The sequence below is a fragment of the Cajanus cajan genome, chromosome 8, assembly GCF_000230855.2.
Source record: "Cajanus cajan strain Asha chromosome 8, NIPB_CcT2T_4, whole genome shotgun sequence".
Classification (NCBI taxonomy): Eukaryota; Viridiplantae; Streptophyta; class Magnoliopsida; order Fabales; family Fabaceae; genus Cajanus; species Cajanus cajan.
Genome location: NC_138524.1, coordinates 2,762,092 through 2,883,178, shown reverse-complemented (window position 1 = coordinate 2,883,178; position 121,087 = coordinate 2,762,092). Strand labels below are relative to the sequence as shown.

The window sequence follows — 121,087 nt, the reverse complement described above, 5'->3', positions numbered from 1 at the left end:
CTCATATAAAGGAGTTTGAACCTTACGAAAAAAAGAGATATTTATTCATTAAATTTATTCCTCCTTTCTCTATAAATGTATATACTTTAAAGTTTGTCATGTTTTGTGTGTAAGACAATTTTTTTATTATTTTATCCAATTTAAATTGTGTTTTTATCTTACGGTCTCAAGAGATTTTGTTATATAAAAAATACTTAAACTTTGGAAAAATTGTTATTTAAAAAATAATTAAATTATTTGAAGAGAAATCAAATAATACTTAAGTCGAACCAAAAGTAATTTATAGAAAAAAAATAATTGTTTGTTTGTAATAGATAACAAAAATTAATCAAATTATTTAAGAAATAAACATAAATGTTATGGTATATAAATTATATTGTACATTTAATTTTGTTTGTTAAATATTCATCCATTGATTATTAAGTGAATCAACAATTGGATACAGACAAATATGTAATTTTAGTTATTACTAAATATTTACTTGTTAATCCTAATATGGTTCTATACTAAATAAGTGATATGACATATATATAAATTAAATCGTATATTAATTCTTATTTTTATGTTGTTTTAATTTTTCGATCATTTTTAAGAAAAAGAAACAAGGAATAAATTTAATATTTAATTTAAATTTTATTAAATATTAATTTTTATAAACGTCATGCCATGATAACGTTATGATTTCAATGATAGGCTGTCGTGGAAAAACACTGTTTATATCATTAAACACATCGTTACAAAGAAAAAACAAGGGCACATTTTCAAAAGTTGCGACAAGCTTACCGAGACAGCTTTGACTGTCATTAACATTTTTAATTTTTAAAGTGTCGCAACAAATGTTGGTTTTCCAATTTTTTCCGCATACTGAATAAGGTATAGCAGCCTTTGAATATAATATATATTTAATCCAATTTGATTTAACAAAATAATAAACCACATATCTAGAGCCACAAATACTATATAATTATATAATCCATAAGATAAGACACTGTATCATCGATCACAAAAAATTTCCAATACAACTGAATTCTACGAATTCTTACTAACATTAAACAAAACTGAGGAGCCAAAACTAGCGAAATGCGAAAAGAAAATAATAATCTTTTTCAGTATAACTGCAAGACTGCCACTCTAATCATCAGCAAATTTGGTTTTCTTCCCTGAATAAACACACAAGATTAAATGATCAGGAAAAAGGAACTCGTAAAATAATCAACCTAAAACATAAATTAACGTTGCCGGGAAGAAAACAATATTTAAAAGAGATGTTGGGAAAATAAAAGTAAATGAACGTACTAATAGTTAATAAATACTGATAAAAAAGGAATCTTACCTGTGCCTTCCGCAGCAAGATTAGGTCTGTTATATGGGGTTCCACGGCCCCTTCCGCCACCACCTCTTCCTCGACCACCTCTTCCTCCACCACCCCTTCCACCGCCACCACCAAATCGCCCACCACTGCCTCCACCAAATCGACCACCCCTTCCACCAAATCGGCCACCACTCCTACCACCTGCACCTCTACCACCAGATCCTTGATTATCTCTGGATTTTGCCTCATCCACTGACAAGGTATAACCTCCCAGTTCAGTTTCATGAAGTTCTAGAGCTTTGCTAGTGGCATCAGCATCACTGAATTCCACGTAAGCAAACCTGTAAATATTAAAAGGTTAGATTGACAATTCAAATTAGAAAATAGCATTTGTTGATGTAAATGCAATCCTGAAAATCAACTAGACAAGTAAGATGACGGGTAGATGAATATGACAAATATCGCAGGTAAATGGCATCGATAAGTAGTTTTCAAAATTACATAGAATAATGTGCTCGTAACAAGCTACAGCATGATAATGGAATTTTTGAAACAAGCAACAAATACATGCGAATGGATTTTTTTATATTAGCAACAAATAATTGCAAATGGAATTTTACATGCAACAAAACAACAAATTCATACCCCTTAAAAGCACCAGAGTCGTAATCTTTTGGAATGGATACCCTTTTAATATCCCCACAAGAACCAAAATGTTCTTGCAAACTAGCTCTTAACTGAAAAAACAAAGTTAGCGTCATTTACTGCCGACACTCAAAGTGGCATATAAAGGGAAAACGCATTCTTTACGGCAAAACTCAAGCTTAATATTTACCTCATCTTCATCAAGGGACTTATCAAAACCCCTCACAAATACAGTCTGTGACTGACCTCCACTTTTCTGGGATGAATTGTTCCAGTTGCTAAAATTATTCGGATACAAGAAAAAATGATTAAATAGAGACGTGAGACAAAAAATAACATGACATGAAAACTTCGATAAAAGAACTACCTGCTGTTGGGGGTTTGTGCTCCCCTTTCCCTAGCTAAATCAAGCCGAAGTGCACGATTAAACAATTCGTAGCCATTCAACGCAAGGGCCTATGATTACAAAAACAGATTCTCAACACAAATTAAACAGACAAAACAATGCCTGAATAAAAATAGGTGTTATAGCTATTATAACACGAGCATAACACAAAAGATACACCTTCCATTGCTAAGTACCAAGCTATGAACTAGTAAAAAAACCACCTATTTATTTTAGACAGAAGAACAGACTTTAAATTCCTGAAAGAAAAAAAAATACAAGGAATGTAGATTAAATAAGGTAGCAAAACCCACATTCTGAGCAGCATCTGCTGTTGCAAACTCAACATGTGCAAACCCTTTAAACCTCCCATCACTATCTGAAGCGAAACGAACATCAACAACTTCTCCACAATCTTTGAAGAAATTTTCCCTGAACATTTCCAACGAACATTATTTAACTAACTGAAATACATGAGAATGATTATGAGAAGAAAAAAACATACACATCAGCTCGTTCAACACTGAATGGCAAGTTTCCAACAAATAGTGTTTTCGAAGCACCACTTTCATCTTTTGGTGTAGCTGGGGTTTTAGGCTGAAAAAATTAAAGATATAAACATCACACCACTGATACTTGATGCAGGAAAGGAAAGGATAGAATTTCAGTCAAATACATACAGTGGCAGCATCAATCATCTCGACATCCCTTGCCTGTTTTGCAATGATGAATTATATTATCCCCAAAAATCACAAGATTTTACTAAGTGAAATTCGTGCGATCATAGAAAAATATGATGAATGACTTACACTTTTCAGAGGAGTTTTGGAGGGTTCATCCTCACTTTCCTCCTCACTATCATCAGAACTATCAATGCTTTCTTTTGAATCTTTCACAGTCTGGAGAGAAAAATAAAAGTAAAAGTTAAAAGTCAGAACACAAATGGTGACTTTGATGATATACCAAAACTCCACTTTTTCTATGGCTATTCTAAAAAGAGAGGAAACTTGTAAAGCGAGAAAGTGAATATCAATACTCAGTGAGAGCTTACCCACAACCATTAATTAGGATTAAAATATATAGTAAACTTGAGTCAATTCAAGTCAACAGTGGATAAATCATCATTTTGCCACTTCATAAAATTACTTATTTAAATTGGATTTTAAACAGGATTAACAAAAGAATTTAAAATAAATGTTCAAGTATTTGAGGTACAGATTAAAATATTAAATAGGAATAAAAAACAACATTGAAATATAAGAAATAGCATATTAAATAAAAAGGTAAAACTTGTAATTAGCAAAGATACAAAAAACTTTCATACCTTTTTCTTTTTTGGCTCCTCACTTTCATCAGAACTACCATCCTTGTCAACATCCATCTTCCCCTGTTATTAACACATGAAATAATATTTATTGATCAACAATGATAACAAAACAAATAATAATAATAATAATATTAACAAAGTTTATATGCCATGCATTACCTCATCGTCTGAAGAATCACTCTCTGATGAATCTTCACTAGACACATTTTTAGGTGTCTTCACAACAGGTGCTGCTTCCTTGTTAACATTAGAAACTTTAACATTCTTCTGCAACAATATCATGAACCCAAATTAAGATCCTGACAAAGAAACCCTATATAGGAAGGGTGTAGCACAGGATAAAGCAGAATTAAAATAAGAGCATCCAAACATACCTTTTCATCCTCAGAGTCGCTATCAGAAGAGTCCTGTAGAAATTAACCAATCAAAAAACAAAAAATGTCATGAAAGTTTGAATAAAAATCAAGTTTAAAAAACAAACACTATATAATAAAATAACTAGCCTCTTCATCTGAATCACTACTACTTGACTTCTTCACATGCTGCTTAGAAACAGGCACTGGCTTGGCAATAGAAACAGTTTTAACATCCTTTTTCTGCACAAACACCAAAATTCAACTAGTACAAGTCAAGTAACTGTTTTTCATGTAAAAATATTAATAGTGGACAAGTAACAATCTCAACAGTCATTATTCAGATCAAAGTGCAATTAAAGGTATGTATGAATCACAGCCAGATAAATATAGTTAAAAAAAATTAGAAAAATAACTAGAAAGCTTACATTGTCATCACCAGAGCTGCTATCATCAGAATCAGAGCTGTCAACATTCTTTTTTGCAGCAGCAGAAGGTTTTGACACAACAGCTACTGCAGGGTTTGCATCCTATGCACATCCAAACATAAGGATAGAATGACTAGTTTCAAAAATCTTTTTAAAACCAGAAACAATTATCATTATTCCATGTACCCAACAATCCACAACTTACATCATCTTCATCAGAGCTATCACTAGATTCATCATCTGAGCTTTCCACTTTCTTAGTTGGAGTAACTGATGGTGCAGGCAGCTTTGAAGTTGCTGGTTTTTTTTTATTCTGCAAGCAAATAAGGACCCAGAAAGATCATATTACAGTGAATTAACTATCAAATAGATCATATGACAAAAACAAATAATAAATGCAACATCATATTATGCTACTAACAGACAGTGGGTGTCGATAGGACATTTTGGAATACCTGGTAGTGTTTTTACTTTTATATCAGAAAACAAATACAGCAAGATGGTGTCACATGGAAAACAAAAAACTTACATCATCCTCATCAGAACTACTATCAGAGTCTGAGTCTGAGCTATCAGGTTTCTTTGTGGAAGCAAGTCCATTCTTGGCTAGTGCAGGAACCACCTTGGATTTTGGGGCCTAAAAGCAATAGCAAAAATAAGAAACAAGGCATTGTAAATATTTCAGCAAATAATAAAACAAACTAATAGATAGGATGTTTTCACTATTTCATCCCATAATGAAAGATGTCTCACTAACCTCATCTTCATCAGAGTCGTCATCAGATGATTCAGAAGTGGTTGAATTGGCAGCTGGCTTGCCTTTCTTTGCTAGGGTACCACCATTTTTTGCAGACTGATTTTGTGAAGGAACAGCAACTTTGGTCGCAGGTTTCTGATCCCAAAATATAGAAAACAATGAGAAGGGCAATAAATACAACAGAGAATAAAATGACACTATAAACTAGCATGAATTCAACAGTTCTTATGCATGCAACCATAATTAGTCATGTAAAACACCTCGTCTTCGGATTCCGATGAAGAATCTTCAGATGATTCAGAACTAGAGCTGCTAGCTGGCTTGGCTATCTTAGCAGAGCTACTTATATTTCCATTTTTCACAGGTATTTTCTTAGAAGGTAGAGGAGCTTTTGCTGCAGGTTTCTGAGATCAATAGAGAAAAGAAAGATGAGAAATAATTCAACAAGAAAAGATGATCACTTTGCTGACATGAAATTCAACCATCAATAATCATGTGCAATACCTCATCTTCAGATTCTGAAGAAGAATCATCTGAACTACTTTCGTTCTTATTCTTTTGCACCAATGCTTCCTTCTTTTGTTTCCCTGAAACCACTTCTTTCAGTGGCTTCTTTGCAATCACTTCATCCTCATCAGAGGAGTCATCATCAGATGATTCAGAAGAACTGGACAATGGCTTGCCTTTTTTTGCTGGTGCTTTTGCAGCACCATTCTTAGCAGGTATCTTCTTTGAAATAACAACAGGTTTGGATGCAGGTTTCTGAGTCCAAGAAAAACATAATAGAGATAAAATAACAAAAAAAAGGATTATTAAGATCACAGTTTCGGGCATTAAACCATGAGCAGAAATGTGCAATACCTCATCTTCAGATTCTGAAGAAGAATCATCTGAACTAGTTTCCTTCTTTTGCACCTTGGCTTCCTTCTTCTGCTTCTGAGCAACCTCCTCTGTCCTCTGCTTTTTAGCACTTACTTGCTTCTGAATTTTTTCTTCAGCTTGCCTCTTGCCACCTGCATACATATCAAAATAAGTCAAGGAAAAAATCACTAACAAAAAATAAAAATTCAAAACAAGACCAAAATCTTAATTTAATAGGCTAAATCTGGTAGAGCCTGTTAGTTAATTGACAACATTAACATTTGAAGGTTTTACTATAACAACACAAATCAATGAAGCTAATTTGAAAACTACATTGAAAAGGGATTAAATTTTCACAGTTTTGGAATATAAAATAATTAGTGCATGATTGGATTAAAATTAGAAAACATGTTTAAATGACTTCATTGCGCAATAAGTGTTGACACCAAACTGAGAACAAAACCCGCACTTAACCTTCCTTAGAACCCATACACCAAAAAAATTAAAAATAAAAACAATAACAGCAACAAAAACATGCACTTAACTTTCCTACCAAGGACCTCCAGACTGAAAACAAAATATGCACTTAACCTTCCATAGAACTCATAAACCAAAAAAAAATCGATTTGTAATATAACAAATAAATAAAAATAACGTCAATAAAACATGATATCAATACTACAAAAATAGAGAAAATTTTCAATACCCTTCTTGGCAGACTTCGACAGGGGAACCACAGCTGGAGCAGCATCAACCTTCAAAACAGCGAAAAGAAAAGACAATGAGTAAAAAAAGTTAGACACAGTGCCATAAAGAAACATGAGATATAAAAGAACAAATTCACAGAAAGACTGAAACATGAGAGCAAAACAGATACCTTGAGAGCTGAGTTCTTGCTTGACTTGCCCATCTCGAAACGAAAGAAGAAGCCGCGTTGGAGAGGAAGAGATTAGAGACGAAGGAGGCTCTGCAAAACCCTACGTTACGAATAATTAGGGTTTTGAGAACAACAGAGTGAGTTTGAGGCTAGGCTGCTGCTGTGTTTATATACTCGCGACTCGCTTGCTATGTGATCAGGGGTTAGGGTTTTGGGCCTTGACACAAACAACCCGTGCCAGTTGCTGCTGCTGTGCGTTTTGCTGCATAATTATCTTTACCTTATTTTTTAACTTTACATTACATGTAAAATTGTTATTGGTAATTTACATCGTTATATTTTATTAAAATTAAAATTAAAATATTATATTTAAATAAAAATAATATCTTATTTTAATTTTAATATTATAAAATTATCATATTATATTTATGTGATATCATTATTATATTTTTTATACCATATTATTTTTATATATTATTTAATTAATATTGATTAAAATATTAAACTTTAAAAAAGTGTTTGATTAATTTAATAATCAATTGATTTTAATATCATTAATTTTACTATATTAAATAAATAAAAATATAATAACATTATTTAGCACAAATAATGATTTGTATTAAATGACCACCTTACTCGTAATTAGTCATTATTATTAAAAAAATTATTTATTTAAAAATATTGAATTTAAATTTATTAAAAAGTATGATAGATCTAATAAGTGGGCTTAATTATCTATATAATATGATAAAAAAATAATATGTATATTACATTATTGATAATATAAATAAATTATTAATAAAAAAGAATTAACAGTATTTTTGACATATTGCACCACACTTAAATTACTTTTTTACTTTGTATTTTTTTTCATCTTCATAATTAATAATATAAAAATATTCAAAATGGGACATAGAAAATATATAGCAAATTTTGTTTTAATGAGATTCTTTTCTTTTATCATAGTTTGTGCGTGAGTGCACGTGCATAAATATGTATGAATTATTTTTTATATTAATTTTTTATTTTTAATCTTAATAATAATATAGTAAAAAATTGTATCACATAAATTATTATTATTAGTCTATTTAACATTGTTAATGTAAAATAAGTTTTTTAATGAACTAAAAAGTCAAACTACAATTTTAAAAATGTCAGATAAAACCTATGGTAAGTTTCACCTTATATGTTAAAAGTCTAACATGATCTAACATATTTTTATCCTTAATTATAATAATTTCAAAAGAATAAATTAAGATTTCTTTTCTCGTAGTAAATATTCCTCATATTATAAAAATAAATAAATTAAAGTATAAAATAAAGTAACACGGTATTTTTATTGTCATAAAACTTTCATTATAATTTTGTAATATTAGATTTTGATTTCCTCTATGAGATTTTTTTTTTTGAGAAATTTATGTAAAAAAAACATTTTTAATAAAAATATTTTCTTAAAAATATAATTTTTTAATTAATAAAATCAAATATGAAAAACTTACTATCTTCACTTTATATTTTTAAAAGGGTATTAAAAAAATTGTACAAAGCACCCAACTTTTGATTATTTGAAGCTTTCAATATTGACATCGCTTCATGTAGAAGAAGTTTTTGTTATTTCCCCTTATCTCTAACCAGATAAAGCACTGTTTTAAAGAGTATCATGTATTGAACTTTTTTATGACACAAATTGCTTGGTTTATTAACAAGTTAAGACATGTAAAAAAATTGTATATTTTGATGCTTGTGCTATATATTTAAATGAATGTTTTTATGGATTGTTGTTAATGTTCCGCACATTAAAAAAAATAAGAAGTACTAATGTAAACAAGTGTTATTGAAATTGCCTGTGAAACTAAATTGAGATCCACCACTAAATTTATTAGACCCAACTATATTTTAGTAGGTTGGTTGGACATTTTTTTGTTTCTCCAACTATAATTATTTTAGGTATTAATAATATTAATTTTTGCTTATAATTATTTGTCATTTTATATTAACAAAATCAACTTTCTTTTAGTTTTTAACTAGTTTAATCCTCATTTGATTTATTTTATATTTTTTTAAATTAATTTAATATTGATCACCATCACCTAATTATATCATCAATTCTTATTTATTGTCAAACACTTAATAAGAAAATGAATTTGGAGTCAATCAAGTAAGAGAGAACACATGAAAGTAAAATAAATATGAAAAAAATTTTAAGACCATTATGAATATCACACAAAGTTTGACTCCTTTTATGTTCTGAAGCTTATGCCCGGTGTGAGTAGATTTGTGCAAGTGTTATTTTTATTATATGACATTTTTTTGCTTTATCCCTCTCTATATGGGTTTGGACCATTATTTGATTAGGACTAGCTTTGGGAACTTTTAATGTGGTGTTAGGACTTCCTTCAACGTCTCCAATATTTTATTCTTCCATGGTTCACATTGTTTATTTTTTGTATTCTTTGTGACAATAAAGACCTAAGTCCATTCTTATAAAAATTAGATATAACTAAATAAACTCTCATTTAACTTCAACTATATATATATATATATATATATATATATATATATATATATATTGGAGTGTGTTATTCATTTAATTAAGAATGAAATTATTATACCACTCAATGTTATATATAATAAAGATAGTATTACTTCACGAATACAATACATAATTAATGTCTTTAACATAAGTTTTTTTTTTTATATCATCATAACCATATGAAAAAAATGTATGATGCAACCATATTTAGTATTAACTACTTTATTTTCATTTTGTTGACATTTTATTTTGCTCATTTGTCACTATATACATGAAGAAAAAAAAATGTTTGCAAAATGTCATCAAAACAAACTTAAAACTAATAATTACAGCGTAAATTTTACATGTTTATCGTATATAGATTAAAACATGTTTTTAGTATTTATAAAATGAATGAATTTTTATTTTAGATTCTATAAATATTTTTTAAATTTTTTATCTCTCTAAAATTTCACTATGCATAAGAATTTTGATTTATTGTAACTTTCACCTTCCCCTTCTTACATTTATGTCATTTGCTTGTTCAATGACTGGACTTCTTTGTGAGGATGTTTGTGGGGTTTTAGTTAGAAATGTAGATTTAATCAATATGCATAAGTTGGATCCACGAAATATAGCACACCTATCTTATAAAAAATAATTACCAAATTGTTAACAAATCAAACATATTCATATAATAGATGTTTTTTTTTATACATATTTTTTATCATATACATGTAAACGAGTTGTATTTCAAGAGACATTATCAACAATATAATTGACCAAACTGATTTTTTCCTTAGCTACTTTATACTTTTTGCCTTGACTAACTTAAGTTTAATCATCAAAGTTATTTAGACTACTACAACAAGATTCTATGAAATGATTTTTTTTATAAATAAATTGTTGTATTAAACAATACTTTATATACACTTAAACTATTGCAATAAAACAATAGAGCCGTAAGTAAAAAAATGTGTATAGATAAACATCTATAAATTCTTTACCAAAAAAAAAACTTTACCAAAAAAAAAACATCTATAAATTTGCAATATTAAACTAAAATTCACATACACTTAAATGATAACAAGGAAAAATTACAAATACTAATTTTAACATAATAAAAATATATTAATGCTATACACGTAATCAGTACATTAGAAGTATTGACACATAGGCACTTTAGTCCCAACACTAATAAGAAATCAATTTTTTTTATTAGTTAGGGTCAAAATTTTACCTGTCATATTTATTTTAAGAAAATATACCGTACAAGTAAACAGTAATAAAAAAAATTATTTTAATTAAAATCAAATTGATGAGGGTTGCTTGTCAAAATTTGAATGGATTATCGCATGTGGCACCATATTTAATTAAGAAATCGACACACAAATTAATTTATCAGAAGACATGTTTAAAACTAACAATTTAATTTAAAAAAGTAAAGTATTTAATCCTTTTTATAAGCAAGTAGTATAAATGAAAAATGTTATCATTTTCTTTATTAACTTTAAGAGTATAAAGGAATCGGATTCATAAATAAAGTTATCAATATCATTTTGAAGTCTATAAAATATATTCAATAAATTCGCTTTTAGCTTACCTGTATTCATTGTTATTATGGTCATGAATTATACCTTCAAACCTACACCACTTAGATTTCCTAGAAAGTGATGATTCTTATTTTATTATTCTAACTTCCTTCATCTTACAAATTTTGTAGATAATATTACTAAATTAATTAAGTTATTTAACACTTAAAAAATCAAGACTTCACACAACAATATAATATAATAAATTAAAATAATAATAACTAACAAATCAAATAATAATAATAATCAATATCTACTAAATTTAATATACAATATATTTTAATTAATTTAAATAATATAAAATCACAACTAAATCATTCAAATATATAATTTGATATTAAATTATAAACAACTTATACAATAGTTACATTCATGTCAACTAAATCACAATTTAATAATTTTTATTCATTGTTATTTATTTTTATGTGACCATTGATGAGTTTTAAATAATTAGTTGTGTACCAACTTGATTGATAAATAAGTATATGATTATATAATAAATTAATAGTCATGTATATATATATATATATTTTATTTTATTTTTGTAATTAAAAAAAGTATTCTTATATATATTAAAATTACATTTGAGAAAAAATTGTAATAATATGACAAATCATAGTTTATAATGTTTCTAATATTGGAATAAATTATATTGGAAGTGAAATATCTATTTTGTGTGACTCATAATCTCCAATAAAGATTGATTACTACTTTTATTAATAGATTTTTCGTATCAATATCATAGTTATTAATTTTTTTAATATAATTGACTTTTTAAATTTGTTCAACTTTACTATATTTGGAACGGTATATTTACAAATTTTTACACAAATGTGATAAATCTAATTAGTTATGGATTATTGTCAATTGATCTATAAATTTTCTCAATAGGGATAAATAAATAAATTTTAACAATTTTTTGAACAAAAAAAATCTGAAAAATAAATATTTTTTAAATAATTATAATATTGATATGAAACATCTATTATTAAAAATAGTAACAAATATTTCGTTGAGAACTACGTACAAGATAAATATTTTCTCAAACATAATTTATTTCATATTAAGACCATGATTTGAATCTTGATAATTTATTTAAAGAATACAAGTCACTGGAGGAAATTGCTCACATACAAGTATATTTATATTTGCCCTTGGTCACTACATAATTAGTCCTGACATTTCATAGGCTTTGAACGAAAAATATAAGTATAAATCCTTATACATAAACAATTTGAAATGAAAATAAATCTCCAGTCTTAAGAACTAGATTACAAAAAATAATAAGGTGAATGAATCAAATACAATTTTTTTGTTTATCAATCTAATTAAAAATTCTATAAAGTTTGTAGATTAAATAATATATTAAATATTTAATAAAAAATAACATTTTATTTCACAAAAGAAATAACAATGTTAACAAATCTAAAATAAATATACTATATTTTTCATTTAATTTCCTTTTATATCATCATTTATTATAAATTATTATATAACTAACTTTAAAAATCGAAAGAAGTGCATCTCTAAATCAAAAGAGTAAAAATAAATTGAAAATTTGTGACTAAACTTGAAAAGTGTTAAGGGATCAAAGACATATTTTATCCCTTTATAAATATAATACATAAAAAAAATTAACAATAAAGATAATATCACTTTATATTTAAAATAAATAAAAGAAATATATAAAAGATAATAACTTTAATTTATTTTTAAAATAATATAAAAATTACAACACAGTTGTATAATTTTTTAATCAAGATAAATTCTGATTAAATCACACAAAAAATATAAATAATAATTGATTCATTCAAATGTTAACGCTTGTGTATTTGATGTTTAATCTTTCTTTACTTTGATTGCTAAACTTGATGTAACTCATACTTTATATCTTTATGATTTTTGACATGTGTTGGAGTGTCTGTTGCTTCAACTAAAACGACAGCAGTGATTAATCTCCTCGTTACGTTGGAGACACCTAAGGATGGGATAGCTGGCCCCAAGATTTAACGCGGCTGCATACACAAAACAGGATTCGAACCCCTGACATTGCTTAAGCGTGAATCAACCCCTACCGCTGAATCACACGCTTGGGGTTTAACTCCTTGAGCTTAAGGACTACAAAGAGTAGGTAATTTGACAATTTATCTATGATATATATCATTTTTCTTCAAAATACAAGATATATGTTAACTATATATGATAAACATTAACTTTTTACGCGAGATTAATTATGTTAAATTATAAATGCACAATGAGTAACAAATAATTAATTATAAAACAAAATTATTATGTATGTGATCAATTTATCTTTATATATTTTTTATTTGAGTGATATTGAATTAAATCCTTTAAGTAAAGTTTTAAATTGTGTATGAAAAAACGTAGTTGAAAGAAAATATATACTAAAAATAGTCAATCAAGTCATTTGACAGAGATTAGTCATCGGTGAAGTTGACGGATATTTAATACCAATAATATGGTTGCAAAAAAAAAGTAAGTGTTGTAAAAAAATATCTATATTACTTAATACTTTTTTTTATAGAAAAATCTATAATAATTAATGTTATTAATTTTTTCTTTTTATAAAAACATATGCTTGTTCTTAAAAAAAATTATTTTAAAATTAATAATTACAAAATATAATTTAAAATATTTTTATTATTAATATGTTTTTAAAACAACCATTTATAAAAAATAAAATGATATAAATCACGGGTATATATAAAATTATATACTAATATTCATAATTTATTTATATTTTCAAATATATATTTTGACACCATATTTTCAAATATATATACTAACACATATTTATATAAAATTAAAATATTGAGATACACATTTATCATAACAATATAAAAATTTATAATTTTAATTAATGCACATGTCACAAATTATTATATCAGGTTTCATAAGGGTGACACATTATTTTATTTACTAGTTAGGATTTAAAATCAAATCCGAATAATACTTCACATCTTTCTATTCAGATTTGTAATGTGAAAGAGATAAGTGATGTTGTTGAAAATCTTCAAAAGTTTAGTAGTTAACTTTCACTTTTTTATGAATTTCTGTCTTGTTTAATTACTTTTTTAAGTCATATAGTTTAATCAAATTTATTTTTTAGTTCATATAATTAAATATAATATATTTTAATCTCTATACATGTTATTTTTTTTCTTTGTAATTTTTATAATTTTATAAACTTTATCATTTAGTTTGACAACTTAAACTTAAAAAACAAAAATGGTATGTATAGAAATAAAAAGAAAACATTTTTAGTTTAGGATCTGAAATGTGAAAGCTATGAAACTATGCCAAAAAAGAGTAATTAAAACAAAATATTACTACACTAGTTTTTGAAATTTAAATGTAAAACCATCCCAAACATACCTAAAATGATGAGAGAGACCTACACTTGCTTTGCACGTGCCCGTGCCGTCTGTAACTGATTATACAAACAAACCAAACCTTGTTCTATAGTTTCGACAATTCCAAAGTTTCCAACTAAACTATTGCATCCTGCAGCCGCTACAGCTAAAACTAGGCATCGTTTTCTTCTCAATCTCATTCACTCTTAACTCTCATTATCTATCCATAAAAACCCAAAACCCCATTTATTTACTCTTTCCAAATCCTCACATTGGCTCTTTTCTCTTCCATCAGGTAACCCCTTCTCGCCTTTATGTCCTTTACTTGCTCAATTACTGGACTTTCATGTGAAAAGGTTTGTGGGGTTTTAGTAACAAATGTAGATTTATTCGGTATGCGTAAGAATGTTGCTGGATCGGCGGAATATGAGCTAAAGTCGTGGTCTTTTTACTGATTCGAGGTGCATTTTGCTGCATTGTGTACTGGACCAAGCTTTATTGTCCTTATGGTTCAGTTACCTTTTAGTGGAAAGTGGAGATTTAAAAATGGTTTGACTAAATGACTAATAGATGACTCAACATTACAGAATTTGTGTATTTTTTATGAGTGGTTCTCGGTTATTCTGCCCCATATTTGTATCAAGATGTTCAGATTAATGGTTTTGTGGAGTGCCGCTGTAAAGGGGTTTAGCATTCACAAGGAGGGTTTTAAAGATAAATTCAACATGCTAGTTAAAATAATTTGCTATTGTTTGTTTTACTTGTTCTGAACTCCAGAGTACTAGCTAAGCCTTTTAATGTCCCATTGATGCAGCTGGTTTCGTGAGATTTATAATGTTTTGTTCTCTTGTCTCAGATGGCATTGGTTTTTTTTTTTTTTTTTTTTTTTTTTGGGTTCTTGTTAAAGCATATGAAGGAAATATTTTTAGCTACGATTTGTAGAACTCAGAAGTAACAGTTCAATTGGTTAATTGTTTTGTATATTTATATTTATTCTTGATGACTTTCATAATTTGGAATAATTTTAATTATCTTGAGTGATTAATTTAGTATTTCTTTGTGTTAATTTTAGTTCAAACTGTTTGCTCGGTGAAACATTTAAATTATACAGTGAATTTAACTGATAATCACTTGGACATACTCAATTGTCTTGTCTCTATTTTGTAATCAAGCTGTTAGTAACCGGAACTTCCGGTTTCTCTATGTCATGTTTAACTTTTAAGTATTGGATTTGAAAAAATATGACATCAGTAAAGTCTTATCTGTAGTTTTTAATTTTTTTATTTTTTAACTATTGATGCTAGTTTCCTTATGTAGATTTAGGGTTTCTTCTGCCATACTTCACACATCAAATATGGCAACAACATCATTTTCTGGCTTGCAAATTGCAATGTCAAGATCATGTGTTCCTTCATCACAAAAGATTGCAGATGCAGGCACTGTGGTTCTTGGTGGCAAGTCCAAGCTGGCATCATGGAATAAACTTGCAAGTGCATGTCATGTTGCATCAGTGCAACCTTTCCATCGGGGCTTCGCATCATCATCCATAAGATCTGTCAAAAGTGTCACAAAGGCTATGTCTGATACTAGTGCAGATAGTCCAGTCTCAGGATTGGCCATTGATCTGAAAGGTATTGTTCATTTTCTCTGATGCTCCTTCTTGATATTATGTTTTTATTTACATATCTGTCTCAATGATGTCTTATCAAAGTTTTGGAAGAAGTGTTAAATTTCTGACAACTTGGCCATCTCATTCCCTGTTTACTGCAATTATTTCAAAGTATACTTAGCCCTGAATTGGTGTACAAGTCAGCATGCAGAATTAAACATGTGCTTACTCAGCTGTAAAATACTATTGAAAGTTGGCATTTGCTACTGAGGCCCATTTGCATAATAGTTCAATACATAACATGAATGGCAAGCTAATAGTCAGATTTATCTGTTTTTTGTTGATAAATTCATAAAAAAAATAAGTGAGTTTTCTTATTGAATCATGTAATTTGATTGGTTCTTTTCATACATATGGATTTTACTGTCATAGAGGATGTGAACAAGGATCAGTTTACTGAAAATAGCATTGTTTGTAGGTAAAAGGGCTTTTATTGCTGGTGTTGCTGATGACAATGGATATGGATGGGCAATTGCAAAATCTCTTGCTGCAGCAGGAGCTGAAATTCTTGTTGGCACATGGGTACCTGTAAGTTATTTATTTATTTTGGTAAAAAAGGGTACCTATCAGTTGATATACTAATTCACGAGGTTCTGTCTGCTGACTTTTGGAGCAAAGCCTCACTCCCCCTCCGCTGCATATGTTTTCCAGTTCTTTTGTGCTGATACATTTATTAATTGTGAATCATTTCTATAGGCTCTGAATATTTTTGAGTCCAGCCTACGACGTGGAAAGTTTGATGGATCACGCATGTACGATGTTAAATACTGCTGCTGATTTTGTTTGTTAGACTATGTGATGCTCTACTAATAAGAAACTATGTTTTCCAGATTACCAGATGGTTCGCTAATGGAGATTACCAAAGTTTATCCATTGGATGCAGTTTTTGACAGTCCTGATGATGTGCCAGAAGATGTAAATAAGAGATGCCTAGTTTCTCTTTTCTTACAAAGATATGGAGTACATTCATGTCAGAATTTTTATCCTCATGGTTTTTTTTTGTTTTGGACAATTGTATAGATAAAAACAAACAAGCGCTACGCAGGATCCGCCAAATGGACAGTTCAGGTATATACACTAAATTTTATATGGTTAAAATTATCACTTGGCTGCCATCTTGGATAAAAATTTCAAATAATGTACTTGTGGGTTAAAGGTGGAATTCAGTGCTGAAAGTATATTGCTTATTTTTCTGCTAGACTGACTTCAGTAGACTTTCCTTTGGCTGGACAAAGGAACTAGTCTGGTTACTCTGGTATGGTGTTACATGCTGTAGTGTGTTTGACACCCCCAAAACAAACAAAAAAAGTTTGAAATATTTTTCTTCTGTTTTTCATTTTTATGAAACCAACCCTGAATTAAAAATGTATTTTCATTTACTCTTACATATTTTAGTTGTCTTTCTTCTTTCCTCTCTTGTAGATGTGAAGGCATGATCTGTTTATATATTGTAAATTGTATTTTAAGGCTGAAGCTTAGAAGTTACAAGTTTGATATAATATTATTACTTTTTAACTAATTTATTTCATGCCATGTTGGACTTTATGTATGAATAGCAGTTATGGCAATCACGTGACCCTTTATTTTTGAGTAAGAACTTTACATAAACCATTCAACTACTTTTCTTACTTCTTATGTTCTCAATGTCGGTATTACCAAATATGTCTAATCTGGGAGTTTTTTTTTCCCATTCTCTAATTTCTACCTTTTTTGCCTGACCAAACCTGAATCTACATTACTTTTAAGAGATTATTCTTTAATAGTAAGTGTCTTTTCATTTGGGTAGTTAAGTGTATGATATTCTTTTTTCTTCTGGGAGTTGCAGAACCCTACTATTCTAATGAAGTATTAAGTGTGTAGTGGTGTTTATTAATAATAATATGAACTGTGTCTCAAGCTGTCCTGACTCATGCCTGACTGCTTAAGTTGGCTTTGTTATATCTTTTGTTCATTGCTTTACTTTTCAGGAAGTTGCTGAATCTGTTAAGGAAGACTTTGGCAGCATAGATATCCTTGTGCACTCACTTGCCAATGGACCAGAGGTATGATAAATACATTAATAAGCATTGAAATTCCTTTGTGTGTTTGATATTTGGCTTTAATAAGAAGTTAACTCTGTTATAGGTGACCAAACCATTGTTGGAGACATCTCGGAGTGGATATCTTGCTGCAATATCTGCATCTAGTTACTCCTATGTTTCTTTACTCAAGCATTTTCTTCCAATCTTGAACCCAGGCATGTCTCTTATTTAACAGGGCATCCATTATATTATTTCCTACTTTTGCTTATCATTTTATCTTTTACTTTTATGATTTATTTTTAGGTGGATCTTCAATCTCCCTGACATACATTGCTTCAGAGAGGATCATTCCTGGGTATGTTGGTTATGCCATTAAAAGTCCTTATATGCTATGTTCCATAATTTTAGACTATATTCATGATCTAAATAATGATACAGATATGGTGGTGGTATGAGTTCTGCAAAAGCTGCACTGGAGAGTGATACTCGAGTAAGCTTCAACTCCCCGCCAAAAAAAAAGAAAACGAAACTCACCATTCACAGACTGACTTAGATGTGCTCCATTTTCACTTTTCTTTTTAATTACATCATATTTCACGCCTCTTCAGGTGCTTGCTTTTGAAGCAGGAAGAAAGCGCAAAATCAGAGTCAATACTATATCTGCTGGTATTGGCGACTTCTCTTTTTTATCCAAATTAATGAATTTTTCTAAGCTCCTTGTCTGCTTAATGGGCTTTCATTTGCTATGATTTCTTAATGCGGAAGACAGGGTGGTAGGGAGAAATGGGCGTCTTGCTTTGTATGTGACATTTGTACAATGGGCTTAGTCTGAAAATTTTGATCTTTTATCCCACGGATGTGCAGAATTCTATCAAATACTCTGGATGTCTTAAATTCTTTAAACAAATTCTAAGGCATCTGTTTTGTTAAGTATTAACAATTAGCTGTTCATTCGGGCACCTATATTTGGACTTGGTTTGAATTTTCACACCATCATCTCACTGTTTAATTAGCATGAATCAAGTCTTCCTTACAATAAAACAAAGTGGAAATTTTTTCTTTTAGATCGAGTGTTTTTGCTATTTCGTATTTGTCTCTCATCAACTGCTTATAATTTCATCTTTGTTAAAGCTAACTATTCTCCAAGGATGTTGGTTGTTTGCATGGAACTTAGTACTTTTGATCAACATGTTGACACATTGTATCTTCGCCCCCAGGTCCACTGAGAAGTCGTGCTGCAAAGGCTATTGGATTCATTGATATGATGATTGATTACTCATCAGCCAATGCACCTCTACAGAAAGAACTATCAGCAGGTAACATTTTCATCGGAATTATTCCTTGTAATGTACATGTTCCATTTTCAATCCATGATTATTTGCACAACTGAGTTGTAATTTTGTGCAACAGATGAGGTTGGCAGTGCAGCTGCCTTCTTAGCATCACCTTTGGCATCTGCCATCACCGGCACTGTTCTATATGTTGACAATGGTCTGAATGCTATGGGTGTTGGAGTTGACAGTCCAATATTTAAAGATCTTGACATTCCCAAGGACCAGCATTAAGTGGAAGCTACCTCACAAAAGCTAGTGTCACATGAATTAGCGTAGCAATGGCAATATTTTTGTTTCAATGTAGCCATATCCAAATTCTGCTTCCCTTCCTCATTCCTAACCAAGACAGTGCAGGATCCACTTTGAGCATTTGCTTTGCTTTTTGTAGGCTATTTTTCTGAGTTTGCCTCACGACTTTTGAACATTTATTTTTGCAATGTGGTAGAAATGCAGGTCATATGATTATGAATGTAAGAATCTTTGCATTGATCTATGCTCATTTGAGATATACATTGGAAATAAAGATGTTCCCGTGAGTCGTGCATCATGTTTCCGAAAATTCTAGATGGTTTAGAAAATACTATAAATATTCCCGAGTAAATTCAAAATATGTGGTTAGATTTTAATATTTTTATGATTTTTTTTAAAATTCAAAATGATTATTAGGATATAAAATAGGTGAAGCAGTAAAGGTTATAATTGGATTAGAAGTTAACTTTTCTTATTCTTACGAGAATTTGACTTTTTTATTCCCAACCATGAGGATAAAAATAAGTAAAATAGTATGTTATTACTTTCTTGGACATAAAACAATATTTTATAATTTTTAAAGCTCATAATAAACATGAATATTTTGTCAAATTCACATTTATAGAAATAAAATTTTAAACTTTGAAACAAACAAACTCCTAATCTGCATGTAATTACGTTTGAGCTCAAAATATTATCGACGTGTCAGGAAGTTATGATTGTTGACTACTAGAACTTTAAGATCATGGTACCTTAACAACTCGCTGCAAGCAAATACTATAGCATAAGCTCTTGTATATTTTTGCACCCGCGTGTGTATTTCTTTCCACATTGTCGGGGTTTTCTATTGAATACTTTTTCCTTGGCAAACAAAGATATATATCCTTTTTGTATAAGATTTTAATTTCATAAATGACCTTTTTTCACATGTTTGATTGTTTGTAGAATCAAACAGGAAAGCTTGAGAAACTGATATTACAAATATTTTAAGTGGGTATGGACTTGATTGACAAGTTGATATTACAAAATTACAATCATGGAGCGGCAGAAGTTTAACTGTCAATTACTCTTGTGGAAAAATGTGCCTTTTGTGAATGTGGCCTCTACAAATGATCAATGGAAGCTTTTGATCGATACTTTAGCCTGGGGTCCTCCTTGTACATATACAAAAATACACTCGGAGCCAGGATTCAAGACTTTGTGCCATTGGGGAAGTTCATAGGTGTTCTTTTCTTCTGTTGGAGAGAGGCCCCATAAAGTGCCTGAGAGATCCTTAATCACCAACTTAAGATCTGAGATTGGCTTTGAAGAAGTGTTCTTGATTATCACCCTGTGACGGTAATAAGTTGCACCTCCAACATTCCATGAGCTGCTAATTGAGTGAAGGAATTCAACTGGGGCACCTGCAATATAACCTCACCATTCTTAGGCCAGTGTTTTCAAAAAATAAAAATAAAAAATTGGAAAGCAACGATAGTTAGATTTGGATATCACCTTCTGATATTTCAGACACTGTTGTTTTCCCCGGGTTTGTACCTTTGAAGGCAATAGAAGTTAGTTAGTTTAGTAGTGCAAAGGCTGCATGAGCATAAACTTTCTAAAAACAAGGTTTAGACTCTTTTAAACTTTGTCCAAGTTTATTATATGCTTGTCTGGAAAATTCGGTGAAGAACTAGAAATCACTTCAGAGTCTGTTTGAATACAAGTTAGAAATATTTTTTGAGAGTTTCTCTGATGAAAATAAAGAATTTTTTCTAGTAAAGAAATTCTTATAAGCTTGTATCCAATCAGCTTCTCAATTATGTTACAAAGCATGAAAGCTACAAGTATTAGCTTGAGTAAACGGGAAAAATCACATATGGGACATGAAACTGAACATGTTCTATAATACTCACCAGGTGTTTTTTGCTGGGGAACTGGTGATCCATTATGGGTGTAACCTGTGACAAGAGAAAATGATTGAGACTTCATAGAGGAAGAGGAAGACAACAGAGCAGATTAGCTTAGAATGGTGGTCATCCCTCACCTTCACCTATTTGACCATATAAACTCTGCAGTTTAGCGAAGATGCCTACAAGAGGAGCAGAACCTGAAAGTGTAGGCTCAGTTTGCTCATAATTGGATCTATCATCAGAGAAGTCATCATTCTTATTAGGACCACCCACGAGGCCACCACAGATGACATTAGGATTTGGCTGAGCACGGTTATACCATGTCTCAAATCCTTGGGTGCAGCCAACCTCATTGTGAAGAGAAAAGATTGAAGCAATGGAAGCCCCTCTGTGATGAACATAAAGAGGATATTTTGGTCCATATCCTACCAAGTAGCTCATATCCGCTGGGTTTTTACCAAGGATATAGTCAGCCTGTGTAAATCAAAATTCAAGTTTTAGTTTACTAGTCACATTAAACCATGATGATGAACAATACTTAGATTAGATACATTTTGTAGGTGTTTTTGGGGCTGTTGTCCAATTAAAATTAGTGTTTTACTCTGATAACCTATATTGATTTTTAATACAAGCCTTTGTTACACTAATTAGTGAGATGAGATGAAACTCTAATTTTGATCGGAGAACATAAAATATACCTACAAAATTGCTTCTAAGTTTCGTTTAACTATGACACATGATCAACCAGGGAAGGGCAGATTCCAATACATACTTGTGACTTAACAAAACTGAGGAGCTCCTGAGGCTGAATTTGTCCATCTGGACAGTTGAGCTGTGCTCTGTTTTCTGAGAGATAATTAGAGTAAACTGCTAAGAGAAATGCAGCAGAAGAAACATACTGCATGTTGTTCCATTCACGCACGTATAGCAAGCCACCTGGTAAGCAGAAACAAAACAAAATGATTTTTCCATGAGTGCTTCTTTAAAATCCATTTGACTAGGAGTTGAAGTGGTTGCTAAATGTTGTACTTTGGCATCTAACCTGGAGTTTTCTGGACATTGTAACCATCATTCTTTTGCAAGCAGGCGCAGGCAAAATAGTCAGCCTTAGCCTGGTATTGCTTTAGTGTAGCAGCGTAAGAACCAGCCTTTCCTTCTAGCAATACCTGCAAATTTGGTTTAACCATTTATTGTATCATTCTTTGAACCATAATTGGTTAAATGCACCTTATATCACTTTGTCTTGAAACAAAACTATCTTCAAATATAGATATTATACTTTGAGAACATGAAATGGATTTAAATTAAGTGGCTAAAAAGCAGAAAAAAAAATGATGTCATAAATAATTACCTTTGATAGGAGGATCTGCACACCAGCATATTTATTGTCCCAAGAGAACTCTTTTACTGCCCAGCCAGTTCCACCCATATACACACCATTGTCCACCACATACTTTAGGTAGTATTCATCACCAGTTGCTAGGTGCAGCCAAGCCGCAGCCCACAACAATTCATCCTACACAGGACCGTATGAGTTTGACTTGATTGGATACTTATAAAAGTAAAGGCAAATAGAGCAATGTTTACTCACTGAGTAACCAGACGAAGTATAAAATTGCTGAGCATTTGATATGGAGTCATCATAGAGACCTCTGAACCTATCTGCGAATGTGAAGAGCTGCAACACACAGAACATCAATAACAAGTTCAACAACTCCTTTGAGTGTAAAATATGAAAAAGATTTGTGTATGAGTTTAATAGTCACACACAGACAGTGTAAGATAATTTTACACTATCAACTAATCAAATTTCATTGTTGGCATGACCTTTTACTTATTTATTATAAAAGTCAATAAATTACTATAAATGATTTCACACTGTCAGTGCATCACCTGTTTCTTGTTGTGATGTAATATACAGTTATTTAGCCTTCATCAATAGAGAATTGAATACCAAGTTGTGTTTTGAGATTTGTACTCCTTATTTTTAAATATTTACCCCACACTCAATTTCCCTTTCAATGTCATGTATTATAAATGATTTTTAATCAATCAATGTGGATGCTCACCTGTTTTGCATGAACTAGAAGGGAGCTAGAGTAGGAGGAGTTGTAGGGCCTGAAAGCTATAGCTGCAGCAGCCAATGCAGCTGCAGTTTCACCTGCCAGATCTGAGCCAGGGTGTTGTTCATCAATTTTATAGGCACCTCTTGAAGTCGTCATGTCTTCAGCACGCTCCCAGCAGTAATGATCAGAAACTCCATCACCCACCTGAAATTTCTCACAGCAAAGAAATATCTTACATTAAAATAGGCATACTTAACATTCAACCAAAGTAATAATACTTTTGAAGAGCTGTTAGAGCCTGGATATAAGCCTGAAAGAGTTTTTGGAATTTTCTCTACTAAAAATAAAAAAGTATTTTCTAATAAAGTTCTCAAAAGCTCTATAAAGTTTGTATCCAAATAGACTCTTAATAAGTTTCATCATGTATGATTAAGTCTGTTTTTGTTCATCAATTTCTGTCTTGTTTGAATAACCTTTTCAATAGAAGAAAATAATCAAATTTCTTACATAAGTTATCATCTTGTTCACCTGAATTAAAAAAAGATAAAATAGTTTCAATAAAAGTTGTAGTAGTTGGTTTTAAGTAGTTATAGGGAAGTTTATCTAAACAGTTGTTAAACCAAATGATAAGTATGTAGATTTGAAGTAGAGTAATAATGAAAAATAATGGCAATGTTGTCAAACAATAAAGAAAAACTTAAATGGTCTTAATTAGGAAACTTGTGTATATAGTACTATAATCATTAATTTAGGCAGATGAAAATTGGTGACCGACCAAAAGAACTCGGTCCCTGTCTGTTGCACTTGCTTACCTGTCCCCAAAGAACATTAGGCTGAGTGTGTGCTTTGATAAAGTAGTCAGTTCCCCATTTAATGGCCCATAATGTGTGTCCTATTTGGTTCAAGTCTGTGATTTCCTTGCTGAACTCAATGGCTCCCCATGAAAGCAATGTGACACTGTAGGCCATTGGCAACCCAAACTTCACATGATCACCAGCATCATAATAACCACCCACCAGGTCTACCTGAACATCACCACACAACAACAAAAATGAAAACACAAAATATCCATGGATGACTCAAGCTAAACCAATAACATTGCGACTCTTGAATATATCTAAAGAGTTCTCATGGGGACCAAAGTAGTTAGTAGATGTGGTTCGCCACTTGTGGTCTTTAACTGAGGATCGGAATTCGATTCTCAGTTTGAGCATGGAATGACGATCAAATGTACTACTTTACTCTTAAAAGACTGACTTAGATCAAATCCAAAATTTAAAAAAAAAAAAAAAAAAAGAGTTCTCATGGGGACTCACTCCTTGCTGTAAACCATCTTGGAGACCAGAATCACCACGCCACTTGACTCGTTGCTGAAGTGGTAACTTACCAGACCTTTGTGCTTCAAAGAACATCAAACTCTTGTCAAGGGCTTCACCATAGTTGAAGTTAGAGGGTGCACTAACACCTAAGCGCACAAGAGCTATGAGAAGCATGCACAAAGAGATGCTCAAGTTCTTCATGTTCATGATGGTTAATTTGCAGCCTCAGGGAAACTAGAAAAATGTGACCATATAATATAAACCAAGGTTTGTTTCCCTTATGCATGCATTGCAATCTAAATTCTTATATATATATATAACAAGAAGAAGAAGAAAGAAAAACGGTTTGTGAATAGGTGGTAGCCATCACGTAGGAGTTGACATTGGACAAAGGTGTCATTCGGAAGTACGAAGAGGTTCTCACGTTTGGACGTGCCAATGTGTAAACTATATACTAATATACATACTTGAGGGGCGTGATACTGTGCTGCAACTGTATGAGGCTGAAAATATGCTCCATCAATCTGAACCGTGGATCGTGTAGAACTTTTTTCTCTATTTTCTTTAGCCTCGTGCCCTCGATAATTATAATATTTGAATTATAAATTTATAATATAATGGTAGGTACATAGGTGCTTCCGGACCCAAATATCCCTATAAAGAAGTCTAACTACTTGGCTTCTATCACTTCAGAGAGTTAATTCTCTTAAATATATATAAAGTGTGTAAAATTGTTCCCTCAAAAATTGACATTTAGATTAGTTGACATAGATTGGGAATACTTTGCCAAGAAAGAATTTAATTGAAATAGACTCATCAAATTATTATATATTATGATAAATCCTATATTTTTTAATAATTACTAGAAAAATCATATTCAATGTGAGTTTTAATTAGATGAGTATATAAATCTCTAATTATGTTATTAAATAGGTCGTTATAAATTTAATCTTTAATTTGATAGTTATGGAAAAACATCTTTAGAAATAAGTTAACTCTTTATACAAATATTTGCATCTTGAGAAATTAATATTTGACTTTTAGTCGAAAGATTTCATGGCATGGTTATTTATTTTTTATTTTTACAATAATCGTTTCATAAAATTAAAATTAAACTAGAGTATAGAAGTAAAAATTATGCTAGATTGTCATTGACAAGAAGAATTATACATGACTAGATATGCTATAAGGTGATTAAAATCTATTATCAATGTGATAAATTAATTTTTTTTATGATAGTGATAATTTATATATATATAAAGAAGATATATGGGTCGATATTCGTTTTTTCATTTTTTAGACAATTTTTCCTTGAATCTTTAAATGATAAAAATAATATTAAAAATTAACCACTCATATTACTATTCAAATAAGTTAATTTTATCTAATGACTCAAATTCTTGATTACCTTTATTACTTAACTTTTTTTTTTTTTTTTTTTTTTTTTTTTATAAATAATATATAAAGATACGAAATATATTTATCATACTGATTAAAATAAAATCAAAGATTTCATGCAATTTAACAAAATTTTTCCAATAGGCCCCTGTGATTCATGCAACTTATTAATTAGCTAGTTCTTTCCTCAGGCAACTCAAGATTATCGAAAAGATTAATTCCATACTACAAAAAGGTTAAATTACAAAATAGTTTTTATATTTGGTACTATTTTTTATGATTTTTTCCCTAAAAAAATGTTAACGAATTAATTCCTACAGTTATAATATATAGGACCATATGATTATTGTCTTATCTCCTATTTATGATGTGTTGAATCATCATATGTCTAGATCAAAATGTTAAAAAAAAAAGTTAGCAATCTTAGCAAATGATAAGACATTAAACACTCATTCGACAATATTATTTCATGCATCAAAATATAATTTTCTTAGAAAAACAATTATTATTTTTAAACAAAGAGGTCATAATTTAGCAAAAAGAAACTATCAAATCTATCATCACGTCCCTACTCATTCACTTATTATTTAAAGAAATAGATATCCAGATATGATAGTCTCGAATTAATATCTCACTTTTTTCATGAACCAAATTATAAATATAATTGATAAAAAAATATACATTTACTAATTGTCAATACAAATATCGTAGTTTTATTTTATCACACGCACACAATATATAGTTATAACTAAATTTTAGTGGAATTAGAATTTTATAACCTATTAAAATAAAAGGCATTAGACACTTTTTATAATGTATATATAAATTTACGAATGAATTTGTATTCACATTTTTTTTATGTAACTCAGACAAATTTAAAAATTAATTTAACATTATATATATATATATATATATATATATATATATATATATATATATATATATATATATATATGTATGTATGTGTGTGTGTTAAATAATGTTTAATGTTAACTACTTTCAAAATGACAAATCTCGTGACCCTATTCATAGATACGTGGGGTATATGAAACTTATTTTGTTAGAAAAGTAGTTTTAATGACAGTTAACATCTCCTTTATTATTATTTTTTTACGAGAATGCTTTTTATTTCATATTTTTGCCTACAAACATTAAAAAATGCTGTTCTATCTTGACAAATTAAGTGAATATATGGATCATTCAGTGGCTAGAAGGCCTGGGCCTGGGCCTGGGCCTGGGCGCTTTTAAAGTATTTATGGCTATGGTTGTGTCCGGTGACCGTTAGCAGCAAATAATATACAACTTGCTAATTTTGACAATTTGCAAATCCGAAATAGGAATACAATTTGAAACATTTGTTTTGGTCAATTTATTTAGTCATGCTTCTTAAATGAGATAACTGACTTTGATCAACCTTTATGCAACATTCGCTGAAATACACTCCACATGAGACTGGGTTTGAAGTCTCTAGACTTTGATGTAGTCTTTTAACGAGTATTGATACACGTACGATATATTTGTAAATAATTTTTATTTTTCTCAATCACATAGCTCAGTATATTACTTAATTATAAATAAAGATAAATACAAAAGATAATATTGTATAAATTGTTGTACAAATTATATTGGTTGTATATATAAGAATTTGAGATGGACTTGATTTCTTGGCACAAAACCAAAGACTTCTCACAAAAGTATTATTACCATATTTTGGTGTAGTAATATGATAGCTTTATTTTGGGCTAAAATATGGTTTAGTAATTTACTTTATAAATATATAATATGTTTGAGTGATATTGATTTTAATCAATCTTGTATGATTTGTATTGATTCACCATTTTGACTTGAGATAACATATTATTATGAGTGAAAATAGGTTGGACAATCTATTAGGAGCTTATGATTTGGTCTGTTTATTAAAAAAGATAGGTTTAAGTTTTTTAGAATGTATTTTTCCGATAAACCATCTTATTTAAAGCTTTGCAAAAAAATTTAAACTTGATCTATTCATTATGAATATTTAATTTAATCGTTGAATTGTTGAAATTTTATGCTGAACTATTAATTTGGATAACTCTATCAATAATTACTTTTAGAGTTGTTTTTGCTAGGGATAGCTTTGATGTTGATATGCTTAGGCGAGATCTCCTTTCTTTCTAATTCTCTTATTTGATGATATAATGCCTTCTCTTCTTCTTCAATCGGGAAGAGTACTTGTAAAAAGAATTTCGATGCTTAAGTCAGTAAATAATTCTCTTGATATCTCTTAATATTTATATTATAATTAGTATCTCTCTTGAGATTGAACTATTTTATTTGTGAATAAGATATCTGTTGCAATTTATGCGTTGTAAATGTATAACTGAATTTATCTTTTTTGATTTTGGGCCTTTAATCAATATAGTATCACTTTAGCTAATGTGGTATGCCAACATCGTTGGTACCAAACATGTTATTTAAATGTCATCTCAATGTTTCGTGCCCTAAATTGAGTTTACTAACTCAACAGCCAGATTGGTGCAAGAGTTAATAAATTTCTTTTCGTTATATTAATATATAATATATAATATTTTTTTAACTATATTATAATAATATTATATTAAATCCATTAATAATTTTTTATATGACATGTAATTAAATATTATTAATTTTTTCTCATCAGCTGAAAATCATATAAATGTCTGTCATGTAATAATTAATTGAAATCATAACATTTGATAGTATTGAATTTCTTAATAATTTCTCATATTTTAAGTTGTATGATACATGTCACTTAAACAAATTTTTAAGTTAAAGTAGACTTTTAAATATATAGGACATATCAGTTGTTGAAATAAGGCCAACCTGCTTATCGACCTTAATCAACCTTAGACGAGTTAGATTGATACTTTAAACATATTGGCTTGAGATGACCTATTAAACATATTGTCACTTAATTCTATTCCTGAACCAAATTTAATACTTCCATATGATAACCAAAACTACACGCGCAAGAACACAAAAAGAGAAACAACGAAACTTATTACACTTTATTGATCAATGAAACAAAGGGACTACATACAGTAAAATGAATTGATAAGAATATTTAACACTTGTTTAAATGAAAATGAATTAATTCATGAAATTTGTAAATTGCAAAACACATTGGCAGTTATAGGTCTACGTACGAACTTAGTTGATAGAACTGCAAATCTTTCTTATGATTCCAGCAGATCCGGTTAATGGTTCAATATCTCCCATTTTTATCATAGCAGCTGCAAAGTCTGACTTAAAAGTTGTAGGATTTTTGCTATATTCAGACACAATAGAATCTGTAGATCCTCCATTAAATAATACTTGATCTGTTTGAAGAAGACCTTTCTTCTGAATCAAATTCTTGAAATAATTGTTGTCAAATGAATTGGGCGTAACCAAGTCTAGTGCTGCCAACTTCTTATCATTATCATTATTTCTAAGTGATGGACAACCACGTTGACGAGTACTAGCAAATCCTGCATCAATGTTACTTGCATTGTTGTATATCCTGTCACGAAACGTGAAACATTGAGCTTGTCCAATTGTGTGGGCACCTGTATACATTAAGACAATATATATTGTTTTAATAATTATCTCACACTTAAAAATTATATATATAAAGTATTACATGACTAAATGTTTTCAATCTAGTGAGTTTTGAGGATGTACATAAACAATAAGCAATATGATAAATTAATTACCAGATAGAGTAACCATATCTCTAGCGGTGAGTCCCTTTTTATCGAATCTAGATATAAGAGTGTCAAGATCGTCTGTAAAAAGTGGAAGGTCACTAGTGGCCAAACTTTTGCTTGCAGTGGTAGAATCTCTTCGTCCAAGTTTCACTGTCCATGATGGACCACCCACCTGATCAAGAATAAAACAAATGCACAAGTCATGATACTAATACACTATATATATGTTTTTGCATGTTGATAAGTTAAAACTATATATTAAACATATATAGCTATGGTTTATTTGGATAAATATTTAACTACATCTAAGAAAGAAAACTAAAAAGGAAAAATGATGTAAGTTTCTTTATGAAACTAAAGGTAGTTTATGCATACAAGTTTAAAACAAGTTTTTGAAAAAATTAATATGAGAGAACTTTTAAAAATTAACTTATGTATTAGGGCATCTTTTATAATTTTTTCTTCTTATTTTTATCTCTTATAAGTATTTTGAGAGGAATTTATCCAAACAAACTCCTAAATTGTTACTTGATAAACTTACAGCAAATGATGCATCTCGTGCTGCTATTGCTACAATGTCAGCACATGACACAACTCCGGGGCATACTTTCTCCACTTGAGATTTTGCTTGATCGATGACGTTAAATCCTCTTACTGAGTTAACATTTTGAAGTGCAGTTTTTTCGCTCTCAATAGAGGTGCTATCATCAAGCAAAATTGATGCATCACAACCCTACAATGCATACGAGTAGACCAGTTATTGTTTATGATTCTACTACAAGATATGGTCCAAATTAAGATTAAGTGCATGCAATTATAATAAATAAAGAATTAATCCACCTGCACTTAATTACCTGGACAAAACAATCGTGAAAATGAAGACGAATGAGAGATGCAGCCATGCGGCGTTCCTTAGAAACTGCACTACGAATCACAGTTCTGATGGTGCTAAGTGCATCAGGGCATGTATTGTCATAAAATGTAGAAGACAATTGTGCATCACATATTGCACCTAATAACAACAATGTGACAATAAAACTTATGATACTTGAAGTACAATGCGCCATGATATATATTATGTTAATGATATATTACACGAGAAAAGTAAAGAATTATATTGTAATTAACAAGAAAGAGAATGATTGAATGAAGATATGAAGATGATGGAAATGGAAATAGAGGGTGATGAATTTATAGGACATTAGGGTGTTCGAAAAATTATCAATTATCAAAGTCAAAGGTGCCTGCTAAAGCTGGCTTGGTCACTATTATCTGCTACAGCTAGCGTGTTTTTGCCGTGAGTTGTTGATGGCGCGGTTGAAGTTGACCATGTAGTATAGCTAGCCATTGCATAAACCACTATGGTTTAGAATTTTGATTAGTTCAATTCCTTTGTGGGGTTTTACTTTTTATTTTGTTTGGATTGTATTGTATGCATTTATTGAACATGTACTGTACAAAAGTTGCTGACATTTCTTTCCTTTTCTTTCTGTAAACGTGTGAATCGGGTACATGTGGCTTGTTGCTCTACTTCACCATATGCTTTCAATTTCCATGCATTGCATTCTGTTATTATTATTATTATTATTATTATCATCATTAGAGAAAAGATTCGTTGAAAGAGACTTGTCGGCTCCTCCATTGTCTTTATGTTCTTGATATTATAATTTAACAAATTTGACCAAAACAAATTTGTAAAATTGTCTTTTAAAACTGGTCGATCGTTTTTGTGCATGAAGACAGTGTCCCACGTGATAACCGACAAGTTTGATTAGTCCATTCACTGATATGGGCGAGGAACGGTATGGATAAGCAAAATTTCTCCTTGTAACAAAAAAAATCAGTTAAAGAAAAATAAAATTTCCTCCCACTAGTTGTAGATACTACTCTTTTGTGTGTGGGTGAGAATTTGGATTGGGTTTGTGGGAACTAGGAAGGTGGGTGACGTGAGTTTTTGGGTGGAAACAGGAATTTGAGATGAATTTTTTTGGGAAGGTTTTTAGTTGATTGGAAGGAGTATTGGGAGAAAATTTTTTTATTTTTAATTTTCATGAAGAATAAGATAGGAAAAATTTAATTTGAAAGGGTTCTAGAAAATTTGTGAAAAAAATTAACGAATTTATAAAAAGATTAAAAGAATTAATTTTTTTATTAGTAATTATTTGATAGATTATAAATAAATATAAATATTTTGATTATATTAATTTTATTTATAATATATATAAATAATTAATATTTATAAATACTTAGATTAGATAACATTTTTATATTTAAAAGGTATGTAAATAATTAATATTAATTATACTATTAATTACGATAACCTGTAAATATTTTAATTGTATATTAGATTATTATTTTTTTATAATCATGCAAATGATTATTAGAATTTTTATATATATAATTTTAGCTATTTTTATGCATATTAATATTAACTTGTTTATATTTATTTTTATTTTTATGTTAATTTATTAACAATTGTTCATAAATAAGTTTGAAATATAATTTAATTATTGATTGTTATTAATTATATTATCAATTCATTACGATTAACCTTAGAACTTAAAGTATCACAAGTTTTGTTGTGATTGTGATGCTGGTATTGTTAAACACACTATGTAATGCACTTAGCACCATCAGAATTGTGTTTCATGATTCATGGTGTAGTTTTTAAGGAATCTCGCATGATTTGGCCTTTCATTCGTTTTCATTTTCATGACTGCTTTGTTTGAGTATCATATGTGTGCATTTATTATTATTTTTTATTCATATTGCATCACTTAACTTGATTAATCTTAATTTGGACCATAAGCAATAACTACTCATGTATATGAAATGCAAGGTTGTGATGCATCAATTTTGCTAGATGATAGTCTCTTTATTGGGATTGAAAAGACTGCATCATTAAAGGGATATAACATCATCGATTAAACAAAGGCTCGTGAATCAGATATCCTTCATGTTAGTCTCATAAACTCCACATGAACATACACTCAACTCCGTTTCATAGTAAACCTGTATCATTACTTACGTCCAACTCCTTCAAACTCAACAAACATTGTAACTTGCATTGTAACTCCATCTAAACATTTTCATCAAACATGAAAAATCAAAAGAAATTTCACTTGAAATAACTTTTCTAGTTCTAAATAACTTCCACTTAAATTGAAGGCTCTAAATTTTTCTAGGATAAAAATCCAATGGGAGAAACCATGAAGGATAGCACTTTCAATCAAGTAATCTTATGTTATTTGGTAGATAATGAGGTTCTGGAGAAATTCTTGTGTTACCAATAATGACAATTCTCAATTTTTCATCTTTTCAAATATAGTATTTGTTCAATTAATTTATCCACTTTGAGGGGACCAAGCATTATTCCTTGAATTTTGCTACTTCTCTTTGAATCAATTACAAGGAACATTAATTACATATTCATAATTTAACACAAACTAAAATGTTAAAAGATTATAGTCTTGAAAAACTTTAACATTCTTACCTTATTATCAACTAGTACTTGAAAAAAGTTTTCATGATGCCATAATTTGTTGCGCTCGCTAACTTCATTTCATGCTTCCTCCTTAACAATCTCTCTTCCAATGTCTTGCATTAGGTCATACATCCCTAAGCAATCATAATCGTCGATAGTTAAAAGTGAGTTATCAACTAATGTTATATATACTATCCCTAAAGTTGAAGTCACACACATCTAGTCCTCCTTTTACATATTTCAATTTCAACCCTTTGAAGAAGCATGCAATGTCGAGAAAAATATTCTTCTTATTGAAGGACATGCTATCATAACTTATTCTATGAACTTTTTGGGCATCTTCATGTGAACTCTTTTCATATCTTTCCAATGCATCCTTCTATCCATCCAAATCTTTTCCAACAATATGCATTATAAAAAAAATGCAAATTTTTGACGAAAATTTTTTGACGGATATGGATCCGTCGGAAAATTTATATTTTTTGTCAGAAATTTCCGACGGATTTATATTTCCATCAAAAATTTCTGACAAAAATATCCGTCGAAAATTTTCCGTCAAAAATTTTCGACAGAAAAATAAATCCGTCGAAAATTTTTGACAGAAATTTTTTGACGGAATATTCCATTGAAAATTTCTGACGAATTTATATTTATGCCGGAAATTTCTTATTTTTAATTTTATTTTTAATTCTTATTTTCATTTTCTAAAATTGGAATTTTTATTTTTAATTCTTATTTTTTATGTAATCATTTTTACTACTTCTTATTTAAAAAAAAAGATAAATAATTATCTTAGGTGTCACCTACAATAATTACGTACTATTATCGTATTAATATTTAACACCTCTAATTTTTTTTTAGTTTTTTAAAATAAATATTATTTATCTACCTTAAAATAATCAAACTAGTGAATTTATATTTTAGAGAGATGAAAATCAAAGAAAAATATTTTACTCATTTACAAGTAGGAAACAATCTTTATAAATCTTACAAGGATGAAAAATAAAGAAAAAATTTTACAAAAACCAAAATCAAAATCACCCATCTTATAGGGACTAAAATATATTTAAATTTTCTAAAATTAATATTTTCGATCTTAACAATTATTTTAAATAAATAATATTTATTTTTAAATATTTATAAACTACTTAGAGATGTTAATATATTGTCTTTAAAATTATAGTAAGCAAGTTCAAGTGCAAATATTTTTATATTTGTGTGTTTCATGAATTTTCTATTAAATAATTAGTGCATATATTAGTTTATTTAACATAAATAGTAGCTTTATATTTTAGAAGAATTTTTTTATTATTATTTTCTAGAAGTAATAAGCTTAAAATTACACACACACACACACACACACACACACACACACACACACACACATATATATATATATATATATATATATATATATATATATATATATATATATATATATATATATATATATATATATATATATATGATGGAATCATGCTTTGGAGTGCAAAAGGTGACATACTCAAAGATCCAAGAGGAGTTGGCTAGACATAAAGGTTTGGGCCAGTCAGGGCCCATCGGGTCCATTGGGCCTGGGAAGGCCCAAGTTGAACTTTTCATGGGCCATATTTTGTATAGCTAATTTCATATGTTTTGTATACATCATGTTAGTATATGTATCATATATTTTGGTCTTGTATTTTGGACCACATAGAGTAGCATTTTAGGTTTTAGGCTTGTTGGGCCTAGTTTTGGGCTTCATGGGCCTTTGGGCTTTTGGTACCCAATATTGGGCTCATTTTCATTCTTGTAATTTTTCCTTTCCATTGTAATTGTTGGACCAATGTAATTAGGTCATTAGAATAGGAAAATACAAGGAATACTAAAGTATGCTAATTAGGTTAAAATAGGTTTAATTTGGAAGTCATTTAAGTTACATTTGAGTCACATGTTTAGCACCTTGGGTGGCTGAACATGTGCCACTCAAATTAACCCTAAATGACTCTCAAATCACACCTAAATGCACTTTGGTACCTAAATTTTCGGACTTACACATGTGCACCAAAGTTTGAATTCAAATTTCAAATTTGAATTCAAACTTTAGGCACCATTTTGTGAACCTTAAGCTTAGGCGCCTAAGTGTCATAATTTCGGTGCATACTTAAGCCAATTCCTTCTCACTTTGTATACACTTTGAATATTCAGAAATTTGAGAGCCATTGAGCCAAGTTTCTCCCTCAAAGTCACCGTGAATTCTCTCTAGTTTTAGGAGTTCACCATTGTTCCTTCTCTTTGAAGTGAACAATCCATTGATGCTTGAGCTTGGATGCTTCCATCCAAGTCTAGACCTCATTCCACTCGTGTTCCTTCATCATTCCAGAGTTCTCCATCTTCGGATTCAAGCTCCTTGAAGAAGATCCAAGCCTAGGTGAAGAATAGGAGAAGAACAACATTCACTCCTCCTATCTTCTCCATCAATATATATATAATATAGGTGGTTATAATTATACCGGTATAACTTTTACTAAGTATTATGCCGCTCAATAACTTTATATTAAATGTGAATTTTGTAAATCCAACCGTTAAATTGAAAGTTCATATCACTTTATACGTGTATATCAAATTTTGTTAAAATTGAACAACAACTGGAAGGTAATCAAAGTGTTCATATTTTAGTGTATTTTGAAATGAATATATTACATTAATTTTGTTTTTATAAAAATGAAGTGTTCATCTTGATGAATTTTTTTTTCCGACGCCACTTTTTCCAACGGATTTAAATCCGTCAAAAAAACAAAATTCGTCGAAAATTTACCATTTTCCGTCAGAAATTTCCATAAAAAATTAGTATTTTTCTTGTAGTGATGTGAGCCTAGTACTTTTAAGACCAATGGAAGGCCTTTGCAACAACAAATTGCACAATTGGACAAATCTTCATAATTTGATTCGGGACAAGTTTTTCTGAAGGCATTTTGGTAAAAGAGTTTCAAAGACCCTTGGTTGTTTAGAACTTTCACTTCATATCTCTTTTGACCCCACAAATATCTAGCTAATGTTTATTTCTTGTTATGATGATCCTACTCCTAGGACCACTCCAATCACATCACTTACCAAATTATCCAACTATTTAACGTTATCAACATCATTGAGAACTTTAAGAACTCTTTTTAAACCAAGTCTACATTTTATTGTTCTAGTTCTTTCTTCAATACATTTCAATTGGATTTTGCTTATCTCAACCTCAAGTATCTTTGATAGAAGCTTTTGTTGCAAAGTTCAAGGCCCTTAATTCAATTTGAGGTTTCTCTAATGTTGGAAATAAAACTTGAACTCTCAAACTGCTTGTAAATTGAATCATACAATGCTTCGGTAAGTGTGGTTTTGCCACTTTCGCCTGTTTCATGAATCCCTAACAGACAAGTGTTATTACGAGACTCAAGATCTAAAAGTGACTTCAATTTTTCAACTAGATTCTCTCATCCAATTATATGCTCATTACTAGATAAATCTTTTGGAGACACTTGAATGAAGATCTTGAGAACAATATCATCTATAAACTTGAACTCATCCATCCTGATAAACAGTGTTCTTTAATTAATCATCAAATTGATTTTGTCAAATTATATAAACACATATGCGACGATAACAATATAAACAAAACAATCATTGCCTTAAATTAATTACAAGTAGCAAATACTTCATAACTTGAAGTCAACGCGCACACACATATTCACTGATTGACTACATTTACTTACCCTTGTTCAGATTTGAAATGTTGTCCTTTCAAGTTGGCTACGTAAGTCAAGGCCGATCTCCATTTGTGCACCTTCTCTGAGTCTTTCCCGTACCTTGTTTCATGCTTATTCATGGCCTCACCATAACTTCCTTTTTGATACCTCACATCTGACTCTGAGGGATACACTCTGTAGAAGATGGGGAAAACGAGCTGATTTTTTAACTTGACATAGTCGTGGATCTTCTCAAGTTCATCAAGGCACTATGATGAGGCTGCATAATTTACAGACAAAACAACAACTGAAATCCTTGATTCTTCAATGGCTTTAAGAAGAGTAGGACCAGTTTGATCTTCAAGCTTCAGTTCCTCGTCCTCCATAAAGGTGATAATTCCCTTCTGACATCACCCCTATAGCTAAGGAAAAAGTCATACGTGCACTTGGTCTCAGACATTGCGCAATGGTTGGCCATAAGTGCATTGTAGTAGCACAATAAACACAGTGTATGTTGCGACTATCTGTGAATGCTGTGTATTTTTTTAAGACGGTCGGGAAAGACTTTGTTATTATTATTTGGTTACGACATATTAATACACCGAGAAAAATATTATTTTATGATGATGAGGTAATTAACCTCTACCTAGGTATTGACCCTTGTAACACACGGGTAAGAATTGTACATAATTTATTTTAGAGATATTAAAATTATATTAAATTATTATATTTAATAAATGTAAAAATAATTGAAATAGCAAATGCATAATAAAAAGGATAATAAGATTGTACAATTTTTATTCTTTAGTTTTCAATTATGTCAATTGGGTCCCTCTAGTTATCAGGTTTACAATCAGGTTTCGCTATCCTAATTTCATCTAATATTTGGAATAAACTGATGTGGCAAACCAAACATAACATGACAGTGAATAATGGTTTAGGTGAGTTACGAGAGACTACCTTCAAAATCCTCATAGATGTTGGAGCCAAAAACGGGTTGACTGACTCCCAATAATTTGCCGAGAACTAGGAGGTAGAGAAGGAGAATAGGAAACAATTAGAAAGAGAATAGAAGATTAACATGTCATGCTCATTGCTATGATTTCATCTTGGCATACCACAAATAGAAACAAAAGAAAATAGCCAAATAACATTCTCACACCAAAAGTTTCGTAATCAAACTGACTAACAAACAATTATTAAGACCATTTGCAATTAACACCGATCCTGATTCTGAATTCAACACACAGTCTTTTTGTTGGACTTGTGAGTTGGATCTGTAGCAACTTATATTTTGGGATCTTAATGGCTTTCTTCTCTCAGCAATTTTTTCATAATAATAATAACAAAATAACAGAGAAAGAGGTAGTAGCAGAACAATTTCCCGAATGCGACCAAAAAAGAGATGAAGGATTTCCCCCAAACTGCCAATTTTACTAAGAGCTTAACCAAAAAATAGAGAAAGCAGACGAAACCGAAGCATTGCCATAAAATTGATAATTTTTCTGAGGTGCCGCCAGCAGTGTGAGACTGAGTGTGAGGTTGAGGAATTTCTGAGCGTTTTTTAGACCTGCGTGACCTACGTGTTAAGCTTGAATCTTCCCCCAAAAGTTCTTTAGCACTTACCACCATTTCCATAAACTTGGCCACAAAATTGACCTCCTTGTCCTCAACGTTCAACCCTTCCTCCTCTCTTGAAGCCCTCAACTCTTTCTGCAAGACTCGCAGCAACATTTGGCTGGTTTCAGCTGACTTATCTGTAGAATACCCCAATTCATCTAGAGATGTCATCATCACACAAAGCACCCTATTAATATCTAGAATATTCGAACTTCGTTTCTTATTTCTTACTTTCTCCTCCTCACTCCGAACCTGATCTTGACCCGGGAACCGGATACCCTGGTTGTACGCATAAACTCCCCATGAACATAGACTCAAGTTTGTTTTGCAACAAATCATTATGGTCTTCCAATCATTACCTACATCCCGCTCCTCCAAACCGAACAAATTTGGTAGGTCGTACAACAACACATGATTCTCATTCACAGAGAACTTACGGTACCCTTTGCGTTCACCATCAATGATCAAGTGCATGTGAACAGATGACAATAGTCGGTTAACATTGGCAACCACTTCCCCGAACACAAACGCTAAAGCAACTGCAGGGAACTTCCCACGAACCTCGAAGACCGGATACCCTCCCTCCTTAACATAGTCAAACCATTCTGGAATCTCTCTTTTTGGATTTGGCATCACCACATGTAATCTCTTCATCTCTTTACGCACCTGTCACACATCCCACAACACAAGACCAAGACGTTAAAGTGATTAAAGAATGTTTGTTCATTATATATATATATATATATATATATATATATATATATATATATTTATTTATTTATATCAGCAAATGTAGAACTATAGCAAACCTGAGACCATAACATGTTTGATGTCTCCCAAGTTAAGGAATTACATTCTCTTGCATCTACTTTCTCAATACTTGATGGAAGTTCTGAAATTTCTTCAAGCTTCTCACAACTACTCACGTCAAGACTTGCCAATTTAGTAGATTTTATAATATCTGCTGGGAGAGACACAAAATTGTTCTGCGAAACAATTAAATCTTTCAAGTTTGGAAAATTGTAAATAATCGTTGAAAGATCTCTTTCTGATAGATCAGCATCGCAGAAATCTAATGTCTCTAGTTTTGGGCATGTTGAATGGCTTCCTTGAAACCTTCTAAATGACTCTCGAAGTCCATGACATTTTCCAATTTTTAATGTAACAAAATTTGGCAACATAAATAAGCTACTTGGTAAATGTCGCAGTTCCTTACAACCTGTCATGTCAATAAGTTTAAGCCCAATAAGTTTCTCAACGGATTCTGGAAGATCCGTAATTGATGTATCCATCATTATAATCTTTAAAGGCTTATCCATCATCTCCCTGATCTCTGGGAAGTAAGTGAGTTTTGTACACAAGCTAAAGCAAAGGTTTTCGAGAGATGGCAAATAGATTGTTGGCACAAAACTTTGGAGTTTAGTGCATCCTAAAACCTGTATGGAAACAAGGTTTGTAAGATATCCAACTGATTCATGTATACTAACCAGGTTCTCGCATCTATCAAGTCTCAACTCTCTTAAATTCATGGCTCCAGACACATCAGGAAATTCAGTAACCTTACAACAAGAGGAGATACAAATGCAAGTCAAATGCTCAAATTTCTGCAAAACATACATATATCAATTAATTAACAACTGTACATCCAAATTTTGTCATTTGTTTCCAAAAGAAGGTAATGGGCACAATGTAATTTTTTTATTTTTTATTTACAATTGGCTCAAATAATAAGATAATTAACACTAATGAACAAAATGAGATGAGAAAAGTGTAATATATATAGCCCTACAATTGAGGATAAAAAAAATAAAATCAGTTATGTGATAAGATCGAGCAATCTAAACATTCAAGTAAAACATGAAAAAGAAAAAGAATTTGTACCTTAAATGGCTTTTTTAGTACAAGTGAAGGACTTTCACATAAATGGAAGGTCACAATTTTCCTGGGATAAAAATCTGATGGGAAAGATGGAGAAGGATAATTCTCCCAGTAAAGTAGCTTTAAGTTATTTGGGAGATAACAAGGCTTGCATAAAAACTTTGTATTACGAACAATTAGGATTCTAAGATTTCCCATCTTCTTAAATACAGTAGGAGTACAATTAACTTCTTCACTTTGAGGGGGATCCAGGATTATGCCTTGAATTTTGCCACTTCCCTTTAAAGCAATTACAACCGGCATTAATTAAGTATTCAAAATTTTAACATAAATTTAAATGTTAAAAGATGACCAAAATCAATAAATAAAGTTAACACATTCTTACATTATTATCAGCTAATACTTGAAGAACATCTTCATGATGCCATAATCTGCTACGTTCACCAAATTCATTCCATGCTTCCTCTTTAACAATGTATTTACCCATGGCCTGTATTAGGTCATGCATATGCAAGTATTTGTTGTCAATAGTTAAAAGAGATTTATTAACTAATGTTGTAATACCATCTCCTGAGTTGAAATCACACGCATCTAGTACTTCTTTTGCTTGTTTCAATTTCCACCCATTGAAGAAGCATACAATGTCAAGGAAAATATCCTTTTCATTTAAGGACAGGCTATCATAGCTTATTCTAAGAACTTTTTGAACATCTTCATGTGGACTTTTTTCATATTTGTCCAATGCATCATTCCATCCACTCAAATCTTTTCCAACCAAATGACAACCTAATACTTTTAAGGCCAATGGAAGGCCTTTGCAACAACGAATTGCGCGGTGGGACAGATCTTTATAGTTTGATTTAGGATAATTTTTTCTAAAGACGCTTTGACAAAAGAGCTCCAGAGACTCTGGATGGTTTAGCACTTTCACTTCATATTTCTTTTTGATCCTGCCAACATCTAGCAAATGTTGATCTCTCGTGGTTATGATGATTCTGCTCCCAAGACCAAACCAATCGTGTTCTCTTGCCAAACTATACATCTGTTTAATGTCATCAACATCATCAAGAATTATAAGAACTCTTTTAAAATCAAGTCTACTTTTTATTGTTATAATTCCTTCTTCAATATTTTTCACTTGGATTTTGCTTTCCTCTACCTCAAGTATATCTGACAAAAGACTTTTTTGCAATAATTCTAAGCCCTTAATTTGTTTTGACTTTTCTCTGACATTGGAAAGAAAACTTGAACCCTCAAATTGCTTGTAAATGGAGTCATACAGAGCTTTGGCAAGTGTGGTTTTGCCAATTCCACCTGTTCCATAAATCCCTAGTAGGCAAGTGATATTATGAGACTCAAGATCTAGAAGTAACTTCAATTCTTCAACTAGATACTTCCGCCCAACTATATGTTCATATCTAGATAAATCTTTAGGAGATACTTTATTGAAAATCTTGCTTACAAGATCCTCAATAAAATTGGCTTCATTTGTCCTGATAAACAATGCTTTTTAAATTAATCATCAAATTGATTTTGCCAAAATTATATAAACGTGTATAAGCCACAAACGACAATATATATGAACAAAACAAGTATCCTATATATGTTCGTGGCCTTAAATTAATAAGTAGCAAATACTTCATATATAACTAGAAGTCAACACACACATTTACTTACCCTTGTGTCAAATGTTGTCCTTTTAAGTTGGCTACGTAAGTCAAGGCCAATCTCCATTTGTGCAGCTTCTCCGGGTCTTTTCCGTGCCTTGTTTCATGCTTAGTCATGGCCTGACCATAACTTCCTTTCTGATGCCTCACATTCGCGGGATCCATTTTGTAGAAGATTGGCCAAACCTGCTGCTTCTTTGACTTGATACACTCATGGATCTTAACAAGTTCATCAAGGCACCATGAAGAGGCCGCATAATTTTTAGAGAAAACAACAATGGAGATCCTTGATTCTTCGATGGCTTTAAGAAGCGTAGGGCTAAGTTCATCTCCATACTTGAGCTCCTTATTGTCCATGAAGGTGGCAATTCCCTTCCGATCCAAAGCTTGATAGAGATGACAAATGAATGTGCGACGGACATCTTCACCTCTAAAATTAAGGAAAACGTCGTACGTACACTTGGTCTTAGACACACCAACATGATTTACCATGTTTGGATTGTAGTAGCAGTGCAAGCAGAGTATCGAGACTTCGAGTTAATGACTCACATTACAGATTTAGAGACAGAGCATTGGGACAGAATATCAATGTTGTGCATTTTTCTAAGACGACCGACGAAGACTATATATATATATTTTTTGGAAGATACCGACAAAGACTGAGAAAGACTATGTTATTATTAGTATTTGTTTGCAGGCGAATTCTAGGTGGAACAGTATCTCATGTGGTCCACCATGAAATTTAGATTGATATCTACAGAAAATCTTATATCATGTACCTTGCTTCATGTGATTTTAGTTTCCCTCACCCAAAGTTGCAAGTGCCGTATCACTCATCGGTGACTAGAGGAAGCTGCAACAGAACCATACACGGAGGATGAGGCGGCGGAGGGCGACATGACGGAGCGGCAAAGCACAGAGCAACGGCGGAGCTTGTGATTCGTGAGGATGTGCCGGAGAAATAATGTAGTGGGTTAAGGTGCACTATATTGATCTACCACTTAAATTAATCAAACGGTCAAATATTAATAGATTTAATGTTGGTCCACCGCAGCCCACCATCTTGTTTACAACACGTGAACAAATGTTTTTTTTTCTTTTTTAAAGACTGGAAAAATTACAAAATTAGTCAAAAACAAAAAATAAAATTGAATCTAAATCTTCGTATTTTTAACTACTCTGAGCTCTTCTCGCTTAATTACTAGACTAATTCTAGCGGTCAACATGTGAACAAATTGAACATGCGCACATGGTAGTCCATCATTATTTTAATTTATTATATCTGCACATGTTAATTAGCTGTTGTTTTAACTTGTTGTCTGTTATAGTATCTTTCTAAACAAAATAGTTTTTTCTTTGATATTAAGCATAAGTAACGATAATTAGTTTTTAAAATTATGATTTTTTAATATATTTCACTTAATATTAAATATAATAATTAGTTAAAGTAACATATTTGAAATAAAATTTTAACTTGTGATAAAATTAATTAAATGTAATTATATTAATTTTTTTTATCTTGATTATGCTCCTTATAATTAGGATTGGAAATATTAAAAGAAGAAAAATGAAAGTAACACATGTTGTATCACACTCTTTTAACTCTCTTATTAAATTAAAATTTATTAAAAACTACAAAATTGATGAGTTTCACATCATATTTAATGATTTTCTTCACTAATTTTATAATTTTCAATAAATTTTACTTCCCTTATTCTTTATTACAAGTAAAAAAAAATACTTTTCTTTCCTCTTAAATATGTAAGTAAATTTCAACTAATTTTAATATACGATGTTCTAATTGCATTACTTCTTTTGGCATTTACAACAAAAATAATTTAAAAAATATATAAAATTAATAAAATTTAATGCAGATAATTAATTTTTTTAATATGTATAAAATCAATTTTTTTTGTTTATAATATAGAACAAAGAGAATAACTAATAGGAACAAGTGTAGAAAAAAGTGTGTTAGAAGTATGAATGTTCAAAATCGAACTGATCGAAACAAAAAATTGTAAATCAATAAAAAAAAATTCAAAAACTAATACAAAATCCCAAATTAACAATTTTGAAATTGCGTGGTTTGATTCAATTTTTAGATTTAAATTTGAAATCATCCCAAATAAAACTAAATTGCACTTATTTGTAAATATATATTTTTTTCAAATGCATGGTGCTTGTATACAAAATTGACACATAACCTAAAATGTGTTTTTCTCTCTAAATATACATTATAATATTTAAAATGTATTTTATAAAATTATAAGTTGCTAAGTTGAATTTTAAAATAAAAAAATACTAAATCCTACTTTTAGTTCTTTATCTTATTTTTCAAATTCATTTTGGTCTATATCTTTTAAAATATAATATTATATATTTTAAATTAATATTTAAATAATAATTTTATAAAATTTCAAAAAATGAACCAAATCAAATAGTAAAATATTAATTTGATTTGATTCAAATTTTATAATGCATTTAAATCGAATTAAATTCAATCATACTTAATTTTTTTTACTTGGTTGGAATAATTGTTAAGACAAAATTTTAAACAAATCACATGACAAACACTCTTAATTAAAAGCTATGTTAAAAGAATATCATATATTACCGATCTTAACCTCTAATATATTGATTGTAAAAAACAACTGATATAATCAAAACTTTATTTGGGTCTATTATGTAACGAGATAAATTGAATCTTCTTACTTTCATTTTTATTAAAATAATTTTAAAGATGACTTAAGATATTCAAATAATTATGAAGAAAATATTTTTTAATTTGGTTAGGGACACACTCTACACATGCCTCAACTAGCTAGCTAGTCAAGGTCTTAATGAGCGTGTGATAGTTTCCTGTGAGCCCCATTCCTGAAATAATTGTTCGATGCAATTGATCCTCAATGTATAAATGTATGTATATGATTTATTTTTGTGATATTAAAAATGTTCTTAAAAAATACATAGATTTATCAAAATTATATTAATTATACAAATTATTTTTATATTAGAATATTTAACCCGCAGGGAGATACAAAAAATATAAAGTGAAAAATAATTGTAAAGTTTTTAATTTTTAAGAAAGTGGTTTGAAATTTAATTTAATTGACAAAAATAGTTTGTAAGATAATGTGATATCTCTGATACACAGAGACAGAGAGAGCTTGTCTATAACTATAACAAATTTATATAGAAATAAAAAAAATAAAAATAGTAAGGTTAGAGTTGGAAGCGTATGATCCACTGAGTGAAGATGAAGAAGTGAAGCGGCTTGAAATCACCCGCGAAGCCGTTAGGATAAGGCAGAGAGAGAAAAGGAAAACAAAAGAAGCAATGGCGACTCTGCAATTCACCTTCACCGACTCAACCTCCTCCTTCAGGTCTTCTTTACCTTCCTCGCGAGCTTCCTCTCGAAGCCGAACCCGAAGCCTCATTGTCAAAGCCTCTTCTATCGACTTCTCCAGAACCAGAAGACGCTTCATCGCCGAAACCGCCGCAATCTCCGTCTCGCTCCCTCACTTCGCGCCGGCCAGAGCCGAAGAAGCGCTTTCCGAGTGGGAGAGAGTTTACCTCCCTATCGACCCCGGCGTCGTGCTTCTCGACATCGCTTTTGTCCCCGACGACCCCAACCACGGTACCGTCAATTTGCATTCTCCTCTCGGATGCCTTCGAATTGCGGTTAAATGAATGAACGCTGTTTGCATTTTAGGTTTTCTTCTCGGGACGAGACAAACCATTCTGGAGACGAAAGATGGAGGAAACACTTGGGCTCCGCGTTCGATTCCCTCTGCCGAAGACGAGGATTTCAATTACCGCTTCAATTCTATTAGCTTCAAAGGGAAGGAAGGTTGGATAGTTGGAAAACCTGCGATTCTTTTGTACACTGCTGATTCTGGAGAAAGTTGGGAGAGGATTCCTCTCAGTGCTGAACTTCCGGGGGATATGGTTGTGCATGCATTGTTATTTAGGGTTTTTTTGGATAAACTTTTCCAAAAAATACTTATGGAAGAAAAGATAACATCTGTTTCTCTATAAATTAAAAATAACTTTATATATAAACTAATTTGTGGAAGCTTTGATATAACCTCCTAAGAATTACAAATTAGCTTATGTATAAGCTAGTTTTAACTTATAGAAAAGTTTATTTCATTTTCATTTTTACTTTTTTTTTTTTTTTCCTTTCAAAAGTGCTATGGATGGAAAAGTTTATCTAATCAGACTCTTATTCTAATAATAATGTTTTTGTTTATTTGTAATTTGTGCTGAAATGTAATGTGATGTGTTGCAGGTGTACATAAAGGCGACTGGTGAGAAGAGTGCAGAGATGGTGACTGACGAAGGTGCGATATATGTCACTGCTAACAGAGGTTACAACTGGAGGGCTGCTGTCCAGGAAACTGTGTCAGCTACTCTTAACAGGTGAGTTTCCAATAATGCAGGATATGTGTATGGAACTATGGATTATGGGTACTCGTGTAGTAATGCTATTCGTTCAAATCAGTAACTGAAGTAATAAATATAGAATGTTCGAGATTTGCTTGAAGAATTTTAATATAGGGTGAGTGTCGAAGGTGTTATTCGCGAAGAAGTTTGACTTGCTTGGTTATATGCTTCAGAAACTCGTTCATTGTGTGTCGTCTTTCATATTATGTAAATTGCTAAATGTTTTCAGTTTTATATGTCGTTGTCAAGGCATTTATCTATCTGTGTTGCTTCTTCAGAACAGTTTCTAGTGGTATTAGTGGTGCAAGTTATTACACTGGGACTTTCAATACTGTCAATCGCTCTCCAGATGGAAGGTATGTTGCAGTCTCAAGTAGGGGCAACTTCTACTTAACCTGGGAGCCTGGTCAGGTGAGGCTCTTAATTCATGATGGCATTTGCTTTAGCTTCTATATTTGCCTGGTACTTGTACTTTTGGTATGCCTTACCTGGCATTTGAATTATGTGGAAATGTTCAACTGAAGTGAAATTATCAATATTGGAAATTCTGAAGTAGCATCCATAAACTGGTCTGGTGGATCAGATCACATGCAGTTGCCGAGCTAATGAAAATTGTTCTATTACAGGGATATGATGACATCATCCTTGTAAAATAATAGTTTTATACATTCAAAATTTTCTTAGTAACATGAATGCTGGGTCTTCTTTGATGTAAGACCCAAGAACTAAGCTAAAGCACCTTTCCTGTTGTGCATGCCCATGAATTTTCTTGTACTCTATCTAAAAGGTTTCTTTTCTTTTTACTGTTTTCATCCCATTGATTTCATTTCATAGATAGAATGGACCTCCTGAGGAAAAAAAGTTTACTACTATCGGAGGAGATTCTCTCCTTTTCTTATTTCACCAGCTCTTTTACTGTAGAAATCTATTCTTCCATTCTCTATGCATCATGACTCTAAAGTTTATAATAATGCAGTAGCTCTTCCTTGGGATATATATCTCAGATGGTGGCTTGTATAGATTATGGAAACCAGCTGATATCATATTGATTGATGGTTTGTCTGCGTGCATAGTGTTTTTTATAATAATTATTTTATTTTATTTTATTTTCAGCCATTCTGGCAGCCTCATAATAGAGCAGTTGCCAGAAGAATCCAGAACATGGGATGGAGAGCTGATGGTGGTCTGTGGCTTCTTGTTCGTGGAGGCGGTCTTTATCTCAGCAAGGGCACAGGGGTAAATAATTCTGAGAATGTCATTCTAGTCTCCCATTTCATTCCTTACCACCATCATTCTGGATAATCTTTTAACTATTTTCTTAAGTCTTAAATTAGCTTTGAATTTTGCCACCCTTCTTTGGTGGGGCTTTTCTTCTATCATGTTTTACATTCACAGACTGCTTTACTTACTCTCGTCTTATTTATTGACGAGGAAACCTCTGTCTTTGATGAAACATCTTTCCTGCATTCACTTTCCTTGTTTTGTCAGATATTCACTTTAGTATGCCTATCTCCACTAACTGCATGTTTGGAAACAGATTGATTTCGAAAAATAAGTTGAATCGAAAATGTACTATTTTAATCATATTAATCTGTGTTCCAAATTCAACTAGTCCAAAATGTTTGAGTTGCATCTTGTTGAAGGAGGGAGAAGTGGAAGAGGATTGTAAAAACAAAAACCTTTTGTAAGAAAGTGCATAAGTGCATGAACCTTTTTTTGTTTCTGTCTTTATTATACTGAATATGATAGATTTCCAAAGTGATGAATTAAAATCGTTATATAAAAAACAATCAGATTTGTTGCTCTTTTTGCTTGCTGTCGATTTCTGCTGCATTTCTTTTCAAATAAGAACAAATATATATTATTGTTTCAGTTAACTGAAGAATTTGAGGAGGTTCCTGTTCAAAGCCGAGGTTTTGGTATTCTTGATGTGGGATATCGTTCATCGGTAAAGTGTTCCTCCATTCAAAGATTTACTTTATTAAGTTACCAAGTCTTGTGTGTAACAGTCCAGTCAGCCACAAGTTCCAAAAGAAAAATAAAAAGAACATTCAAAATATGGCTGTTGCCTCTTTAGTTTATTAATTTTGATAGCACAGAACAATGCTAAAGCCATTCTTATATATACTTACATATATATACATACATATATGTAATATGCTAAATTATGCATACAGGAGGAGGCTTGGGCAGCAGGAGGAAGTGGTATTCTCTTGAGAACTACTAATGGTGGCAAGTCATGGATCCGTGACAAAGCTGCTGACAACATTGCTGCAAATTTATACTCAGTGAAGTCAGTCTAACTACTACTAAGCCTCACTTCTTTTATAGTTATAGTTATTCTTTTGTCTGCACTTTAAAAGCACATATTTACTTGGAAGAGCTCCCCTCCCAACCACAGCAGGCTCCTCATGTTGCTAATATATGTTGCATTTTATATTTTCCATCTTTCTCTACGCAGCTTCTTTTCAATTTTATCATGGATGGAGTTGACTGGAAGTAAACTGTTATCTATTATGTTTAAAAAGAACTGGATGAAAACAAATTCCAGGAGTTATGAGAATTGGTTAATGCTATTTTGAAGGCTATGAAACTTTTATTGGTAAAGTCTTGTTGTAAATGGTCTACTTGCCACAGGTTCCTTGATGACAAGAAGGGATTTGTATTGGGGAATGATGGAGTCTTGCTTCGCTACCTTGGATAGAGTTGTAATTCGACATGGTAAGTAGTGTTCTCCTCATTCTGGTTGATATAAGCATTATATCTTTGAATATCACTTGTAGTTTTTTACCTGCATCATTTAACCATCTGTAAATATTTATATTTGTCTTGGGATTGAGTGTTGGAAGCTGAATATGTATACAGAGCACCTTCCCATCTTTCTGGTTTAATTTATGAGCTGGAGACAAAACAAAAAAATAGAAAGAATATGATAGAAGTTGTAGAAGAAAAGAAAAATAATGGTAATTAACCACACCAGACAAATTAAGAAGTAAATCTGAAATGGTTGCTTCAACTGTCAGGAACTTGTTATATGAAGGCTAGTTTTATGATTTTCAGTTTATCCTCCTTGGCATCATTAATTTTGGAGCTAACTAATGCACGCTAGGTTTACCGAGGACCTCAAGCATGGGATCATGATTCTTCTTATATAATTAAGATCAATGGTTCAATTTTCTTATTGAAATATGTAATTTTGTAGGTTTGTTGCCTCGTTTGCAATTTTGTAGCAGATTACATATCCATGCTTAACATTCATTAATGTGGAGAGAGCTATGGGATCGAATCGACTCCTTGCTGTTATGCTAAAAAAATGTGAGGAAGTATAGACACAAACCTTACTACTGTAAAGAGAGCAATATTATGTCAATGTAAAATTGTAATTGCCAGGGTTACTATTATATTAAAATTCCATTTTATGCTGCATGTGTTCATTATGTTGTACTGCAAAAGCAGGGTACTGTAAAAGTGCCTATATAAAAGAGTTTACCATACGAGATATTATATCATAAGCGCTTATTTCTATAAGCTTATTTGCATTTAGATGCATACTTTAAAAAACACTAGCAAATTACATAAGATGAAGAGTTAATGAGAAGGTCATAGGTTTCTCTTGTAAGCTTAAGCAAATAAGTATGTGCTTATATACACCCTCAAGTTTTGTAGAAGGTTTTTCAAGTTCCCCAAAGTTAACATTGAAACTTCAAATTCCATGCTACATCTACGAAAGGGTTTTTGTGACTATCACTGTATTTACTGGTGCGATTTAGGCTTCCTGATCAACATCTAACAAGTCACGCCAAAATATATATTTATTCTCGTACTTATACTTTCCCCTGTTGGAACATTGGCTACACAGATTGAACATTGACATAAAATGGATTAATAGGATCAGTTTGGTTGGGTTTCTGAGCTAAAAAATATCCTCTTCAAAGATTAAAATATGCGGTTTGATCGGGTAAAACACAGTTTGGATTAGATGATTCGATTTATTCTAACACTTTACTTAATTATATCAAGTCCAAAATCATATTACAATTCAATATAATTTGTTATCGAACCAAAGAAAATTGTCAATTGCTAAAATCAAAGAAAAATCATAATATTCTATTGGACCCATAAAAAACCTATTATGATAAATACTAATTATTGGAGTACAAATAATTTTACAAATATATAAGAAATAAAAATATTAACATTGATGAGTACAAATAAAAATATATACATAATGTGTAAGTTCAGAATTGGATTGGATCCATATTCAAAATTCATTTCTATCCAATGAAAAATTGAAATTTTTTATTTAAATTTTTTTGAGTAAATTTTTTCAAATTTTATTAAAATTGATTTTTTTTTTCTTCATAGTTTATTAAGTTGAATCAGTTTATGAACATTTGTGGTGGGCACCGAACACTTGGGTGTCGATACCGTCATCCATCCTATTTAAATTCTGTAAGTAATTGCTTGTATCCTTACCGATTAAGCGAGTGATTACTCTATTCATTACAGATTATTTTTGTAAATATTTCTAAAATTTATCTTCACCCGTGAATAAAAATTAAATTTAAAAATAATTGTGTAGCAACTTTTTGCCATTAATATTATTCTGATTTTGATCATAGGTGGATTTTTCATTATTTATATATGTATAAAGTAAACTTTATTCTAATTACTTTCACGTTTAAAAAATATTAATTTTTACTTATTAAATGAAGAATATTAGTTATTATCAAGAAAGTTTAACTCAGTTAATTAAGCAGTAGAGTTGAGTATCAAAACTTTTTTTTATACACGTGTTTGATACCATGAATAAAAAATCGAAAAATATCTTTAATATACAGAGCAAATTCAATAAACTATAATTTGAAAATGTTTTGAATAAAAAAGCTAAAATTTATTAAGTTATTTATTTCATAAAATAAGTACAAAAAATATTAACATACAGTACATAAATAATAACAATAATACTTTAAATAAATTCATTTTTAGTATAAATATTTTACATTATCATCCACTTATAAATTATCACAAATATATATTTTTATTTTTGGTATAATTATTTTAAAATCATTTGCGAAATATTAGTGAGCTAAAATTTTCACTAACAATCTAAGAAAATCAAAATCATAATAATATACTTTCGCTTATCCTTTCTTAAAAAAATATCTTAACAATCCATAATTTTAAAAATATTTAAATTTGTAATTTTAATAATTTATTATGTTACTCCTCCTTGAGTGAAGAAAAGAGGACAGAAGAAGAATCCTATAACTATTTCCTCCTCTTTTAGCTTTAAACCCTTGTCAAACCTAAAACCCATTCGGCGGCATCGAAAACAATGGTAACCACTCTCTCTCTCTCTCTCTCTCTCTCTCTCTCTCTCTCTCTCTCTCTCTCTCCTGTTTGTGTTTTTGAATTGAAACTAACCCTAACTACTGTTGTGAACAAAACAGAGGAAGAAGAAAAATGGGTTCAGGAAGCCCATTATCATCAAAAAACCGAAGCAACCGCAAGAGCAACCCAGCGTGGATCCCATTACGGGAAAGAAAATCCCCAAAAGTTTCGTTTTTTCGCGAGGCAAAGTGCCCGCTCCTCTCAAACAGCTTCAAATGGACCTCAGGAAGTTGATGCTTCCATATACTGCTCTCAGCCTTAGGGTTAATATATTTTCCCTTTCTTTACTTCCGTTATTCATGTTTGCATGAACTTTTGAGAAATTGATACATTATATTGTTTTTGTGGTAATTTGTTTTTTATGTGCCTGCAACTAGTCTAACACTAGGGTAGACAAAAATAAAGAGTTGTGTTGTCATCATGTTGTGGGTGATTGTGACTCTAATAGTTACTTGCTGCTTAACCTTTTAAAAAAGAAAAAGAAAATTGTACCCTGTGGGCTGTGGCTAGATGTCCTAGATCCACCTGGAGTAAGATTATCTGATGTGTTTCGAGAATGCTGGGAGCACCCTGTTAAGTTGTACAGTTTTTGACGGTCAACTCTGGGGATTTTGTTAAGACAAAGATGGTGAGAGGTCATGTGGCAATGTTTGTCGACTTAAAGTATTCCCTGATTTTTTTTATTTTTATTATTTGAAGGAAGTTCTAGTCGAATTATTGGATGGTCTGAAAATGTTATTCTATGAAGAGATCAAGCATTAAGTATGGTAGCAATTTAACTTCTATTGCAAGTCTTGCATTGACTTAGTTTATGAATTTTGCAACTATTAGTTTGTCAATGTGTCAACCTAATAAATGATTAACAAGAAGACGGATTACAATTTTGCAAAGAAAAAACAGTGAAATTGATTTTAGTAGGGATTTATGGTTGTCACACTAGATATGCATTTCACTGGCTTCAATCTACATATGACATGGTGGCTTATGTGATAATTAATGTCTGCCATATACTGTTTATGTCTCCTTTTTTGCAGGAAAAAAAACGGAATAATCTGAGAGACTTTCTGAATGTTGCTGGACCTATGGGTGTCACGCATTTCCTCATATTGTCAAAAACTGCAACTTCACCTTACTTGAGGGTTGCAACTACCCCTCAAGGGCCTACTCTTACGTTTAAGATACATGAATATGCATTGGCTGCTGACATTGCTCGATCTCAATTGCATCCTCGATGCCCTAAGGATCTGTTTAAAAATTCTGCTTTGGTAAAGTATTTCTGTGTACTCACTCACATGCAACTGAAGCATTGCAGCTTCTTAAAATTTAGACTATTAAATGGAGTATTGGAACTGATTACTTTTCATAATATCATCTGTTTTTCAAGTGCCATTCACCCTGTTTCTGGCACTGGATTAAAGATTGCAAATGGAATGCAAGAAATGGATTATTGGATTATTCATTATGTTATTACCTTTAATCCTTATCAAATTGAAAACTGATGAGATTGTCAAGACTCACAAGAGATGTTAGTTTGTTTGCTGCAAATGGTTATTGTACTGAACATGAATTTGTTTTGTGATGTCCATGTTCATTTTATTATCAATTTCGTGTATGGGTTAATTGCTAATGGTAGACTGATAGTATTTAACTAGGGAATATACAACTTTTGCAGCTAGTTAAAACTTCGGTACTAAAATATGCAATTGTTTACTGCATATTATATTGTAACTGTTTATAGTTAAGTTATTTGCTTTTGTTATTTATCCAAGATTTATGCCTCCATGTTTTCTTGCCAGATTGTGCTTTCCGGATTCATTAGTGGAGATCTACCATTACGGCTTACAACCAACATGTTCCAGAATATTTTTCCAACAATTGATGTCAAAACTGTAAGTTTATATGCACATACACATCAATGCCTTACTTGAAAATAAAGTCATTCATCTCTTAATGACACATTATTTCAGGTAAAGCTCTCCTCTTGCCAAAGAATCTTGCTGCTTAATTACAACAAGGACACTAAGCTCATTGATTTTCGGCATTATTCCATAAGATTACAACCTGTAGGTGTTTCACGCAGAATAAGAAAACTTGTGCAAACCCATCAGGTTCCTGATCTAAAGAATCTTCAAGACGTTAGTGATTTTGTCACAAAGTAAGATACTTGCTTATTTATGAATGTTTTCATTTTTTTCTCTCTCTGAATGATGGATTAAAAAAGAGCTGATATGATGCATTTGACCTTTGCATGCCACCCATATTATCCATATTTAAATCGGATGATCTGATATTTCAGAGTATTGAGATATGGAATGAACAGAAACCTATTCAACTTGCTCACAGTTCCTCAGTCTTGGTTTTCAGTGTAACTCTTAGTTCCTGAGTGTAGGGATATTTTTTTTAACTGGGAGGTTCAAATGTTAGGTTGCCCTGGAAAGGAAGGTACATTTGCTTCTGATTTTAGGATCAGAAGAACTCCTCTTTGTCAGGTTGTGCATGTTAATGTTGTGAGGCATAAATAATAAGCAATGAAGAGAAGCTTAATGGAAAAAAAATACCAGAAGCATTTTCTTTTCTCAATTACTCAGTGGAGAACACAAAATTAACCTTTTTTGTTTGTATAAATTTGCCAAATGGTTTCCGAAGTTTTTTTTTTTCTCTAGTGAAATATTTCCTGAACTCTTGTATTTTACTTAAGAACAAAGTAGTTCAGAAATTAACTAAAATTGGGTGATCTATGCAAAATAATTTATCATGCCATTTCCCCCCTTCTCATTTTGTTTCACTTGTGATTTTAAGGGCTGGCTACGGATCAGAAAGTGAAGCTGATGAAGAAGCAGCAACAGTGACTTTATCTAGTAATATTGGTAGAGTTAATCGTGCTTCTACAAAAAGTGCTGTCAAACTGCAAGAGGTTGGACCTAGGATGACTCTTCAACTAGTTAAAATTGAGAAGGGTCTGTGTTCGGGTGAAGTTCTCTTCAGTGAATATGGTATATCATCCTACAATTTGACTTTGAGTAATTTACTTATTTTTATTGAAAAATCCATTAAAGCCACAAATATAGTTAACAGTCTAAATTCATTAAAGGCACTGATGTGAATAGAAGTTCATTTGAGCTATTATTGAATAAAAAATTAGAGATGGACCAATGGCAATAAACTATTTTCATGTAGAACAGCATAAAAAAACTTTCTCCTGGAATTTTGTTTCCTTGTTACAGATGATTATTTTGAGCTATGCATCAATGTGTATCATATCATGAATCATAAGTACCAAATCCATAAGCACCTTTTCATTATACATATTTCATTGATGCTGACAGAGATCATATTCATTAAAGTTGTCGTTCTTGTTAGCATTCTGGTAGTAGAGATTGCTGATCTTCTGATCTCAATTGCATATATCCTGTAGAAGTCCTTACTTCCTTTACAACTCTCATAAGTTAATTCATTTTTCTTTCTTCTCCTCTTCTCCATTGTTCGTTGATTTGGCCCCTTGGCTTATGTTATTCTGATCTTGAATTCTCCAATTGCCTACATCTTTTGTCAACGAACTACGTGTTCTTTGTACAGACTTCCCTCAAAACTCTTCTGCCTGTGCTAACAGTTCTAATGCTCTTACACTTCCCTGTTAGGAAAAGCTGGTGGCAAAGAAAAAAGTGACGATGAGATACAAGGTGAAGAAGATGAAGAAGGTAGTGACGATGAAGAAGATCAAGATGGAGAACATCAAGAGGATAGTGAAGACGAAGATCAAGAACTTGATTAGTCTCAGTCTTATCTTATGGTGGTGTAGTATTCAGGTTGTGGTAGATCCATACGGAACTGAAAGCTGCCACTGGAAATTTTTCATATGAAGCATTCAGTGGTTGGGCTGTACAATTCACATTTGTTAAAATACATAAATTTAGAGTAATCAAATGCTGTTGAGTGTGACTACTTTTTCTAGCTTTCCTTTTACCTCTGAAAATCAATTATCAACATAATCTAAAGTTTCAAAGGCCATAAGTAGTTCGTTTTTTAAGTAGGGATGATCAGCTGCTATACATAAATATAAACCACCGAGACCACTTTTTTTATACTGAGTAGCTAGTAAGATGCTTGTATGATTTCTCATTTTCACACGTTCAAAATGTATACTTTATAAAATCAATTTTTTTACATTGAGACAAATATAGTAATTATTTTATTTTTCTGAAAAATACTGTAATGAAGATATATTTTACTAAAATCTAAAGACACTTTTTCTTGTTAATAAAAAGATGGAATAAATATTACTATCAGCGATGGATACTTCAGGAAAGAAAAAAAAAATGGAATAAATGATTCAAATTTAGTTTATAGAAATAGTACATGCTCTAAAGAATTGAGATATAACTGTTGCCAAAAAAATGTTGGATAATAAATAAAATATAAATTGACATGTTCGTTCCCTAGTTTTGATCCTCCTCTGTATTGTTTTCCTAAAATTGAGGCGTCTTGGCCTTGTTTCCATGCGAAGTAATGGAACGTTGATTTTTACTTCAAAAGCATACTGTTATACTTTCCTGATAGAAAAAGCAATAAAATGGTATTTTTATTTTTGGTGTAGTTACTGAATATACACTTAATATATTTATATGAGTAGGTTTGGAATTTACTCTTATTTTAATATATACAACAAAAGAACAAATAATAGAAGCAACAAATTAATAATCACACTATACATTGTTTGCTCCTTGTATAATTATAATTATTAGAAAGTGCCCTTTTTCCATGATAGTGTGTTCATAACTGTTTAAACCTAAATATTAACTATACTAAATAACATGATCTCCATTTTAAATAAAATTGTAGTATAAAATATCGAGCAAATTTAATAAGTCAAACCAAGGTATAAGTAGAGTTAAAAAAGCATTAATCAAAATATTAACAATAATAGCTAACAAAACTAAGTTATCGAAGAAGGAGGGCAAAGCTTGATTAAAAAGAGTTGAATCTGATTCAATATGTTCAAGCGCATAAAGAATATTATATTGCAATGTTATTCACTTTTTTTTTAAATGGAAAAAAATTTAATAATAAATATTATATTTTGCAATATTATTATATATAGAGTAATATATGGTGTAGTATTCAAGTTGTGTTGTAGATCCATAAAACTAACTAAAGGTGCCACTGAAAATTTCTCATATCAACCAAGCATTCTAGTGGTTGTGGTATATAATTCACTTACTTTTGCTAAAATACACAAATTTAGAGTGATCGAATGCTATTGAATTCTAGCTTTCCTTTTACCACTGAAAAACAATTACCAACATGATCTAAAGTTTCAGAGGTCATAAATTGATTAGTTTGTTTTTTATTGGTAGGGATGACTATCAGCGGATACATAAATATAAACCACCAAGACCTCTTTTTCATATTGAGAATTGCCAAAAATGCATTTGGAAAATTACTATTTTTAAATGTTTCGATTGCAATCCGACTGATATGTATTGATAGTTGTAATAGTTAAAAATTCATTTTTAGTTATGGTGTATATTTATAAAAACTAAAAGAATAGTGAAGGCTAGAGTAATTTTGATGGTGGTTAGGGAGAAGAATGAATGAAATCTTGGTTTCTTTTTCTGGAAAATTTCACAGAAAATCATAATCAGATCCTCAACTGCAAGATTATGATTGCATCATTGCTCCATTGTCCATAGACATTTGATCTCATTCCGTACGTATACCCTTTGATTTCACGCATTTGGATGAAAATGGAAAGAGAATACGGAGAAGCAGAATCCGTTTATGAGCTTATTTGCTTATTTTCTAAATATTAATTTGAAGGTGAATTTTCGCAGAAACGCAATGCAGATACAAAAACGCGCCACGTTTGATTATAATGGAAACGTACCCATTCAGCACCCTATTTCCAAATTGGACACGCTAGCTGGCGTCGCAATCAAGTATGGTGTTGAGGTATATTTACCAATTTGCTTGCATAACATTATAATCAAGTCTCTTGGCCATCATCAAAAATGGTGTAGTTTTTTTTTTTTTTTGTTAAAATAATGTTTCATTAACAAAAATCACATTTTATAAGTTGTCCCTTTTGAAATATTGCGTAGATCATATTCATAATATATATATATATGAATAAATTATGTGACACTCACTTTCTTATCTTTTGGGAGCAATGAACTTTGTGAAAAAAAATGAATCGAAATCAATATGGCGAGAAAATTCGATGAATGAAACGCATGAAAAACTTTACTCTAGTGATTTGGAATATCATTCCTATAGGTGATTTTTTTATGGCGGAATGTGTAAATTTCCTAATGAAGTTGTAATTTATTGATTCGGAAAACTGTAGGTTGCAGATATAAAGAAGATGAATGGACTTGTTACAGACAGACAGATGTTTGCTCTTAAGACTCTTCACATTCCACAAAATGGAAAGCACCCTTCTTCTCCCTATAGTTCCAGTTCTACAGGGTATGTTTCTTAATTCACGATTACCACTAAAACTTAATACTAGCTTCCTTTTTATATATAAAACTCAATTACGTAATTCATCAATATTAACAAAAATAATTAATTTAATTAATATATTTTTAAGTAATTATTTTCTCTCTCCTAATTAATATTTATTTTTTTTCCAAACAATTAAAACACGTGGTCTTTAAAAAATTTATAATTAATATATTTTATTAAATTAAGACAATATATTTTAATTAGAAATATTTTAATATAAAATTAATTAATATATAAGATAATATGAATTAAACCTTATATAAATATAAATTGGGTCTTAACAGAGAGAGTATTCATTTTTATGAAACGTTATAAAATTCATTTTGTTGAACATTATCCCTTCAGACATGATAACGATGAGTACAATTCACCTGATAATGGACACTGTGAAGTGTTTGAGTCATTCCTCTCCCCAGTGATTAGCTCCTTACGAGGTTACTATGGAGCTAAACCAACAATGAAGAAATCAGCATCTGAAATATTTAACATTGAGGAGTACGAAAAAAGGTGTTACAAAGGTCAAGAAAATGGTTCATTCAGTCGGAACTCGGTATTGTCCCCTCAACATGTTAATCGTCACCAAAAGTCTCGTAGTTTGGCAAATGGAACATTGGATGATATTATGGAAGGGCCTGATATTATGGAAGTTATAAAAGCCAGGAAAAGTGACACTGATAAAAGGAAAAGTACACTTATACGAAGGAATCATAAATCTGAAGCTAACCTTCAGCGTATTCCAGAGATGCTCTTGAAGAAGGATAATGGCAACAATGGAGCATTTTCAACAAGATCATCAAAGGGCCTAGCTCAGAGGCAGAAAGCTGGTAGCCGAATTGCATTGGATCAGGTGGTTTAAACACACTGCAATCATTAAGCACAAGATCAAATCATCCATTTAGCCAACCTCAAGTTTAAGTTTTTTGTCCATAGACATAATCCGCATTGTTTCTATTAACCAAATATTATTTTAAAACCTCATGTTAGAGTTTAAAAACCAGATTTACATACCATTTCAGCTAAGGTATTGTGAAACTTATCGTGGATAGTTTGCCCAACCCAAAAAGTGGCGAAAAAAGGTTTACAGGTGCACTTCACTAGTATACATATGTAAATAGTTAACAGAAAAATTTTGATCCCTTATGTAAGATTCTCAAATCTTTGGCAGTCACATACCAGTAGGTTTTTTTTTTTTAATGCAAAAAACGTTAGCAAAAAAATAATATTACATTTACTAATTGCTAAGAAAGGTCGCAGTTTTTTACCCCAGAAATTGTGTGGGTGTGTTTTTCTTTTTAGCAGCTAACTAACATGGCCAAAAATAAAAAAATTATCTTAGAAAATAAAAATCCGTACCAGGTTTGCCTTGCATGTTGTATCGGCTGAACTTTATCTGTTAGCAATAACCTTAATAAATCGTTAACGTGAACCTTTTATTTTTTATTTGATGCTTCCAACTTATTTTTTAAATAAACCATCAATTTAGTCTCTAAATTATCACTCTCCATCTATATAGTCTATAAATTAGAAAATGCTAAAATTATATAAATAGACCCTAAAATATAGAAATCATGCTACATAATCTCCAGAAATTAAAAATTCTTCAAATTAATCCCTCGATATATCAATCCAAGAATTAAATTGATGGATATTCAACTTTATAGACTAGTTATATAATTTCATTGCTTTAAAAACTTAGAATAGAGTAATAATTCATATGCTAAATGGATGGTTTATTCAACTTCTTTCTTAAGCTCTGCGGATGCGGTAAAATTACCAAACGATAGTGATTAAGTAAAACAATGGTGTAACTGCGTTAGAACTCAAAATTAATATATTTGATCAAATAATATTTTGTAAGCATTGAATTATATTGACGTCAATACTAAACTTTCATAAATAAAAAAACAAAATTTAAAGATTTGCATTAACTTAACAATTAAGAAATAGAAAGTTAAATAGATATTGTACCGCACAAATTTTTGTGCGCAAATTATTTAGATATTAACTAAAATGTAGATACTTTTACCGTAAATCTTTTAGTAGAAGGTCGACCATTCTTGGGAAGAAGTCTCAGATCAATAACACGTTTTGTTGGGCAAATTGGGTTTGCTGAATCTTGCGGCTACAAATAGCATTTAACAAATACCCTCTAAACAATGTTATTCATCCATTGGTCCCCTTTTATCTCGTGTGAATACGAGAACACCCATTCGACATGCAATTTTCTGTACAGACTTTCCAAATAATGGCCACAGGTTATCCTTACATGAAAACTTGCAAGCCAATTTCGCTTCTACATCCCTAAAATAAAGGAATGAAATAAGTATTAAATTATTTACTATTTCTTCAATGAAATTATCTCTTGCTAAACATATTTAACAGAATAATACACTAATCAATGAATTTTAAATCACTTTATAAACATTAAAGACAACCAAAGTCTAAAGTGCCTTTTTTAAGGATGTCAAAAGTACATATATTTCTCCTCATTGTCGTGAAAAAAAAAATTATCCAAGTAACGAGACTATTTTCATCCGTGTTCTCTCTTAAAATGATCACCTCTGCATAAATTTTATCACTTCAAGAATCCAAAAGTGCACATTTTGCTACTAATTAAGCATAACTAGTGTCAAAAACAAATTGTTTATAAAACTCGACCTTGATAATAAATTAAAACTCACCCTTCGACCCAACTGAACTTGACTGCATGGGTATAACTAATGTCATCTAATTTCAATAACAGATGGATATTTTAAATTTACCAAGTAAAAATATTTCCCAATTATATACAAAATTCAGCGTTCACAGAATAACATTAATTGGCATTGAAATTGAGTTTATGGTCCGAGTAGTGTACGAAGCATTAGCACCTTAACCTCACCCTTCCACTTTGTTTCAATTCTTCTACTGAAAAAGAATTTTATGCTTATTTCACAGTCCAACAGAAAGTAACCTTTCGAATTAGACGAATTAGTTATCGAGACAATAATTAAGTTTTACATAAACATAAAGCCCTCAACCTGCCAGGCAAATGAAAAAAAAGTAATAAGCATGAGCTATTGTGAAGGTGCATGCAGTACGAATTTAATATTATTTTGCCAACAAAAGAGAAAAAAATAACAATAAACCTCCAATGAAATGAATAAAAGTAAAATGAATGAACTGGCTGACGAAGCTAATCATAATATTGAGGAATAAAAGTATGGCTTAATGTAACAATGCGATATTATGATTTGCCTTGGCAGCCTAAAACGTGTAATAAAAATACACTAGAGAACATTCAAAAACAAAATGCCTAGTTTCGAAGTGGCATTCAATTTAGACAACAGCAACGCTAGCATATACAACAAAGAATTTCTTTAAAAGAGTTTGTTTCACTTCATATACAACCATGAAAGAAGCACATATTAAGTTCAATGTCATGCATCAAGTATAGCATAGTGTCAAAATTTAATTTATGGTTTTAGCAAATTACACTGATCGGTAACAATCTAATTGTGAACTTAACTGCTTTCCAAACTGTGCAGAGCACATCCTTAACACTTTCTTCACAGGAAGTATAACAATTTAAAAGGATACAAGTAATCTCAACTTAGCAATAAGAAAGACAAAGTTAGGTAGTTTTATTCAAATTTCTACTATCTACTACTAATATGAGCCACAAAATCAATGCATTGAAGTCAGCGTGGTGAACAAACAATTTAAGTCAATGTGGAAATTGACTGATCAAATGTTTAAAATGCAAGACATCTTAAAACAAAAGCACAGGAATAAACTCCCAAACACAAGGATTTCAGGAAAATTAATGACTATCTTGATCGTCTAAAGATTGTCAACTGCGTTATCTGTCTCGGCCTACTTATCCCTCAGTTCCACTCTCTCAGGACCACATCAATTCATATACAATTGCTACTTTCCCAACCCTCAAGCTTTCCTTAGTGAAGCTGAAAAATTGTACTCTCAAAACACATTCAACCTCTCCTACAACCTTGAGTCAGAACAGCAGACACTAACATCGCAATATACAAGGATATAAAACACATGACAAGATTTTACGAGGACAGATTATGCCTTAGCTTTAATATCATCCTTAAATATATAATCATATGGCATAAAAAGGTGGATGGAAACTGAAGCCATAAATCAGACTAGATTTATGCACCTAACGACAAAACATTACTATTACAACTTTCTTTTATAAAAATTCAGAAAACTAAGAATCCAAACTGCATGGAGAGATGCATGCATCACATGAGACACGAGAAGAGCCTAGACATTGCAATAAATGCTAAACCCATCATAAAAGAATTACTAGAGTTCTCAAAAACATCCATTAGAACTATGTTTACAACTATAGATGCCCTAGCATAGTAATGTAAGTAAAAAACATAACTAATGCAATGTCTGTTCTGAAATTCCGCGACAATATTACCTCAATAATAAGCAGTCTTTGTCTATGAAGATGAACTGTAATCTTTGTTCAGTTATCACATTCAAAACATGAGAAAATGATCACCATCTTTGGCTTTGCCAAAACCTGAAATCGCCAAGATATTCAGAATTCCTCTTCAGCAAATAAAGATAGATAATCATTTAACAGACAACAAATCATCATATGTGCTTCCACCGATAAAGTCGATTAAATAAAAACTACATCACAAGCCATCAACATTGAAATAAGGTACACTCCATGCAATGCTAAAATCAAAACCAACTATATAAATCCAACATAACTTAAAATTCTTGCACACTACAACAATTGTGCCCCAAAATTGCAATCAAAAGGGAAAACAAAGGTTAGAGCATGAAAAGAGCGATCATAAAAACAAACAAGCAGGCTGAATACAATAAATTCATGGAGGAAGGAAAAATAGATAAAAAAATTCAAAGAGAGATCAAAAACTCATATCACATCATGTCCAATACCAATGTCCCTTATCAGCACTGTTCTAACCCATTCTTTCTTTTAAAGAAAATGGAATAAATGTCAAGGAGGAAGGAAAAATAGATCTAGTAAAGAGCAAGGTTATCAATAAGGTTATACGGCGGATGGCGGCAAGGACCTTTAAGTGCCATATTGTCATGGCGGATGCCATGGCGGTCTACGGCGGACAAAAAAAAAAAAAAATATATATATATATATATATATATATATAATATGATGCAAAAACAGAAAAATAACAAACACATATTAAAACCAACAATATAACAATCTAAAATTCATGGCATTCATAATCTAGTAATAGTCATCATAAAGAAACATAAATTCCTAACCAACAAAAAGATTAAATGGCAACGGCGATGGCAGAACTCAAAGGAGGAGGCGTGCGGAGGGAGAATCTATCACGCGCGGAGGAAGTACCAGGAGGAAGAAAGTCTCGTTGGAGGTAGCGGTGGCGCGCTCAGAGGTGACGGTGGCGCGCTCGGAGGTGATGGTGGCGGCCGCGTCGGAGGGGGAGAAGAAAGTCACGTCGTAAGTGACGGTGGCGGCCGCGTCGGAGGCGACGGTGGCAGCTGCGTCGGAGACGATGGTGGCAGGCGGAGGCGACAGTGGCAGGGGATCTTGTCGGAGCAGCCGTGGGTTGCACGGAAGAGAGGCTATTATGTATTAGGGTTTCTGCAACCCTATTTTATGTGTTGGGTGCCCAACCCGGGAAAGAAACTCGGGCCCAAACCAAAAAAGAAAAAAAAAATGGCCCAAACCGAAAAAAATAAATAAAAAAAATGGTCCAAAATGGCGCCATGTCCGCCATTCACGCCATGGACCGCCATGCCTAACCCGCCTTAACGGCCGTAACGGCCGCCATCTTCAAAATGGCAGATCCCCGCCATACACAGCCTAAACGGCCATAACGGATCGCGGCCGCCGCCGCCATACCTTTATGGCACCGCCATAACGGCTATTTAACAACACTGGTAAAGAGCATAAGATATACCAGAGATAAACTGTAACATCGCATTAAACACTAGAGACCATAAACACAGCCTTATTCCATAAGGTAAAGGGGTAAAAACAGTCCTAGAAGTTGCCGCACTTCAATGCAAAAGAAATTGTGACCATTCCCAAACACCCCTTACACAAACACCTCATCAGGGGAAATATCTCGACTGTAATTCTATGAAATTGCAACATGTCCTCGCTATTAACTACATTTATAACTTCTTAGACAAAATATGTGACCCTAAGGCCTGTAAGGTGTTCAAAATTCTTGAATGGTCTAGACGAGAAGGAATGTTTAACAACTGGGAGATTGAATCAAATACTGGTAAAAAAGCTTCAACAAAAATACCTAAAAATCAATAATATCAATTATTCTCACAAAATGAAAGAAAGATGAGTAGAATCAAGCAAAAATTGAAGGTATTACATAAATCACTAATCTCTATCCTTATCATTAAAATTCCTGAAAAAGTGAAATATCCGAGACAAAAATGAATACAATAAAAAATTTGGACGGGTGCACCGAGAAAAAAAGGAATTATATTTGCATTTTCTACTTTCTCCAAACTTTCCACCTGTCTACACTTGCTCGTGACATTTTAGTGCTTAACTTATAACTGATTAAAATAACTTATTAATACAAAATAACAGGATATAGATGCAATCAAAGTTAAAATAGCCAAAAGGATATGTAAACAAATGGTGTAAAAATAGCACATTTCAGAAAAGAAGAGCATGAGAGGCAAAGTAACTGGTCTAATAAATAGAGTTAAAAAAAATTCTAACTTAGCAATTTGATCGAAAGAAGGGTTGAAGATATGAACTTAACAATTTGGCCAAAAAGTGTGTTGAAAATTAATAGCAACCTAACAGTTTATATCTACGTGAAGCATTTTGACTCAAAGGCTTAGATTTGATTTCAGCTACAAGCAATGCCACTTAGTAGTAGGCAATCTAATTTATAATTACCAGTGGAAGATCTCGATGAAACTTGTGGAATGCTCTGGTATCTTGGAATGGGTTAGCCTCCGGGAGCAGAGCAATCCACAAGTCTCATTCCACAGCTTGGTACCACTGAATTGCCTCCCCATACCCTAAACTTTATTACTACCAAACCAGAAAAATAAAAACTCAACAGTATACCAACTTAATGTCTATAAAATGAAGGATAACAAGTGCCAAAAACCACAGACAACTAATGTCTTTAAAGAATTAAGGAAGAAAATGAATATCACAGATTATATATAAATAGTCATTGAACAAGAGGAACACTGGCATCATAAAAATCAATAAAATACAAACAAGCCATTTATATCACTCAAGCTTCGAAAGCATAAATTTGTGTGCACAGCTAGATATAATTTCATCGCATGAATATGATCTTCAATTGAAATTGGTTAAAACACACCGAAATTTAACAATTCCCACCCCCTCCCCGCCAAACACAATTATAAATAGATTAAAAAAAGAAAAGAGGGAATTTTAAAAAATATATATATATAAGACCATTACACACTAAATTGACAAAACTAATAGGATTCAAAGCTAAAAAGGCATAAAGTTAAAGGTGGACATATTGATTTTTCATATTCAATTATACATACAGTAATTACCCAGCAATTCACAATCAAATGGATGATAAAGCTTGGACAATATTTTCTGAACTAATTTTTTACTATTGAGTACTGACAATATTAGATGCTAACTGGTACCCAAAGACGAGATCAAGCAAAATAAGGGAGAGAGAGGTGGTGCTCATTAATGCATAACTAAATTTTGACAGGAAACATTGATTTAGTCGCATTAAATGAATTTCAAGTACAAGTAATTAGTAAGCAAAGACCTCCTGAACTGATTTTCATATATATATATATATATATATATATATATATATATATATAAAGTTAATAACTTAAAAGATAATAACATGCCATCATTTATTAAGAAATAAACTATGAGAAAATTCAATTTGATAAAAAAAAAGGCCTAAATGAAAAAGAAAAAAAAATTAACATTCATTTATTGTAGTTAAAATTCAGTCTTTGAAACAGATTTCTATATAGATAACATGTAATTACAAGGGATGGGAAACAGATAAACTAACCAAGTCAAAAACATGGGCCTAAACTTGGAAGCAAATGTTTCTGGGATACATTGTCAGGAAAAATTACAATATACACAATCCTGTCAAAAGCCTCCACAAGTTTTCAAAATTTTCTCCACGGGTAAGTTGTATGTACTACACAGGCGAATCTAACTGAGGCACAATTTAACCTTGCATGTTGATCCACCAGCAACACCACTGAAAGATAACAAGCAGTAAAAATTAACAAATCAATATTAAGAGAGAAAGAAACCACAAAACACATTTCTGCCCTGAATAAACACACGAGTAGTATCACCTGAAACTTTCCCTAAAAGAAATTCACTTCATATACAAGAAGGTATAAACCAAAATCCACTTCATATACAAGGAGGTATAACAATCAAAATTCACTCTCGCAATGTAAATAATTACATCTGCAAGTTTCAATTTTGGAAAGTTCCATGAAAGGATTTCTACCAATCATGAACTTGATCACCAATTTTGAATATGACGGGGAAGTTTTTCAATATTAAGCCCAAAAAAAAGTTACATGTCCTACTGCAGAAGCAATCCATAATTTTCTTTTCAGAAAAAAAAAAAATATGACCACAGGGCTTTATCTCTGATATTTCAATCATGTCATATTGTCAAGTATTAAAGATGTGTTATATCCAGCAATCATTTTCTCTTTTATTAAAAAGGTTTACCAGAAAGAGGGAAATAAATGACATTACAAGAAGAATAAGCTTAAAGAAGTTCTCATTCTCCCCAAGTCATAGATCAATAAATATCAAAGCTGTATACACAAACACTCAGAAGAATTTTCAATGTAAACCCCAAAAATCTATTCAGCAGTCAGCCAATTTTCCCAACATGAAAGACTTCCCAAAACCACAACTTCAGGTAAGGCTTCAGAAACACAAGATTTCATTTAACAATAAATAATTATAATTCTCCTAAGTACCAAATAAAGAAACTATGGCTTTTTTCTGTTTCCCAACATAAATTGACAGCATTAATTTTTTATTCAACAATCCCTTTATTAAGTATTGGAGTGTCTGCATCTTGTCAATGAGACACACAAGCCAAAATTATTAAAAATCACCCATTGCAACTTTTGGTTCAGACAAACAGTCAAACCATTAATGCAAAACACAATCCCCCCAAACACAGAAGAAGTTTACCTACTACTAATAAGATGGCTCCAATCAACTTCAATTGGGTCTCCAACAATTAACAGCAGGAATGTCTGGCCTACAGGGCATCATCTGAGGTACACCATGTCCTGGAGCAACAGGTAGGTTGCTTGAAATTGGTCGCTGAAAACCCACGGAGCTTACTGGTGGTCTTTCAAGTGTTGGCCGAAAATGACCTTCATCATGATAATCAAAAAATATTCACAGAGAACAATTAGATTGATTGTACAAAGAACATAAAATACAAATAATGATAGTTAAACAATAAAGCTTTCACTTGTATCAACAACAAAAATTATAATTAAAAGGTAAATAGATGGATTAAAACTTCCATAAGCTGTGAACCAAACTCAGGAATGACATACACATTAGAAAAATCCTAAAACAAATCATTTTAATTTAATATTTAATATAATAAGCATTTGGAATGTGCCCAATAGATACCTTCTTGCCCGTAGGGTGGACCGGGACATGAAGGATTTCTCCCTCTCCATACACCATGCTGATTATTTGTTTTAAATTCACTCGATGGCACTCTCCATTGCTCATCAGCAACAAATTGTCTCCGACCATCTGGAAGGGATGGTAAAGGAAAGGGGGGATGGAATGAATGAGGAAGATGTTGCTGAACTGTGGGATTTGAATATGAGTATGGATTTGGTGGATTTTGCGGTGGAGCAGGATGAGCATGCCTCTGAACAAATGGGGGATTGCTCTGCTGAAATTGATGGTTAGGTTGAGGAACTGGAGCATTTAAAAACATATCATTCTGTCCGTATTCTAATTGCCTGGAATGGTTAAAACCAGAAGGCTCCTGGGAGCTACAGCCTGCTGCTGGAGCATAAGCAGATGGCTGTGGAAATACTTCATTCTGGACAACTGCATTATTGTGACCTCCAGGAAAAGAATTCCCAGCCATTGGAACTATTTGGTTACCCTGCACAGATGACTGCATTTATCAAAATCAGCAATTCAAAAAAATCCATGACAAACAAATAGATATCATGAGAAAAAGCCTAACATTAGTAGTGCCACTAAAGTCATGAGGTACACTCTGCTGATACCCCAACTGTGGGGACGACTGATGCGCAGACTGAGGTGGCATTAATGACTGGGAGAGAAGTGGCCGAGCTGGTCCAGACGATTGAGGAACCAATGACACCGGAGGAGCTGCGGAGGGTGGTAAAGGAGGAGGTGGGGGTTGCAACATTGGGGGTGGGGGAGGCGGGGGAGGAGATGGTGACAATGGAGGAGGTGGTGGCGGAGGTGATGAAGGCAAAGGTGGGGGTGGAGGAGGTGAATCAAGTGGCATAGGAGGAGAACCGTCAGGAGTAGCTGACATCTCTTCTGAAATGTTTGCAGTTGGATCTATATTCCTATCTGAGCCCTGATGTTGCAAATCAATTTCTTCAGAACTGTTAAAAAATAGGGGCCTTTCATCCTTCGGGTGACCTGAAACATCTTCCATTTCCAGCTCACCATCCACATCCTTTAAGATACAATGGCGCTTGTCATTTGGGGTAACAGTAGAAGTTTCTGATTCTCCAAGGATATGTGTGGGATCAGCTGGAGATGCATCACACGTCTCCTTACATGAATTGATTGGTATATCATCTTCATATTCATCTTCATCATCTTCAAATGGACGTGAAGATAAAAAGCCAGGCAGCTGAAATGTAGCATTACTGATACACAATATCCAGGAATATAACATGAATCAGAAATTTACATTACTTTTTGAAGCAAATAGAATGGTATGAGAACAGAAAACAAATAAATACTAAAACAAATTTACATGACTTATTGGTTTAAGTATAATAGATCAACTTAAACCAATAAGTCATGTGTTTACAACAAGCTTGAGAACACTAGGATCCTCAAAAAAGATGTTGCCACTACAACATGATTTAAAATTTTCAAAATACAAAACTTTTTCATGGCACGGTTTTATAACCTTGCATGTCTAATTAGTTCTTATGATCAGTGTTTAAAATCAAACTAGTTCTAAAAAAATAGCACAGTATCTTACAAGGCTACAATTTTACTTGATGTGTTTGGAAACACCTTGTAAATCAATTTAGGTGTCCAACAGAAGCTATCTAGAGTAGCTTTCACAACATTGACATGAATTGTGGAAGATGTGACGTCGATCTAGACACACTCTTAAATCAATTCAGAAAGATTCACAAAATTATTTAAATAACACAAAAGCAAGTATAAAACCATTTTTAACAAACTGAATATGATTTGAAATATATTTAACTTTATGTAAGCTAAAGTATTAGCTTGGAAAATTCTAACCAGGATTTTAATGCACAAAACTCTCCCCAAACAATATAAGTACATTAACATTACTTTTAACTTAAAACAATTGATGCATTTCTTTTAGCATTTTTTTATTTTCTGTTTACTAACTTTTATTACAAACTATTTTGTTTATGACAGCACCCTACCATCAAAAACATGCAGAATTTAGTATTTAATAAAGTAAAAGTAATCCAATACAATTTGTGGTTGTATATGCTGCCTCTTTTAATTAATCAGACTTTACTCCCTCACATTGGTTTTTGTAAAGATAAATAAACTAATTGTACAAATATGACTAACATAAATTTAATACAAGTAACCAATCTAAAAACTGACAAAACAAATATCACACCTTCCATACTCATCAACAAGCATGCCTTCCATTTCTCTAATTGGGTCATCCACAGCTCTCTCTGCTCGAGATGGACGTCTAAGAGAAAAGCTAACTGTCATATCATCATTTGAAACTCCAATATCATCCATGTAACGGCGCAGAACAGATTCAGGAAAAATTTTCCTCTCAAGCCACAGCCTCAAAACCTGCAGTCAACCCAAGAAAACCAAACAAATAAGATATCCAGCTAACATATACATCCTGGTGAAAAGTAAAACATCTTCAACCAGTTACTAAAACAAATCCCATTTCACTAAGCAAAGATTGTAGCCAATGGCAAGTAATTGACATTCATACAATATATTCAGGTAGTGGACAATCTGAGGAAAGGGGGCCATGATGGTTCAGTCTTCAAGATGGATTTTGAGAAATCTTGTGATCGAGTACAACTATCTTAGATAAATTGCTTGATAGAACTGAGTTACTGGACATAGTGATGTAAGGCAGCAAGGTTAAATTATGATTGCCTCTATTGTTTCAATTGAATTGCCATCCAAAATATCTTGTTGAGTCACCAATGAAAGGAGATCCACTATCTCCATCGGTCCTTTACCCTATTGAATGCTATGTTATCCCCCCTAATTCTACTCTGCTGCTTTCCTCTCCATGTAATTCCTTTAGTAGTTCATTAAGTATTTACATCAGAGAGAACTGACCTTAAGACACTGACGGCGATTTTCACGAGCACTAGCTCCAGGGGGAGCAGCAGCACCAAGAAGGCGTGGCAATGCTGCCTGAACAGTAGGTATGTAGGAGGCTCCTGCAATGCCTAAAAATGCCTCTACAATTAGAGTTATCATTGCCATGAAAAGAAGACTACCTAAACTAATAATTTTGGCAAGTGAATGAGGGGGAAACAAAAAACAGAAATAATAAATGCTAATAGTATAATCTTCACCCACCTTTTTGATTATGCGAGCACTGAGTGATAGAATCAACAAGAAAAAATAAATCCACTTTACGATGAAAACTAGTTTCATTTTCCAGCTTTCGGATGAGAAGTTCAACAACCTGAACAAAAAGGAGTAGGAAGTAAGTCCACTATAGGTACATTAACCATCATATTAACAAAACTTCCAGAAATGGTAGCAATGGTCTAAAATTTAGGAAATATATTCACATTGCAATCAACAATCACCAACTAAATACAAAAAAGATGCATGCTTTATCTCCCATGGATCCTTGATGTTCCTACTACAAGATTTTTCTGTGGCAAAAGTTAATCATCACAATCATATAAGCAAGAAATTAACAAAAACAGAAAAGTAGGTTAATAGAAGTTAAAAGTAAATTTTACGCCATATTAGTAACACACAAGATAAAGATCCAAGACCTCTATTATTGATGAACTTAAGGCTTAGCCTCATGCACTTATCAACAGGCTTTCCCTTCCGATTAAACTGACAATGCTGGTTTCAGGGATACCAACCTTCAGACCTCAACCGCAACCCAAAGAACTTCCCAGGAATTGAATAAAAGTATTCCCATGAAACTAAACATTAGGATTTAGGACACACTTTTGTATGCTATAATAGAATTTAAATTCCTTTATATAGCAATTACATCCTCTCTAATGATTCTTAAAGCTAGAAAAATAATTTGGCGGAAAGTCATTGTCTAATTCATAATTTTAAAAGTAGAAATAATATGCTGGAGCAGACCTCGTTGGCAATGCCATACTTGGCACAATCAATAGCAAGACGAGTTGCACGGCCAATACTTTCCTTGGTCCTTGACAAGGTTTCAATCATTCCTTCAAAAGCTTCACGAGAAACAGCAGCCTCAGTACCACCACTCAGTGAGCCTTCTATTCCCCTTTGCGCTGAACCAATTCTTCTGTCCTCAATTTCATCAGCATCAAGTTGAGTATGAGAAGCAGAGTGATGCTCTTTAGTTGGTGGAGAAGCCAATGTTGTCTGCTCATAAACTCCCTGCATATCTGCCTGCACAAAATTGCTCAAGACAGGCAGAAATGGCTGAACTGTGGAGGGGCTAGGTGTCCCCCCCTGAACATTGGGAAAGCCAGAAGGAAGACATTGAGAATGAGCTTGTTTCCTTTTTGCCAGGGCAGCTGCAATAAGATGCTTCATAGTTTTGGCAGTTTCAGGAGTCCCAGAACCGGTATATATACTATTTTTCTCTTCTGTGCCCACCTCCAATCTGTAATAAAATAAAGAAAATAAAAGGGAGAAGGAATGGTAAATAAATCCAAAAGGAAGAAAACAAAAAAGCAAGTGTACCTATCAACATGTAGATCATCAGGATCCTTAAAACCAACAGTTGAGGCAGGAGCTTCAACTGCCTGAGGCAATGTCTCTGGAGTAGTTTTAGAAATTTCTGCAGAAGATGCAAGCTTCTTTCTATGAGTTGCAACTTGATTCTGAGAAGAGCTAAGGTTATGTGAAGACTTTGAAGACCCATGATCAGCCCTCTTTTGAGTAGCATTAATGGAATTTTTAATCGAAAGTTTGGAAGCTTTATTCCGCTCAGCATTTGACTTAATTGCCGGTACTGGCTGAGGTGATTTTACTGGAGAGACAGAGCTTAATTTTGCCGCATTGGAGGGAAACTGCTTCAAATCTAATTTTTCAGGACTATTAGGAACATGCAAAGGAATCACTTCATCATCTTTCTCTTTTAGAGGCTGCTTAATTGACAAACCGTCATTATGTAATTGAGAAGATGGCTCTTTCGAATGGGTATCCTCAAGTTCACTAGAATTCCTTTGAGCCATCTGAACAACATCAGACTTCTCTGGGTGTGCATTGTTGGTCTTCTTTACCTCTGAAACAGAAGACGATTTAATATTTTTTGCAGCTCCACCATGAACAGGAGTTTTAGGTTCAGACTTCTCTGGGTGCGCATTGCTGGTCTTCTTAACCTCTGAAACAGAAGACGATTTAATATTTTTAGCAGCTCCTCCATGAACAGGAGTTTTAGGTTCATCATCGTCATCGAAAAGACAAACAGCTCTGCGTTTCCTCTCAACTTGTTTTATCATAACATTATTTGTATCAACTTTATGTCTAAGAGAACTCCTTTCTTTCTTTTCATCAGAAGCAATGCCAGCAGAATCAGGCATAACTTGATGAACCTGGCTATGATGTTTAGTTGCGGGTAGCAACTCATTGACAGAATCATCAGAACCTGCACCACCAATTTGACCTTTAGATGGCAAGCTTTTTTCTGTTTTCAAATTTGGTGTAGACTTCTTCAATTCTAATTTTTTAAATGATCTGTCTTCAAAAACTGTAGAGCCAGGTGAAGCTCTTTTTGGAACTTTTGAAGAATATCCTACAGTTGAATCATCTTGGGCATCCATACGCTTCAACTTCTTGGTAGCATGTAAAGGTTCATTTGCTCCTACATTATGCTTTGCATGAAACAGGGTCTTCTTACGCAAACTAGAACTTTTACCATCACCATCCTCAGAATCAAACGAGATTTCCTGCAGCTCATTTTTTACCTCAAGACTTGTTTTGACTTTTATCAAGTTGCTATCTTTTTCCCCAGTATTACCATTATTGTCTGATTTAAGAGTATCTGGAGAATCTGATTTAACAGCAAATGCATTTTTCCTTTTCTTCCCAGTTTTCAATGTCTCCTCAGACTTAGAAAGATCACCATGACCAGTATAATTTCCCTCCAAAAATTTTCCAGTAGATGATCCACCATTTCTGTCTCTATGACCTGCAGCTTCACTTCTCTTCCTTGAGCCATTAACAAGCTTTCTTGGCTTGGTCCCATTTGTTAAATCACTATGTCCATTATCATCTTGCCCAAAATCATTAACATTACAAGCATCTTTAAGACTAGATTTGTGAACATTCTTCTTTGCCTCTGAACCAGAGGATAATTTATTTTTCATCACAGGAGATGAAACAGAAGAACTTTCATTTGGATGGTCAGATACAGAGAGCTTTTCATCTTGACTGTCATTTTCTCCAACTCTCGGCATACAGTGCTCCAAATTAGAGCCAACATTATCCATATCAACATTATCTTTTCCTCCATTTGACACCACTGCATCAGTATTATCCTTTAGGTTACCTACTACCCCATCATTAGAAGGAGCCTCTGAACCAATATGAGAATCATCAGTGTCATCTGTCAAACCACTAGCTTTCTGTTTCTGCATCTCATCAAATGCTGCACATATTTCCTTCACAGCTTGGGCAAAGTACTTTGTCTTGCCCTGAAGACGAGCAGACAACTTATTTTTAGCCTCATTGGTAAATGCCTGAATATCTGCTGGGGCAACAAAAGCTCTGCAAAGGAAAAGAACATAGCATAGGTACAGTTGTAAGAAAATAAACATGAAGGACAAGAAACACAAGTTTATTTTTTTTAATTTGGGGGGCTAAATGGAAGAAAATATTGAAATTGTAGTTTAATGTGTACCACAATGTCTTGTTAAGTTTTATTTCAAAGAAAAATAGGAAAGGCTGTACTAGAGCAGAGGACAAAACATTCTTAAAGAACAACCAAAGACAAGAAAAAGGACCAACATATGATATACATTAGCTTAAAAGACTTGTTCAAGGCCTTTGAAAGAAGGATAGAACCTCAAAAGATTCATCTACACTGAAACATCTCTCAAGTCAATTGTCCATCAATAACGGTTTCTATTAGGCTATTGCTGATCAAGAATTAGTATTAGTATTTACAGACATAGATGATGGAAGGTCTATACAATTACATAGAGGTACAAAACATAGCTATAAATAACCACAGAATCAACTTTTTTTCAGAAAGAGAATTGAAATTTCAAGTAGCATATTCCACTATAACATCCAACTAAATCCCCAAATTTGATTCTCTCATTAGTTAAAAAGATTCAACTTCATACGCTGACCATCTAATTCATTAGGTATATGGCTTATCTGTCCTCTTCTTTTTGAATACACTTGGGCCATGGAAGGTAGTAGTAGGAGAGCCTCGAAGGGATCCAACCTCTCCATCTCTTAAAACTCAATACAATGAAAAGAGATGGTTAAATCCAAATGATAAATAACATAGGTGGTCGTGGTTTAAATAATTTACACAGCCAAAAACTCATATTTGGAGGAATAAAGTGTTTAATCCTGTTATGACACACAACATCATCTTCAGCCACAATAAAATTTGCTTTCTTTCTCCCATGCTCAACAATCTTAAAAACAAAAACTATAAAATGTTACAGACATAAAATATTAAAATTAAAACCACCCCTGTGCCTCCACCAAAAAGCTTAAGCTTTCGGGATAGTTTAACTTTGATACCATATTATAGCCTCCATTCCAAGACCATGCAACAATTAGACAATTAGCACCATCAATCTCAAAATGAAACGACAATTAATCCTCATGATATAATCTGTACCGCCACTGTTTTCTTATAAAACACATGAACCTAAAAGGAAATGTAGACATGGAATCCATAATTATATAATAATGGATAAATTGCAAGCCTGTTTCAGTGTCACCACTACAGATACTATTCTTCACACAGTACAATGCACTACACACATCTAGTCTAGTATGTACTCTTCAAGTTCAATTTAACCTTTAATCAGTTGAAGTATAAAATAAAACTCTCCAGGGACAATATAACCTTTAAGCTCAAAATAGATGCTCAAGTGATAAATAGTGAGACAATTGACAGGGTGTTGTTTCATCCAAAATTCCGCACAAGCCACTTTTATCATTTTTTTCACATCCAAACTATACCACAAACTTTGACAACTCAAGGGTGTTCCTCTTTACTATTGCATGCAATAGTTCCCTTTTATAAAGCACGAGTTATTAAAGGCATTCCAATAGAACTAATCACCATTCATCGGATTACAAGACAACCTAACCATTCACATACTTTTTAGCTACACGAGAAATCAGGTGAAAGAGGCTTACATTTCTTTCGTACCAAAGAATTGAACAAAATACTTCTTCGGATCAGGGGTTTTCTCCCAATCCTCAGGCCTGCTTATCTGAAAACAAAGACGCACCAAAATCAGCATCCTCAGGTACTAACAACAACTGAAAGTTCAACCAACCAGCACAAGTTAAAAACCACACAACAATGCGTAAAAAAGGGACAACAGAGCAAATTTGCCAAAAACACAAATAACGCTAGACTATAACAGTCTTTACACGCACGCACGCACGCACTTAAAGAGAAACACGCCACATTAAAAACGTTAAAACCCTCATCCGAACAGTTTCACAAGCTAACAAGGAAAAGATGCTGAAGCATTGAAAATGAAGTTAAGAACGAGGCGAGCGAAAATCGAAAGAAAAGACGAGACACGCGAAGGAAGAGAGAGAGAGAGAGAGAGAGAGTGAGACCTTAGCAGGCCAAGCGGGGAAGCCCTTGACCTTAGCGAGGACAAGATCGCCGAGAGTCAAGTGCCCATTCGCCTTCGCCTTGTTCGCTCCGCGGCGACGCCCGGGAGCCATGGCGGCTCGTGGACGCTACACGCAATTCGAAAACGACGTCGTTGTTGTCGCGTGGGAGCGATCAGAAAACCCTAGAGAAATCCCGCGGGTGGCGCCGCGGGGATCTTGCGCGGGGTTTCGGCGGCGGCGGCGGCGGAGAGAGAGAAAGAATCTGAGAGTGAGGGAATTGCAGGAATTGCGATGCGAGGCGAGGCGGTCGCAGGGAGAAGGAAGAGAGAGAGAGAGAGAGAGAGAAGAGAGAGAAGAGAGAGAATAGTAGATTTTGTTTTTGTGAAAATGGGTTTGGCTTTGGGGAGAAGGAGTATGGGACCTAATGGGAATTTTCCCATCTTTTTTCCTTTTTCACCATATCATTTCAAAATACATCACCACCGGCTTCACCTGCTTTTTTTTTTTTTTTTTTTTTTTTTTACAATTGTCAGAGATAATCTTAATTTTTTTATTTTTATAAATAACATATATTTTTATAATCTTGTTCAGCCTTTCAGACCATTATAGACAACAAAATCAATAATAAATAATCTTAATTTTTTTGTTTAGATATAAATTTAAAAAAATTTCTACTGAAGATCCCTGTGGAATAATTAGGGACGAGAAAAAAACATTGTGTTTGATGTAATACAAAAGGAAAAATAAGAAGTATAAAATGGTAGGTCTCACTTTATTTTAATACCCTCTAAATAGAGTAAATTCTAGCCAAAGGGTAGCTTGTTACCATTGTACCCTTTTTATATGCACACACATTCGAGTTCAAGTGGTTATCACTATGATGTCGATTCATACATTCATAATCAATTATCAAATGTTTTTCATAACTTGGAGGCTTTGACATATCCATTTAATCAATTGTGTGTAAGCATCCTCGAATATGTTGAATGAAATGCATTTTGGTTCTTTCTAAAAATTCGTATAATCTATTATGTTCATTATATAATTTTTTTTAATTAAAATATATTTGAATAAACGATTTAACATAAATTAATTTACAATATCATTTTAGCATAAACATATTTTACTAGTATCTAACTTATTTTCACAACTTACAGTAACTTATAAAAATAAATTAGCTTATAAGTTTCTTATTTTTTTTATTTTTATATTTATTAATTTATTTGAAATTTCTTTTCACCTAAAATAACTAAATATGTCATTTTATATTATTTTACATTTATTGATTACCTTGTAAGCTAATTTTACAAAACATTATTTATTCAATGAGTTTTCTTATCAATTTCAAATTTTAAATTCCTAGATTATAAGTTAGTTTTGTGTGTTTTAATAATCTCATGATATTATTGTCCATTAAGATGACCCAAATAAAACCGGTCTCAATTTTTTAAGATGATGTTGGAAAAAGGGATACAGAAAATTAGTAGATAATGAAATTTTCCATTACAGATTAATAAGGACGTCTAACTCAGTTCATTGTGCATATATATTCGTTACTGTTAGTCTGTTACTGTCTTCCATTCACATGCATAAAAAAATTGTCTTTCTGAATTATTTTATAAAACATTTATCATGTGAAAAATGACCGTTTGAACTTTGAAAGTACTATGGACTAGGAAAAAATAAATGGTGAAGATTATAAAATAAAATTATGTGTATTAAAACATCATTTGGGTTCAGTATTTCTCCTTTTTTTTATTTGTAAATTGGTACGAAAATAATTCGTATAGACCAACACAAGTTAGGAAAATGATCACTTTCATGGAAGGTTCAAACCTAGAAGTGATGAGTGATAACTAGTTTTAAGATGAAAAAAAATTAGAAAATTACGTATTGGCGTGTGTTTGAGATAGCTCTTAAGATTAATATATATGAAAATTAGATTACGTATAATATATTATTTTATAATAAATTTTTATTTGAGTGAGTTTATTCAAAAGCAGTTTAAGATATTTAATTTAGTTTAAATGCAAAAAATAATAATTTTTATATAATAAATTAAATAGAAGAAAAAATAAAAAATAATCATAAATTTTAAATTTTCAAAAGCGTAAAAACAACTTGTCTTTTAGAAGATAAAAAATATCTTTTATGAATTTTAGTCATTGTTTTAAATAATATATAAATTATTTTACAAATAACTTTTTTCTTAAAAAAAACCAACCGAAAAGAGAAAAAATAATCACTTTCAAGCGTGTTCTTAATATTGTAAGAACAAAAGGTTAATAATAAAAAAATCTTTAATCTTACACAGACAAAAAAATTTGTTGAAAAAGGCAAATTTATTTCACCAATCTTCATATACCGGTAGAAATTATTCTTCAATCATCAATTGGAGGATATTTTTTTTATACAAATAAAAATCAATCCAAAATATTATATTAATATTAATATAAAAAAATAGATATTTCTTAAATAATTTATCTTTGTATTTTGTTAATTGATATTTTTACCCATTTTAATAAGATACATTTAATTCCTTTAAAATTAACAATCATTTGATAGTCACAATTAAACATGATAAGAAAATAATCATATCATGTTACAATCAATTGTTTAGCTCACTAGTAAAATATAATATTTATTTTATTCCTCATCTAATCCTGTTAGTATAATGTATTTCTTAGGCCGACTTTCGTCCTTGCTCAACGAGTGGGTCTTGCAGTCAAACTCCCTTTTATCCTTGCACTCGAGGGTCAATCTCCGTCTGGCCCGAGGAAACATTTGCACGCCTTCGTTACCTTTGGAGAGGCCTACGCTCCATAGAAACTGTCTACTGAGACTGTTCCTTGGCCCGTAGATCCTAACACAAGGTTAGAATTCTAGCTCTTCCAGAGTGGTATCTCACTGATGGAGATGTAAGAAAAATAACCAATTTGACCCTTAGTCCAAGTATTATATTTGGATATTTATTAAAATCCCCTTTTGGAGGAGAATGATGGATTGTTAGTGTGGACAATTTGAAAGATATAATTGAAGGGCATGTATGGTTAGGTTCCATTTGTATATTTGGTAGAATTTGACATATCTTAACCAAACCCTTTGACGATGAAGTTGGACTAAAAAGTAAAAATACATGATAATCACTCTTTCTCCCTGTCACCACCCTACCTTTACACATACTACAACAAATATTACAACCAATTTTTGTCACCACTCTTGTTATAATTATTATTGTTACTATTACTATCACTATCATCTATCATTGTATCATTATTATTGTTTTTATGTTTATCACTATTTACTATCATCTTTTGTCATTGTTATCGTTGTTACCAGCATATCTAACCCTTAACGTTATCACTATAATCATTATCATTATTATCATCATAATTACCACAATCATGCTTGTCACCATTCACATTATCATGCTTGTTGTCACCATTCTTATTATTGTCGTCACCATTTTCATTTTTGTCAAAATGATCATCATTAACACTATCAATATCATCCAATCATTATTACCATCATAAGGCTATCCAACCATTCTCACCATTACAACCACTATTACTTACATTGTGTGAGGTAAAGAGGAAAGAAATGAAAGAAAAAGAAAAATAAAAAATAAGTGTAGGAAAGTATAGGAAAATAGAGTGAAATAAAAGTTATTTAGTAAGAGAGAAATAGAAAGAAAATAGAATAAAAGTTAAATTATTTTTATATATAATTTTTTTTAAAATAAATAAATATATTATTATTTAAATAAATAAACAAATATATTTTATAAATAATTTTATTTAAACATAATAAATATGTTTATTAATTTTATTTAAACATAAGAAATATTTTTTTATTATATTTATTTACTATAGTTGTATTATTTTAAAAATTAAATGATTTTTTTTATTACATTTATATATTGTTATTATTTACTTTATATATATATATATATTACACAATCACCCCTTTATTTTAAATGTAATAAATAAAAACTATATTTATTGGTATTAGTATTATTATTATGATTATTATTTTTTATCTCTATCTTCCTCACACTTCCCCTCATTTTAGAGAGCAAGTTTTTTTGGTACGAACCTACATCAACTTCCCCACACTTTCCCCTAATTATCTTTTATCAAACAACACAGCATTTTTTAACTTCCACACTTCTCTACTTCCCATTTCCCAAACATACCCTTAGTAATTTAAAATATGATATAAAATTATACTCATAAAAAAATTCTTTAAATTATTAATTTTAATTGAATAAAAAAAAGTGTTGAAAATGTTTGAAAGAGGAAAAAAATGACCTATTAGGGAACAGTCTATGAAATGCATCTCCGAAAAGAAAAGAAAACAAGATATATGGAATTTCTAATTGAGAATGCAGGGAAAATAACATTATTCTCTAAATTATATATTTAAGTTTGAAATATAAGAGTAGATTAATTTTAACATAATGTAATGTTTAAATACTATTTTTTAACGACTTAATAACATTTCTAATCATTATACTTTAATCATACATCAAGTAAGCTTTGGTAAAAGGCAAACGATTAAACATACAGAAACTATAATCACACTAAAAGTTATGACTTAAAACAATTGAGTCAAGTTTCGAACGACCAATTGGGTGAATCAAAATTTATTTATCAATTGCATTTCTCATTATAGAAACGAGAGCATGCACTAATGATGTAAAAAAAAATTATATAAAAAAATTACATTGTTTTATTTATTATCCCTAGAAATGCCAATGACACACCATAATTTAAACCTAAAACTCTTTGCATAGTATCACAACCTACACTAGGCCAACTATTTACATTGTTAGTTAATCACAAATTATGTTTTTTAATAAATTATTATATGACTTTATTTTTTATACACTCTATATAAATATTTTTTTTTTCAGTCAAAAAAAATATATAAATAATTTTTTAGGTTTAATTATATTTTTAGTACTACAAAATTAGAGTTTATATTTTTAATACTACATTCGAAGACCCTGGAAAATCAATAACGCACTCGCACTTATTGATCTTAAGGGTATTTGATAAGAATATTATTTTCAGGTAAGAAGATTATTTTTAATTTCTCATGAAGCTTTAGTTGAGATGTTAGATATGGGTTTCTAAAAAAATAAAAATCTCAAGAAAACCAAGAACATGTTTCTTTCATTATTTTTCAGGGTTGCTTTATGTTTTCTAAAATATATATTGTTTGATTAATTTAACATGTTAAATATTATTCTTTAAGGGTTCGTTGTTTTTATTAAAAAAACAGTTTTTAAAGATCGTTTTAAGCATAGTGATTGAGAGATCTTATTTTCCTGAACGATGTTGATGATAATAATGAATGGTTGTTGGGAGAAATAGGTGGATTAGGTGAAGAACGTGCTGAAGATAGATTGGATTCGTGTTTGACGATGATACCTTGAGTTTTTTGCTAATGCAAACGAGGCTAATGAGCCTTCAACATACACTAGGTAGTTCTACGACTTCAAGCTCTAGGGGAAAAAGAAATGAAATTATACAACAAGAACAATGTGGTGATGAAGAAACTATAGAAGCGGAAGAGATATACAAGAGTAGTGGTGAAACAAAAACTAAAGAAGGCATGACAGACCTTGATGATGATACCTATTAAAAACTTGTAATACAATTTAAATATTTATTTTGTGTTTTGCTGTTAGAGATTTGAGTTTAGTTTTGATCATTAATTATGAATATACCTTTAATGTATCTTTTTCAGCATATACAAGTGTAGTGTAAATCTATGTTCAGGGTTCAAAATAGTAGTCATCCCGCCAACCACTATCTTGCTATAGCATTTGTGGAGGCAAGCACTCCATTATTTGAGATAAACTGCTTCAATACTTAATCATTTAAACTTCATTTACTTCATGCCCTTATTAATGTAACACCCCCTCCCCTCACAAACAAAAAAAAAAGGACAAAAAACCTTAGGTACAATTCTTTAGGTATGATTGGTTCTATTCTCCAATTAGATTTTGAGTTTTATTTCGATAATATGCGTAAATATATACTAATGAGACCTGCATTAAATGTACTTGCATAATACTGAAGTAAAACTCCAACTTTAATTGAAGAACAACATCAACTGCATCTAAGGAACTGTACCTAAGTTTTGTCTATAAAAAAAACTGCATTTTCCAACAGCAAAAATACACCAGTAGTATGTTACACAGATCACTGAAAACAACAAGCCCAACTTGCCAATCTATCACGAATGCTTTTTAATATTTATCATGACCATAAAATTTAAGGATCAATTTTTGCCATCCAGAATATATGCAAGAAACACAAAACCAGAATCCATTTAAGAGCATGGCAATTAAGGTTGAACATATTTGATTGGCAAACCTTCCCCATCAATCTCCTACAATGATTCTCGATCATAGGATTAATCACTATGCCAATTTTTCGTATAAAGAAATGGTGACATACTGACATGACAAAAATATATCAATTTTTCTCATACATTGATACTCAAATGATATCAAGATTTTACTTTTCACACACAAATTAACAATCAAATATAGAACAAGATACCCTGACTGAAACAATCATCTGATATTATTTGTGGATAATTAGCTATTTCAAAATAAAGGTACTTGAAGTTCAAAATCTGTGCGACAAAAAATATGCCAATAAAAACAATGGAGCACAAGACTGAAGTTTAAAGGACAAATCTAACAACCAAATGTGACAAAGGTTATGTTCAGTTGATAAAATTATATCAGCTGCAATTTATACCTAAGGTGTGACAGGCAAAGCATTTAAATACAGCAAGGATTCCGCAAAGAAATCTTACCCTCCCTCGGGTTCTAATTCGAACCTTTATCTTTGCCTTCATTGCCAACAGCATCAGAAACCAAAGTCATGGGTCTCTGATCGATAACCTCGTCAATGATCCCAAACTCCTTGGCCTCCTGGGGAGTCATAAAGTTATCCCTGTCCATGTTTGTCTGAATAACCTCAACCGACTGGCCCGTATGCTTGGCATACAACTCATTCAAGGAATCCCAAACCCGAACAATCTGCTTGGTGTGAATTGCAATATCCTTTGCCTGGCCACTATAACCACCAGAAGGCTGGTGAATCATGATCGTTGCATTTGGAAGCGCTCGCCTCTCACCCTTGGCACCAGCAGCCAATAGGAGAGAACCCATTGATGCAGCTTGACCCAAACAAATTGTATTGACTGGAGATCGAATATACTGCATTGTATCATAAATAGCAAGCCCTACACATAACAGTGACACCAATGCTAAGTCTCAAAACAGAACACAACAATTATACATAAGGTCTATTCGAATAAACTTCTCCAAACACACCTCTAAGGAAAAAAGAAAAAAATAGGAAAGAAAATCAAAATAAGCTTCTCCATAAATTAAAAATTAACTTATTCACAAGTTAAAAGTAAGATTTTAGATAAGTTAACACAAAAAGCTTAATTTATGGACTAACTTATTTCATTTTTTTTTATCTTGTTTTTCCCCGCTATAAATGATTGTTTCACCCAAACATGTTCATACTAGCAAATAGACAGAGTCAGAGACCAATTTACCTGAGTGTCTGCGTTTTTTATTGTTTGATAAAATAAAGAGAATGTGAGCAATTAATTTAAAACAATTATATATTAGAAAAATGTAGCTTTTACCCATTGAACAATTAACATCAATTACAGATTAGAAAAAGAAAAGGCACAGTTTTTACACGACACAGAAGTGCCCCTTTTCATTTTTTTTAGACAATTAGGGTTTTGCAAAAGGGGATCCCCTAAAAATGGAATTTTGAAGAAGGGTGTGCAATGGGGTACCTGCGGTGACAGCGCCACCGGGGGAGTTGAGGTACATGTGGATGGGTTTGGAAGGGTTTTCGGATTCGAGGAAGAGGAGCTGCGCAACGACGACGTGAGCGGTGTCGTCGGAGATGGGTCCGTTGATGCAGATAATGCGCTCCTTCAGAAGGCGCGAGAAGATGTCGTAAGCCCTCTCTCCTCGGGAAGAGTGTTCGATCACCATTGGGACGAGACTGTATGAACGAGCGTTCCTTCCAATTCCATGGAACAGCAACTTCCGAGCAAACGCTTTCGTGCTCCACACAAGGCCTCTCATGGCTCCCTCTCGCTCGGAACACAACGATTGGGGATTTTTGGTTTTGTCTGATTAGGGCTTCTCTCACTCTAACCAAATGCCCACGGGCTTTTCCTTACCAGACTTCTGCTGTCTTTGGATTATACTCTTCATTTGGTTTATCTTAATTTTGTAAATTTAAGTTTATTTAAAAATAAATTTGGTATAACTTTATGTTTGGATACTTTTATTTTGAAAGTATTTTTATTAAAATAAAACTTGTAATGTTAATATTATTTATTTTATTATTTTTAAAATATATTTGAATTGATAACATGTTACTTTATTATTATTATATTTTAAAAAAATTGATGCTAATATTATAAAATAAAAATAATAAAAAATTGTAATTATTGCATTTTAAAAAAAAATAATGCTACTAAAATATTGATGATGGCTTGTTTTTTATTATTATTTTGAAAATTTTACAATTAGAATAACAAAATTAATGGTTTTATTGAAGTTTGTAATTTTTTTTTTTTTTTTGCAATTAGAATAACAAAGTTAGTGAATTTATTGAAGTTTGTAATTAATTTTTTATTTGCAATTAGAATAACAAAATTAATGAATTTATTGAAGTTTGTAATTAACTTTTTATTTTGATGGTAATACTAGTACATTAGTGTAAAGATGTTTCTTTTCTTTCCATCCAACCAAAAAGTAAAAAAGAAACTTAAAATTGAATAACCTTTTTGAGAGAGAAATGATGTTTAATTTAACGAAAAATAAGAGTTGTCAAACATTCTAATATCTCTTTCGATGAAATTTAAATGTTCGTTTAAGGGGTTTATATGTAAAGCCAAACACACTCCATGTTCCTCCTTTTGCTTATTGTATTTATCTGGGATTTCCAACAATCTACGATCACCAATTTTGGTCTTAGAAAAAATATTATTGGAATTTCATAAAATTATTTTAGTGTAAAAGGAGAAAATCTTGAAAGAGAAGATGTAAATTTCACATACAGAAGATTTTTCTCAAATAAATTTTGTTATCTCAAATTCTTGCTGCTTTTTATTTATACAAAAATAAAATTTTGATAGTATTCATAAATTTGCCTCATTATTTAATGATATATGAAAATTAAAATATATTTTATATTTTTTTTTATTTGCAACCAGACTAAGATTCAATAAGACTTTTCAATTATATGAAGATATTAAGAGAAATTATTTGAAATGCATATTTTGATAAATAAGTAAGTGATAACATATTTATTTATTTATTTATTATTTTTCTTTATAAACATCATTTTTTAATAATATTGCTTTATTTTTTATTTTTTTAAAAATAACTTTGAAAAATTATGAAATAGTTAAGAACAAATATTTACTCACAATATATGACATGATAGATAATATAATCAAATTCAATTTTAATGTGAGATTCATATTATGTTATTGTCAAACTACAAAATAAACATTTGTTATCTTTTATAAGAAGCTAAAAAAAACATTTAAAACTATAATCATTGTTTGATCTCAATTAACGAAGAGTTATGATTACAAAAAAGTATAATTGTAAATAAAATATGCAGTTTCTTTGACTTTTGTACATGTTTACAAATACAGTTACGTAAAGTGTAATGTTTTTAACATATTTTAAGCATTATAATTGTAAAACAATTAAATTATAGTATTATTAAAAATAGAGGCATAAATAAAATAAAAACATTGATAAAAATTTATAGTTGTATAACATTACACTGTAATTAATATATGTGCTTGAATAAAGAGAAAAATAATTAGAAATATCAAATTAAGCATAATAAAAATATATAGACGAGATAGTTTAAATGAATTATTTTTTATTTAAATAAAATATACATAGAAATATAAAATATTTTAAATTCATTAATAATATAATAATATTATCTAATTTATTATCACAGTATTTTTACATCAATTATATTATAGAAAAAAAATTATGTCGGTGTTTGTCTCTCAAAATTACTAATAATATTATTCATAAGATAAATTTATTTATTTATTTAATATCAATTAATTTTAATTTAATATTTTCATTAAACGATAAATTTAATATGTCAAATATATACTATTCTTTATTCTGTGTATCCTTATCTCATTTCGTACCCACACAGTCTATAACCAAATAAATTTGGTAAAAGAAAACATACTCAAAGTTTACCAAACATTCTACCTTTTCAATAGTTCTTATCTGCATTCACTCTTATCCCATTCCCTGCTCTAACTCTTTAACCTTATAAAATCGTTAATAGAGAACATCCTCAAAACTTCAAACCAAACACTCTTAACCTTTATCATAGATCTTATCGACATCTGATAATAGATCCAACACAACGAAACAATTATGTGTACTGACTTTGATCTTTAATTATACAATTATGTTACCACGTCAATTAATTTGAGAACAGACACAGAAGCAAAGGATACAAATCTAACAATAAAATAAACCTTATTACATCAACATGCAATAGAAAAATAAAGGGCAGTTATAAGTTATTTATTTATTTAGTATCTATAAAATGCTAATATTATAGACCCACAAAAATCTATAAAATCTTTGACCTGATTTATAATTTATAGGTTATGAGATAAGGCAAAAATTCATGACAAAAATAGTTTAAAGGTCTCATAAATTTTTTTAAAAATTCACATAATTTAATAATTTATTATTTTAATTCATTATGAGATAAGATTATTCTCGCATTTAATGTGATAAAATTAACATTATCATCAATTTAATTTAAAAACATAGTCAAAATAGTTAATTCAATCTTCATATTTGAGAATAATTAATTAATTTAGTTACCAACTATAAACTTAAATTGACTAAAACACAAAATAAATTATTAGATGTTAAATTTACTGAGATATTTTCTTCAAAATATGAATCATCAAATTGATTGATGATCATTAAAACTATTTTTTATGTTATATACAAAATTTAACTAATAATATAATTCTAATTTTATTTTGGATACATGCTTACTAAAAAATTATTTGCTTATTTTTATAAATGATCTTAATGACTAATAAAAGTAAATATTGATTTTTAAAATAAGTTGAATCGAAAATGTAAATTTAATATAATAATCATTTTTTGTCTCACAATTATAAGGATGACATAATTAAATTTTATTTTTACTAAATTAAATTTAGAATTAAATTTAAAATTTTGTATTTTATATTATTTCGTGTGAATTTGTGTTAAAGATAGATCAAATAATTTATAATTTTACTGAAATTTTTTAAAGAAATTAGTACTTTGTAGTTGACTATAACATTACATTTATTCTAATATAAACTTTTCATTAACAAACTAATAATTATCTTATTAGATTTTCAATAGAAGCAAATCCACAAGATTTTCTATGACTCAAACTTATTTTACATGTCTTCTTATCTGACTTAGTAGTAGACATTTGGACAACATAAACGACGTACACCTTCTTAACTATGGCCTTTAATGATGCAACAATCCTATTTTTTTAAAATTAGTCCATACTCGTGGCAACATTCCATTCTAATCTTAGTGTAGATTCCAACAACTCCAACAATGTGTATAAACATGTGTATATTATATAATATATATGTGTTTTTCAATTTTCAGACAATCAATCAATCATAGCTGCCACGATTCATGGAAATGATCGAATCACATAGGCCTGATCGGTCGGCCACGGTCGGTTTCGGACCAAAATTCTTAAAATCATCCGAAACCGATTAAGAAAAATCAGGAGCCATTTCCGACCGACGAAGAACTCGGGTTTTAGCAGGTTCAATCCGTGCGGGTTACGGGTTCATCGGATGGATTCATCGGTTTGAGAAGCTTCCTCTAGCGTCTCGTGCCGCCATCCTTCGTCACTCTTTGCCGGTCTCTGTTACTGCTTCATTTGGGGGAAATCACGGAGTTTCAGATCTCCACATCACCACCTTCATCAACCAGAACAGGGAGCTTCTCAGCGGCGGTAGCCATGGCAGGAATAAGTTGAAGAAAAGAGGATGTTTACGGAGTGAAGAAGAAGAAGAAAGAAGACACTGTGAAGAAGAAGAAAGAAGCAGAAGAAAGAAGACGGAGTGAAGAAGAAGAGGAAAGAAGACTGAGTGAAGAAGAAGAAGAAAGAAGACGAAGTAAAAGAGACGGAGAAAATAAACGATGAAGATGAACGGTCAGATTCGGGTGCATCGGATGAGAAAATTCTAACACCGAATTCGACCGTTAAAACCCGTTTGAAACCGAAATTTGCTTCAGAAAAAATCTGAAATACCTGAGAATTAATCCGCTTCACCCGATCTGATCGTCGGTTTGGCCGGTTTCGGATCGGCCAGAAGTTTTTGCCCAGGCCTAGAATCACAAGCTAGACAGCGGCTGACGTATAAAAAAAACAATACAAAATTCTATCATATTAAAGTAAATATAGAAATCTAACGACATTAATGTGTAATAGAGAAATTTTATAATTTGAAAAAAAATAGGTTAAAGTATTTTGTATTTAATATTTTTTTTAATGTTATCTCTTTCTTATTAATTTTATAGATATATTAATTGATAGAATATAGTTCGCTAATATTATTTTAATTAAATTTTTCAATATTGTATGTTTCTTTTGTACCTCATTTATGAGGTTTATCATTAAGAGACATTTTTTTTTTATTTTCACAAAATTGAAGGTATTTATCATCTATATATCTATATATATTATAAAGGATATATATTTTGGTAATCACTCATTTAGTCTCGACTTTTTAGTAGACAATTATACCCTTAAATATATATATATATATATATATATATATATATATATTTTAAATAACTATCTATAATTTATAATATTTATCTGTGTGTAACTCTTAGAGACACGAAGTGCCTGGACTCCTATAGTATTTATATAAAATAAATAATATTATAAAAAAATTAACAATAAAAATAAAAAAAAGATTGAAAAACTTAAGTACATAAACTAAAATAATTTATTTTAAATTACAAGGATTAAAAAAATGAAATAGATAAACATAGGGAGAAAAATTATCAATTTTAAAGTATAGGGACTAAAAAAGTAAAATGAGTAAAATTGTAAGAAAAAAAAAGGTTTTAAAAAAGTTATAAGATGTAAGATCAGGATTTTCCTAAAGAAAAATTAGTTTTTCTTTTTTATATTTTCGTGAAGAATTTCGACCATAAGACAAATTAATCAACTTAATTTGTAAATTATTAGGTTAAAAAATGATGCAAAAAGACAAACTTTGTGTAATTTTCATATAAAATTGATTTACTGAAAAATAAAAACTTAGGAGGACTATAATCATGTTACGATGGAATTTGAAATAGAGGAAAAAAATGTCATTAAATTAATAAATAAATAATGAAGAGGCGTGATAATACTGTAACCTTGTGGAGATTATAAATAATAATAAGAGTTAATCATTTTTACACGACAATAAATTATATTTTTTAATAATGTCATGTCAGTTATTTATTTAATGAAATAAAAATAAAATAAAATAACTTAAAAGATATGATTGGTTGTTAGTATACACTGACAGTATATAGATGATTAACTCTAATAATAATAATAATAACAATAAGAATAAGGTGTATGGATAAAAAAGTTGAAATAAGGTGATATCTCCTGTGTAAAGTCCTTAACCTGAGTTGTTTTTTTTTTAATTGAAAACTAGAGGTTGATAGAACTTTTTTTTACTATAAGTAGTTATAGAAAAAATCATTAAATACTTTACACTTGTAATATGAAATATATATATATATATATATGAATAAAATAAAATAAAATAGAAAAATTTTACGGTACTCATTATAATTGTGAAGTACTGAAACAGACATTTTATTTTTATTTTTTTAATTATAATTACTTGTTTTATTTTTATTTTAATTTAATATTTTTAATAATTTATCTGTATAAAATCTTTTATATCTTTATATTATTTTTATATTTTTTAAAGCATTTATTATAATTAAAAGGTTTAATATTAATATTTTATTAATATGTTTTAATTTTTTTTTGGTGATAATTTTCTTTTGAATTTATAGTATAAATTAGTTTTTCAGTTATATTATTTGTTTTTTTTATTTTAATATTTTTATAATATTATTATAATTTTTTGTTTTTAATTTTTTAATTTTGTCATATATAAACAAAATTTGTTATAAAAATTGACCTTTTAATTATTTTTTTAATTAATCTTTTTTATTGATTTATCTTATACAAATTTTTAATATAAAATTTATGTTATTTTAAATTTATTTTTTAAAATTTATTTATTCATATAATTTAATATATCTAAACCTTTCAATTTTCCCTTTTTAATACACAAAATTTACAAAATTGATTTTCTCAATAGCGATTACTATTAATAAGCTATTCTACCTTTAAAGTGAAGTGCTACATCTTTGAATGGGTTTCCTCTTGAAATCCAAAACCAAGTCGTTTGAATCACTCTGTTTGTCGTATTGTGGTGTCGTAGTGAAGCAGGGGATGAGATAGAAGCAGATGGAGGTGCAAATAATGGACCACAAACGACCCCACACCATCATTGATACCAAAATTATTACAACCACCGACGCCACAGTCAAAAGATTATGTCTCTCTGCGTTCTGAGTCTGCTTGCGCTTTGCGTGTTTCCATGTCGTTTCATAATGCGTCGACCAGAGCAACTGCCGCTCTTGTCGTTTTGAACAAGTTGGTAGAGACGCTGTTTTTGTGATAGTTGACATATTTTGTTCACGCTTGTTACATTTTACAATGTTTCCTCGATTTTGCTGGATCCAATAAAAGTATAATTTTCATTAACTTAATTGAACCAAATTAATGTCAAAATAGAATTTTCACTAAGATGAAAATTATATGTATCAAAAATATAATTATCATTAGATTATGGTAACTCATTAAGTGAAATACAAAATTTTTGATTTTTAAAAATTATTAAAAAAAAGAAGAGAGTATTAGAAGCTAGCATTCCTCTATATACCTTTGAATTTGAGGATGTGGAATTGCTTTGAGTATTGATGAGAAAGTCTGACTTTGACTTTGACTTCCACTTCCACTTCCACCTTGGTGAATGAACTTTGTTAACTGTGCCTTTGAGTTTGAGTTTGAGGTTCTCTATATCATCAAACTTTGAGCCTTCAAGCGGCACCGTTTTGGCCATTGAGTTCTTGACCCCAAGTTTAATCCTTTGCCATGGAAAGCAATTGTTGCTTTGACCCTTATGTTCAGATCCTGTGATGATTGAGTGATCTGTTGGAGTAGTTTTACGGTGAACTAATCCGAAGCAACATAGATAAAGAGAGGTTTTGGGTTTTGGATATTCTAAGCTTTTGATTTTGGCCATGGAATTAAGAGAGAATATGATGACTAAATGAAGGTGTATGAAAGGTGGAAATGATTAAGTGAGTCCCTTGCTATTCAAAGTTTCCTCATAATCCATGATATTTGTAGCTTACACGAAGGTCTTGAACTTTGTCATCATGGTCCACTTTTTGTACTTTTAGGTAACCTAAGCTGATTTGATTTATATATACTAAATATGTAAAAAAAATTATTAATGGGAAAGAATGTAGAGCCCTCACAAACTTTAGTGTGATCCTTTGGTACTAAATATCTTCAATGGGAGAGATATATAAAAAAAATGTTAAGCAATTTGTTTTCTATCTATAAACATATATAATATATATATTTTTTTTATTTCATTCTTCTTTTATGTTTAATTTTCTATTTTATTATTATTATTTTTTTCTCTTTGTTTACTAAATTATTTGTTGGAATTGGGGTGTAAATCGTAATTTGGGCAAAGGCGGCTGAAGGGAAGACTATGATATGTGATGTGATGAGATGAGAAGCATAGAGGGAAGAAGCATGGATATGGAGAGTGTAAGAAGAAATGCAGAGGCGCTGGTGGAGAAGATGATGAAAGGGAACGATGCTTCCCACGATGCAGCACATGTTTGGAGAGTTCGTGATCTTGCTCTCTCCCTCGCCCAAGAGGAAGGCCTTTCTTCTCATCCTCACTCCATGCAAATCGTAACTATCACTCTCCCTTTCCCTTTCTCATTGCCCTTTTTCCTTTCTTTCATTTTTTTTCTTCAAGTTTCCTTTCTAGGTTGAGCTTGCTGCATTGCTCCATGACATAGCTGATTACAAATACCTCAGGTTCAGCTTTCATTTCTTTTTTTTTTTTTTTTTTTTTGCACTTTAATTTCTTCCATTTTATCACTACCCCTTTCTCATCCAGGGACCCATCTGAGGAAAAAGTTGTTGAGAATTTTCTCGACCAAGAGGGGGTCGAGGAGGACAAAAAGATCAAAATTTTGAACATCATCAAAGGAATGGGTCAGTTACTGGAAATCGAAATTTTCTCATTCCGCAATGGTGTTTATTACTTTTTTTTTTCTCTTTAATTTAAATTAATACAATTTCAAGCAGTGACATGGGATGATCTCATTCACTGGGCAAGATGAAATGACATATTGAGCTTTCTCAAATACATATTTTTTTAAGTTCTTTTTATATGCTTCTTTCTTTTTTATGCTTTTTTGATGTGGTTATGATGTTTGGTGCACACAAAGATATCTGATGTTTGTTGATTATCTAGATTCCAAGAAACTCTCCTTAATTAGAGGCTTTTGGACATGTATAACTCAAAGTCTTCTCTGCCCAACTGTCCATGCTAGCTGCAAACTCCCATTGGATTTAGGAATCTGATCAAAACTATAATTAAACTTCTGGCATATATGAGTATTATTCAATGAAAAACCGAACTCAATGACGGAGCAATGGCTCCTCAGAGAAGAATTGTCCTCTAGTACATCACGTAACCCTCCCTATGCACAGCCACAGCACCTCGACTCTACTATTAACGTGAACTGCCACTTCACTCTACCTCTAACTAACTACTCCTGTGCCCTTCGTATTTTTCTTCTAAAATACACTCCAAATATTATTTTTCTGTTGCCAACCCAATATATGACTTTATGTGAAACATTTTGACCCTATTAGAATCATCCCATCTAGTATATTTTTTTTCCCTCAAGGACATGCCTTCAGGAATGTCTAGAACATCTGAACATATAAAACCTTTTTGATTTGTTTTTGATTTTATGTAGAAAATGATGGTGATTGTTCCTACTTCCTGCACCTCTCAGTATCTCTTTTATTTTACTATATTTTTAGATTACTATTAGCAAGTGTTGAAAAGTTGGTATCTCTGTGACTTGTTTTTGTGCTCTTAATAATAACTTGCTTCTATCACCTTGCAAATTACTTTTCTGTTACTAGAAAATACTCAATTTAGATGCTGCTTCCAATATTCAGGTTTCAAAGAAGAGGTAACAGGAAATGGAAATAGTGAATGGTTCCCAGAATTTGGAGTTGTGCAAGATGCTGATCGACTTGATGCTATTGGTGCTATAGGTATTTTATTAAATTAGCCGTGCTTCAGATTTGGGTATGACTAGGAGGGTGATTAAAAGCTGGACCTATTTATAAGCAAAAAAATCTTAAATTTTTTGAACTAAAATATAAGCAAATTTTATTGAAGGCAACTTTATTTAATGTTCTTAACCCAAAAATACCCCTATAATAATACTCTCTCCGTTTTTTTTCATAGTTGTTTTGTCAGTATTTGTTTTTTTTCATTATCACTTTTCTAAAATCAATGACTTATTAATTTTCTTTTTCATTTTTACCCTTGATAATTAATGTATGTTTACTGAACAATGTGTCTATTCATTTTTCAATGTACCTATTTCTTCTCCAACCACCTAAAGGGTATAACAGGAAAATAGATAATAAATACTTTGAAAAACTAAAATATCAATCATTGTCTTAATTCTTGTGCATAACCTTAAAGACAATGAAAAAAAAAACGGAGGGAGTAAATGAGAGCATTATCTACCATGAATATGGTTAAAGATATTTTAAGAAATGTGATGTATATTTTATGTGAAATTGTGAAATTAAATGCATATAATGAATTTTCTTAATATGTGTAAAATTAATATTATTTGCTTATATATAGGTCTAGAGGAAGTACTTAAATATTAGTGTTTAAAGCCCGTGTAGTAACCGAGATACTAAAGCATAGGAAAATGATCCTTTGACACCGGTTGTTTACACCCTGAGAGAGAAAATTATAAATGTGATGGTTGATGTAATGAGAGAAGTAAAGGGAGATAGATACCAGTTTAAAATAAGTTTTAAAACCAAGATATGAAAAATGATCAAATTTAGGTACTGTTTCTTAAGTATAGTTAATGTTATTCTCTAATCAAAATTGAAAATTTATCTTGTTATTATGCGCTTGCATTTAATATTGATCTCATTAATATATATATTTAGGCATGTTATTGAAATAAAACTCCAATTTTGAATAAAGAATAACACAACTATATATAAGGAACTGTACCTATGTTTTATAATTATGTTTGTGAAGTATAAGTGGGGAGCCTCTTACTCTGCCCTCAATATCAGGAATTGCACGTTGCTTCACCTTTGGTGGGAGTAGGAAGAGGTTGCTGCATGATCCTGCCATTCCTCCACGATCTGATTTATCCAAGGAACAATACATGAACAAAGAGGAACAAACTACTATTAATCATTTTCACGAGAAGCTTCTCAAGCTCAAAGATATGATGAAAACCAAGGTATTGCTATATTACCATATTGCTGAACTTATCAAATTTTGACGATGACCAAATTATGCATTTTTATTTTTATTTTTATGTTAAAGTATGTAAAAAATTTAAGCCTATGTATTAAGTCTGTTAAGGAATTTGAATGTGAACTACCTATTTCAGGCTGGGAAAAGAAGGGCCGAGAGAAGGCATAAGTTCATGGAGGAGTTTGTGAAAGAGTTTTATGATGAATGGAATGGTTTAAGCTGATAAACATTTCTCATGTCGTTAACTCATTATCCATTTTCTACGCTTGAAGTATATGATTTTAGCTTCTTAAAATGTAGTGCCCACAAGCTGGTTCAAAATGCGGGGAATTGTTCAAATCTTGCAACTAGCAATCCATGACTCATTTGTGTTTCATTCTCTGAGCATGATTTTCATTCTCTGAACATGTTATCTGTTATTTCTTTTCCACCTCATCCGTAGAGGTTCCATATATTGTGACTGGCTATACAAATCCTTTCCAGGATCATCCATAAGTACGGTAGTACTGATTCAATTTTGTTAAGGAACCTAGATATTTTGTTTAATGCGTACCCCAATAAAGAGGCTTTTGATCCTAGAGCAAGAATAAGTATCTCGTTGTACATAATAAAAAAAAATGGAAACTAATGATTAAGAATATTGAATGGGTCTTTACGATTTTTCTTTTTCTTTTCTTTTAGGGTCGGTTTTTCTTATGAAAAGTTGCTATACAAACTAAAAAAAAATTAATTAAATTTATTTAGAATCAAGAGTCCTTTATTTAATAAATCAAGTGATAGGAAGTTAGGAACCATTCATTCATTAAAGAGCGAATACTAATAAGGATTAAGGACAACCCTTCTAGGAATAGATTAATACACAAATCCAATTCCGGAATAACCAATCAACATAAACGTCCATTATTTAGTATTTTCCGAGCACTAACTGTATCAAACCTTGATTCTTTATCATTTTGTACTTACAAACATCTTAAATAATGACTTTCATGCCCCATATAAGAAAACAAAACCAAAAAAAAATAAATAAAAGATTACTACTAGTGACCATATCATTATTTGTTCATTTCAAGCCATCCTCCAAGTGTTTTTGAATTTGTGTAGCATCCCTATGGTAGAGGTTAACTTTCAATCCATGCTTCATGTACATAGTTAAGGCAAGCTTAGGCACCACAGGGTGATTCTCCACCACCTTCACACGGTAGCGGAATATGATGCTGGCTGCAGCATATTTCATTTGATAGTATGCAAAATCTTTGCCTAAGCACAAACGAGGTCCACCATTGAAAGCAGTGAATTTGTATGCTGACTCACTCATGAACCTTCCATCTCTTAACCATCTTTCTGGCCTGAACTCCATGCAGTCCTTCCCCCATATGCCTTCCATTCTTCCCATTGCATAGATTGCATAGATCACTTTAGTCCCTTTCTTTAGCACTGTTCCATCCGGGAATGTATCATCTTCAACTACCTGAAAATTCATAATTGAACATTTGCATCACCCCTAGCTGCATTCAATATGACCTCGAATTGTGTGATTTTTTTAACTGACTTGTCAGGTTCATGTTTTCCAATAAAATTTGGTCCATGCTTTAAGTCAAATTTGAGACACCAAGTTTTCTCTCTGATATTCAAATATTTTAGAAATTTCCCCTTTATTGTGAATAATTTAATTATCAGTTCCGGTCAGTGATGACCTCACCTGTGCCAAATTTTTATGGGTGGCGTGCGAAAGAGTTGTGTTGTTGGTCGACGTAATAATACCTAGTAACTCTGTGAAACACAGAATTCTGTTCGGAGAATTTAATAAAAACTTGTGTCGATTCATTGAATGTAAGAGAATCAACATGTAAGTAATTACACAAAACTTAGATAAAACTTGTTACTGTATGTGTTTTTCTAACTATTCTTCTATTAGAATTAAAATTTCACCTAGTAGAGTATACTAGACATTTAATGTAAATATTTATTACATTACACACATTAATAAAGGGATAAAATTTAGATATAATTTGTTAGGTATGTTTTGTATTGTTTTTTAATCAAAATTAAAAATTTACTACGATAATGTATAAATACATATTAATAAGATTTACATTAAATATAAGTGTATAATATTAAGATAAATTTTCATTTTGATTGAAAAATAATATTAATCACATTAAAAAAAATAGAATTTAAGTTTTGTCCTTATAAAGTGAAACTTCAATTTTAACATAGAGCTAATAATAGGATTTAACGGTCATGCCTACTGTAAAAGTCAACCAATTGAACGATACTGTAGTGTATGTATTTTTTTCTCAACTAAACTGTTTGTGACACACTCTATATACTACTATGGATTAATAACCAAAATGGGATTGGTAAAGCATATAGCGATTGGAATGGAGAAGAAATGAGGGTGACAAAAATTGAATACTCACCTCCTTGTGATCCACAGGCACAGAGGGGTATAATCTTAGAGCTTCTGATAAAGCAGCATGTAAATAATCCATCTTTTTGATCTCCTCAGGCCTAAATCTCAAAGAATTATCAAACTCTTCCCTCTTTATGTCCTTCCTCTGACTCACCACCCTGCATATATCTGATAGTATATTCTCCTCCACTTCAGGATTCTGTTCAAGCAACCAGAAGAACCAACTCAAAGCAACAGAAGAAGTGTCCCTCCCTGCCAATATAAAGTTCACACATATATCCCTCAGAAACTTATCCGAATAGGGTCTTCCATTCTCATCCTGCAGCCTCATAAACACGGTTAACAAATCTGACCTCTGCTTCGTTCCCTCACATTCCAAGGAAAGTTCCTTCTTCCTAGTCCTAATCACATTCTCAGCAAACTCATCAACCCCTTTTATGGACTTCTTCAGCTTCCTTTCCACCCCCAAGTTGAGAAGCCTCATGGCCTTCCAAACACACGTGGGGGTAACAAACCGAAACACCGTGGCTTCTGTTGCATCCTCAAAGGCTTTGGCAAATGGTATCTCTGGCAAATCCAAACGCAAACAACCTGGATCAACACCAAAGGCTATCATGCAAACGTTATCAAAAGTTAGCCTCAGGAGAATGTCTTGTAGGTCTATGGCAAAAGATTTTTTAACCGATGCCTCTAACACAGGCAAGAGCCTATAGTGGACAAGTTCGAACAATGATTCTGTTGTTAATTGTCTGAACCTGGTTGAATGAAACTCGATGCTTGCTGTTTTTCTTTGCTTCTGCCACGTGTCGTCGTCTGCATTGAATATGCCATCTCCTAGAAGGTCCCTAACTGTGTTCCTGAAGTAACCTCCCTTGGGGAAGAGAGGGAACTTGGTTTTGAGAAGGTGCTCGAGGTTGCGAGGATCCGAGGTGACAATGCAGTTGAGGTTGCTAAACCATGGCCCTTTGAATCTGAACGTGCCGTTTTGTTTTATGAGAACTTCGGTGATCCATTCATACATGTTGGTTCTGAGTCCTGTGACCAAAGAAGGAAGCATTCCAAGGACAGGCCAAGTGACTAGGCCATGGTGCTTCTTTTGCCTCAGGGAGTGGATGAGTATGAAGACAAGAAGTGCAATGAGAATCTCCAGAATTTGGATGTCTTGGAGGAGGAAGAGGCTGAGATTGAGGGTTCTTGGTTTGGTCATGGTGTTGGAATGATAGGGAATGTGGGAATGCATGGTCTTAGTTATGTTTGAAGGGTGGTGTTGGTCATGTGTGTTATATGAAGTGGTGTATTGCATGGCTTGTGTTTCTTGGCGTGCTTAGTTTTGCATAATCAGTTTGATTTGGTGAGCTGAAATGTTGGCAATTGGGTATGATAAACTGTTTGCACTGGTTTTGTGTGAAGGTGTTCACTTTGGGGAAGTTTTCTTGGCTGAATTTGTAATAGGAATAGGAATGTGGGGGAACACTCTAAGTTTGAGTGTCAAAATACCTTTTTTTATGGCTTGACTACTTGACTAGGAGGATGAGAAGTGGATGTGGCAGATTACCTAAGTGGAAACTGTTAGTACAGTTTTAATGTCCCACGTTACTTTCTGATTACTAGCTTTATTAATAACTACCTAGGTATTTGCTTTTATTAGAATATATTATATTCAATTCGATATTAATCTCGTTTTGTTGTGGGTCCAATGAATTGTGCCAAGCTTGTGGGGTCGCCTTTTTGGTGACACTCGGCAACTTGATCATCTTCATGCTTGATGTGTCAACACTTGCAAACTCCCATATTTGTACAAGCACTCAAGCAACTCAACCAACAAGGAAATTGGTTTAAGTATAATTATTCTAATTTGCTTAATCATATAATTTAGTACCAAGTAGGTTAGTGTAAGTTCAACAATATTTGATTTTTTAAATAAAATTTCAAATTTGAGCTTTGTAAATAAAAAAAAATAATTAGAAACGGAAATTATATGTATAAAGAGCAAATAAAATATTTGTCGACATCTGTAGAAACTAAATTTTATGTTTAACTTTTTTATTTCATCGTCTGTAATTCTGAGGAAAAAAAATGATAGTCTCTCTCATGTCTCAACGGCCATAATTGCAACATAAATTCACTGTCATGAACAGTGCATAAATACTACTAATGTCTATGTAAATTTTAATGAAAAATGGTGAGGACAGTTATATCAATATCACCTTCTTTTTTTTATTTTATTATTATTTAATTCTTTATGCGAATATTGTTTCTAAGCTTAAACTTGTGTGGTTATCTGAAGGAATTTGAGGGTCGTTTTTTAATTTGGTTGCAACGTTTAATCAGAGAAGTTTACTCGGTTGCACTTGTATCGTGGTTTGTGGGTACAATATGTTGCTTAATAAAGAAGCAAATAAGGTGAGAACTATTTTTCTCTTTGCGATTAAGAATGCATACGTAACTATTGGCACGTAAAGCAACGATTAAGGAAAAAATAAAGAACAAGTACCAGTTGTTATTTTGATTACCAATTACCATTGCTGAAAGTGGTTGATGGTTAGTCAAAAAAATGTTTGACTGAAATTTGAATGTGCAGTTGAGACTTACTTATAGTTCTAGGAAACAGGAATGATAAATTTAAGTGAAAGAAGGAATGTAGACGAGACACAGAGGTTGTTTCTCAACTAACGCACACCTAATACAAACAAAAAAAAAAAAAAAAAATAAGAGTTAACCACTTATATCTTAAAAAAATTTTATACTAACAACTAATTATATTTTTTAATTTACTTTTAACAGTAACATAACATAATTAAAAGATATAATTAGTTAAATTTCTTGATTTTTAATTTGTGATCTTTTCTAATTTATTCTTTGAAGGATATACATACATACATATATATATATATATATATATATATTTAAAATACATACCATTTTTATGTTTTAATTTCTTAAATTTTAATTATTTTTAAGTAAAAAAATACATAAACAAAGAATTTGAGTAAAAACTATATTATAATTAATATATAAATAATTTTTATATAATTAATATCAAGCCGTATATATTGAATGCAAACAATTGTGTACTACGAAAAATATTTTTAGGGGCTCGTGAAAGGATTTTATTTCTACGACAACAGGTTTTTAAGGATTATTATAACTTTTTTAATTCAATTTTTATTTATTATAATTATTTATGAATTAAATCAATTATATATATAATGATGTCGTCGAAGAGCATTTAATTTAGGAATTTTTCTTTGATGAAAGAATTTTAGGAGTTTTTTTAATTTTGTATTTAATTTAATTTTTATTTATCATAATTATTCATGATTTAAATTTTATTATTTTTAAAATAAATTATCAATAAATAAAAATATTTTTCCTACGGTATATTTTATTTATCATAAATCTAAATTTTTAAAAATATATATTAATTTATATTTAAAATCAATCCTTATATATTAAATAAAAATATTTATCTCGCACCATAGTATTTTGTTAGGGGCTCTTATTTGACGAGAGACTTTAGGATTTTTTTTTAAACTTTTTATCTAATTCAGTTTTTATTTATTATAAGTATTTAGAAACTAAATTTTAATGTTTTTAAAATAATTTTTTAATAAATAAAAATATTATTTGACTATAATATAAATTATTTGTCATAACTTTAAATTTTAGTTTTTATGTTTAAAAATATTTTTATATGCAAATATTAAATATGATTTATATGTAAAAAAATATTATTTAGTTGTATATATATTATAAAATTTAGTTATATATAATAAATATTAAGCATATTACACATTCTAAAACACTCGTATAAATTATGTCACCAAAGATTTCATTTATTGATACACAATTTTTAAAATATTTGTTATATATATATATAATAAGCTTTTAATATGTGTGTATTGCACGAATAAAAATATTAGAACTTAACAAATATGCAGATAGAAGTTATGTTTTTAATCTTTTTCTTAGTTTTTTTTATAAATGTAAATTAAAAATTATCAAAGAGATTAAAATTGATGTATAATTTAAATCTAAATAAGAAATTAATTATAATTTTTTGTGTATTTAACATATTAAAATTAGGAATTTAATTAGAAGCTTTTGTGAAAATAATATGATATTAAAAGGTAAGTGTAATATCACGATATCCAGTAGATATAATTCAAAAAATTCATTATTAATGTGTGAAAGACTTATTACAATATTTTTAAATTATAAGGATCTTTTTAAAGTATTTTTAATTATAGGAATTCAATTAAAAACATTAAAAAATATATATTTTTAATTGTAGGGACTCAATTAAAAACATTAAGAAAAATATAAGGACATACATAAATAAAGGTTGACTCAATAAATGGTTGAAATAGAACTATGTACATAAAACTCTAGTCTTTCCTTTTTTCCGAATATATAGACATTTCACTCTTCCATGTTTTCTTAATGAACCAAAGCTCACGTCCTGTTTTATTTATGATTGATGTATCTTATGTAAATATTTGCTTTAGGATTCGTTGTATGTGCAGAAGATGGAGGTGTTGGATAAAGTTTCACTGATTCAAATATGTTAAATACGAAAAATTAATTTGTTTCCGTCACAGGCCAGGATTCTTTAATTAGCTATAAACCAGACATCTGTCATCTTATAAGCAAATATCTATTTTCTCTCATTTGTAGCCTTTTATTGGATTTTTTGCTCTCCTAATCCTAATTACCCTATTTATTTTGAAAAAAAATGTTAAATGGTTAAACTTCCTTTTAAGCAATTATCTTTGAAATAAATATAAAAAAATGTATCTTTGTTATTGATTTAATTTGAACGTAATTTTTTTTAATTCGAAATACCCACACATATTTATAGCCAATATATTTGCTATTAAACTAGTTTATAATCCGAGATGTTAATACGCATCATTCTCATATTTACCCCCATAGTGATAATGTAAGAATTTGATATAGCAATACCCCATTAAAGTTAAACATGGTTTAAATTACTTACCTTTTGAATTTATAATTCCAAGTTAGGAATGGATCAAATAAATAAATAAACATATAGCAGAGATGTTTCGACACCATATTTTAGAATAATGGTCGGACACGACAAGGCTACAAGCCTAAATATATGGTACCGAAATTATGGGTGACCAGTGTAAGTCATTCGAATATGAGACAATTTTTTTTCTTTATTAGTTTCGTTACAAAATCACATAAGCGAAACAATTAATTAGAGGATGATGAAAATTAAGTGGATGAAATCACATAAGAGAAACAATTAATTAGAGGATGATGAAAATTAAGTGGATGATGATGAAAATTAGACTTCTCCCCTATCATACCTTCCCTAATTGTACATGTCACCTCGAAGATGGAAGTGTTTCAGAAGAAAGGAAATGGGAGACAAGTGCAAGGGCTTGGTCTGGTGCGAACACAGGAACTTGGTGGCCAGCACCTCTAATAGTGGCAAAGGTGAGGCCACCCTCATACTCCGCCACCCACCCTGCCACTTGAAGCTTATGAAACCATGCTCTCCACTCTTTCTTCACTTTCAAACCCATCTTGTTTATGCTGTATCTTGTTGATGTCACTGGAACTCTTCCATCAGTGTCCCCACTGCATCCATGCATGCATGTCAAAACACATCAACTTAATTCACGACAATCAATAATTAATTCAAGGCCTACGTACCTGTATATCCAAATACGTAACCCTGCACGTAAGAGCTTCTTAATAACTGGCAGAACAGTGTTTGGCGAGTCATTCCATTTCTCTATTACGGCACTTAATTTCATTAAACAAAATAATTAACTTGTCAATAAATCACAAGTTATTAGTATAATAATACTCAACTAGTTTATTTACTAATGATCATATGTGAGAATTAATACGTACCTGCAAAGGGAATATGGATAAGACAAGTTGGTGATATTGGCATGGAGTGCTTGCTGAACATCCTTATTATTGAAATATTTTAGTATGTAATCCTCTGCACAGGGATCGTATCCTGATGCTAGCTTATGCCATCGGTCCTATAAATAAAATGCAACAATATATATATATATATATATAAAATCAGAAAAAAAATTATAAATTAATCTCAACTCTTGTTTAGATCCAAATGTAAAATATTTTTGAGAATTTCTCTATTGAAAATAAAATATATTTTTTAATAGAAAAATTCTCAAAACGCTTCTAAGTTTGAATCTAAATAGACACTAAATAAATTTTTTTTATCAAACATATATGCTGAAAAGAATTGATTAAAAGGATAAATTAACCAAAGAGTAAACACTTACATATCGCGTGTGAAGACGAGGAGCAACGACAGGTTTTGATGAAACTGCTTTTCGATAATCATCGAGGCAAATGGGAGAGTAAATGCTGAATATATCAATATCAGCATAAGATTTTAATAACTTAGCAATATTCAAGTCACAATCCCTTGTTTGGTTCTCCAAACTAAAATCACAATCTTGTACTAGTCCATGGTATACATGGTCTGAGATGATGGCATGACTCCAAGCATAATCAATCAAGCCCTTTCTATCTGCAAGATCATTCAGTACAGCATTTCCCACCTAAATTTCGGTCACAACAGGTTCATTTGTTAACCGGTTGCCATGTTTATAAAAGTTAATGCAAATAGTTTATATGATTTGGTGACTAGAATCTTTTACATAATTGGATGACGTACATTCTTAATTAGTTGAATAATGTTTGCAATCAACATCAACAAGAATTTATAACAATTCATGTACTTTTTCTTCGCTAATTGAAATAGACTTTTTACAATGAGGAAAATGAGATAAGAAAAAAATAAAGAATCAAGAAAAATAATAATAAATATGACAAATAATATAATAAGAAATTTAGCTGTAAAGGTTAAGATATTAATATTCGTTGTCGTTAATTTACCAAAAGGAAAGTAGCGCCAGATGAAAATAAAGAAAGCCAAGAAAGGAATCAGAAAAGGGTGTTACGTATAAAAAGAATGAGTTGCAAAAATAAATATATTTCAAATATAGTTACCATGAATCCCTTGAGATTTATGTAAGAGTCTTTTTTTGGGATCTTTGTTTCCTTCATAGATAAGTTCAACAAGTTGTGGAACATAATGCCCTGTAATTCCAAACATACAAAAATGTGCATAATTAGAAAATACATGATACTAATATATACGTGACAAATTAATCCATGTCCAATTAAAAAGTATACCAATATAAAAGGTATTATTGACTATATTACTCAGACTAAGATAACGATCTTAATTATATATGAAGTATTATAATGGGGAGAATGAGTAGATATGAAAAAAGGTACCTGCATAGCTCTCTCCTGCAATATAAAAATCGTGAGATTTGAAGCTTGGGAACCTTTGGAACCAACCAGTCAAGAAGGCATAGTTATCAATAGCAAAAATACGATCTCCAAGCTCACGTAAATCTTTGGAATTGTTAGTGTAAGAAAAGCCCACACCAACCGGTGCCTCCAAGAATATGATGTTTGCAACTAGGAAATAACAAGCAACATAGCCCAAATTAATTATGCATGTATCCAACTAAATACTTTAATTAACAAATAAGAAATTATTAGTACATAATAGTATTTGGTTACCTCTGTTCCAAGAGAATTTGTTAAGTTTGAGGCGTTCTTTGTCTTGCACAAGAAATGGCCCAAGCTCTCATGCTGCTCCAAAGGCAATGGACGAGCAACCAAGACCTAGTATACAAAAGTTCAAGCAAATTAATTTAGGACATGATCAAATACTTTGTAACAAATACTTTTTAGCAAAATTATTTAGGACATAACGGTAAATACTAAATAAAAACGATTGCATAAGTTGATAAAAAAAAATACCTCCATTGAGCCATAAAAGAAGAGGTTGTTTTTGTGGTTTATGAGTGGCCTCAAAAAACCAATAAAACAATGCCCTCCCATGAGTTTTATTGACAGGAATATAACCGGCATAGTGTTTAAACATTACACCAGGTTACCCCGATAATTGATAAACTCTATCCGCTTCTTGCTCTGTCAATAATGGCACGCCTAAAGTTTGTTTGGTGAAAGATATAAGAAGCAGAAGAAGAACAACAACAACAAAATTCAACAAAACTGAAAACAAAGTCATTTCTCTTAATTTCTCTCAATTCACTTCTCTGCAACTTTGATTTAAATAAGGGAGTGTTGAGAAAACATAGAAGAGTGGCGTGACTATATATATTTGAAAAAAAGGAAAGGCCAGGGTTCCAAATACCTTCATCTCAACCATTTATGCAATCACTTCATGAATCCGCCTCATCTGAATCGTTCAAAAGAAACACACTCCACAATCCTCATTCACGTTCGGCCCTTTTACTATCAAAGTGAAGCCCTCAAATAGCGCATCATAATCTGTTTCTACTGAAATGGAAAGTGTTGAAATAGTTGTGTGGCACCCTCCGCTAACACAAGGAACTAAGTTAGGTATGAGAAAGAGACACAAAGGGTTGGGTTACTAACCACGCAATTCCACCATCTCCACGCATTTGGCATGTTAGGGCAGAAATGGAAAAAGATGCGATGAGTGCTCCGCTTAGTAGCGTGTTTCGTGGCGTAAAAATAACCGAACACGTTCACCTTAAAAACGCTCTTCAACTCACCCAGATCAAGGGCCATGATGGGAAGGTCATAACTGCTTCGTCGGAGAAGATCAGGGATTCTTCGTCGTTGAAGATAACCATTTACGGTTCATAAATGACCTTGCTTCATCGAAGAAGATGAGGGATTCGTCTTGGGAGAGGATGAGGGTTTAGGCTTCAGAAACAACACTCCATTTTCACAAATCATTGTGCATTGTGATGCATATTCTGTCCCTTGTGAAATTTCCCAATTGCCCCTTTATTGTTTGAGTATGACTCAGCTTATTATAGTCACGTGTCAATTTGTGATTTGTTAGCATGAGAAGGGCACCAGATCCTCTTCCAAGACGAATCCCTCATCTTCTTCGATGAAGCAAGGTCATTTATGAATCGTAAACGGTTATTTCAACACTTTTCATTTCAGTAGAAACAGGTTATGATGCACTATTTGAGTGTTTCACTTTGATAGTAGAAAGGCCGAACGTGAATGAGGATTGTGGAGTGTTTCTTTTGAACGATTCAGATGAAGCGGATTCATGAAGTGACTGCATAAATGGTTGAGATGAAGGTATTTGGAACCCTGGCCTTTCCTCTTTTTCAAATATATATAGTCACGCCACTCTTCTATATTTTCTCAACACTCCCTTATTTAAATCAAAATTGCAAAGAAGTGAATTGAGAGAAATTAAGAGAAATAGCTTTGTTTTCAATTTTGTTGTTGTTGTTCTTCTACTTCTTATATCTTTCACCAAACAAACTTTAGGCGTGCCATTATTGGCAGAGCAAGAAGCGGATAGAGTTTATCAATTATCGGAGCAACTTGATGTAATGTTTAAACACTATGCTGGTTATATTTCTGTCAATAAAACTCATGGGAGGGCATTGTTTTATTGGTTTTTTGAGGCCACTCATAAACCACAAAAACAACCTCTTTTCTTATGGCTCAATGGAGGTATTTTTTTTTTATCAACTTATGCAATCGTTTTTATTTAGTATTTACAGTTATGTCCTAAATAATTTTGCTAAAAAGTATTTGTTACAAAGTATTTGATCATGTCCTAAATTAATTTGCTTGAACTTTTGTATACTAGGACCTGGTTGCTCGTCCATTGCCTTTGGAGCAGCACGAGAGCTTGGTCCATTTCTTGTGCAAGACAAAGAACGCCTCAAACTTAACAAATTCTCTTGGAACAGAGGTAACCAAATACTATTATGTACTAATAATTTCTTATTTGTTAATTAAAGTATTTAGTTGGATACATGCTTAATTAATTTGGGCTATGTTGCTTGCTATTCTCTAGTTGCAAACATCATATTCTTGGAGGCACCGGTTGGTGTGGGCTTTTCTTACACTAACAATTTCAAAGATTTACGGGAGCATGGAGATCGTATTTGTGTTATTCATAACTATGCCTTCTTGACTGGTTGGTTCCAAAAGTTCCCAAGCTTTAAATCTCACGATTTTTATATTGCAGGAGAGAGCTATGCAGATACCTTTTTCATATCTACTCATTCTTCTCATTATAATACTTCATATATAATTAAGATCGTTATCTTAGTCTGAGTAATATATATAGTCAATAATACCTTTTATATTGGTATACTTTTTAATTGAACATGTATTAATTTATCGAGTATATATTAGTATCATGTATTTTCTAATTATGCACATTTTTGTATGTTTGGAATTACAGGACATTATGTTCTACAACTTGTTGAACTTATTTATGAAGGAAACAAAGATCCCAAAAAAGACTCTTACATAAATCTCAAGGGATTCATGGTAACTATATTTGGATTATATTTATTTTTGCAACTCATTCTTTTTATACTTAACACCCTTTTTTGATTCCTTTCTTGGTTTTCTTTATTTTCATATACTTTCCTTTTGGTAAATTAACGACAACAAATATTAATATCTTAACCTTTACAGCTAAATTTCTTATTATATTATTTATCATATTTATTATTATTTTTCTTGATTCTTTATTTTTTTCTTATCTTATTTTTTAATAGAAAGTCAAGAAAGGAATCAGAAAAAGGGTGTTAAGTGTAAAAAGAATGAGTTGCAAAAATAAATATATTCCAAATATAATTATTATGAATCCCTTAAAATTTATGTAAGAGTCTTTTTTGGAATCTTTGTTTCATTCATAGATAAGTTCAGCAAGTTGTGGAACATAATGCCCTGTAATTCCAAACATACAAAAATGTGCATAATTAGAAAATATATGATACTAATATATACTCGACAAATTAATACATGTTCAATTAAAAAGTATACTAATATAAAAGGTATTATTGACTATATTACTCAGACTAAGATAGCGATCTTAATTATATATGAAGTATTATAATGGGGAGAATGAGTAGATATGAAAAAGGGTACCTGCATAGCTCTCTCCTGCAATATAAAAATCGTGAGATTTGAAGCTTGGGAACCCTTGGAACCAACAAGTCAAGAAGGCATAGTTATCAATAGCACAAATACGATCTCCAAGCTCCCGTAAATCTTTGGAATTGTTAGTGTAAGAAAAGCCCACACCAACCGGTGCCTCCAAGAATATGATGTTTGCAACTAGGGAATAGCAAGCAACATAGCCCAAATTAATTATGCATGTATCCAACTAAATACTTTAATTAACAAATAAGAAATTATTAGTACATAATAGTATTTGGTTACCTCTGTTCCAAGAGAATTTATTAAGTTTGAGGTGTTCTTTGTCTTGCACAAGAAATGGACCAAGCTCTCGTGCTACTCCAAAGGCAATGGACGAGCAACCAGGTCCTAATATACAAAAGTTCTAGCAAATTAATTTAGGACATGACCAAATACTTTGTAACAAAATTATTTTAATTTTAATTTGGTACTATCTATATTTAATCAAATGGTAATATTTATTTACTAGAATTTGGATATTTTCTAGTTGCACAAATTTTTTATTAATAGAAAGAAAGAAAAGGCAAATAAATTTTCCATCTCTTTAATTTTCATAAATAAAAACAAAAAGGGAATGCAAATAAAGTAATTGTAGTTACGGAATTATGATGTGATGATATACAAATATCAACATTATTTGTCAAAATCATTCATTAATTGGTAAGACTATGTTATATCAGTATCAATTATACATGATATTATTTACCCAAATTCATGCGTGCATGGTATATGACACACATGACGGTAAATACTAAATAAAACCGATTGCATAAGTTGATAAATAAAAAAAAAAATACCTCCATTGAGCCATAAGAGAAGAGGTTGTTTTTGTGGTTTATGAGTGGCCTCAAAAAACCAATAAAACAATGCCCTCCCATGAGTTTTATTGACAGAAATATAACCAGCATAGTGTTTAAACTTTACACCAGGTTGCCCCGGTAATTCATAGACTCTATCCGCTTCTCTGTCAATAATGGCACGCCTAAGGTTTGTTTGGTGAAAGATATAAGAAGCAGAAGAAGAACAACAACAACAGAATTCAACAAAACTGAAAAAAAAAATCATTTCTCTTGATTTCTCTCAATTCACTTCTTTGCAACTTTGATTTAAATAAGGGAGAGTGTTGAGAAAATATAGAAGAGTGGCGTGACTATATATATTTGAAAAAGAGGAAAGGCCAGGGTTCCAAATACCTCATCTCAACCATTTATGCAGCCACCTCATGAATCCTTCTCATCTGAATCGTTCAAAAGAAACACACTTCACAATCCTCATTCCCGTTCAACCCTTCTACTATCAAAGTGAAGCACTCAAATAGCGCATCATAACGTGTTTCTACTGAAATGGAAAGTGTTGAAATAACCGTGTAGGGTTAGTGTTTCTGTTTTTAATTAACTTTTGCACCCTCCGCTAACACAAGGAACTACGTTAGGTATGAGAAAGAGACACAAAGGGTTGGGTTACTAACCACGCAATTCCACCATCTTCAGGCATCTGGCATGTTAGAGCAGAAACGGAAAAAAATGCGATGAGTGTTCCGCTATTGCTCCGCTCCGTGGTCGCGACCACGAGGTATCCCACTCTCCATGTAGGGTTATTGTTTCAGCTTTTAATTTTATCAACTTTTCTTCTCTTATGCGTGTTAGGTACCTCACTTTCTTTTCAAAAGGTTTTAAGAGGAATGACACGCACACGTTGTTGGATTCTTTGATGTTATTTTTGTAGGATATTGAGGGGGGTGTATTGGTTTAGGATTTCGTAGGATTTTAAAAGACTTTTTTTGAGTAAAAAAGTCCATTGGTATTCAATCAGGATTTTATGTCACTTAAAAACAATCCAGTGGTATTCAATCTGGATTTTCAAGATTTTTTAAAGAGTCCATTAAAATCCACTGGTATTCATTTGAGATTTTTTACAACTTAAAAACAATCCATTGGTATTCAAAAATATAAGGATTTTAAAGGATTGTTGTGTGAGAGGGATTTTAAAGGACTTTCTAGTGTTATCTATAAATACCAGATTCATAAAACAATCCCATCCAAACCCAACGGATTTTGAAGGATTGTTTGAAGTGATTTTTCAAGTGTTTTAATAATTTTCAAGTGAGTTTTTCATCTTTTTTTTTTCTATGCTCATGTCTTCTCCATTTTTTCTCTACTAATAATACTACATTATTGTTCATTGCTCATATATAATATTGTAGTACTGTTCTCATCTCATTCTCCTATTTTGTGAAACTCTGATATGTAAATGATAGTGTCATTGACTTGCTCTATTTTTCTGTTCGTTCTCTTTAATTGACTTGCTTTATTTTATTCTATGTAGTTGAATTTGTTCCTTTATATAACAAAAAAAATGCTTGAAATTTCAACTTTTAAGTGGTAATTTTTTTATAACACACGTCAAAAAAAGAAAAAGGTGAAAGATGAAATTGATATCATAATTTCTAAATATATATATATATATAAAAGATGAATTTGTTAGGGTTTCTGTGAGTAGAATGAGATGAAAATGGATCTTAGTTGGGGGAAGAACCCTCTTAGCATAAAAACTGCGAACTCTCTCATTCCCTTGAATTTGTTACTCTTATCCCTCCTTTTATGACTCAACAATTATTTTATTTTTTTTACTATGAATTTTTCTTTTTATTTTTATATTGTGAAATTAAGATTTTTTTAATATTTTTAAAAAAGAAAATTAACATAAGACATTGCAATATCTAATTTTTTAGGGTTTAGGATTTATGCCTTCATTAGCTTATTTTTTAAAAAATGAAATATTGTTAAAATATTTGTTAGAATAATTTACATTTATAAATATCGTTAAAAATTATCATATAATATATAACTATATATATATATATATATATATATATATATTCTCTATATCTAAATACTTCCGTTTATATAAAAAGATTATATATCTAAATATTTTCTCAGTATCGAATATACTGATTTTTTTAATATAAAAAATTATCTTTTGTTTTTATATTTTCGTTTTTACATTTTTTTTATAATGATTGAGATATTTGATCCATTTGGATAGCCAAGATATATTCGATCTTGTATAATTGGTGTGCTTCTAAAAATAATAATATAATTTTATTGATTTTGTCTCTTATCCATAATTATTTATATAACTAGTTTTCAACATATATTATTTTAGTAATTCAAATGGGAGATTCACATAGAAATAATAAAGAAAAAGGAAAAGAGAAAGAAAACTATGAAGCTTGGACCAAGGAGGATTCCGATGAATTGTTACAATTGATAGTGGATGCTATAAAAAGATGATAGAATATTATGGAGAATTATTATTATTATTTATCTAGACATTATTGTTTTTTTTATTATTTTTATCTTTGACTCTTTTTAAATTTGAATGTATGAATTTTTTTTTAAATCTTATCAAATGTCAAAACTCTACAAAATCCCACAGAATCCATTAAAATCCTGATTTAAAAGTCATGTAGAATCAATTAAAATCCTGATTTTAAATCTTGTAGAATCCTACAAAATCTTAAAAGTCATGAAAATCTTGCAAAGTCTTTTAAAATCCGCAGAATTTTTTTTCACTAAAAAAGTCCTTTAAAATCCTAATCCGCAGAATTTTTTTTCACTAATGTATGTTGAGACCTTGGTAATAAAGTGTAAGGTAGATACCATGTTCATCAGATGGAAGGTCATGTATAACTGGTGGTTCACGCAGTTTTGTTGGATCCCCACCACTGGCAACTCTTTCTCTTAGTTCTCCAAGGCATGTCTGATGAAAGCACGGAAAAAAAAAGGTAGCAGACAGTCATTAAGAATCTATTTTTGCGTAGAATGAAAGACTGAAAGTATGGATGCATCATTCTTGCAAGCATATCTGTACATGCGATGAACACAGCCTCTCAACAAATATAAACACATAGGGAGAGACTGCACTGTGTATGAGAAGCAGCACAGGAAATGAAGAACTTCATATTCTTATTTCGTGTATGTATCAGCTGAATTCAGAAACACCAAATGATTGAAAATATTTTTATGGGAAACTGTTCTGGAAAATAGATGTGTTCATAGATCAAAGAAGTCTCATTCTCTTGGACAAATTAAACTAATATATACATATTCAACATCAAAGAACTGTACCAATGATGATTTATTCCTTTTGATAGGCTTTGATGGCTATGGGATTCTGGTCAATACACAGATCTCACTGAATCTACTAGATTACACTACAGTTTGTAGAAGCGCTGTGCTTAACATAGAACGAAGTCAGTCAAAATATTTTACCAATCACTGAGCTGAAAGTATCATCATGCTCGTAAAAATTTACAATAATCCAAAATTCTCACTAAAATAACATAGTAAACTTGCCAACAAACAAAATAATGAACAATTGTACTTTGAGTGCTTTTAACAACATTCTTTAATCAAATTAAAATTTCACCTTGATATACTTTTATGAACATATTACCAAAATGAAACTCTAATTTTAATTGAAGGAGAACATCAAAAGCACTGAGAAACAACATCTATAAGTATTGTCCCAAAACAATTCACCATGTGATCTCAAAAAAAATGGAGTACAATATAAGACGATAAGATAATTATGTAGAGTTTAACAAGTAAATTGATTGAAATCAATTTTCTAAAATAAAACCGTATCTAGCTCTGTTTCTATCTTTCTTTAAATAAATTCAAACAAATGCTGAATGTGTAAAGTTTGAGGGGAAAAAGTTGCATTGCATTGGGGAGAAAGAGAAAGAATACCTTAACACGCCTGGTAGCAGCGACTTTCTCGACTTTGTGAATAAACTGATTGAAAGAGTAATAAGGGAGCAATCGAGAGTGCCATTCGGCGTACAACTGAAGCAGATTGCCCAAATCACGAACCTAACGCGCATAAGAGAAGAAAAGTTGATAAAATTAAGAGCAGAAACACTAACCCTACACGTAAGAGAAAAAGAGAGTGAGGTACCTCGTGGCCACGACCACGGTACTTGAACTCGCGAGGGAAATAGCGGAGCACGTAGCCGAGGCCGTGGTCAGAGAGAAGAAGTTCAGGAGTGAGTTTGGGCTTTGTTCGGGGGAGCTTCTTGGGCTTTTCGGCGGCGGATCTGGGCTTCAAGGAAGAGGAAGGAGGGTTGGAATTGGGAGTGGTATTAGGGTTTGGATTGGGATCGGAGGGAGCGAAAGGGCAGTCACGTGACCAGTGACCGGGTCTGCCGCACTTGTAACACCCTGTGGCTGTTCCTGTTCCTTTTCCCTCCATTCTTCTCACTTCACTCTTGCAATCGCATTGCACTACCTGTGTGCCATTTTACTCCTTTATTTTCGCGCCAAATGGCGGGAAACTGCTCAATCCATTGAAATACAACCTGCTTGGCCCTTGGCCCTTGGCCCTTGGCCCTTGGCCCTTGGGTTGGGTCAAACCATGTTTGGGCTATTCTTCACACAACTCTTTTTCTAAAATAATTTGATATTTTTTTTTATTATTTTTTTTTTTTTACGCCACTCATTTGTCCTTCTTTCGTGATTCATATGTGCTCTCGTAATATTGGTTATTCTTACTTTCTTTTACGTGATTCAATATTACTAGTTATTTACTTTTTTTACGTGATTCAGATGAAAAAAACTAAAAACATTTAAAATTGTCTCTTCTTAGTAGAAATAAAACATGGAAACCAACCTCTTCGATTTAGCTAGTGTTACGGTTACTCTCATTTATCCTCTAAAACACTGCACATGATTTAGAAAATCGAAGTTTAAATTACGTTAAACAAATAAACCCTAAATTCTACAATAAATAAATACTAGAATTAAAATTTAGAACAATTGTTTCATTTTTTCCGATAAAAAATCTCCTATTCCCTTGTCTCTAATTCTTGTTCCCCAATCATTTCAAGCCACATCATTTGTTATAATTATTTATGACTTAAATTTTAATATTTTAAAATTAATCCCATTATATTAAGAAGGAACAACTATTTTGATTAAAAATCTTTTGAGAAATTTTTTTTACTCTATATCTAATTCGGATTTTTTATTATAATTATTTATGAATTAAATCAAGCCTCTTTATATAAAAAACGTACGTTTATATCATTTGAGTGCGTTTTAATTTGGAGTTTTCCATTGTTGAGAGAAATTTTAGGAGTTATTTCAATTTTGTATCTAATTCAATTTTTATTTATCTTAATTATTTATGATTTAAATTTTAGTATTTTAGAATAAATTATCAATAAATAAAAATATATTTTGCTATAATATACATTATTTATAATAAGTCTAAAATTTTAAATATATTTACCGATTCATATTTGAAATTGACTTTTATATATTAAATGTGGCACCCTCTACTCCAACGTTAATACACAATAAATGTAAACAATAATTTATTTATTTTCTTTTTGGGTAAATAAAATCTTTCATAGTTTAATAACATATTTCATGTATAAAACAACTGCTTCAAATCTCATAAGGTAGAAGATTCACATTCGTAACTCATCAATCATAAAAAAAAGTCAAAGATAAGTATTAAACTCAAGAAATCATATAAAGGAGAATATATATTAATTCCAGTAAAGGTGGCAGTGTCTCCTAGTTAGGAATTAATATATCACTTTCAAATCATGTAATAAAATAGTATGACAAAGATATACATTTTGGTCTTTTCTCAAGAACGTTCAAAATTACAAAGGAATAGAAAATTAAAGCTTTTAAAATAATAACATCCCAAAAACAAGCCTAGCTATGCCCGATGTCACATCCTATCAGAGCATGCTCAACTGAAGCCTTAAGCCTCATCACCAACATCCTCATGATGTTGTTCACCTGCAACATAATTTAAACATATACAAAAAAACAACAAGGGAGTGAGAAACATCTCACTCAATTTCAGGTGCAGAAATAACTGCTAGATAACACACACACACACACAACATATATAAGTCACATGTAAACAATACACATAAATAGTCAATATCACATATATATACTCATTTATCATGCTTATGATGTCATGGACTCAACTCATAAATGCATGCATGTGGCGCCATACGGAAGATTCACAATTCATCGTTGGTGACCCTAAGGTACATCTGGTTACATCACTGGTGACCCTAAGGTACACCTTGTTAGCATGCTACATCGTTGGTGACCCTAAGGTACACCTTGTTAACATCTTACATCGTGGGTGACCATAAGGTACACCTTATTACATCGTGGGTGACCATACGGTACACCTTATTAGCATATTACATTGTGGGTGACCATACGGTACACCTTATTAGCATGTTACATTGTGGGTATGCGGCCTCAGCGGCACACCTGGAGTTGTCGCCACCGGCCCAAACGGGCCTCGGCGGTCGCGAAGACGGTCGAGCTCGCTTTTATTTTAGTTTTGAAAATGTATTGGATTATTAGAACGACTTGTTCTCAAACTGAGACCTTGTCGATCTTATCCAATTTATTTATTAAATGTCTCACCAATCCATATTAATCCCAAGCGGGACCCTCCATGGATTAGTGGTTTTCGCAAAAGGAGGGTTCTTTGGAGTCGCCACCAATGTTTTATTCAAAACATTGGAAAAAGGGATAAGGCAATTGATTTTATAAATCAACTTCGGCCATTACAACCAGAGTTGGGTAAGGGAGTCGGTTACGCGTGGGGAAGGTGTTAGCACCCCACAGCGCCCCTTTCGGGTTCCCTATGACAGATTATTTCTAAAAAATAATATTACAAAATTACTAAATTACCCCTATTTATTCTAAGCAATTATAAATTAACTATCTACATGATGACAGTTTAATATGCACACAGAAAGCAGTAAAAGAAGGGATTTTTAGAAAAGAAACCTCTTGAAGCGTGCTTTTTATATATCAAGTAAAACTGGGAAGCTTTTTGGCGTTCCCTCGCTCTACAAGCCCGCTCACTCCTTCCTAAAAAATAATTTTTGACTTGGAAATCCGATGGATTTCCCTTCGACTTAGTTCGAGACTCAAGCAAAATGCTCAGAACTCAAAACTTCGTCGGATCAACTATCCGAGTGATTTCTAGGCAGAGCACTGCTCAAAAAAACCCAGAATACTCAAGAAGAGGGTTAAAACTGTGTGTGAAAGTGTGGAATGACGTCAAAATGACGCCATATTTATAGGGAATAGGCGCAATACGGGCTATGGAATCAATACGGCCGTATTGAAATTTTTGAACTTCAATACGGCCGTATTGAATTCAATACGGCCGTATTGAAATTTAGAAATTTCAATGCGCCCGTATTGAGTTCACTGCGGCTGTATTGAAGCTTCAATACGGCCGTATTGATTTCAGTACGGCCGTATTGAAGTTTCAGAAACTTTAATACGCCGTATTGAGTTCACTGCGGCCGTGTTGAAGCTTCAATACGGCCGTATTAAGTTTAGTACGGCCGTATTGGGCTTCATTCCCTCCACTTCCTTATTTTAAGCTACTCTAAGACCTCTAAACCTACAGATAGCCATCCTATGGTCTTCTAGGAGTCCTTCTGGCTGACTTTCCTTCGATCTTTGAGAGTCTTCGAGTCTTATTTCCGACCCGGACAATTTTAGGGGTCTACAGGAGTAATATATGCATATGATGCATGTCATACATTCATAATCTCATGGACTCAACATTTAACTTATTACAGAATTTCATTTAATACATCATGTCATTATTCTTCATATTCTCATAATCATAGTTTGTCTCAATAGTCCATTCTTAGGTCTCATGTCATTTGTCCATATTTCACATGGTCATGTCATTAATACTCCTCATAAGGTCCGCATAGGTATTCACAGAAAGCATTCTTATTCATATTAAAACTCATTTATTATTAACATTAATTTCATACTCATTTATTACTTTCAACAAAAAAAACAAAGTAGAGTAAATAGAAAATCAAACTGAACAACGACACCTTCAACAAAGAACAAAGTAGAGTAAATAGAAAATCAAACGGAACAACGGCACCTTCAACAAAGAACAAAGTAGAGTAAATAGAAAATCAAACAGAACAACGGCAAAGGATTGGGGGCCAATCCGACAAACAACTATCCAACAATTATCCCCACACCCCTGAGCGAGGTTCTCACTCCCCCCCTTACCTGGATAAGCAGGAGCTGGAACTTGGGCAGGGCTTCCTCCTCTGGATTCTTTCTTTCTTCCCTCTCTTTCTTTCTTTCTTTTTTTTCTCTCTCTCTCTCTCCTCTTTCTCTCTCTAAGATTTCACCTTCTCACTCAGTATATAATTTTTCACCCCTCAGCCTCCTATTTATAGGCAAACTGGTGTACCCGGAACGACCCGTATTGAATTCGGAACGGCCCGTTCCGGATCCTTCGAATTTGTGCAAATTTCTCAACTGGAACGGCCCGTTCCAAAATCGGAACGGCCCGTTCTCAAAAAGCAGAACGTCCCGTTCTAAAACCAGAACGGCCCGTTTTCATTCTCAGCAGAACGGCCCGTTCTCCCTCCGGAACGGGCCGTTCTCCTTGTTGGAACGGCCCGTTCTGGGACCGTTCCCAACCTATAATTTTAGCTTATTTTTAATGCTCAGAACGGCCCGTTCCACTTTCGGAACAGCCCGTTCTGAGTTACTCAAATACCCCTAATACCTTTATAAAATTACGAAAATGTCTTCAGTAATTACAGAAATGCCATTACTAATTAAAAATATCCTTTTAAAGAAATTGGGGTGTTACATTAAACACAAATCTCTATCTCATACCATAACATTTTGTTAGGGACTTCTCTTCGACTAGAAAGACTTTAGTTGCTTCTTATCTGATTTAGTTTTTATTTATTATAAGTATTTATAAACTAAACTTTAAGGTTTTAAATTTAATTTATCAAAAAACAAAAATAATATTGTGCTATAATATAAATTATTTACCATAATTTTAAAATTTTATTTTTTATGTTTAAAAATATTTTTCCATCAAAATTTCAACTATGATTTATATGTAAAAACATTATTTAGTTATATATATAATATTTATTTTTATAATTTTAAGTTATATATAATAAATATTTAGTATATGCATTACAAATTCTAAAACACTAATATAAATTATATCATCAAACATAGTATTTATTGATACACGTAATTTTTAAAATATTTGTTATATATAATAAACATTTAATATGTATTGCACAAACAAAAATGTTGAAACTTAACATATATATATATATATATATATATATATATATATATATATATATATATATATATAGTTGTTTAATAAAATAGTCATGCATTTTTTCATAAACTTAATTAAGTGAAAATTTAAATTATGCATGTAAAAGTTATGTTTTTAATCGCTTTCCTTCATTTTTTTAATAGATATAAATTAAAAATTATCAAAGAAATTAAAATTGATATACATTTAATATCTAAATATGAAATTAATTATAATATTTAGTGTAATTAACATATTGAAATTAAGAATTTAATTATAAGTTTTTGAAATAAATTAAAATAATACGATATTAAAAGGTATGTGTGATGTCATGATATCCCCTAGTATAATATAAAGAATTCAAAAGTAGAGTGTGAAATACTTATTGCAATGTTTTTAAATTATAAGGATCTTTTTAATATATTTTTAATTGTAGGGACTCAACTAAAAACATTGAGAAAACTATAAGGCATACAAATTGATTTAAGTATTTTTTTTTTTGCAAATTCAATAACTTGTGAACAAATAATTAACTATTGAATTTTTTTTTATAACTATGATATTATGAAGTATTCATCATTTGTTTTGATAACCGGTCTTCATAAGAGAAACTTGTTACCAATCTAAAGTGGGTTCCTTGTCTCAATCACATAATTTTCATATACAAACTTCAAACCTTATTTTAAGAGGAATGAGTCTCGTGCACCGACATATCAATATTAATTATTGGATTGTTCGATGTTATTTTAATAAGACACTGAAATTGATGCAATTTTTACCTAATTTTTAAGTATAGATTCAATACTTGATGTTTTCTTGTTACAAACTGCACAGTTTACGAGTAATATAGAAATATGAAAGTTTTATATCCTTAATTAATACAAAACTTAAACAAACCTTTTTAAATATATATTGTGTAACATTTAGAAACCAAAACATTAAAAAATATATATAAGATTTTTAAACTCAACTAACTATAATTTTTTTTTTATAAAGATGAATATGTTATTATAATTTTATTTTTATTTAATATCATTCCAATAACTTATAAACTTGTCATCATTTCAAAATAATAACTTTCTAAAGACAGTTTTTTTTGAAATAATAATAATAATAATACATAGATGTTTAGTGAAAAGTGAATACCATAACTTTCAATATATATATATATATATATATATATATATATATATATATATATGCATATCCTTCAAAGAATAAATTGTATAAGTCATAAGAAAATATCACAAATTTTTTCGCTTCGATCAACCTTTACATGTTGTATTTTTTCTAAGTTTAGGTAATTTATTTCATATTGTTTTTTTGGCATGTTTTTTCAAAACAAAGGGTAAAACATTTGTCCAAATTTCATATAAATTTTATGTTGAAATTTCAAATAACAAAAGTATGGAATTGAATTGAAATGATAAAAATTATATTGAATTTAAAAGAAGTTTGTCTAAATTAAATTGAATTACACATTAATTTAAATAAATTAAACTGAATTGTTTTTTTTTATTGAACTAAATACAATTGTATCATAAAAGTTTGAACTAAATTGTATATATTGAATTATTACGATAGTTT

At 31.2% G+C, this 121,087-nt stretch overlaps 14 protein-coding genes, 1 long non-coding RNA gene and 2 pseudogenes across 32 annotated transcripts; 6 read left to right on the top strand and 11 right to left on the bottom strand.

Annotated features, from left to right (window-relative positions):
* Nucleotides 1–942: 942 nt before the first annotated feature.
* Nucleotides 943–7,104, bottom strand: NUC-L1 (nucleolin like 1). Of its 3 annotated transcripts, none has more exons than XM_020359285.3 (22): nt 6,946–7,104; nt 6,775–6,823; nt 6,069–6,220; nt 5,712–5,969; nt 5,468–5,611; nt 5,208–5,342; nt 4,980–5,087; nt 4,656–4,763; nt 4,451–4,552; nt 4,173–4,265; nt 4,044–4,076; nt 3,829–3,936; nt 3,667–3,729; nt 3,152–3,241; nt 3,023–3,055; nt 2,848–2,939; nt 2,657–2,774; nt 2,325–2,413; nt 2,148–2,235; nt 1,958–2,049; nt 1,334–1,653; nt 943–1,160 (listed from the first exon to the last, which is right to left on the bottom strand). In XM_020359285.3, the coding sequence occupies exons 1-22, from the start codon at nt 6,976–6,978 to the stop codon at nt 1,132–1,134; spliced, it is 2,337 nt and encodes a 778-aa protein (XP_020214874.1). In that variant the 5' UTR covers nt 6,979–7,104; the 3' UTR covers nt 943–1,131. The 3 variants fall into 3 exon arrangements, with proteins under 3 accessions (XP_020214874.1, XP_020214875.1, XP_020214876.1); XM_020359286.3 differs by having other exon boundaries at nt 3,829–3,933; XM_020359287.3 differs by lacking the exon at nt 3,023–3,055.
* Nucleotides 7,105–14,498: 7,394 nt separating this feature from the next.
* On the top strand, nt 14,499–19,991 carry MOD1 (NAD(P)-binding Rossmann-fold superfamily protein). 2 transcript variants are annotated; one of them, XM_020358788.3, is made up of 13 exons: nt 14,499–14,718; nt 15,747–16,054; nt 16,511–16,620; nt 16,789–16,844; nt 16,923–17,007; nt 17,113–17,160; nt 18,060–18,134; nt 18,217–18,328; nt 18,417–18,468; nt 18,552–18,603; nt 18,722–18,779; nt 19,331–19,429; nt 19,524–19,991. In XM_020358788.3, the coding sequence occupies exons 2-13, from the start codon at nt 15,778–15,780 to the stop codon at nt 19,676–19,678; spliced, it is 1,179 nt and encodes a 392-aa protein (XP_020214377.1). In that variant the 5' UTR covers nt 14,499–14,718; nt 15,747–15,777; the 3' UTR covers nt 19,679–19,991. The 2 variants fall into 2 exon arrangements, with proteins under 2 accessions (XP_020214377.1, XP_020214376.1); XM_020358787.3 differs by having other exon boundaries at nt 14,501–14,718; nt 15,741–16,054.
* GH9C1 (glycosyl hydrolase 9C1) lies at nt 19,838–25,404 on the bottom strand. The gene is made up of 11 exons (XM_020358786.3): nt 24,971–25,404; nt 24,467–24,679; nt 23,658–23,858; nt 23,180–23,266; nt 22,940–23,104; nt 22,631–22,754; nt 22,361–22,524; nt 21,723–22,062; nt 21,592–21,636; nt 21,191–21,232; nt 19,838–21,099 (listed from the first exon to the last, which is right to left on the bottom strand). Exons 1-11 carry the CDS (start codon nt 25,178–25,180, stop codon nt 20,810–20,812), a joined length of 1,881 nt encoding a protein of 626 aa, XP_020214375.1. The 5' UTR covers nt 25,181–25,404; the 3' UTR covers nt 19,838–20,809.
* A 3,973-nt stretch (nt 25,405–29,377) lies between these two features.
* Nucleotides 29,378–31,729, bottom strand: LOC109799089 (lignin-forming anionic peroxidase). Its single transcript, XM_020359580.3, has 4 exons — nt 30,936–31,729; nt 30,623–30,814; nt 30,088–30,253; nt 29,378–29,940 (listed from the first exon to the last, which is right to left on the bottom strand). Exons 1-4 carry the CDS (start codon nt 31,146–31,148, stop codon nt 29,543–29,545), a joined length of 969 nt encoding a protein of 322 aa, XP_020215169.1. The 5' UTR covers nt 31,149–31,729; the 3' UTR covers nt 29,378–29,542.
* A 3,589-nt stretch (nt 31,730–35,318) lies between these two features.
* LOC145950717 (toll/interleukin-1 receptor-like protein) lies at nt 35,319–37,920 on the bottom strand (annotated as a pseudogene). Its single transcript, XR_014428592.1, has 2 exons — nt 37,303–37,920; nt 35,319–37,120 (listed from the first exon to the last, which is right to left on the bottom strand). The product of XR_014428592.1 is annotated as a toll/interleukin-1 receptor-like protein (transcript).
* Nucleotides 37,921–38,344: 424 nt separating this feature from the next.
* Nucleotides 38,345–43,208, bottom strand: LOC109798851 (TMV resistance protein N). 2 transcript variants are annotated; one of them, XM_020359256.3, is made up of 5 exons: nt 42,451–43,208; nt 41,159–42,266; nt 40,777–41,052; nt 39,705–40,499; nt 38,345–39,561 (listed from the first exon to the last, which is right to left on the bottom strand). In XM_020359256.3, the coding sequence occupies exons 1-5, from the start codon at nt 42,930–42,932 to the stop codon at nt 38,578–38,580; spliced, it is 3,645 nt and encodes a 1,214-aa protein (XP_020214845.2). In that variant the 5' UTR covers nt 42,933–43,208; the 3' UTR covers nt 38,345–38,577. The 2 variants fall into 2 exon arrangements, with proteins under 2 accessions (XP_020214845.2, XP_082918510.1); XM_083062384.1 differs by having other exon boundaries at nt 39,705–40,454.
* A 2,443-nt stretch (nt 43,209–45,651) lies between these two features.
* On the top strand, nt 45,652–50,320 carry HCF136 (photosystem II stability/assembly factor, chloroplast (HCF136)). The gene is made up of 9 exons (XM_020359664.3): nt 45,652–46,077; nt 46,153–46,388; nt 46,732–46,862; nt 47,165–47,297; nt 48,000–48,122; nt 48,760–48,834; nt 49,064–49,179; nt 49,524–49,607; nt 50,089–50,320. The coding sequence occupies exons 1-8, from the start codon at nt 45,777–45,779 to the stop codon at nt 49,588–49,590; spliced, it is 1,182 nt and encodes a 393-aa protein (XP_020215253.1). The 5' UTR covers nt 45,652–45,776; the 3' UTR covers nt 49,591–49,607; nt 50,089–50,320.
* A 1,764-nt stretch (nt 50,321–52,084) lies between these two features.
* Nucleotides 52,085–56,222, top strand: PPAN (PETER PAN-like protein). 2 transcript variants are annotated; one of them, XM_020359760.3, is made up of 7 exons: nt 52,085–52,227; nt 52,340–52,543; nt 53,315–53,545; nt 54,077–54,169; nt 54,248–54,435; nt 55,080–55,273; nt 55,925–56,222. In XM_020359760.3, the coding sequence occupies exons 1-7, from the start codon at nt 52,225–52,227 to the stop codon at nt 56,050–56,052; spliced, it is 1,041 nt and encodes a 346-aa protein (XP_020215349.2). In that variant the 5' UTR covers nt 52,085–52,224; the 3' UTR covers nt 56,053–56,222. The 2 variants fall into 2 exon arrangements, with proteins under 2 accessions (XP_020215349.2, XP_020215348.2); XM_020359759.3 differs by having other exon boundaries at nt 52,086–52,227; nt 55,919–56,222.
* Nucleotides 56,223–57,854: 1,632 nt separating this feature from the next.
* Nucleotides 57,855–60,013, top strand: LOC145950716 (uncharacterized). Its single transcript, XM_083062385.1, has 4 exons — nt 57,855–57,987; nt 58,112–58,229; nt 58,624–58,745; nt 59,130–60,013. Exons 2-4 carry the CDS (start codon nt 58,119–58,121, stop codon nt 59,638–59,640), a joined length of 744 nt encoding a protein of 247 aa, XP_082918511.1. The 5' UTR covers nt 57,855–57,987; nt 58,112–58,118; the 3' UTR covers nt 59,641–60,013.
* On the bottom strand, nt 59,024–77,455 carry HUA2 (Tudor/PWWP/MBT domain-containing protein). Of its 7 annotated transcripts, none has more exons than XR_014428587.1 (15): nt 77,032–77,455; nt 76,597–76,673; nt 72,949–74,976; nt 72,370–72,868; nt 71,611–71,719; nt 71,365–71,477; nt 70,667–70,854; nt 69,029–69,692; nt 68,452–68,956; nt 67,996–68,183; nt 66,830–67,027; nt 63,217–63,321; nt 60,811–61,085; nt 59,509–59,645; nt 59,024–59,416 (listed from the first exon to the last, which is right to left on the bottom strand). XR_014428587.1 is itself a non-coding variant. In XM_083062383.1 (11 exons), the coding sequence occupies exons 1-10, from the start codon at nt 77,140–77,142 to the stop codon at nt 68,026–68,028; spliced, it is 4,452 nt and encodes a 1,483-aa protein (XP_082918509.1). In that variant the 5' UTR covers nt 77,143–77,455; the 3' UTR covers nt 66,717–67,027; nt 67,996–68,025. The 7 variants fall into 7 exon arrangements, 1 of the variants encoding a protein (XP_082918509.1); XR_014428589.1 differs by having other exon boundaries at nt 59,024–59,257; XR_014428588.1 differs by lacking the exon at nt 59,024–59,416 and adding an exon at nt 61,655–61,804 and having other exon boundaries at nt 59,507–59,645.
* Nucleotides 77,456–83,649: 6,194 nt separating this feature from the next.
* Nucleotides 83,650–85,295, bottom strand: NCLPP7 (nuclear-encoded CLP protease P7). Its single transcript, XM_020359111.3, has 2 exons — nt 84,877–85,295; nt 83,650–84,300 (listed from the first exon to the last, which is right to left on the bottom strand). Exons 1-2 carry the CDS (start codon nt 85,172–85,174, stop codon nt 83,882–83,884), a joined length of 717 nt encoding a protein of 238 aa, XP_020214700.1. The 5' UTR covers nt 85,175–85,295; the 3' UTR covers nt 83,650–83,881.
* A 6,229-nt stretch (nt 85,296–91,524) lies between these two features.
* LOC114915913 (uncharacterized) lies at nt 91,525–92,298 on the bottom strand. Its single transcript, XR_014428546.1, has 2 exons — nt 92,164–92,298; nt 91,525–91,954 (listed from the first exon to the last, which is right to left on the bottom strand). It is a non-coding gene; the product is annotated as an uncharacterized LOC114915913 (long non-coding RNA).
* Nucleotides 92,299–92,956: 658 nt separating this feature from the next.
* On the top strand, nt 92,957–96,258 carry LOC109798791 (Metal-dependent phosphohydrolase). The gene is made up of 6 exons (XM_020359187.3): nt 92,957–93,215; nt 93,295–93,344; nt 93,427–93,524; nt 94,506–94,604; nt 95,664–95,836; nt 95,990–96,258. The coding sequence occupies exons 1-6, from the start codon at nt 93,027–93,029 to the stop codon at nt 96,074–96,076; spliced, it is 696 nt and encodes a 231-aa protein (XP_020214776.1). The 5' UTR covers nt 92,957–93,026; the 3' UTR covers nt 96,077–96,258.
* Nucleotides 96,259–96,679: 421 nt separating this feature from the next.
* Nucleotides 96,680–99,819, bottom strand: CYP86B1 (cytochrome P450, family 86, subfamily B, polypeptide 1). Its single transcript, XM_020359185.3, has 2 exons — nt 98,274–99,819; nt 96,680–97,321 (listed from the first exon to the last, which is right to left on the bottom strand). The coding sequence occupies exons 1-2, from the start codon at nt 99,567–99,569 to the stop codon at nt 96,914–96,916; spliced, it is 1,704 nt and encodes a 567-aa protein (XP_020214774.1). The 5' UTR covers nt 99,570–99,819; the 3' UTR covers nt 96,680–96,913.
* Nucleotides 99,820–103,420: 3,601 nt separating this feature from the next.
* Nucleotides 103,421–109,226, bottom strand: LOC109798790 (serine carboxypeptidase-like 35; annotated as a pseudogene). Its single transcript, XR_014428544.1, has 9 exons — nt 106,763–109,226; nt 106,121–106,663; nt 105,878–105,982; nt 105,584–105,772; nt 105,293–105,382; nt 104,560–104,841; nt 104,156–104,292; nt 103,952–104,044; nt 103,421–103,876 (listed from the first exon to the last, which is right to left on the bottom strand). The product of XR_014428544.1 is annotated as a serine carboxypeptidase-like 35 (transcript).
* On the top strand, nt 106,808–109,065 carry LOC145950754 (serine carboxypeptidase-like 34). Its single transcript, XM_083062444.1, has 6 exons — nt 106,808–106,988; nt 107,645–107,833; nt 107,973–108,077; nt 108,183–108,305; nt 108,576–108,664; nt 109,039–109,065. The coding sequence occupies exons 1-6, from the start codon at nt 106,808–106,810 to the stop codon at nt 109,063–109,065; spliced, it is 714 nt and encodes a 237-aa protein (XP_082918570.1).
* Nucleotides 109,227–109,332: 106 nt separating the features above from the next.
* LOC114916125 (uncharacterized) lies at nt 109,333–114,728 on the bottom strand. Of its 5 annotated transcripts, none has more exons than XM_083062320.1 (5): nt 114,284–114,722; nt 114,076–114,198; nt 112,984–113,083; nt 110,790–110,815; nt 110,373–110,659 (listed from the first exon to the last, which is right to left on the bottom strand). In XM_083062320.1, exons 1-4 carry the CDS (start codon nt 114,575–114,577, stop codon nt 110,808–110,810), a joined length of 525 nt encoding a protein of 174 aa, XP_082918446.1. In that variant the 5' UTR covers nt 114,578–114,722; the 3' UTR covers nt 110,373–110,659; nt 110,790–110,807. The 5 variants fall into 5 exon arrangements, 4 of the variants coding, with proteins under 4 accessions (XP_082918444.1, XP_082918446.1, XP_082918447.1 ...); XM_083062321.1 differs by having other exon boundaries at nt 110,373–110,656; XM_083062318.1 differs by lacking the exons at nt 110,373–110,659; nt 110,790–110,815 and adding an exon at nt 109,333–109,669 and having other exon boundaries at nt 114,284–114,728.
* Nucleotides 114,729–121,087: the final 6,359 nt, after the last annotated feature.

Excerpts from the sequence above, each read along its gene's own strand:
- LOC114916125 (XM_083062318.1), bottom strand. The coding sequence starts at position 114,577 with ATGGAGGGAAAAGGAACAGGAACAGCCACAGGGTGTTACAAGTGCGGC. Across the intron at positions 114,199-114,283 it reads ACCGTGGTCGTGGCCACGAG|GTTCGTGATTTGGGCAATCT; the intron begins GTACCTCACTCT and ends TATGCGCGTTAG. Across the intron at positions 113,084-114,075 it reads CTGCTACCAGGCGTGTTAAG|ACATGCCTTGGAGAACTAAG; the intron begins GTATTCTTTCTC and ends TGCTTTCATCAG.
- NCLPP7 (XM_020359111.3), bottom strand. The coding sequence starts at position 85,174 with ATGAGAGGCCTTGTGTGGAGCACGAAAGCGTTTGCTCGGAAGTTGCTG. Across the intron at positions 84,301-84,876 it reads CGGTGGCGCTGTCACCGCAG|GGCTTGCTATTTATGATACA; the intron begins GTACCCCATTGC and ends TGTTATGTGTAG.
- LOC145950716 (XM_083062385.1), top strand. The coding sequence starts at position 58,119 with ATGCAGATACAAAAACGCGCCACGTTTGATTATAATGGAAACGTACCC. Across the intron at positions 58,230-58,623 it reads CAATCAAGTATGGTGTTGAG|GTTGCAGATATAAAGAAGAT; the intron begins GTATATTTACCA and ends GGAAAACTGTAG. Across the intron at positions 58,746-59,129 it reads TATAGTTCCAGTTCTACAGG|ACATGATAACGATGAGTACA; the intron begins GTATGTTTCTTA and ends TTATCCCTTCAG.
- HUA2 (XM_083062383.1), bottom strand. The coding sequence starts at position 77,142 with ATGGCTCCCGGGCGTCGCCGCGGAGCGAACAAGGCGAAGGCGAATGGG. Across the intron at positions 71,720-72,369 it reads AGTATGGCATTGCCAACGAG|GTTGTTGAACTTCTCATCCG; the intron begins GTCTGCTCCAGC and ends CTTTTTGTTCAG. Across the intron at positions 69,693-70,666 it reads CTTGTTGATGAGTATGGAAG|TAATGCTACATTTCAGCTGC; the intron begins GTGTGATATTTG and ends ATTGTGTATCAG.
- MOD1 (XM_020358788.3), top strand. The coding sequence starts at position 15,778 with ATGGCAACAACATCATTTTCTGGCTTGCAAATTGCAATGTCAAGATCA. Across the intron at positions 18,780-19,330 it reads AGTCAATACTATATCTGCTG|GTCCACTGAGAAGTCGTGCT; the intron begins GTATTGGCGACT and ends CTTCGCCCCCAG. Across the intron at positions 19,430-19,523 it reads ACAGAAAGAACTATCAGCAG|ATGAGGTTGGCAGTGCAGCT; the intron begins GTAACATTTTCA and ends TTTGTGCAACAG.
- LOC109799089 (XM_020359580.3), bottom strand. The coding sequence starts at position 31,148 with ATGGCGCATTGTACTTCAAGTATCATAAGTTTTATTGTCACATTGTTG. Across the intron at positions 30,254-30,622 it reads CACGAGATGCATCATTTGCT|GTGGGTGGTCCATCATGGAC; the intron begins GTAAGTTTATCA and ends ATTCTTGATCAG. Across the intron at positions 29,941-30,087 it reads AGATATGGTTACTCTATCTG|GTGCCCACACAATTGGACAA; the intron begins GTAATTAATTTA and ends TAATGTATACAG.
- NUC-L1 (XM_020359285.3), bottom strand. The coding sequence starts at position 6,978 with ATGGGCAAGTCAAGCAAGAACTCAGCTCTCAAG. Across the intron at positions 6,824-6,945 it reads GCAAGAACTCAGCTCTCAAG|GTTGATGCTGCTCCAGCTGT; the intron begins GTATCTGTTTTG and ends GCTGTTTTGAAG. Across the intron at positions 2,050-2,147 it reads AGTCCCTTGATGAAGATGAG|TTAAGAGCTAGTTTGCAAGA; the intron begins GTAAATATTAAG and ends TTGTTTTTTCAG.
- LOC109798791 (XM_020359187.3), top strand. The coding sequence starts at position 93,027 with ATGAGAAGCATAGAGGGAAGAAGCATGGATATGGAGAGTGTAAGAAGA. Across the intron at positions 94,605-95,663 it reads TGATGCTATTGGTGCTATAG|GAATTGCACGTTGCTTCACC; the intron begins GTATTTTATTAA and ends CCTCAATATCAG. Across the intron at positions 95,837-95,989 it reads AAGATATGATGAAAACCAAG|GCTGGGAAAAGAAGGGCCGA; the intron begins GTATTGCTATAT and ends TACCTATTTCAG.
- LOC109798851 (XM_020359256.3), bottom strand. The coding sequence starts at position 42,932 with ATGGTAAATCATGTTGGTGTGTCTAAGACCAAGTGTACGTACGACGTT. Across the intron at positions 41,053-41,158 it reads AAGTATTAGCTGATAATAAT|GGAAGTGGCAAAATTCAAGG; the intron begins GTAAGAATGTGT and ends ATTGCTTTAAAG. Across the intron at positions 39,562-39,704 it reads CAAACATGTTATGGTCTCAG|GTGCGTAAAGAGATGAAGAG; the intron begins GTTTGCTATAGT and ends GATGTGTGACAG.
- GH9C1 (XM_020358786.3), bottom strand. The coding sequence starts at position 25,180 with ATGAACATGAAGAACTTGAGCATCTCTTTGTGCATGCTTCTCATAGCT. Across the intron at positions 23,105-23,179 it reads ATACTTCGTCTGGTTACTCA|GATGAATTGTTGTGGGCTGC; the intron begins GTGAGTAAACAT and ends GGTCCTGTGTAG. Across the intron at positions 21,100-21,190 it reads AGTGTCTGAAATATCAGAAG|GTGCCCCAGTTGAATTCCTT; the intron begins GTGATATCCAAA and ends GTTATATTGCAG.
- PPAN (XM_020359759.3), top strand. Across the intron at positions 54,170-54,247 it reads CAACAATTGATGTCAAAACT|GTAAAGCTCTCCTCTTGCCA; the intron begins GTAAGTTTATAT and ends ACATTATTTCAG. Across the intron at positions 54,436-55,079 it reads GTTAGTGATTTTGTCACAAA|GGCTGGCTACGGATCAGAAA; the intron begins GTAAGATACTTG and ends TGTGATTTTAAG.
- CYP86B1 (XM_020359185.3), bottom strand. The coding sequence starts at position 99,569 with ATGCAATACACCACTTCATATAACACACATGACCAACACCACCCTTCA. Across the intron at positions 97,322-98,273 it reads TGCCTGTGGATCACAAGGAG|GTAGTTGAAGATGATACATT; the intron begins GTGAGTATTCAA and ends ATGAATTTTCAG.
- HCF136 (XM_020359664.3), top strand. The coding sequence starts at position 45,777 with ATGGCGACTCTGCAATTCACCTTCACCGACTCAACCTCCTCCTTCAGG. Across the intron at positions 47,298-47,999 it reads TAACCTGGGAGCCTGGTCAG|CCATTCTGGCAGCCTCATAA; the intron begins GTGAGGCTCTTA and ends TTTTATTTTCAG. Across the intron at positions 49,180-49,523 it reads GCAAATTTATACTCAGTGAA|GTTCCTTGATGACAAGAAGG; the intron begins GTCAGTCTAACT and ends TACTTGCCACAG.
- LOC145950754 (XM_083062444.1), top strand. The coding sequence starts at position 106,808 with ATGGAAAAAGATGCGATGAGTGCTCCGCTTAGTAGCGTGTTTCGTGGC. Across the intron at positions 108,078-108,182 it reads CAAATTCTCTTGGAACAGAG|TTGCAAACATCATATTCTTG; the intron begins GTAACCAAATAC and ends GCTATTCTCTAG. Across the intron at positions 108,306-108,575 it reads TAACTATGCCTTCTTGACTG|GACATTATGTTCTACAACTT; the intron begins GTTGGTTCCAAA and ends TTGGAATTACAG.